This window comes from Phalacrocorax carbo, chromosome 1 (assembly GCF_963921805.1).
Source record: "Phalacrocorax carbo chromosome 1, bPhaCar2.1, whole genome shotgun sequence".
NCBI classification, from domain to species: Eukaryota; Metazoa; Chordata; class Aves; order Suliformes; family Phalacrocoracidae; genus Phalacrocorax; species Phalacrocorax carbo.
This window is the reverse complement of record NC_087513.1, coordinates 154,422,201-154,560,530: the sequence shown is the minus strand read 5'-3', so window position 1 is coordinate 154,560,530 and position 138,330 is coordinate 154,422,201. Positions and strand designations below refer to the sequence as shown.

Below are 138,330 nucleotides of genomic sequence, written 5' to 3'. Positions count from 1 at the left end.
GATGAAATGGTAGTTGTGGTTACTTTACCCCTGTAGTATTTGGATTTAGTAGATGTCTCCTTGAATAAATACCACTTGAGTGAGCACGAATCTCACTTCTGGAAATTCGTATGCCATGGGTTCTGCTGCGAACGCAAGCGGTTTGCTACAGATTATTTTTTAACAATGTTGTGTGTTGTGTTCCATCCCCATTGGCATCCAGCTGTCTGGATTAGGACTAACAATGGATTAACATTATAGCCAAGTCCTGGATTTGAGATTTAAGTGATACATAATATATTATATTAATAAAAGAAAAAAAGTGGGGGGAGGGGGGTAGCCTTCACCCATTAAGATGGCTTACAAAGTCAGGTTTATTCCGAGGGGTCCTAAAAAAAAAAACAACCCCAAAACCGATCTGAATCCGGATCTCGCCTTCCCGTTGCTGAGGCAGCCTGCCAGTGTGAGATTGTTTCTGCCATAAGACGCTGGAGGTCGCTGCTGACCAGAAGCAGCAGCTGCTGAGGGCTGTTGGCTAAACCAGGCAGAAGTCTCTCGCTTGGTGTTTGTGACTTTGTACCAGAGATGTGACCAGCTGAGTGACATATAACATAGACGCAGTCTGTGTTAGATAAGCCAGCAGCATTGATGGCCAAACTAACTGAACATGATTCACCTTGTATTTTTAACATTCTTCCATCTCAGAGTTTTCTCCTGTCTTTCCCAATGGGTTGTTTAAATGCATCGATTTTGCTCTCAAGCCCAGTAACTCCTTAAGAATCCCAAGATTCCTTGGAACTATTTGTATTCCTCAGTTAAATATTGTTTTTGTGGACATTTTTGTGGTCAAAAACTTTCTTCCTGACTGTTTCTTTGGGGTTCTCAGGAAGAAGGCATGTACCAGATCCTTCTTTTTTTTTTTTTTTTTTGTGATTTCCCTAGGCTTTGCTAAAGCAAACAAATAACCCCAGCCCAAAACATAAAACCCAAACAATCAAAAAAGTTCCCCTCAGAAAAAAAGAACAACAACAAACCAAACCAAAACCAAACCAAACCAAACCAAACAAAACAAACCACAAAACCCAAAACTTAAACCTGAAACCTGAAACCTTCCTATTCAGCAATTCTGCAGGACTAGAATTTCCATATCTTCTTTCCTTATTAGCCTCTTTTCTCAGGGAAAGGCATCTTCCTGAGAGGAAGTCACAAAAATATTTCTTCCTTTTCCTTGTTCAGAAGGAGATCTCTTGTATCCTTAAGGTGTCTGACTGGATGTGAGACATTTAGGCAGCTAGTCTTAGCTCAGAAACTGTGTGGAGTTTCTCAGAAACAAGGCTTCTCTGGAGACAGGAAGAGTGGCTGAGAGACGAGTGGGGGAATATCATAGTGACAAACAGTGTGTGAGGAGGACACTTTGGAAATGCAGTTCTGTTCAGTGAAGCAGAGCAGGAAGATCTTTCTCATTTCTTGCCAGGGTCATTGAATAGTGCGTGGCAGGTTTTAAATTCAATCTTAGAATCTCAGTAATGTGAGCCACAAGTAGTATTTTAGGCGAACAGCCTCTTCTGGCTCTTTGCCTTTCAAGGGTGCTTTTTGTCCCTTGCATTTTGGGATCAGATATGTTCTGTGTAATTTTCCGTAACTTCACTTTTGGGAACAAATGTCCTGAACAAAATTGTGATGGCGCAATACAAAGATAACACTGATGGAGCAGTGTCTGTAAGTGTATTAAGATTACTGTGGCCTCACAGCTAGCTACAGCTTTGATTTCACACTTTGCATTTTGTGCCTCCCTAGTATGGTCAAAATAGATGGCAATGTAGGCACAAACTAGTTGTAGTTAAATACAGAAGAATAACTTCTTTTTTTAGTGAAGAGATGTCGCATTGGAATTAAGTCATAAAAAGATCATCAGAGAGCTGAAAAAAGCCTCAAATTATTTTCTACTCCACCATTGTTGCCATCAAATTTATAATATAGGGGCACTAGAACAAATGCATAGGTTTGCTTTTCTCAGAAGAATATTACCAAATGCAGCTCACTTAAATACCTATTACTCACGTCACGTGTCTGTAAGTCCTGTGCATGGGCTGCAAACAGATCTCTTACTAGTACGCTGAAATTGTGAGGCTACATGTAAGAGCTCTTCTTGCTCTTAAGGGCTGTAAGTATTTGTATTATGCTCCAGTGAAGAGTTCTGCACCTAGGGATCAAAAGGAGGTTAGGGGTGTGTGGGGAACATACTCTAGTCTGTCTTTTCAGATACCTGTATGTAAGAGCTGTTATTGAGATTTTTCCCTACATTGCTATTGCACTAAAAAGACTCTCTTTTTCTTTTTGGTTGTTTTATTTTTTTTATAAACTTTTACCCCTGCTGGTGCAGGCAACAGGGAACATATGCTGAAATTCCCACAGGAAGAATTTCCTTTCAAGTTTCCCCTGAGGCCAGGTGCCTCAGGTGGTACGGGATCTGGAAGAAGCTTTCCAGCTCACATCTTACAGCCAGCTAAGCTGCTGTCACCATGTCGCCAGAAGAGTAATCAGGAATTGTCTCCCCTCCAGAATGGTGAGATCTCTCTGGCTGTAGTAGACTTGGGAGTCTGTGTAGTGTGTTACTGTTTCAGTCTCACACTACCTTTGGAGATATATTCTCTATGGAAAATTTTTAACCTGTATGCTTAGCCACATTGGCCCTATAGCTGGAATATCCTACTTCTGCACCCAGAAATGCATTTCTTTTTTTTCTATGCCTGTTGCTAGTCTTCCTTTAGACTTTCTGTCCCATGTAGTCTCTCTGCAGTCCTGTTGGTGGCAATCCAGCCTGGATTTTGTACTGGGTTTGGTAGTCACTTCTGTATGATTTGCTGTAGTTCTTTGTGTGTGACAGCACGTAATCTCAGATTTCCGTCTGCTGATGGTGCAACCCAGTCTCCATCACCTTTAATGGTGGGACCAACGAAAACTAGAAATTCAGTGCCTCTGCAGCCCGTGCTGCAGACAAACCAGGATGTCTGTAGGCTGCGTACTCTTGCTTTGAGCCCATCTTCCCAGCAAAGGTTTTTCTAAAAGCTTTGGGAGCAGGTTTCCATTGGGTTTCTTTGAATACACAGGAAGTGGCTGAAGAAGTTTTGGGTGAAATTATGTGGTGCCAGATAGCAAGATGAACTCAGTCTTGTGTCAGAATCCATAGGCTTCAGAAGTTTAATGGGTCAGTAGCTCAATTCTGGTTGTTGGGAGGAAGAAAGGAGCCTACCTTCCTCCCAGAGAACACAGAGCACAACTGAGAAAAACTGTGTCATCTCTCAAAGGCAACCAATTCCTCCTGCACACAAAGACTTGGAGAGTTCCCATGGGAAAATTGGTCTGCGTCATGGTTTTAGCTGGGATGGAGTTAATTTTCTTCACTGCAGCTGTTACAGTGCTGTGCTTTGGGCTTCGTATGAAAATAATGTTGATAACACACCAATGTTTTAGTTGTTGCTGGGCAGCGCTTGTACTAGTCAAGGACTTTTCTACCTTTCCATGCTCTGCCAGGTGCACAAGAAGCCAGGAGGGGAGGGGGCACAGCTAAGAGAGCAGATTCAAACTGGCCAGAGGGATATTCCATATCATGTAACGTCATGCCCAGTACATTAACTGGGGGGAGCTGGCTGGGGCATGCAGCGATCGCAGCTCAGGGACCTGCAGTGTTGGTCGGCAGGCGGTGAGCAATTGCATCACTTGTGAGGTTTTTTTGCTTTTTTCCAGGCTTCATTTCTATTTCTCATTATTTTCTTTTTTATTATATTATCATCATCATTATTATTATTTTTACTATAATAATAATCATAATCATAATCATAATAAGCATTAAAATTATCATTACCATTATTACTATTACTATTTTATGTCAATTATTAAACTGTTCTTACCTCAACCCATGAGAGTTTTCTTGCTTTTGCTCTTCCAATTCTCTCCCCCAACCCACAGAGGTGGGGGGAGTGAGCGAGCAGCTCCGTGGTGCTTAGTGGCCAACTGGGGCTAAACCATGACAGTCTGTCCTGCCCAGGTGACACTAGAAAAAACAGCACAGCTGAAGAATTATTTCAAAGCAGTGATCTGCTGGGACAGATAGCTAAGCTCACATGGCAGAACTCTCTCATTAAAGCTCAGCTGAGCAACTTCAGAGGCTTCTCTGAAGACACAAGTGACTGCCTACATCAGCCAGACCCAATACGAAATGCAAATTCTAGTCAAGGCTCTTCACAAGGATGGGTGAGTATTTAACAGAAAAGGAAGACTGGATTTCCATTTCTGCTGATCTGCTCTCCCATAGCTTACTGACGCTTTAAGACTGTTTCTTTCCTTTTGTCAGTTGCTTTAAGGAAAAGAGTAGCAAACCAAATATTCTTTTCATTCATTTTCTTGGAGACTTGTGATTTTTATCTTTCCTTAAGGAGCTCAACAGTAGTTGTTCATATTGGGCCTATGTTGTACATGAGTGCTGAAAAGTGTGCAGCACATTTCTAAGTTCAGGGTAAGGTTATGCTGCAAAAAGAGGTGTGATTGCAACATGATCGGGTATACCTCCTGTAGCTTGCATAATATTAACGATGAAAGCACTGCACCAACCTGCAGGTTCTTGTCAAGCTTCTAAAATATATATTTAAATCCATGCCATACATCTCTTCTGCTACTGTGACCCCAAAATCCATGAGATTAAGGTTGGTGCAAGTGCCTCTCTTGTAAATACTTATTAATTGTAGTGCATGTACTAGTTGGATCTGTCTTGCCTGTCCTGCTGTGTGGTGAAAAATCCCCAAATCTCTGGGAAAGAGAGAACTTGAATGCTTCAGCTCACATAAAAAAAAAAAAGTTTAATCTGCAACTAAGCAGCTCTTCAGTGGCACCCCAGTGAGTGGAGTTAACATCACTGAAATGCCTAATCCTGGCCTTTGCTACTGTCTTTACTTTTGTTCCATCAGAGTAGCTGAATTACTGTTCAGTTAAGGATCCTACAGATTTTAAATTTCCTCATGCAAATGTAGGCTGTGTTGTCACATTCCACATTGTTTTATGCTGTGCAATATTAAGTCATTTTGTTGTACAAGATGATGCAAACTTTGTTGTTTTTGTGGAAGTAGTTACTGGAGGGGGAGGGGAAGGGGTCAAAGTGGACAAAAACTTGATTTAAAGATGAAATCCAGGATACTTCTGCTAGAAATCTGCTTTTGCTTCCGCACACCATCTTGAATATGTGTCTCTCTGGCTAAATATTTTCTTAATTATGCTTAATTACTGGATGGTTGGGGGGTTTCTTTTGGGTAATTTTTTTTACGATACAGACAACAGCTGTTTTCTCCTATTTGTAGGAAGACCAATATTAAAATATTGTTGTGTTATTCAATTAAGGACCTAGATACAGGACAGTGAAAGGGACAAAATCAGGTTTTCCACAGGAGGTGTTATGTAGTTATGTTTACTTTCAGTTTGAAAATTAAATGCATAGAAGTACTTGAAATATATTGCATGCCCTCCCTGAAGGTGCAAAGTTTAAGTTTTTAATTGGAAGTCATTATCCAGTTACTCAGTAGAGTCACCTTGTGGTATCGAAGAGCTTGGAGGAAAGAATAGCAGAGCTGAATTGTCAGAGTACAGAAGCATGTGATAAACTTGCAGCTAATAGATAGGCAGAAATTAGCTGCTGCTGATATGGCCCCTCTGATGATATCTCCTGTCCTGCCCCATCCCTAAATTCTACTGGTAAGTACTCAGCTTCAGGAGAAACAAAATCTAGTAAGGCAATCTTTTTCCGCTTTTGGGAGTTCCCTGTCCCCATCTGACTGGATCAGTGGTTGTGGTCAGCAGTACGCTTGCTGTTAATGACTATGTGGTACAAACGCTCCTTACTTCAGAGAGCTAAAAACAAATCAGCTAAACATCTCCTGAAGTTAGTTTCTTAGTAATTAGTCTGCTGCAAATATCATGCTTCATGGTAAATCTGTTCTTTGCTACGTCCTTGGCTGCAGAACAGTTCTGCTACATAGTCACTGATGGGTAGAACTAGGCTTTTTAATCAATGCTCTCTGCTGCAAATCTTTTATAAAATGACAAAGTATTTACATCAGGCGTCTAAAATTCATGGCAAAGTGGTTATCTGATTCTTAACCACATCTTAGTTTTTGGCCTTTTGGGTGCTCTTTCCATCAAACTATCTTGCTGAGTTACTGCCAGTGCTAAGAGAAAGAAATAACTGAAGCTTCCAGTTATCTGAAGAGATAAATTGGGGAAGGAAATATTCTTGCTGATTCAAGATTCATAGATCAGCTGCCACGTGTAACTATAAACAAAAATACTCTCCAGTAGGCCAGGGCTGCTTTATCTTTTCATGGGTTTATTGCAGTTACAAGCAGAACTGCATGTGAACATGCACACATGCTCTGCCTAGGACACCCGCCCTTTCCCCCTTCCTAAACCACAGAGGACGTATAAAGGGAAGACTCAAGGGAAAGAGGAAGGAGAGACCACGTGTGTGTGCACGTGCACACAAGTGCGTGTGCAATGGCTCATGCAGTGGAATCATAACACTTCTATGGCTGTTGTAACATAAATTCAGCATGACAGGTAAAATCTTAAAGCAACAAAGTACAGAAACTGGAAGTTTCTACGCCTCTGCCAAAAAGCAGAAGGTTTATCCATGCAAGAATCATTCTATATCTATGCACGCTGCCTATAGTTGCTCCGAGTGTCTGCTTTCAGTATCTATCGTTTTTGGAGAGTGGGTATGGGGTTGAACAGATCTTCAGCCTGATGTTTTATGTCTGGTCTGTACATTCTATGCAATTATGAAGAGTCATGTGATGTCTCTCAAAAAACGGGAAAATGAGATGAATGTTGTGCAATGTTGCTGGGTTCTCATCAGAATCAAGTTGTTATTTATTGCCTAGAAAATGCAAGGAGGACAATGGAGGAGTCTACTCCCATGGCAGTTGCTATGGACAGCTCCAGAGAAGACAGTACTTCCCCTGCCAGTATGTCCAGTATAAGAAGGTAAAAGTTAACCCTTTACTATTTCATTTTTATAGTATTTTGATTACCCATGCAGCAGAACTTAAACGCAATGGGAAAACTGCGTTGTTTTTCTTTGGCTTCATGGACTTTCCCTGACTTCATCACACTCAACTCTGTGGAAATGAGACAAAGGTCAAATAGCTTTTGCACAACTTCCATTGTTTGTATTTAAAATGCCTTCAGTGTGACATAAGATAGTTGACATTTTTTTGTTGAAGACTGTTGATGAGGGGTCCTAACTCAGCATCCGAGACACGATTCTAGTAGTCACTTCCATTTTTCACTTTTTCAATCTCAGTTTGAATGTCTACAGGTCTGTAGGAGACTCTAAAAAACCTTGTTCACTGGCAAGTGCCACATCAGAAAGCGTGAAATTAACTCCTGTCAGCCAAAGGCCAAAGGTAAGACTGAAAAATCTTTATCTAGAAAGTTTCAGTGTAGTGTCATATAAGAAAAAAGCTAAACAGATAAAGAAGGGGAAGGAGCTTAGTCGTACCTTAAATCTACAGAGGCTAGTAGGGATCAATTCATGGCAGCGTGGATCCTGGACAATTGGTAAGGGGAGACCTGAGTGCTAGTGGCATTAGTTGTTTGCTGCTGCAGAGCTGTTGTTTGTATGTGAATAATCCTATAATTGCATTTTCTGCTGTGGGAACTTTATGTGTTAGAACTGTGAACCTGTGGCAGTCTTTCACTGGTGGCTGCAGCAAATTTCAAGTATTCTTTATGATGTACTGGTAAAGACACATATAAAAGGCGAGCAAGCTCTTACCTAGCTGTTGCACAAGTCAGTTGCTGAAGGATGAATAAAAACAAATGCAAAGAGAAATCACCAATCTGGATTTCTGATGCCTGATGTGCACAGAGAAGAATAGACTGCAGCGAGATGCTCTCATGGAGAACTCCAGGCAGTAGTACAGTCTGGCGAACCAGTCACAGATCTGTTTGTATGCTTGAAAGCAACCATGGGGAGATATTAATATTGTCCTTCTTGATGTCCAAAATAACCTAAATTAGGAGTGATAAAGAGAAACAAAATTAGGGCCCAAGACTCCCTATCCTGACAGCAGAGTATACATCCCCAGAGGGGACATTCGGAATATTTAAAGTAGATGTGGCTTAAACTAGGTGTTGTGACTACCTCCGTGTGCCTATGGGAGGCGATCGCTATGTATCAGTAAACCGATATGAAAACTGATACCAGTAAACTGATACATAGCAATCCCACACAAGTCAGCACTACCTAGCAAGTCGGGGGAAATCTATGATGTATGAATTTGAACTGGTTTCTTCTTTTGCAGGTTGAAAAGCCCGAAGAAGAAGGCTGGTTTGCATTGCTAGTGCATGTTAGGTAAAGGAAGATGCGCTCAAATCCTAAATATTTTGTTTTTTTTTTTTTAATGAACCACAATTAGGTCACAATAGTCCCCTCTCCAGATGTAGTTTAACTCTGAAGTGCTTTCATGTCAGTGCCAGTGGTATAAAAAGGTCCATATGCTTATTGTATTTGTGCCATACAGAGCACTATAGGAAGTCCTGGGAATGAGTTTCTGAACTGGACATGCTGCTGTGGCATCACCCCGTTTCACTGAATAAATATTTCGCAAGACCATACACTGAGGCTGCTGTAACAATACAAATGAGCATCTGATGTCTGTGTTAGATACACTGAAGACAGGAGGTTTTAGAAAATGCATCTGAAACTTTGATTTCCCCAGACAATTCCTCCACACCCTGTGACGGGGGTAGGCAGCCTTCTACGGCTCAGGCTGGGGTTGCAAGGGTTTCACAGCTAAAAAGGAGCTGCAGCTGAGACGTAGCAGAAGTGTGTTTGCTGGAACTCCATAGGCTGGTCTAAAGCTGAAAGGGCTGCTGAGAAACTGTGTTTATTTCTTAGGTTTGTGGGATTTTTTTGCCTGTTCTAGACCAAGTAAGGAACTGCAGCTGTTGCCAGCAGTAGCACCTGATTTTTCATATCAGATGAAGGAGAAAATTGTAGTTCTTTGTCTCATCTTTATTTTTCATTTGTGTTAAATCGTAGAAAGGCTGGTATCATCTAGTCCCACTGCTCTATCAGTGCAGTTTGTTTTATTGCCGATGACTTTCTGATTTTTGCATGATAAATGTTTTGCTGCCTTGCTTCCTTTTTTCCAGGCCTTTCATGTTCTTCCTTTTTTGTCTTATGTGTTAGCAGAAGGACATTTGGTGAGCACAATAGTAAAAAGCGGGTATGGAGAAGAGCTGCAGCCTTTGTTTTCTCTTGTCCTCCTCTTCTGTCAGGTGTACCACATGGGAATCGTTTTTTCTTTGAAAATGTTTCCCTTGGACCCCGTGGGAAAGTTTCCTATACATATTTTGATTACAAAATTCTAAACAAAAAATTTCATTGCAAATAACAGTTTCATTTTACTTTCAGAAATGTGAAATATCTAGGGGGTTTTCTTGGGTTTTTGATTGTTTCCTTTTTCATAGTCATTAATTTTTCTACAGTTAAATGAAAGGAGGCTCTCTGTAATGTGTTGCCTTGTTTGGGTTTTATTTTGGTTTTGAAATACTAAATGGTGAATAAATAGCTGAGAGATGAAGTCCAGAAATGGATCTTGCTTTCTGTTTTTAAGCTTGCAGCCACTTGTTCCCGTTTCTAGAGAGAAACTGAAAATTCTCTAGGTCTGACATTTTAGTTTTTGTTTTACATTAGGGTTTAGGAGGACATACAAAGTCCATAAGCACTTCTTAAACAGAAAAGTCCAAATGAGAGAGTTTCCCTCTGAAACCTTTAGCTGTTTGGAATTGCCTACTCCCTTAAGAAGGCAATCTGGTACTGGTGATTCATGTTTTCTAGGTAGGTGTTAAGATAGCCACCCCTAATGATAATGATGTAGTTCTACATGTCTGAGTTGACAGGGACTGTTGCTGATGCTGGAAAGAAGGAGGTCTCTCTTACAGCCTGAAGAACCTCTGTGATTATGGCACAGAGAGGGGAAGGCTACCATGACAACATAATGTCTAATTTAAGGATGCATTTAGAGCCACACTTAATACCAAAAGGGAGAAGAAAGTGCAGAGCTCTATAGGTCCAGAATACTGGAATATTTTACTACTGCAAGATGCTTAATCAGCTTAATGCATTAATACAAATTTGCTGCTTTATTTATCTTAGCCTTTTTCAATACTTTTTCTAAGGCTGAAATTTGTGTATACCGCAAGAAATTTAAGTGCCTGAGGCTAATTAAACCCCATGGTACCTGAGTGCCTTGCTTTTGCCAACATTTGGGATGTTTTTATCTGCGACTTGTTTCTCTAAGAACACAAGACATAAGAAGTTTTATGTCATAAAGGAAACTTCAGGCACACAGCTTTAGGGATGCTCCTCCTCAAAACTGAAATACAGTGGATATTCAGATCAGCTGTGACCTACATATGTTGCTTTGCAGTACCTATAGTGTAAAATACCCTTATTCTACCGTAATACCAGCATGTGATCACACTGGGGACTAACGAGCTTCTTTTCCAGAGGCTTATCCACACGTTTCTGCAGCCACAACTTATTTTGTGCCTTTGAATGGAAATACTGTAAACTGTCAAAGCTGGGTGAGGAATTCCATGCAGCACCATAGCTCCTGTGTCTCTCTAAACCTAGTCCCTGCACAACCCTTATTGAAACCAATGTTCTACAAACAAACCCTTCTGTTGAGGCTCGCAGTTTTAGCCTGCCGCAGAGATAAAGCTATGCCTCTAGGGACACAGAGGGACAGATGAAGTTTAAAAACTGGATCTACTGGATGGAAAAATATTTGTCATCATGTACCTGTGTAATGGTTAACCTGGGTAGGGGCAGGCCTGTGCTGTGCCGCGCTGCACATGCAGCATGGCCTCCAGCCTGAGTGCAGCACCGTACCCCTTGGCTCATTGTAACAGAGGAGCCTGCAGGCAGCTCCCACTTGGCCATAGCACCACCTGCACAGCCTTGCCTTTGTCTAACAGCGCAGCAAGAAGTTCCTACACGAACTTCTCTTCTGTAGAAATGATTAATGGCATTTTTCTCTTGTAAGAAAACCATATTATAGCTTCAATGACCAAAAAGGAGCTTCTCTCCACGTACGGGACCTGCACAGCATGCTGTGCATATCCAAGGTCTCTCTGATGAGGCTTGAACGTGGGGTTCCCAGCATCTGGAGGGACATAAAACTATTCTGTCTTATTAAAACAGTTATTTTATTAAGCCATTTGTTGTTGGGCCTTTCTTGCTGAGATCCAGAAACAATCCTGCACCGTCTCTCTCAGCACACACACTTCCTACTTCTTTGATTTGCTGGGGCTGTGCTTCACTTCCAGCACAACCAGCAGCGATGCTTCTGCTGAGCAGAGCTCACAGAAGTGCCTTGAAGCTGGAAAAATCCCTGCTGTTCTGTGCATGGCACCTAGCTCATTTCCCTAAGGCATTGTATTGCATAACACACGCACAGCATTTTGCTGGGATACTTCATTAGCCTAATTCTTAGGGTAGACCAAGGGCTGGCTGGCTGGGGCAGCATGTACAGCTGTATGAATGCCTTTTCTCAGTATGCAAGATGACAGTGCAGGCACAAGCGTGGCTGCCCGTTCCACAGGGCCTTCCTGGGCCTGCAAAACCCTAAATGTGGAATGAAGTAAACAGAACAAATCTGGATATAGAGAGGAAAATAGAAAAAAACCAAACCTGGCACCTTATAGAAAACAAGGACATGCAGGTTGGCTGGGAGGCACGCAGCTGCTGCACTCCTGGCTTTGCCATTTTGGAATTGCAGACACGTGCCAGTAGAGTCTCTCTCGGAAGAGGCATGGGAATAATTCTTCACATATTAAAGATGTCCCTTTGCATGATACATGTTTAGCTTTTGACACAGTGTTCGTTATCTAAAGAATCTGAGATTTCAAAAAAAGCATTCCTATCCAATTTTTTAGGTGGGGAAACTGAGGCACACAGCAAGCTGTGGAAAATTCTACGTTTCCTAGTCCCATCACAACACTGCCTCACCCATGGGCTGGTCTCAGTGATACTGGGCTCCAGGACTATGAAGGATGTGCCTGAGTGGATGCAAGACTGAGGAGTCCTGGCTCACCTCTGCTCTTTAGAAGGGCAAGTTCTGATCAAGGAAATCCTCACGATATTTCTGTTTCTGCTGTTTAGGTGAGCACACCCCACCCTGACAGCTGCCTTGTACATGGTACTGTACCATGGCAGGATTCACAAACCTCCTGTTCTTTTGTCTTCCCTTCTGTGGGCCTTGAGCGCAGGGGTACTAATGGGAGGGGGGCTTTGCGTAACATGGAAGAAGTACACAGAAGTCTCTAAGGATAATCTCTTCTCCCCGGCTAATGATGGACAGATAGAAGTATTAATAAATATGTTCCTAGTATTTCAGTTCTTAGACATCTAAGTGCATTCATTGCCTCAGGAGTGTTTCTTCTGAGCACAAAAAACCACAGGTGATTCTCACCCTTCACTTCAAACCCACCATTTGCCCGGGTGAGAAGTAGGAAGGCATGGGGCAGGCAGAAAAAGGGAGCACACAGAACAAGTGCCTGGCTCCAGATTACAGCCAAGGTGCTTCTGAGCTGCCATGGCCTCCATTCACTGCAAAGAAGGGGACCTCCAGCTAAGGGTGGGGTGAAGCTGAACTGAAGATCTGCCAGGGCCAGGGCTTGTGCCTGTTCCTCTGCCCCAGTCTGCGGAGTACAGTTACTTCACCGTTAATAACAACTCGTCACAAGCTCCTATGTAGCCCCATCTTCTTGAGAACTGCTGGGTGCAGCTGAGACAGCACTGGAGAGGAAAAGGTCGAGTGCCTTTTTTCAGCTTGGTGAGCTTCAGCAGAAGCTTAAAAAAAAGCAAAAAGACCCTTGTGTCCTTGAGTGTCCATCTGTGTCTCCTCTGCACTCCCTTGCACAGCACCTGAGTGTTTCTGAGGAAGGAATAGGGAGCGAGGTGCTTAGGAAGACCCATCTTGGAGTAGAGAGGTGATCCAAAGCAGCCAAAATTCTTGTTGGGACATAATGTCTAACATTGTTATCAAGTCATCTTGTCTCACAATTACTGCACGTGTAGCCTCTCTAACCTCCGCAGCAACCAATTCACTTGCTAATAGTTAATCCAAAGGATGCTGCTAGAACATCATTCTTTTTCAGTTTCAAGGCTGCAAATACTTGATCATGATCTAAAACCTTGATCTCATTTTACAGCATAAAAGACACAGAAATGTTTGAGAGTATTGCACAAAGACGACGATGTCTTTGTCAAGCCATTACACATCAGAGGGATGTTAATGTCCGCTACAGGTTAAGTATTTACAGATCAGTAGGTTTAGGTAATTTGCACTCAGCAGTCCTAAAAAAAAAACTGACTGGAGATCTCCCTTGCTTCTTGACTTTTAATGCAACTTAGGGAACGTAAAGTCCAGAAGCCTCAAACCGCATTGTTTTCATGTTGGTATTCAAAAGGGCCAACAAGATAGGACACATAAGATAGACCCGGTCCTAGGCAAACTCATGGAGAAGCTGGTACAAAGTTGAGTCACTAGGGCTGAATGCAGCACAATATATGAGTAACATTAGTGCTAGTCAACATGGTTTTATAGAAAAGAGCTTTCTTTTAAAATAAAAAAAAAATCTGATTTCATTCTTTGAGGAACTTACAAATCAGACGGATAAAAGCAGTTGTGTAGATACCAGCAAAGTCCAAGGAGCTTCATGTAGGACTTCAGTGACATTCTGATTTCAGAGCCTGCCTTCTACAGTATCCATAATTCCCAGGCGAAGTGAAATGACACAGTGATCAGTCAGCCTCCGTGGGCAGCCACAGGGAAGCCCAGCTGTGTGGCACTATTACTATTCAGGTGTCACTGGTGTCGCTCCTTGGCCCTTTAGCAAGTTCACTGGTGATCCGAAGGAAAAACTGCGAATGCCAAATGGCAACCAGCAGGCCAGCAAAAGATCTGCAAAGGCCCGTGGGAGGCCGCAAGCAGAGTGGGCTCCGTCAGGTGGTGAAGTTTTGAGCTGGAAGGACTGGAAATACAAAATCTCCCCCCGGCAGGTTGGGGAAGGGGGCCCTTTCCCAGGTGACCAGCTCGGAAAAGACAAGAGCTGTCAGAGGCAGCAAGTAGCAGGGGAGGCTCCTCAGTGCCTTGGCAAGGAGGATGAGGGCACGGTGGGCTGTTGGGTCTCCTTGGCCCACCTTCCCCTCCCAGGCGGCTGAAGGAGTGGTGTGTGGATGGGTGCAGCAGGCAGGGACCCATGCAGAACCAGCCACAGCAGTAAACCTGCGCGTGTCTTCCAGTTTGTTCGATCCCAATCGGGTTTTTGTCCTCCCCAGATGATGCTCTGTACTCACATGGGGACCAGCAAGTTGCTAGTGGTTGGTCAGTCAGGCTTGTTCGGGTGAGGCCATTAAGTCCAATATCAGGGCACCCTTTGCCCATGGCAGTGTCCACTCACTGGTTTGCAGCTCATCTTAGCATCACTGAGTGGGGAGGCTGGCAGCGCTCCAACTGGCATGGGTGTGGGCAGAGGCATGGGTGCTGGCAGTGGCCTGAACTATATTTTCCACTAAGGGATATTAAAGCTCATTTACCTCAGTGAATTTAAAGCTGGTGAAAATCACCAGACTGATGGCTGAGGAGCCTGGTACCTCCCATTCCTCTCCAGAAGTGACGGATGGTGAGCAATACCCTTTTGAGATACCTCCTGCCAGCTCTTACTTTGCAGGGCTTACTGCCTTCCTGCTGCCTTTGTCGCAGCAGGCTCTGGGCGTTATTGCAGGTATCCCACCACTGGCAGGCTCCATGAAGGGGCTGCTGGAAGTAGCAGCCTGACAGCCCATTCCCTAGGCCAAGGTGGGGCACATGATTCTTGTGTCTGAAAACAATGCTGAGAGCAGGCAGAGAGCCTTAAAGCAGCCTCTGCTGAGCTGCTTCCAGATGCTGTCCTCTTTTGTGTGGAGCCTTGTCCTCAGGAGGCCACAAGTCCCTTCATGCAGAGTGAATTTCAGTGGAGGCAGGAGGGAGCAGCGCACACTGTGACTTGCAGCCTGTACAGACTGGTGTTCGCACGGGGTCTCGGGTGTTTACATTTCATATCCAAGATGCATGAAGTGATGTGTGGCTGCTCCCTTCTAGGAAACAGAAGAAGATGGCCTCTCACAACTGTGACAGAGCTAGAGAACACCAAGAATTTTTTCCCGTCAGGCCAGAAAGGCTCTCTTCTTCCCTTCCCATCCCACAGAGGAGCTACGGCTGTTCTGCAAGCAGTATGACAAGCCTGTGTGCCAGGACTCTGTTGTAGACAGGCACCACCAGCCACCCTATGACTTCACTAGCAATGTCATCTACAGGCATGGGGATGCCCTGCAGGTGCTGCTGAAAAGCACCCAGCAGCATGTGGGCACCCTGGTGGGTGTGCTGATCCAGACTGATGATATGGCAGTGCTGTTTGCAGTCATGCAGAGGCCATGGCCACAGAGATGTCTGTTTACCAGTGGATATGGTATGTGAAAGCAGTTGAAGAACACCAGGACCAGCTGCTGAAGCTGCTGGAGGACTTGAAGGTGCAGAAGGCCCAGCTGCAGCAGCTGCTGCTGGACATGAGGACAGGCATGGAGTTCACAGAGCACTTGCTGATGAGCAGCTCAGACCTGGAGATCCTCATCACCAAAAGGGTGATGGTGAGCCACCTGGCAAAGCTGAACAGCGTTGCTTACAACAGCTACCCCAGCGTGGATGACAGGATCCAGTTTTGTCCCCAGGAGAGGGCCAGGCAGTGTTGTGGCTATGAAGTTTTTGGGGTCATTCTCAAAGTAGTTGATCCAGCCAGATGTCCCCTGTGTGGGGTAGGTAATGGGGTGCTGTGCAACAGCTGAATGGGGACGCACTGCTCCCTGAAGTCATCCCTCTGTTGTCTATTCCCATGTAGTGTGTACCTTAAGGCACTGTTGGGTCCTTGCTGTCCAGGCACTGACTAGGGGCAGAGGTTGCTCTGCCAGAGGTTGCATTGTGTACAAATGTACAGAGTGTACTGGAGGTACAGAGCGAACAGGAGCTGCCCTCCGCAACATCACTGACCTCAGCATGGGGCTGAGGTGCGAGGAGAACAACCCTTAGGCTGAAGGCCACAGCTTACTCAGGAGCTGGGCATGGCACCTGCAGAGGCAGGATGTGATGCCCTGCTGGTGGCCCTAGCTGTTCTGCAGTATGGGCCCAGGCAGATCCCTTCTGGCTGAGCAAGTACGCTCATTCCACTTATAGCTTCTGCTGAGATTGCCATGGGAATAACCAGCATTGATGGTTTCATGGACATTTGCTTACTAAGGACTTGGAACAGGGCCAGCAAAGAGATAATGTTCAGACCAGTCCACAGAGCACTGCCAGCTCTGGTCAGTAATGGCCTGCGCAGGGCAAATAAGACAGACCCAGGGTTCGTTGAATTCCTTGCATGCCATACTGTAAGTGCTGAGGTCTCTGGGGCTCCACATTACACAGTGGGGCTGTTCCTTCTTCTGGGTTGCATGGTACACCTGGAGGACTTCTGGGAAGATGCCAGCTGAACTCAGAGAGGCAGGCAGGAAGATCACCCTGGTCCATACAGACCTCTGGGCTAAACCTACACAACATCTCTCAGAGCCTGTGGATGTCCTCTCTCTCCTGATCCCCAGCCCTATATTTACTTTCCCCTGTGAGTGGAAGGAGCTGTACACCCCAGCAGCAAAGTCCTGGCTGTGCTCTGATGGGACTGAAGCACTGCAAAATAGGTGGGAGGTGGCGGTCATGGGTGGTGTGAATCCTTTCTCCTGTTTCTCTGCCTTGCAGATCTCCACAGTGCCTGTCAGAAGTGATATCCCCAAAAAAATTTAAGTTTTTGAATTTTCTGCTAAGCCATATTAATGAAGCATCTGAACTTGGAAAAACAGAATTTGACTGCCAGAGAATGGAACTTTGAGACAGGGAAGCACTTGTTTTACAACTATATCCCTGAGGAGAGCTGAGACTCTGATCAAAGCAAATATCCTGCCTCAGAAGACTCTGAGAATGGGGTGATAAAGTGTATAGTCAAGGAGAACAACTAACTGGGATGTTGATGAGAACTAAAAAAAGGTACCCTTTAGATGAACTATCCTCATTATAATACTAAAAATCATGCTCATAGGCCAGGAACCCCCTCTCCCCCCTCCCCAAATATAAGACCCTTACTCTCTCTGAGCACGCATGGTAAATTAAGAGAGAGCTGTACCTTTAAGTTGAAGCAAGAAAGAAACTAACCAACTATTATCTGAGGTGTGTGAATATTAACTGTGACACATTTAACTGTATAAATGCCTTGTAGTTTCTCGGTGCAGGGTGCTAGCTTTGCGGGTTACCACCTAGCACCAACCTTTGCACAAAAAATAATTAAATAAAATACCTCTGCTCTTCGTGAGTTTGGCATTTTGCATACTGGGTGAATCAACCCACATTTTGAGAAAAGAACCAGCTGACTGGCTTTGCTCTGCTCTGCAATGACACTGTGGGGAGGAGCAGACGGGGCAAGGAGGAGAGGCCGTGCGGGTCACCATCACCCACAAGGACAAGAAAGACTGGTGGGTATTTCACCTGAGGACTCCCCGGTCACTGGGTGTGCCTTTCTGCCTCCCTTACCCTGTCTCCCTCCTTTGGGCAGGTGGGAGGATGTGCTTCACCATGTGAGTCAGAATCTATAAGGGAAAAGACGCTACTCTTCTTCCCACCAGTATAGCAGTGCTGCCTACTAGTTGTATTTGGCTGAGTGGAGCTTGACAGTGCTGGCTCACATTTGTATTGAGTCTTTGAATGGTTTGGGACTTCATAAAGGATTCTACTCTCGATGGGTGTTACACATTGTCAGAGTAAGCTGTTGCTCCTTCCCACCCCTACTAGGAGACACCCAGGACTCCTGCTTTTGCAAACATCTGATGAGCACAAAACATAGAAACCCCAGAGTGACTGTCCCAAGTCAGACAGACAGTCCACCAAACCCAGGAGCCTCAGAGTTGATGGAAGTTCATGTTCTGGAGAAAGAATCTGTGTTGGGACGTTATCGTGCTTTCTCCCATAGTTGCAAGCATTGAGCAATTCAACATGTTTAGAGATTTACTAGCAAAAGCAGGGAAGACTGCACTTGAGCTAAGTGTTTCCACAATGAGAATGACCAAGCAGAAAAAATTATTTTGTAACAGTTTCCAGGCAGCACTTATTACTATATATTGTGGTTTAGCCCCGGTCAGCAACTGAGCCCCACACAGCTGCTCGCTCACTCCCCCCACCCCCGTGGGATGGCTGAGTCAATCGGAAGGGCAAAAGTAAGAAAACTCATGGGTTGAGATAAGAACAGTTTAATAATTAAAATAAAACAGTAATAGTAATAATAATAACAACAACAATAATAATATAATGTAAAGGAAAATAATGAGGCAGGACAAAACCTGGGGTGGTGGATAACGAACCAACAAAACAAGTGATGCAACTGCTCACCACCCGCTGACCAACAATGTCAGTCCCCAAGCCACGATTGCTGCATGCCCCAGCCAGCTCCCCCCAGTTAATATACTGGGCATGACGTCATATGATATGGAATATCCCTTTGTCCAGTTTAGATCAGCTGTCCTGGCTGTGCCCCCTCCCCTCCTGGCTTCTTGTGCCCCGGCACAGCAGGGGAGGCTGGAAAAGTCCTTGAGTAGTGTAAGCACTACTTGGCAACACTTAACACCTACTTAGCAAACTACTTAGCAACAACAAAAACAATAGTGGGTTATCAACATAATTCTCATACTAAATCCAAAACACACTATAGCAGCTGCAGAGAAGAAAATTAACTCTATCCCAGCCAAAACCAGGACACTATAAAGCAGCCAGGCACAAACGCAGAGCCAATTGGGGGTCAGTTCTTAAGAAAAACATCTACTCTGTTTTGTACTACGTACAATATAGCTGGAGCAAGACGCCAGCATGACTTGTTCCAGGAACGCTGTTGGTGGGATGACCACATGAAAAAAGGGACAGGATGCTAAAACTCCTTGCTGTGGGGGAGTGTTGACATGTCACACAGAAGCAGTGCTGGCTGCACAGTTGCTTATCAATAGAGCATCATTGTTCAAGAACAGTGTTCCAATGTACCTCCCTTCCTTAGGTGCACATACGACATAGGAAGGTGTGCATGTGAGGATTATGTTGATTTTGCTTGGTGGGGTAGAGGTCGCTGTGGCCATGTTAACTCAGGTTCTTGTTCTTGTGCGTATGCAGTTTCTCTGTCCATTGCTGAAAGCCGTCTGGCTTTGTGTTGAAGCACAGTAGCTACAGAACAGCGTGAAGTATCACCACACAGTTCATGGCAGGAGATGATGTAGGCAACTGCATTGATGTGAAATGGTGGGTGGCGGGGAACACAACCTGCAAATCTGGATAATTATAAACTGTGGTGTGGTGGGGCACAAGAGACTAATTAGTGGGGATTAGGAAGAAAGCCTTCCCCTATACAGAGGTGCCTGATAATTGTCTGTGGAAAGCAAGCTCCTTCCGTCTTTCTGTGAAGCAGGCAATCAGTCCCTCAGTAACTAGCTGATGCATTCTCCCTGGCACTCTGTCCACCAGGGTTCCTTGTGAAACCCAGTGAGCTTCAGTTTGGAAAGGGAGAGTTCATCAGCAGGGACCTAGAACTCCTCAGAGCATTGAAGAGAAAAGTTAGGGTCAATGAGTTTGGGACAGTAGTTGAAGTGATTAAAACCTGCCCTGATTATGTCCTGTCTTATTCATTGGCTTTTCCAGAGGTAACTGCTCTCTGAAGCTGTGAATTTACCCTATTTCTGAGGGCTCTTATCTGATGGGATAACCTGACCTGTAAGTGTGCTGTCTGTCATCATCTGCTCCTTCAGTGCTCAGGGTTGCTACAAATCCTTGCAGTGCACCTAGCTTTGTGAGGCTTCCTTTGAATGGTTATTGCAGCTCCCTGTAGCAGGTGTTTGTGAAAGCTACTCAGTGCTTGAGCATTGCTCATGCATCCTGTTAAGCTCACTTGAGACCTGCAGCTGCTGGACAAGGTAGAGGGTAAGGAACCAACTAAAAATGAAGGCTGAACAGTGGTTCACATATACAGCAATTTTCTGCCAGTCACTGACCTCTTGGACTTCTCTCTGTTTGTAGTGCAGTAGGCCAATAGCATGATAATGGCAACAGGTCCTACCATATTTCCTACAGCCCTGAGGAGCCAGGCTTGTATGCTGTCTGCATCTATGTGAAAGGGCAGCATGTACAGGTAGCATTTCTTGTTTCTTTTGCACTGCTTTTTCTTTACCTGCTTTTCTTTTCTAAGTATTTTTTTTTAATCTCTCTAAGGATTATCTCTACCACTTTGCAGTTTAAGACTGGGCTTAGTGACCTGTAACTGACAGGATCACCCAGGTGGTTTTTGAAAACACAGGCACAACATCTAATAGCATCCATTGCAGCAGCCTCTCTGCTTGCTTGTCCTCTGCAGGACTCTCCATCCACTCTGATGGTGAAAAACAAGGCCCATGAGCATGGAGGCGTGTGTCACTGCTGCATGTTCTGCTCAGGCAGAGGGCAGACCAGAAAGCTGCTTGCTGTGCCTGTGGGGGGACCATGTCAGGTAAGTGCTCAGCTTTCCCCATGCTGCTGGCATCAGGAAGGTGTGTTGCATTTGGTCCTCCCTGGTGTAGATAGCTGTGAGCAGATACTCCAGCCCAACTCCTGCCTTGCACATGCATCAGGCCTGTGATAACTTGTGCGTACATATCTTCTGGTAGGATGGGACTGCAGCAGTGAGAAATGCAGCAGGACATGCTAAGGGGCTTTGCAGCATACCCCATAGATGGAGACCTTCAGCCAACTCTGCAGGGCAGGTCTGTCTTTCAGCCCTTCTCGGTGGGGCTAAACTGTTCCTGTTCCAGTGCTGGCAGGTTGGGAGCTTCTGGTCTGTGTCACACAGTGCCCAATGCTGTCCAATGGAGAAGCCTCACTCCTCATTTAGGATGAGCGTTCAACTCCCTTATTTGTTTAATATCAACCAGCTTCCCTGTCCTTGACCTGCATGTGTCATTGTGTGTTTTGCATGTTTTGATATAGAACCAGCCTCTTCCTTTTTCTGTGCTTGATCTGTATCTAGCTCTGGCCATAGCCACCAGTGGCAGTGGGGTTCTGCAGGCCTGTGTCTTGCATTACTCAACAGGAAAAGGGATAGAAATCTAAAACTTTTCCCAGCGATTGGAATGGGGAGGTACCCCTTGGTTGTTCTTTGCTTATGGACCCCTGGTAATTTTGGCCTTGAATAAGCTGTGTTCTCATCAGCACATGCCTCCCTGTCTTTGGCAAGTCCTAGGGCTGAAGTGCTCTCTGATATCCTCTCACACACTGGGATTTTCTGGCCCAATTCTGGTTCAGCTGATGGTACCTCTTCTTTTGCAGGTAGGTACCAAGGCTGAGGCGATGGACACAAAGGTCACTCTGGCTGCCCCCACTGGTCGTGCTGTGGGGAAGTGAAGGAGGGCTCAGAATGTTTGGGTGGGCCTCCCAGCGACACCTCACAGAGGAGTTTGCTCAGAACAGCGGTGCTCTGGCTCCTCTGGCACTGCTGCTGGCTGCTGCATGACTACAAACCATGAGGATCCCCGCAATCACTGCATGGCCTCGCTGCCAGAAAACATCATCGTGATGGGTGTGAACTGAGAAAGGGAATGAGGGAAAATAAAAATTTGTCTTATATTCCACCCGGGGCTGTGTAGGCAAAGTTGTTTTGTGCCTGAACAGGCACAAACACTGGGCATTGTGCTGGTGCCTACACTTTCAAGGACTCAAGGCCTGTGGGGTCAGGCACTAAGGGGAAACTAACTCTGAGCAATTACCTCACAGGAGGATCAAGATTTGTCTTATTCCACAGGCTTGACTATCTCTGCTGTCCCTCTTGAAGAAAGCAAAGCTGTTTGTTGGGGTACATTCCGAAGGGCTCGTGTTCATGCCTTGGAAAGGCTTGGCAGCTTGAATATGGCTTTTGCCTCCACCTCAGATACACAGCTGGATTCTGGCCTTGATTCTGCACATATAGCACAGTCACACTCCTGGGAGCTGCAGTTGTTGTTTGCAGATCTCATATTTTCTCCAAGTGAGCTGTAGTCTCATTACACCCTTCCTGCAAAGTAAGAGCAAGATGGGTTAGTAATATATCTGAAGGCAATCCAAGGAAAACCCATGGCACTGGTGGGAACAGGAATTAGAATGTAATTCAGTCTGTATGTTTTCCATGGAGATGGTGTGGGACGTAGTGCTACTGGGCGTGATACAGGAGCCAGGAGAACACCCAGCTCACTGAAGGAAGACTGGGGACAGTTTGAGCATTGGTAGGAACCATGGGCACAGGTTTGCAGGTGCCCTGAACTGAAGCAACAAGAAAAAAGAAGCAGAAAGGGATGGAATACAGCAAAACTCCTGGATTTGGCTTCTGCAGTCTTGGCAAGGCTATTTTTAGAAGGAGAGCATGTGCCATTTTCCACAGGGGAGGGGATATGTATCTTCTGGGCTTGTACATGTGCTGCCAACCCCTAGCTGGGGTAATGGCATCTATGTGAGGAAGAAGAAGCGCTTTCCTGGAAGGGCAACTGCTAACCTGCCAATTGCTGCCTGTCACTTGCCTGGGTGAAGAAGACACCCTGGATACCTTGCTGAAAAAAAACACATTCCTGTCATTGAGACTAGGAATGCTACTGCCCTGGGGGTAATCTTGCTAGTAGATGTGTGTTGCTAGGGGCTTGTGATACTGCCTGGGGAGCTGGGGTGGGGACGAAGGTCTCACTGTTGGTCATCTGGGGAGAGGAATGCTGCTCCAGTGTCAACAGTAAGGACTAGTTCTTGCTTTCTGGCTGAGGATATCTGGCTTGTAACCAGTATAAACCTGTGCTGTCTCTTCGCTTGCTCAGACCTAGAAGACTCTCATTTGCTGTTCATGTCTCTTACAAAGCCAGTTTGCAACCTCTTCTTCCCAGCAAAGGAGATAGATAACCTTATGCAAATGCTATTTATAGCTTTCCATTAATCATCCAGAAAGGGATGTCAAACAAACGGGGGAAGATTAGGCAGTTTAAGACTCCAAGTTAGGCAATTTAAGTCTCCAAGTTGCTGACTCTGAAGTTTCAATATGAAAGTTTGAGTTAACTAATGGAACAAACAGTAATTCATTCCTGTCCTTACTATGTACTGAGTCAGTGCTCAGTACAGAAGGTGATGTAAAACAAAATGCCTCATTTTCTGTGTCTATTTCTTGCCTCCCGGTCCCAGCTTGTGTGATGGTGTTTCTTGGAGCTTCCATGTTGTGTTGCAGAGGTAAAACATGAGGATGGCACTACCTTCTAGGCACATAAGTTCTGTCTAAAAACATCTTAGTCCTCTCAGACAGAAAAATGTGTTTTCTCTTTGTGCTGGGCATCCCTTACACACCCTGTCACTGACATTTCATAAGAAGCTGTTTGCCAGGATTACACCAGTGAACATGTAAACCTCCAGGGAACTGCAGTCAGCTTGGGCTGAACTCTACATTTGACATGGGAAGAACAGTTTTGGACAGCATAGAGTACTAATCCTGCCAGGGTCAGGCCTTTGTATTGTTTTTTTTTGTGGTTTTTTTTGTTTGTTTGTTTGTGTTTTTTTTGTTTTTTTTTTTTTTTTTTCTGGTAGACTTGAAAGCTCAGTTAGGCCCAGGAATTATAAAGTATTGACTGGCTACCACTCTGTGTTTGGGTAAAACAGGCTGTGCATGAGGATAACTTGAAGAATCATGTGCAGAAAAGACATTTAATGACCATAGTCACTTTGTGGGTGTTAGGTGTGAGCATCCTCCCATTATTTGCAAGCAGGCTCTGCCCTTACGGTTCATCACTCGGAATGCTTTGCCAAATGAATATATCTTAGTGATCTGCTGGAGTCTCACACTGGTCCCCAACAGTCATTCTCAGGAATGGCTTCCAGTGATCTGTTGGTAAACAGCCTTGGGCAGGTGGTGGATTAGAAGGTGTAGTTAGTCTGCTGGGCTACATGATGTTATTTCTGACCAGCTGGTCCTTGAGGTAACAAAGGCATTTTCAAGACAGACATACATGTAGTGCTGACAGAATGGCACTGGTAACCATCCCTGTTTTTCCCAGGACAAAAGCCCTTGCTGAAAAAATTGCCTGTCTGCAAACTCTGGAGGAAAAAAAAAAAAGAAAATAAAGGGTGATAAACATAAGTAAGGGCTTTGGGAGGCAAGAGAAGGAGGACTTACTCCCGGATAGGGAAAACAGAGCATAGCTGGAAGGAAAAATGCAGCAAGAACAAGAGACTGTGGAAGACCTGGAAGAGGCCCTGCAGCCCGGAAGGCTCCATGTAGGATTCCTCTAGGGTCAGGTATCATCCTAGGGAATCTCCCCCTTTTCAGAGGAGGCAAACCACACTGGTGACACAGCTGTGCTTGTAGCTCTGTGCATGATTGGCTAGTTTGTCCCCAGAAGATGGCAGGAGCTGTGCAGAAGCTGGCTCAGCCGGGCTTCTTGGCTGTCCCACAGCAGGAGGCGATTCTTAAGGGTGCACTGACCATCTGGGTGCCATGCCAAGGCAGACCCTGGCAGTGGCCCACAGGCAGAGTAGGGGGATTTGCCTATTTCCAGCCAAGGGTGGCTCACCACCTCCCTGTTTTGAGAGACGAGGACTTGTTCTGAGTGCTGCTGCTTCCAGCTTCTCTTCAAGGGCAGCCAAGGCCGAGGACAGGTAGAGCTGAGAAGACAGTGCGAGGCTCTCCTCCTTCCAGCCCTCAGGGTGGGACCACTAGTGTTCCCACCTCCAGTGCTTCTCCAGCACCTTTTGACACCATTGTTACAGATGCAGGAGCGCAAGGCTGGAATGTTTTTTTGCCAAATCACAAGGATAGCTTTCATCCTTTTCAGCCTGCCAGCTGTCTTCACCTCTCTCAAGCATTACATCAAACTTGTCGGCTTGTCAGCTTGCCACAACGCCATCTTCTCCTGGTTCTCCTTTGCTGATACTCCTTTAGACTCCTAGTGATGTTGAAATAAGGCACAAACTTGCCATAATGGAACTTTTCTGACAGAATTATTATTTGTGAAGAAACAAGTTGTATTATGAGGGGAAAAGTGGTCTCAGTCTGGTTCTTGTGTCCATGCCTCCCCCAGACCACTGAATATCTTCTCGGGCCCTGACCCACCTTCAGTTGTTCCTGTCCCTACTGTTCCCTCATGCAGGCAAGCGGCAGCATGTGCTGTGACCAGCTGTAGGGCACTGGCTGGTGGGCCCAGAAAAACTGGTAACACTACGTGCCTGCTGTCACCTTCCCCTCAGTGAAGGTAGCTGATGTCCCTCTTCCACCAGTGCTCACCAGCTTTCACAGACTGCGTGGGACCAGATCCTGCTGTCAATTTTGTTTGGATTTCACTAACAGACTCTAAAGTGGTAAGAGCTGGGAAGACTGTGTGGTCACAGATCCTTGATTTATTTGGGAAATATCCTGAATACCTCTTGGGTTTTTTACAGTATAAACATATGGAGAGGAGTAGGCTCCAGCATGACAGCTGCTTAGAAATTAATGTGGTGTTGCCCTGGTGAATGGGACTTGCCCTGGTCCTACTGGGGCTGCCTGTGCCTGAGAAACAGACCTGTTTTTCCAACATGGAAGCAGCCCAATCGTTGACTGTGTGGTGAAGTGTGTTGTGGCTACTACCCAGAGTTAACTGGTGCACTGCACCAAGGGCAGCTGCAGATCAGGTGTCACCGAGGGCAATAGGTTATTTCATGTAAGAGTTTGATGCTGTAGAAATTCACCCCTAGTTTAACTCTATCAACCAAGAAATATCTGGCCCCCTGACCTACTACACTCAGGATGTAAGGTAAGAAATATTTGGCCCAAACTCTCTCTCAATAATGCAAGATACCATCTACTCTATGTAACCAAAGCAAAGCTTTATTTATAAAAGCAGATTTACACAAATGTTCAGCTATAAATTACTTATAAAGAGTTGATGCTGCAATGTTCATATATCTATTTAAAAATACTATTTTTTTCCTTTTGGATGCTTATCAGATATCAGATAAAGCTCTGTTCATGTGAATCTAATTAGTCAGGATCTTGCTAAGCTCTTTTCTGCTGGAGCTTCTTGCAAAGTGACTTCAAACTGTTTCATTTTTCTGAATAAACTGAGTGATTCCAAACAACTTTTGCTGGAAGAGGAATAAGTTAGTGATTGGGAGCTCAGAATCCTTTTGGTCTCTAAAGCCTTCAAAGGATTTAAAAGACAGGATTTAACTCTTCCCCTCCCCCCCTTTGAAGTGGGTCATTTTTAGTAAAGCAACTTAGCCTCAGGTTTCTTCAGAGCCAGTGCATTACACTGTTCTGTGTAATACCAGAAGCGCTAACAGCTTAAAATATTACCAAACAATGGCAGTCTGAAGGCTTGTGTTCAAAAAAATCAGAATCACAAGTAAGTTATTTCTGCAAAATTTAATGTGGTATCTTTCTATTTACAAGCCCCAAAGCTAGGAACACTATTTTATTCAAGTACTAGCCAGAGTGGAAGATAGAAAAGGTCAGAGAAAAATCCATGGGGAAAATGGCATATTTGCATTGCATTACATTTTTATATGAAAAACTCAAAACACTAGTTTGACATAATTTTAATCACTATTGGGCTTTTTACAATTACTCACTATACTTATTATGAACTTAACCAATTCAAGAGAAGATCATTAATGCCAACAAGGCTTCTCTCATTTCAGTGATGTTTCTTAGGAATCACCTAGGAAAGACTGAAGAAAAAAAGGCAAATATTCTAAATTGAGAATACGTTTTCATTCCAAAAGAATTTTAATTAATAAATTTTGAGATAACCCCAAAATTTCCTGAAAAAAAGAAAACTTCCAATTACATTAAGCATTTGAAGTGTATTCAGCCTCATACACACTACATTTAGGTGCCTATAGACAGCTCTTTATATTTAAGCTCTTACTGTTAAAGGGGACGTAGCTGTCACAGTTTATGAAGCCACAAACGCGGTCCAACTCACCCCGAAGCACAGATCTACATGTGACTCCAGACAGAGCTGAGCAAAGACTCAATCCCCTTTCATTGTAAATGGGAGCCAAGACAACCAGCTCATGTGGAGACACACACAGAGACCTCATTTTAGGTGTTGGGTGTTGAATCTTACCCTTGGGTTTCAAAGCAGTCAAAACTTTGTTTCTGTTTTTCTTAATAAATATGAGGTAAAGAAAATCTCAAAATGAAAATATCAGTTACATATGGTGAAATTTCATCAAAATGAACACATTCCACAAGAAAAGTCTAATTTTAATAAAACAGTCTTTCCAGATGGCAAAAATTTTCATCAGGAGAAAAAAAAACCACACACACAAAAAAAGAAAAAAGGGAAACAAAAAAAACGCACAAAAAAAAAACCACCACAAAAAAGACCCCCCAAAACCCAAAACAAACCCCCAAAAACACAAAACAAACCCCAAAAAAACACAAAACCAAAAAAGCTAGTCCACAGAAGATGGAAAAATAACTGGGAAGTTTCCTTCCTTTTTTCTCCTTTAAGGCAATAATCCTAATGGATATAAGACTCTGATCTTGTTAAGAGGGTGTACATATACACCAGGATTAAATCCACAAGAACAGGTACTCAATAATGAATAATTTCAGATCTCATTGAAAAGTTATGACACAAATGTTAACTATTGGAGGAATTGGTCATCCATTATAAATATGGATATTGAATATAGGGTCATCATTATACTGATTGCTCTAAACGTATATTTTAAACCATTCACTATTGCAAGACTGAACAATAAACAATGTTTCATATAAAACAGTCTGAGGTAAGTATGATATCAAAACTATTACCATTCATTCTACCATGGTTTTCTATATAAATCACAAATACACACCTAATTCCATTAAAATTAGCGGAATAAATATCTTACCTTACTTACTTACTGTCTTACATTATAGTTAAAATTACTTACTTAATTTTGAAAATAATGATATTGTAAAGATGTTGATTTGTACTCTGTTTTACTTAATTGAGGAACCAGTTGTCATATTTGGGAAGACTTTCTAAGAGACAAGCTGTTAGTCATCTCACCCAAGTGCAGCCATCTGAGCACTGGCACCTGTTCTAAGCTCCTTCTGAATGGAGAGAGAAAGATGCAAGAGAGATTCTGGACGTATTGGAAAAACTGCCCTTAGAACCATTTCCTCCATCTCTGTTGGCAGCCAAGAAAGCTCAGCCTAACAGTTTAGATTAACCAGCTAATGTATAGATGGCTACAAAGAGACAAATCTCTGCAGAACTGGCCATCAACAAGCTCACTAACCTGTGCCTGGGGAAACGGGCCACTCAGAAGGGTTACGATGATCTGGCCGAATGAGAAGCCGTGTGAATCAGCACATCTGGGAAGAAGGTGGAGGAGGATGAACCTGACCACGATTTGCCTACAGAAATGCTAATTACAGGATCACACAGAACCTGAGGCCCACTAAGGCTCTGAAAGAGGCAAAGCACAGCAGCAGAGGAAGTATTGGACCCTCAGACCCATTCACCTGCTTCACCAGATTACAGCCATTTAAGAGGTATTTGTGAAGACACAGAGGGAGATTCGCCGTTTTGGGCATGCTACTCTTCAGCCCTCCACTGAGTGTACACCACCGTGCAGTTCCAGATGCGGCAGGCTAAAGAGAACCAAAGGAATGCCTAACCGTCGCTGGAGGCCAGGGCCCTCCCTGTGAGCAAGGACCCAATTCCATTCCCACCTGCCCCGCTGTTCCTACACTTCAGCTCATCATTGCTTGAATCCCAGCTGTGGTGCAAAGACCAGAAGCGCGTCCCTTCACACACAGCTGCGCACCCCCACCACTAGGATGCGGTACGTTCTGTTGCAGTCTTTTGCTTTTCAGTCTCTGCAATTCGGCCAAGCTTTCACAGGGTCTGAGCGAGCATCCTTACCCTGGAAAAGACTCCTGAGTTTAGAGGATACAGTGTGCTTCTCGGCAATGGAGGAGCTATATTTTTGAAACCCTGTAAGCAGAGGAGGATATTAAACCATTGCTTCCCATAGTCTGGATGACAGCCACCTCATCTAAGACTCCTTCCTTTAGGAACTGGAAATAGTTCTTGAACATTCAGTGATGGAAAATATTGGTACATGCGTCCCATAGCACAGTAAGTATGTTCTCTAAACACATACCATTATTTCAGCTACTCAGGTTTTTTAGAATTTTTTGTTTTTACATTTTTGAAGCAAGCCGGGATTAAGCATAAAATAGGACTGAGTTATTCAGTGTGGTCAAAACTGTTGCATTTCTACGTATATGCAGAAGCACAACTTCAGGTGCCTGAGGCACCTGCAGTTTGAAGGCAAAGTGGGAGTTTAAAGACTTCCAAAGACGGGGGTAGTTGAAACAGTATTTTCAGAATCAGTTTTGACTCAAAGGTATCGCCCAGTGCAAGGCCAGGCAAAGTTATGCGGGTTGGATCTCGGCGTGGGACAGCGCGTACCAGAAGCATGGTAGTTGCATTAGCCTAGCGGCTAGGCTGGAAGCCAGAATGTCACGCTCCTGCCACCGTACGGCTGCTAATAGCCGCAGTAGCTCATTCAGAGCTAGCTTGGTTATCGGTACACCATCTGTGCTTGTCTGGTAGTTCTATTTTAATTTTCACCTAAGTATTTTCCCATCTTTTGCAGAGCTCTAAGTATCTGTCTATACCGTTGAATTAAACACAACAAACGTGCAGTTACTTGAAGTTGTGCGTATGAGGGAATGCAGCCTGTGAGAATATTGGTGAAAGATGGTGTAGAGTGGAGGGAAACAAAACTGGTGAATCTTGAACATACTGTTTTGAGAAAGGTCTCAGCAGTTAAGTGCTGTCCCTGAACCAAGCATAACTGCGCACGGTCTCACAAAGTGCTGCTCTGCACAGGCCAAACAGTCCCAGGCACGCCCCAGTTAAGCAGTACAGGAGGTCAGTGGTACACTACCCAGGGGCATCTCCCACTCTTTCTTTTATTTAACAGCACAGGCACGGCCGGGCACACTTGTTGGCAACCAAAACCATGCCTGGGATTCTAGCTACAGAAGGGAGAGTAGGACGGACAGAGAAGAGCTGTACTTGCTGAACCAGGGAGACATGATCTGGCCCATTTAATCACCCCACCAAACGTAGAAGTGACCCCCTGTTATTATGGAACCTATATTACGAGGGATTGTGTATCAGCCATCTAGTCCTCTGGTGCTACACTACGGAAAAAAGAACGGTGCTGGGGCGCGCTTGGGAAATCATTAAGCAGGATGTGTTTCTGGCTCCAGTAACTTTGCAGCACACCACAAACTGAAGCAACGCAGTCTTAACCTATTGTGGCAGGACTGGCCCAGGCACACACCTTCATCAGAATCAGTCATTACCTGGCTGCCATGCCTGCAGGGTAAAACAGAATAGATGAACCTGAAAGATGATTTCCACCTTTTGTTGTGCTTGTAACTCTCAGCAAAGCTAATCCTACCAGCCATTCATTTGAAAAGAGGCCATTACTAATATTTAATCACTTTTTTTGTTTGCAATGATTTTCACCAAGGCTTTCATAACTATCACTCAGGTGTTTTTAACATTCCTTGATTAGTAAAAGTGAGAAAAATGTTACTGTGGGTCATCTATATGATTAATCTGTACATTTAGCTTTAATGACGGGCAACACCAGTTATTTAGATGACACAAATTAATGCAGCCCTTTCCCGGAACATCAGGTCACCCACTTTAACAAGGCTAAATACAGTTCATCTCACTTAGCTGCTCCAGCAATGGGAAGAGCTGTTAAGAACAGTCAAGCTTCTGATCAGCAAGAATCAAACACAGCGCCATCTTCACGGAGCCAAAGTTACTCACAGAGAAAACTATCGCAGTAATATGCTTTTCTACAAAGTTAAGTGATATGATCATTAATCTATGTGTGAAATAAAAGGGAAGAACAATAGAGTTCCAGAGCCAAGTCTGCCATTTTTGTGCAACGTCCACTGTGCCTAGAGGCACAAGGGCATTTGCACTTCCCTTAACAGACCACTTGATCTACTGAGCAGCTACAGAATCAGCAAGCGGACTCTGTATTGAAAGCGTGGCCAGTGAAATCGTTCCTCCAGCTAGGCATTATTTGAAACTGCATTGCTCCTTCTCAAAACCCGTGCTATGCTAAACACAGCTATTGCTAAAGGCAAAATAACGACTGAAAGTTCAGAGCTGAAACACGCTACAAAAACACATCAGAGAGCTCAGCTGGCTGCAGCCTTTCTTATACCAAAAAAAGGAAATTAATGTCTGAAACTTTTTAATTGATACAAAATGTTGGTAACACACGGAGGCAAATATGCATTTTGCTGCTTCTTACAAATCGAATTAGATCCTTCCATTCCAGTGCAACTTAAAAATAATAATAATAAAAAAATCAGGCCTTGCTTTTCAAAAAGTGGAGACTGAGAAAAGCAAGGCCTGAAAAACAAGGCAGGAAGATCTGGAGAATAAGTTTGTCAGGCTTGATTTCCTCTTCCTAGCCTTCTTTTTCAGTAATTTGAGGAAACTGACAGAAGCCTTGCCTTTCATCTGAGGAATTACATCAACTTTCCTGAAAGACCATTTACTCTCTCCCTTTCCAATAAAAATAAAATGCTGTAATTTTATCTCTGGAAATAAATAAACAATCAGTCTTTTACTACTATGCAGTGGGTGTGAATCATCGCTTATGAATGATTATGATTTTTTGGCAGAAGATCAGCCTTTGAGTTCTGTTAGGTATGAATTTATTTTAGAAACTTAGTGAAAACACTGGCCTGTAGTTTATTTTGTATTTGTTCTGATTAAGGCTAGTTCCCACTGCCTTGCCTTATCCAGTCATAAAGAACAAAGACTTAAGCTGGGTTACACCTTCTCCACTTGTTTGACTGACGAAAGCAATGAAAGGTACCTGAACACAAAGCCACTTGTCACAGGAAAACTCCCATTTGAACCCAACATCGCAGCACACCTCATCAGGAACAAGAGCCAGAGAAACACCTAAAACCTCTACAGGTATCTGTACTGCCTTTGAGTAGAACCGCCCTCAAGGGCTCCATCCTTGTTTTCAGAACTTCGTGGCAAGGATCCAGTTTATGAGAAAGACCTAATCAAGCCTGCAGGTGAAAATTGTGGCCAACGTTTGTGTTATTTAGGTATATTGGCCTTTCCGCTGGAAGAATAAACCTTATGTGACAGAATTTGGAGCACCTCCAGGGTCTAGGCATAAAAGGCCTTCAGCATGATCAGAAAGCTGTCACAAACTTCACCGATGTCCACTCAAAATGCAAGGAATGGTGCCTCGAGCTTGCCCTCTCTACAATAAAAATGTACACATGTACTTTGCACGCCCCTTCCTTAGTAACCTGTTCTGGATCTCCACTCCTAAGACCTGTCTGTTAAGGAGTTTTACAACCCAAACCCTTTGATGGAGGTGGCCTCGTGTCACTCGGATTTTTATTTACAGAGCAGACACATTTAGCCCAGTTTGCCTCAATGAGTTAGAAAGCCATGTCTCAGCAGAATCAGGTGTCCTGCATATTTACATTTTTCACTCCTGTTTAAACAGGGCAAGACAGTAAATACTGCTGCAAATGATCTTGCAAATAGATACAGGGAATCACTGGGTGGGATTTAAACCAGCCAAACACAATGTGCCTGATTCTTTTCTCATTTATGGTGGTGTAAATCTGGGACTATTTCACTCAGGAGTGATGCTTAGCAGTGGCCTAGAAAAGGCAACATCTACAATGCAAATCAAACAGCGTGAACAACTAAAACTCCCCAAAATATAAAAACCGCTCTCACTGCTGTAGAGGGGCTTCTCTCTCTTGACTGTAAATTAAGGAACTTTTGTCTCCCTTACATCAGGTAAGAGTAACTGATTCAGTTCCTAAGTATTTGGGGAATTGTAGGGCAGTTAAGTAATTTGTTTATATTTGTTAATGGACTTGACTCCCTCTAGGTTTTCTCATTTAATGCCTATGGTTTGAAAGTGATGAAACCACAGAGAGCCTGGTGAACTGATTCCACATTTATATCATTTATATCATTCACAGGCAAGGGTTGTGAATTAGTCTGGCAAGTCTGGCTAAAGCTGCTTGAAAACGCAAGTCCCTGCAATCTCAAGCAAGGCACCCAGAAACTGTGGGGACACATGGCCTTGAGGCTTCTGTTCCTCACCTGAGGCCCTGAATGACACAACCTTAGGTCAGAGCGACTGTAAAAATGAAGCCATTTTATGTTTCTGAAATGCTCAGACAGTGAAAAATGTTGATGAACCACATAGAAAAAACAAAGGAAAACTAGCATTCTCTTTTTAGAATGAAATAAAATGGCACAAGCCACACATGAATCTATGAAGGGAAAACAAACTATTTAATAACAGATCCATATAGTCCATTTTCTGCACTGAATGAAGTTCGGGAGGGGTCAAAAACCAACAGTGTTAAATTTGTGTGCATATGGCAACCCAAGGCTATCTCAGACAAGTTCAGTTCTGGCATTTCCTGGTGTTCATATGCTTGACTTTTCAAAATTAGCATCATTTTCATCTGTGTGTGTAACAAAAAGACAAAAAGCGTGCACGCAGTGTAATTGTGATAACTAAATATCCTCAAATTAAATATATAGGATACAATGGATGTATGAAATGTTAGTTTTAGGGATAGAACTTCATTTTTACAAGCCCAGTTCAGATGTTATTTTGTCCATTCTAATGTTTACATCACTTTCTTTATATTCCCCCCACAACATCTCATAAATGAAAAAAAGAATCAGTTTTTAGTTTCACTTGTTCTTTACAAATACCCTATACTTATTGTAAGGCAAATCAGGAAAAAGTGATAATAATTTCTCACACAGTGACATTTCCACTGAAGAAACTATTGTATTTGTGAGGGTACAGTGAACTCTTTCAAGAACACGAACTGTAATTCCCACTATGAAATATTTCCAAAGAATATTTATGGAAACACTTCTGACAGCATAAACACATTTAAAATTATTTTAAAAAGAGTCATTTTGGAAATGCGTATCCAGTGGAATCTGATTTACTGGGATCGAAAGCGTGTCTCAGCACACAGCTTTTCCATCCAGGAAGGTCGGCGCGAGCAGGAAACTGTCCGTGCGCAGCTATTTCTGCACACACCTCTCGCTTTAGCACAGGGCAACGTCTCGATGACCTGTGTAGACAGAAACGAAACCTCTCCCTGGCTGCCTCTGAAGACCAAAGTTTTCAGAATCAAACTGAAGTTTTGCCCCATAGTCATTTTTTCACTAACGAACCCTTGCTTGGGGTTAGCAGACTCCCACTTACTCCGAAAGCGGGCACAAATTCCACACCGCCTCACCTCTGATGAGCGTGCCCGTCAGTGTGATTCCTAGCTCCTTTAGAAGAAGCCCAAAGCTGTAATGAATTACTTCTAATTTCAGCATTACAGAGCATGTTTGTATTTTGTTTGCCCTAAACAGATGAGTTTGTCACTTGTCCAGGGGATACTTAAAATACCCAATGCGATACTAGCTACAAACGCAAAATTTAGTCTCTTTGTGACTTTTATTTCTCAGCCAAGCGATACCCAGCTGTCACAGCTTGCTATTCTTGGGCGTGAAGGGAAACGTGATTTCCTGGGGAATGGGAAGAGGAATCGGCAGTGGTCATTTTTTCTCTTGTCTTTCCCTGCCACCTCGTGGCTGCACAGATCGGGGCTCCCCCGCTTAATGCCGGGCGCTGCTCTTGACGAGCGACGCCTTCACATGCCATTAACCATGTTCCTCTGACACACCGTAAACCCCCCTTTGCCTCTTCCGCGTCCTGTAAGGCCATTGATGCCTAGCTCTGTACGGCACACTGGGATCCCTCACCTACTCGTCTGTGGGTGATAGCAAAACAAACAGATTAAATGACACTTACCTGCAATTAATGTTTTTTTCTTCTCACAAAACTGTAACTCAAAATATTTTATAAAACAGCTGGAAAAATAATTCAAGGGTGTCTTAGCATGGCCAAAGGCCTCCAGGATACAGTTTGCCTGCAAGACAGTGGTAAAGAAGTAACGAGAGAGGAAATAAACAGGAAGATATTTCAATAAATGTCGGTGAGGTTGGTCTGTGATTAATAACTGGGGTAAAAAAAAGAGACCATTTTTCAGCTTGGAATTTAACAAATTCCTTGAAAGTTTTTTTTTTTTTTCTAAATAGAAATTAAAGTAAGATATCTCAAAAGAAAAAAAACAATTTGCTGTCAGAATAGTGGAAGCGGTGAATGGAAGGGGAAGACAAGGGCTCACACTTGCGTCCTTGGAGGTAGTCTGGGTACGGGTGACTGGAGTCATATGCCCAGAGCTGGCAGGCTTAGCAAAAAGATTAGAATCTCTGAAGGCAGCTGTGCTTGTGAAATCACAGTCAGTCGATACTAACAACCAGTCAAAGGAATTTACAAGCTTTATATGATGCCAGAAATGGCACAAATTATTGGTTTCAAACAGAATAACTTCAGCATTATACTACTGAAAAAATGAGGAAAAAAAATAATATTCTGACTTTTGTATGGCATCTCTCATGAATGCATTTCCATGTTACATCTTCGTGGTCACAGCAATTACTTTTAAAAGATTAAAAATTTAAGGAATGATAAAAAGTATTAAATGTGCCATCTTTATTCCATGTTTGCTCTGTATTTACCTTTTTTGTGCATAATTAGTTCCATACTCTAAATGGATTCCCTTCAGCACTTTCCTCTTTTGCATCCTAGGAGGAAGAAGCCCTCCTTTGCAACCCTAGGAAGAAGAAGTCAGACAGAGGAGCCAGGAGACCCGCATGGATGACCAAACAGCCTCTAGAGGAACTCAAATGGCATAAGGAGGTTCACAGTGTGTGGAGAAAGGGACTGGCCACTTGGGAGGAATACAGGAATGTTGTCAGGGTGTGCAGAGATGCGACGAGGAAGGCCAAGGCCCACTTGGAATTAAATCTGGCAAGGGATGTCAAAGATAACAAGAAGGGCTTCTTTAAATACATCAGCAGTAAAAGGAAGACTGGGGATACCATGGGCCCACTGCTGAACAAGGAAGGGGCCCAGGTGACACAGGATGCAGAGAAGGCGGAGTTACTGAATGCCTTCTTTGCCTCGGTCTTTACTGCTAAGGCTGGCCCTCAGGCATTTCAGCCCCCAGAGAAGAGAGGACAAATCTGGAGAAAGGAAGACTTACCATCAGTTGAGAAGGATTGGGTCAGAGATCACCTCTGCAAACTGGATCCTTGCCAACCCATGGGCCCCAATGGGATGTACCTGCGAGTGCTGAGGGAGCTGGCAGATGTTCTTGCTGAGCCACTCTCTATCATCTTTGAAAGGTCGTGGAGGACAGGAGAGGAGGCCGAGGACTGGAGGAAAGCAAATGTTCAATCTTCAAAAAGGGCAAAAAGGAGACTCTGGGAAACTATAGGCCTGTCAGCCTCACCTCCATCCCTGGAAAGGTGATGGAGCAGTTCATTCTGCAGGTCATCTCCAGGCATGTAGAGGAGAAGAATGTTAACTGAAACAGTCAACATGGATTCACCAAGGGAAGATCATGTGTGACCAACCTGATAGCCTTCTATGATGGCGTGACTGGCTGGGTTGACGAAGGGAAAGCAGTGGATGTCATCTATCTTGACTTCAGTAAGGCATTCAACACTGTCTCCCATAGCATCCTCACAGGCAAGCTAAGGAAGTGTGGGTTGGATGAGTGGACAGTGAGGTGGATAGAGAACTGGCTCAACAACAGAACTCAGAGGGTCATGACCAATGGAGCAGAGTCTGGATGGAGGCCTGTCACTAGTGGTGTTCCCCAGGGGTCTGTGCTGGGTCCAGTCCTGTTTAATATATTCATCAGTGACCTGGATGATGGGATAGAGTGTAACCTCAGCAAGTTCTCTGATGACACCAAGCTGGGAGGAGTGGCTGATACACCAGAAGGCTGTGCTGCCATCCAGCGAGACCTGGACAGGCTGGAGAGCTGGGACGAGGGGAACCTCATGAAATTCAACAGAAGAAAGTGCAAGATCCTGCATCTGGGGAGGAACAACCCCATGCACCAGTACAGGCTGGGGGCTGAACTACTGGAAAGCAGCTCTGCTGAGGACCTGGGATTGCTGGTAGACAACAATTCGACCATGAGCCAACAATGTGCCCTTGCAGCCAAGAAGACCAACACTATCCTGGGCTGCATTAAAAGGAGTGTGGCCAGCAGGTCGAGAGAGGTTATCGTCCCCCTCTACTCTGCCCTAGTGAGGCCATATTTGGAGTACTGTGTCCAGTTTTGGGTCCCCCAGTTTAAGAAGGACAGGGAACTGCTTGAGCGAGACCAGCGGAGAGCTATGAAGATGACCAAGGGAGAGAAGCATCTCCCTTATGAAGCTGAGAAGCTTGGGTGTGTTCAGCCTGGAGAAGAGAAGACTGAGGGGGGATCTTATCAGTGTCTAAAGGGTGGGTGTCAGGATGACGGGACCAGACTCTTTTCTGTGGTTCCCAATGACAGGCCAAGGGGCAATGGGCACAAGTTGGAACACAGGAAGTTCCACCTCAATATGAGGAAAAACTTCTTCTCTGTGAGGGTGCCAGAGCAGTGGCACAGGCTGCCCAGGGAGGGTGTGGAGTCTCCTTCCCTGGAGACATTCAAAACCCACCTGGATGTGTTCCTGTGCCCCCTGCTCTAGATGTGCCTGCTCAAGCAGGGGGGTTGGACGAGATGCTTTTCAGAGATCTCTTCCAACCCCTACCATTCTGTGATTCTGTGATCCTAAGAAACTGATTGCAACGTGGCCTCAATCACTCAATCACAAAAACTATTTTTCTGATGTAACCATGGTTTGCTGAAGCTGGATGACCTAGATGGGGAGACATACGAGGAAAGATGGCTGTGGAGTGACACAGAAAATATGTGGCTCCAATCACAGAGACAAAAGCTCTGAAAATCAGACCCTTCAGAATTATTAATTAAACCAGCTGTTTGTGCAGTAGGTGGCAGCAGAAAACTAGTCAGCCTGGTTTTGGTTCCACTCCAGTAGCATTGTTTAGGATGTGTTTGCTCATTAGGCTAATTCAGCACTTGGCTTCACCTTGCAGCCTTATTAACTTTAATGGTGCTCTGCATAACTGCAGCAGGAATGAATTAAGGCTACTGTGTTCATTAAAGCACCTTAAAAGACAACTAAACCAGAATCTCTGCTTGATTGCCCACAGGGGGGATCTGCTACTTTTACCTTCACTGTCTGAAGTCAGGTGTCCCACCTAAGCTAAGGAAAGGAGCTTCCTACAACTAAATGGCCACTCATTTTTCTTAATACGTGATGATTCTCTTCTGCCCGCATTGACTAAGAGTCATTGGCACATATGGCTACATCTACACTACTAACTAAAGAGGACCAGGAGCAGGACTCTCTGTCCTCTATGGTAAGTGGCATGGTAAGGTCCACATTCCGACATCTACCGCTTCGTTTGCAGAGTAGGGTGGGCCCGCTGTGGCGAATGGTCCCAGGCACATGTTGTCCTCTGAACCGTGGCCAGAAGACCTGCTGGGGATTTAACTGTGTCAGGGAGCCGGGTAACAACTGCGTGTTGGGGACTGTTGTTCAGTTTACTACATAGATGTAGAGTAGCTTAAAGTGGTCTACAAAGGTAACTGATTTTTAGAGGGAGAAAATTAGGCCTGGTCCGCCCCCTCCCACACTGACACCACCTTATTTCATTTGCACTGGATCATGGTGGTTGTCCCTGGGAATTTTTGTGTGGTTAGGAGACAAGTGGCAGCAGAGACAAGACTACTTCCCACACCTCCTCATTGCCATTGCTGCCGTATTTGTATCCAAAACACACGGTTTTCAGTTGCCTATTCACAAAGTTACTTATTTACTTAGTTTTTCTACTCATTACTTAGCCTGAACTTTAGGAAAGAAAAGACTTGGAGGATTTGATGTGAATTTTGCAGTTCTACCTGAATAACATCTGTGGGCTGATCAGTTCAAAACTGTTAGTAAACCTGCGTAGGTAGTAAATAAAAAAATACACAGTAGAAACAGATATCGCTTGTAGGGCTCCTGGGTTCATAATAAAGTAAAAGTGCTCTGTTCTGATATAATGGCATTATTGCAACACTGGACTTCAAAATTTAAATCACTAAAGTGAAAAAATAACACAGGTATCCTTAACATTTTCACGTGAAATCTAGATTAAACGTGTCAGTTTAGAAACATCACCAATGAGTCAGATAAAACTGTGAAAAACACTGTAACATGGCAATTGTCTGGGGAACAATATGAGAAAACAGGAAACACGTAGGGAGGAATGTACCTGCCATTTCAGATCATTTAAGTGACAGGGTTTTATTGCCTGCACTTCCTTTTCAATTCTGACCAAAGGTACCACGTTCAGAAGTGCAGGAATAACTAACAAAGCAAACAAAAAACCCTGATCCTGCAGTACTTGAATTATAATCAGAAATGCTGGAAAACCTTTGACAGAATTTGCTCATATAAAATTTCCACCAGTTTTAAAGGAGGACTTAGGTCAGCATAGGTGTGTATGCGGTTTTGTATGAACTTCTGAAACTGGTCTCTTACTGCACCACCCTAAGCTGTGAGCATTACTGCTCCCGATTCCCACTCTGGTCCTAAGATACAGCCAGGGAGGAGAGAGTGCGCTTGAAGACTTTCGAGGGACCAGAATAATTTCTTTCTTCTCAGTTTGCAGAGTACATAAGCGAGATGCTGGGCCTTGCTCCATGACTGAGTTTCTAGGTTTGAAATAAATATGTGCAGGCAAAACTGCTAAATATGAAATAGTGTGGTTTGTGTCATCAGCAGTGATACCTGTAGCTGAACAACCCTGCTTGATACTTGGAAATTATATTTCTAAAGCAAACTAAACTGGCAAGTGAATTTCTAAACAATATTTTATTACAAATAGGATGTTCAAGTCTATAACTGTGCTGCAATAGCCCATTGCACTTATAACACATTGAATTATAATGTAAAAATTAAAGAGTATTAGCTTGAACAGAATGCCTCTGGTGATGCTAAACTGAGGAAATCAAGAACTTTCAAGGCATTCCACTTTAAAAGACAAGGACTTATCTTCATTCCAGATTATTTGGCTTAAAAATGTGATTTATATCACAACAAAACCATTGGATATTGACATTCCTGGCTGCTAATATACACAAAATTATAAAATTTCATTTGATATATTCATTATTGTATTTTAATTCACCAAATTAGCCATCAGCATCCCATAAGCCATTGGCTTGACTGACGAAGGATCCTTAGTTTTTAACAAGCCTATAAACTATACTTAGGCTTCCTAGACATCTCCTCACTTGCCTTGTCAGTGCATAACGCATTTTTGTATCCTGAACAGCAGGAGCAAAATGCAGTCAGAAGGAAGCGAATTACGGAAAGCCCACCTACTGGCTATTTAAGAGCATAACATAATGTTATTTTATACTGTAACTTCCATACAAATTTTACATAAAGTCAGCTTTTGGTGTTAAGCACACAGGGGGGATGGTGGCTTGTTATAAACTAAAAGTAAAGTTCAAAAGAGAAAAGTAATTGAAAATAAATGATAATAAACTCTTCCATAATTTGGCCAAATGCTTTGCTGTTGTAAAACACTCAATTTCAGTGAGTAAACACTTGATGAGGTGTGAAGTAACTGAAGAAAAAAAAAAGTGGAAAGACTGATCCGGGTCATCCTGAGAACTTTAAATTGATTTTTTTGGTTGTTTTTTAACCGATTCAGTAGCAAAGACTTAATATGGTGTTTAGGGGAACAGACAGTAGCAGACAAAGACCACAGTCACAAAGAAAACTGAAACAGGCAACATGAAAGTGAAATAGTAGTAAGTTGTTTATTACATTTGAAGATGAAAACCATCTTCACAGAGTTTAAATGGGTCTTCCTGAATTTTCTGCAAAATAAAGTGCTTTAACATTGCTGGAATTGTAAGAGTCTAAAGTGCAATTCGAAAGCTTCTTTAAAACATGATGATGTCTGTGTTTCTACCATGGAAGCACAAAGTTCAGGCACAGAAGGGTTGCCACTGGGTTTGCAGAGGGTTCCCTTCCATGAACAGCATGTAATGATGTTACACTAAAGACCCTATCTCAAATCTGTGTTAAATCTGCGTTCTGTAGGTGTAAGGTTTTTAACGCAATGCAGAGGTCAAGGCAGAAAATTAGAAACTTGTTTCATTTATAATTTAGGAGTAATTAAGTACTTTTACAGGAAATATTCTTAACTACCTGCAATTTGTAAAGAATGTACGAGTGACAGAAGTGTAAGTGGAGCTTTGGGTAGCTGACCTAACACATTACAGGGCACCGTCTGCTCCTTTGTCATTGCAGAAGGTGCTTCAGCGTTCCACTGCCTGTTCTATCTCCTGTACGTTCATACGGCATGCCCAGCCTCTGCAAAGCGAACGCTCTACTTGCAGTTGTACAGTCCTGGAATATTCTGCCACTGATATTTATGGGTAGTATTTTATGTAATGGGTGATTCGTTTTACAAGACTGAAAGAGGATTATTTTTTTCACGTTGTCTGCTTTGCTGCCTGGGGAGAGGCATGAGCCTGCATGAAGCAAAGGGAGCCAGCAAAGCAGGGATTTGATGTGTCAGAGAGGCCCAAACAATGAGAGACAGAAATCAAACTCATGTACCGCGAAGCAAGTTTGGCAATGCCAGATCCCCACTTTCACTGGGTCATGTAACAGGAGCAGAGGAATTCTACCACTAAACTGAGCAGTAAATTCCTTAGCGCCCTATACCTTCTAATTTAAGTTGCAAAACAATGGATTTCCTTAGATTAAAGGATAAACTTCAAAAAGATATTTTCAACACTTCATTTTCCCTGCAAAGGACTGGTCTGGACCTAAGTTAACTCCAGGATTCATACTGGGACAGCAGTATTCTTCCAGATCTGTAAGGAAATACCTTGGAGGTGGGTATTTGCTGTTTGTGAGTCAGTGTCGTTGGTTTTTTGGGCAACTCTCCAAAGCAGCCCCAAGAGGAAATTTCAAGATTCGCTAAATCTGTTTCTCACGTGAACAACACCTTACAAAAGAATCTTGCTGCTAGGGAAGAACATTTCACATTTGATAGATCATTTTATTGAACTCCATTTTGAATTTTTTTCTTATATTTTAACCAGTTGTTGGAAACTTCTCTTTGACTTGCTCTTGGTCTTAAAGCTTGCCTTCGACTAAGCAGTCTTAAGGTGACCTGACACACACCAAGCGGTGCATGCCACAGAGAGATGGGACAATTCCATACCTACAGTGTCTTTAAGCACAGAAAACAGAAAAAGTAAATATTAGGTGAAGATGGTACAAAGGGGAGAATTTGTCTTCATCTGGCACAGCCTGTGCCGTTGCTGCAAACAGCAGGTAGCTCAGCTCTCTGAGAACAGCCGCGCTCCTGACAGGAGTGCTGACTTTTTACCGGCTTGACTTTTGAGCACAGTAGATCTGCAGCTACAGACCCTTTCCCTGTGATCGCAGGAGCACGCACTGCCAAATCGCTGCTGTTTATTCCCAAAGAAAAGGGTGGAGTCTCTGCTTCCATATATCTAATTGCTACCATCAGCACTATCGGTGATGTGGAGAAAGGAGACTCCAACCATATCTGGCTAAGGAAACAATATAGAAATGAGCTGGCCCTGAAGGGCTTCTACTCTAAATACATCACTAGAGACAAACAGCTAACGAAAGAAAACCAGTGAAAACAAATCAACAGAAACCAGATGGAAGTTATATGAGGGAGAGAGAACAGGGCAAGAGCTATGAGCAGCATCCTATACAACAAGCACAACTGCTCATGGGTGAATGTCTGATTTATAAAGATTCTGATCTCAGTGATGTGAATTATCAATGCTTTGAGAAAGCTTGTTGTAAGGGACTTTGGTACAAAAATGTAAAATTCCTGGATCCCCGGCAGGCTTAAGCATGAACTAAATAGTGCTGTAAGACTCCGCCCTGCCAGAAACTATGAGCCTCTCCTGAACACGCGAATGGGCTGAGAATTGAAGTAGCCCTTTAAGGTCAGAAAGCAGAGTCTGGTAGTTCAGCAAGGGTTTCAGGTCCATAGCTTTGGACTTAGGCAGCTGAGTTCCAACTCAGACAACTTCAGGTGCCTTCATCTCTTTTCATTATCCTCTCTTGGGAAAATGTGGGAGGAAAAATGACGAGGCTAAGAAAAACAGTATCATTAAGGGTTACGCTGCATGCAGAGTTCATTAGCAACAGTATGTGTCCAATAAAAGGGTAATTCATGAATCATTAGTAATGGCCACTAAACTCATGGGAAGTATCTTTTTGTAATTACTCTTTGGCAGATAAAAAAAGAGCTGAAAAACATTGCTAATGGAAAACAAACTTTATCTCCACAAAATAAACTAGCAACAAAGCTTGATGAAGATGACAGGATTAACATGAATAAGGGTACATTTGCTGATATTCTTCCCAGTCCTTTTGAAAAGATTGTGGGTAGCTCGATGTACTGAATATAAACGACCTCCAAAAAGAAATTACCAATTTTTAAAATAACACACTCAACCTTTTCAGGAAAAATTCAGGTGAGAGTTACACAGACTGCCATCACTTGGTTCTTCTCTGGCAGTTAAGAGTTAAGCTAGATGTATTTTCAGAATTGCACATGAAAAGTAAAACGCTGGTACAGTACTAATTCTCACTGCTCCGTACCATGCCACAACGTGCCCATCAAAAGAGTAGCCTCTTCTTATGGTAAAATCTTTACAATAATATTCAAGCATAATTATGTTTATAAATTATACTAACAAATTACTTACACTATACACTATTATTATAAGTAAAAGTAAAGTAGACTAAAAATAAATATAGATTTAAGAGTTTTATTCTATAATCACATCATGTTTCTCTTGCTAAGGATGACAACAGAAGGCAAAAGCGTACTCTCGGTGTGCAATTCCAAGAGTGCTCCTATGCCAAAATGGGTTCTCTTGCAGATATCAAGGGAACTTCACCTTGAGGTTAGTGCATACCCACAGGGATAATCTACTTTCACTGGGTTTACTACTCATAAAAACCAGAAAAAACTAGCACCTTTCTGATTTGGTGCGGCTATTTTCCCGTGTAGCACACCGACACTCCTCACTGTAAGGGCTCTGACACGGACAGCGTCTCAAGCCGACCATCCCAATGTTACAACAGCAGCAAACATGGCACAAGGATTCTAGGAACTGTTTAGTCTAAGCCAAAACCACTACTAAAACCAGTGAGCCCTGCCAGGCCTGCTCTGGCAACTCATCTCACTTGGCTTTGGAATGGCTTCAGGTTAAAATAGCTCCTCAACATCACCACCACCCTCCCTGGTGTAATTCTGACCTGAGAGTGTTTCTCCAGCCCGGCTGACCATGCCACCACCTGAATGGTTGTGGTGACACCAAGGATGGTGTAGAAATGAGGAAATGAGCAGCCAAAGGTCAGAGGGCAGAAGCATTCCTAGACAGCTTGTTCCAGGGTAACGTTCTCATGGATTTATGAGTCCTTTTCACTTGTTCATCCACTGCCTCCTTCCTCCTGAGCGCCCATACGAAATGGCCTTTCTAGCTACAGAGAGCTTCTCTGAGCTCCTCCATCTTCATTCAGCCTGTGATTCCACATTAGAGGGAAGTGTATTTTTTTGCTTTTAAAATGTGTGACTAGGAGCACTCATTGCACTATACAGGCATGCACAGAATTGCATCCACCACTCAGCTTTATAACTGGAGAGATGCTAAAATTACAGACCACAGGCCAAACATGTACTGAGTTTCCTACTCAGGAATGAAGAGTACGCTTGATAAGAGAGCTTGGAGGAAACAAAGTAAAACACAAATCTTGGAGTATTTTGGAACTGCAGAATCACAGTTATTTGGTAGGAAATAAAACTGAGATCTTGAAAACTTCTCCACGAACCCCTCTTCAAGCGAAAAATCAAAGGAAAACTGACTGGATGCTACACCACATGCCCTCAGGGCCAGAAAGTTAGCCCTGCTCCATGCTGTGTATTAGCATCGATGTAACCAATGAATCCTCCCTCATAGTGGTGGAAGAACCTTCTCTTGCTGATAGCTAATGTTGTTTTACAGCTGAAAGAGCAAGAAAGCAGAAATCCAGTTCAACCACAGACACAAGTTCATGCACACACACACAATCACGTGACAGCGAAGGGGTAAGCAAGTAACCTGAGTTACGTCAAGGATATTTTTCATATTATTATTATTGTCAGAAAACCAATGGACATTTCCTGTATCACCTTTACTTTCCAGACATTCATTATTTAGATTCCTCCTATAGACAAGTATAATGAGAATACCCCATTTTTGATACCTCTTTATGAACTTCTAAGAGACCTCAATTCCCTCCTGTTTTCTCATTTAGTGCTAGCAGAAGAAAGCTTTTACAAAGAACAGATTCTAGGTGTTTCTGTAAGTTGCAGCTGTACTTATCTCCTATTCCAAATTACCAGGTGCTTTCCTTTCAGCTTCCATTTTCACAAGTGACCTTTAGATCTAATTAATTATCTACTTAAAGGATACTTTAGGACGGCATATCTACGGGCTGCCTTGATGTGATATGCAAATGCTTTGCCAGGTGCTGATGCCATCAACAGAGCACCCTCTTGTCACATTATCTGTCAGGTCACTGGTTTATAGCAAGCTGTAGTGGGCTGGGCTGGGCTGGGATCAAGACAGTGGGCCTTAACACATGCCTTGACATTCTGATATAAAATCATCAGTGTTCCCTGATATCAAAGCCATTTATTATTAAGTACAATGCTCTTTGTGCACTACTACACAATACTTAATGTGGCAGTTAGCCTTTTTCTTGAAGTGTAAATAAATATTATTTTCTGTTTCTTCTCTGTCTACATTTACAGACAACTTCACAGATATATTAATCAATTAGCTGTGTCCCAAGTTCCTACTTTGAAGAAAATGCTGAAAATAGTGCATTAGGATATTTCTTAGGTTTAGCAAAGTTATTACACCTAAAAAAGAGTTAATATTTAAAAGAGGATAATATGAATACACAATAATGATTTACTAATATTTCTTGTACCTCTGCTTAAATGTCACTGCTCACTGGATAAATAACTATGCCGTTCTGATTATGTTATAAAAAGGTTACCATTTGCTTCAACAAATCAACAATCAGTTCCACACATAATTAATTTATACATTTATAATTTAGAAACTTATAAGCTATGCTTTCTCATAAACTACACTTTTAAAAGCAATATTTAATTACATTATTCAGATGTATTTGAAGACAACATACTGAACATACTCACAGGAGTCTCTATCCGCATAAAAAGAATGCAATAAAAATGGATATACATGATTGTATTTATGTGCTAATTTTAAGTATTTTAACTCTAAAACAGCATTATCAGCTGCTTTTGAGTATCATATCCTCTCCATTTCACAGTATTCAGTTTCCTTATAATTAGGGGTAGTTCAAGAACAATTATACGATTTATCAAATAGATCAGCCTTTATTCCTGGTCAAATCAAAATCACCTTTATCCCCCACCCCCTCAAAGTTCTGCAAACCCTTGCCAATATTTCAGCCAACAGCAATTGTCAAAGCGACAAGATCGAGCAACGAATTTCTCTGAGCAACTACACCAAATCCACCAGACTCATTGCTTTCAGCTAGGATGAAGGAAGGGAAGGGATTAACAGATTTGGGGATCAAAAGTTCCAAGTGAACTCAGTGTTTCACCATTATAAACCCAGCATATTCAGATGAAACTCTCTTTCACTGGAGATTTCTAATACATTTATTCACAGTCCTGAAGTTATTTATCACTGCAACAACACTGTGAATAAAGGAACTGGGTGAAGTCCATTTTGAAGCGCCAAATAAGAAGCCACACAATACAGGTGCCCCAACTCAGAGGTTCATCATTTAGCTGAGGACTTCCCATTTTTATTGCCATTAGTTTCTGTTTCTAATCCTGACCCATGTAATATTTGCAAACATTCTTTACCATTAACTCTTTGATCCTAATTAGATACAGCTAGATGGAGTGGCAACTCCCCAAGAGAATGTATGAACTTGAGATGTAATTAAACCTTTTTCAGTTCTATTTCACTCTAACGTATGATACAGAGGTCAGTACACAGAACGAAATCAGCTGGAGGAAAACATAAAATGGAAATCTCAACTGTTGAGTCCTGGGGGAAACAGCTGAAAGGCAGGAGTTGCAAATTAGTTAATAGAAAGATAAATTTTCACCTGAGGATAAAGCACTGGGGACGCTGCTCCTGGAATAGCACGTGGTAAGCTCTTTCAGCACAGGAAAATATATGTGGGGGAAGTGAGGAACACAGTTTTCCAGAGTTACTTAAATAAAGCTGGGTGACCTGAAAAATTGTAGAAAATTAACATGATCAACACATTTCAAACTAATTATGCTTCACCCCTTAAGCCTGGGTCTTTTGTAAAGCTCTCTAAGCATTATGAACAGAATCTCTGTATGCATACATGTGGTACCATTACAGCATCTATGAAGATTTTAATTAAAGAAAACAGAGCTGTAAGCATAGAAGATCTAATTAAGATACAAAATTAAATGTAACTACAGGACTCAGCAATACTGGTTTGTGCATTGAGTCAAACAAAACCTATTCAGTTATTTTTTTATACCTCATGATTATAGTTCCTCAATGTCTTGACTTAAAAATCTTACAAACAAAACACAATCATCTCATGAAAATCAAAGCCTTAACTGATAAATGAATTCATTTATTACATGACAGAGCAGTGCCCCACAAATACTCCCTCTGCAATAGAGAATAACTTGTGATACATGTAGCTGCCAACAAGTACTGTCCTTAAAGCTTAAATATGAGTAGAATCAATTATCTGCTACTGAAACCTCATTTTTTTATGAGGATATCTTGATGTTCTTTCAGCTAATATCAAGCAGATTTCAGAAAAAGTAGAGAGTCTGCCAATATCTACAGCTCTGTTCTTTCAGAATAAATAAATATAATAATGAAAATACAGATGTGATTTAGGTAAGATTGTGAGCAGAAACACTATACCATTTTACAAATATCCTTAAATAAATTAATTTACCTACCTTTCTATATAGCTTTTGAAAGACCTTCTCATAGGTTTAGAAAATTAACACAGGCTGGGGGACAGTTGGAACATAGGACTTTGCGCCCATCGCCTGCACGGCGTCTGAACTGAGTGGCCTGGTGTGGAGCACAGGCTGCCATTTGGGGCCTTTCTGCACCACTCAAGGTCATCATCTCCATGAGTGTGTTTTGGGCAAGGGGGTGTGAGCTCAAACAACCAATGTGTCTATTTTTGCAAGTTTGGCAGTGGGAGAAACCACCAAGGTCATCTTACACATCAGGAACTATTTTTAAGCAATTGAAAGTGCTCCTGCTCATACACAACTTTAGCAACATGGCTGTTTTACAAGTAAGACACAGAAAAAAATTGTGGTACCTTGGAAGAAATTAATTTCTTTTCTAAAATTTCAAAACCTAATATTCTCTCAATATCAAAAAAAGTATATATGTTAATTAATTTGAGCGGTTTAGACTTCCAAAGGAATTACATGAATTCACTGAAAAAGACCTGCACTGTAACGTTCTGAAGAGAGAATGCTTACCATGGTAGAATAAATAGGAAGCTCTTTAAATGGGTTAACAAGCAGCAGTTTATCACCAATGTAGGTCTGAAAAAATAAGAAGATATTATTGCTTTATTAATTAAGAAATTAAATCTTTAAGGAGGCTAATGGTTTTCCTCCAGAAGGGACTTTTGGCAAAGCATCTTAAATCTAGCTATCAACATATTAAACATCATCTGCAAATTCAGAGCTTTTAACTTCATAACTTTAAACTGAGATCTACATTTACAATTCAGATAGCATTAATTATTGTTTTTGTAATAAAACTGAGTTCTTCATAATGGAAAATTATGCATAGAAGAATTGCACTGCATATATTATTGGTAGATTACTTGAAAGTTAATTTGAAACTTACTATTTGCTAAACTACAAAAATGTGACATGCCTACCACATAAGCCAGCTTCTCAAGCAATTATTTTTATGAGATAGATGACAGAATTTACAAACGTTGTATTAATTAGACAGAAGTGATACAGTAAAATACGTTGCTTGTGGGACAAGACAGAGCAATTGATACATATACAAGTATTTACACATGCGTATGTGTATATGAACAGATGTACATGAATACAGAAAAAAAATCCTGGCTGTATTTAAAATAGCAAACCATCCACTGAATACAATGGTGCCAAGATGTTATTATTTCATATTTAAACACTCCTATGTGAAAGATATACTTAAGTATAAGATTGTAGGTCCCCCTCGCTGCCACACTTCTAACTCCACATAAGTAGCTGCTGCCATATCATGTGCTCAGAATGCAAAAACGCTGGACCCCTGTCTCTGAAGAGGTCAGACAACAAACCATCATGTGAACAGTCCCAGTCATGCTGCCTTTTTCAAAACGAAGTACCTTGGGCGGGTGGGGGGGCAGAAAACGTCACTGTTGGGTTTTCCTTCAGAACGGCACTCTATTAGGCTTGCCGAAACATGAAACAGGACGTGTTCAGTGCTGGGGAGGATTTTGGTTTGGAATTGGATCAAGGGATTTTCCCTCTAAGTCCGAGAAGCAAATCACCCAAAGATGCAAGGGTTTTCAGCACTGATGCTGACACTCTACCAAAGCACAATGGCTGCTGTTGAGCAGAATATTAATGATCTCTGCCTATAAATTTCCATTAAGCTGAGAATGCTAGAGCAGGGTATGAGACCCTCACAGGTAAAATCTCCAGTATTTTAAAATAACAGACAACTTTTTTAATACATATAAATACTGAATATCTGTGGATCCTCCTGAATTCAGTTAAATTTATCTGTGTTTGGCACCTTCAAAAGTGAGAGAAAGCAAAAGAAATACTCATAATAAAATAGAATTTGGTCCATGAGTCTAAAAACCAGAATTTTTATTATAACTGAGTGCTATAACAGGTAGAACTGAAGTTCCCAAAGTTTCAAAAGTATTCACAGCAACATGCCGATTCCCCATATTCCTTTAGTCTAAACACTGCAATCAACGTATACATTTAAAACCAGTCTGCACGCTTCACATTAACATGCCGCTCAGCTGTTCAGTAAGTTTGAAATAAGCTATGAATAAGAAATGAACAGGAACACCAAAATTTGCAAGTGCAGATTTTTCTCCAGAAGTAATCTACACCAAAGCAGATGTCTCCCAAGTTTAATAAGGCAAAACCAGGAAAACCTGCTTTGCAAAAACCTTGCTGTAATTATTTCATTTGGTATCTGGATAATTAATGTTACAATATAGAGAATGTTTTCTGTAATATAGGGAGAGATAATGAGTAATTAAATCTCCATGCTGAATTCTAAGTTTTTAAAATCTACATTTCTTTTAAATTTCAAGTAATCGTGTTAATCAAGTTAACATAATGTTAAAGGCGGAAGGATCTTTTGGCAGTTTGAGAGGGAAGATTACATGTGCCCATCCATTTTTACCAATACTCTTGCGCTGTGAAATAAACGCAGATGATTTTTATCCCAACCTATTTGAAGTGTTATTCCATTTTATATTTCTGCTTTCCCTATATAAACTTGAGAAATTGCACTCATACGTCCTGATCCATTTAAACATTAGTCATGAGTCTGGGGCAGGTGGCTGTCCAGTACTTGTGACAGTATTTTTCCTGTTCTCTCATTTGATCCTTTTTCAAAGCTTACTGTTGATGGGTGAGTAGCAACTCACATATATCTGATTATTATTGAAACGCTTCTGAATCTCATAAAGCAGGCTGCTGTCTGTGAGCTCACTCAGAGAAGCCAGGTCGTCATTTGGAGCTGGAGGCATTAGCTTGATCTAGAAAACACAAATTAGAGAAACAAAGTAACTTCACAATGAATCATTCTGTACTGTATTGTTCTAATCCAAAGTATAAGCCTAGATCACTAGGTTTTTTGGAAAAAAAATGCATTAGGAAACTGGAAAGTCACTCCTCTCAAACAATTACACATCATTAATCTTAAGCAAGAAAAGAACATCAGAATTTGTTATCGATGTGAAGGTGTAAAACTGCATGAGTCTGATGGGCTCTTAAGAACATAGACCCCTACTCGAGCGCCGTTTGCTATCCCTGAACCCATAAAGATTCCCAGCTCAAATGCAGGTTTCCTGCTCTCTTCATTAAATGTTTATGGCAGAAGAAGTCAAGACAATAAAAGTTAGCACACCTGTAAGCTATTTATTGCAGTGTTCAACAAAGCTCTCATGCTACTCTTCATCATACAGGATTTAAAATTCTATTGGAATTTTTCCTGCAGAATAGAAGGGAGTTAATAAGAAGTGGGAATCACACTGTCAAAGAGACCAGAAGAGACTCAGAAGCAGCTACTTCAGGCAAAAGTGGCAAGTGAAATGGGCTTAATATTTCTGAGATTTAGGAGGAATAGCATAAGCTCTGCCAGGTAAAGTAAATGCTAAGGAAACCAAATCAAAATCCAAAAGACAGAATAGGAGACAGAAGAAAGAGTCAGTGATAAGAGAAATTTGATTAACGTCAAAATAAACATGGATACATTAAGCATTGTGCTTATAAATTATGATCAACACCTAAAATGCAGGTTGACTCCTTTTTTACGTCAGCCGAAAGAAAATAATTTTTGCATCTCGGCAGAATACCTGGAAAGAGAAAATTCTCATGGGAACGATGGCAGAATGGAGATGTCTCTGACGGGTTTGTTCAGAGTTTGCTAAAATACCCTCCTGGTGTCTGTTTTGAGGATGGACAATGAAGATGAAACTCCTTTGTTCTACTGTTCTGTTTAAGATGAAGGTTCAGGAGAAAAGCAGACACTGCCCTTCCTTGGAGGCCAACTCGGCATCCTCAGCCTCTGGCAGCGGCCTGTGGCAGGAAGCCAGGGACAGAAGCAGCAAGCAGACTGGGAGATTTCGGAGGGAACACGGAGCGTGCTTCTGGCAAGAGGAAGACCCCAAAGACTATGGATACCGATGTTTAATACTGGGCATCTGATCCCAAACTACCAAACTTTTGTTGTTTCCATGGGTTCAAGGTCCAGTTCAGATATCATGGAGCTCTGGGTTCTTTTCCTACACTTGTCAGAGCTGCACGGTGTGATATTGCTGAAGAATTTAATCTAATGCCTCAGCACTTCTAGGTTCTTGAAACGTACATATGAACACTCATTCACATGTGATTTTTTAGACACCCACAAGCAAAGACCAGGAGGTTTGTAGTCATAAACAAGCATGATGAATTAGATATGATTTTGTATCTTCTCTAAATCATAGATCTTTGGCTCTGTCAAAATTTTTCTTCTAAAGATAGGAATATTGAATACCAGTATCAAAATATTCAACTAATAGTCATAAAACAGATGGCATTGCTTACTCTTCTATTTTACCAAGAAGAAACAAACAATGCACACCAGACGCCACACCCACAGAACCACTAGCCCGTATGACATAAAACAAAATCTTGCTGTATTTTCTGTTTAAATTTCTCACCAGCTTCACTCATATTCATATGCTGGTATGGTACAAATGAAGTTAAAGAGCCTTTAAACCTTCTCTAGTCTACAAACAGGGAAATACAAATGCAAATTGTAAAATATCAACCTCACACTTCATACTACACTAAATATCTCATGGTTCAAGGTGTTTGTCAAAAAATGACTGCTCTCATGTCAGCACAAACAAACCCAAAACAACAAAAAACAGACCCAAGACACCTCTTTTTATCTGTACTTACTGCACGTTTCACTCACTCTATGCCACTATGAATATTTTTTCCTAGCTTCCAAGCTTTTTTTATGGTCTTAGTTATCCTAATATTTTGCAGTTGCTCACAGTCCAAACAAACTGTCAAGTACTATACTTGATTTCCAGTCACTTGTGCAACTCAGCCTACTCTTGTAATCATGTAAGTCCAGTACTGAATAACGAGACACAAGCTTAATCACTGAAGAAGTGCAAAATAGAGCAAAATTAATTCTAAGAAATATTACACAGCATGTATGAAGCCATAGCTCCTCACAGACAAAAGCTATGTGCAAGCAGGGCTTGCAAGGTCCCAGCTTCTGTTGAGTCCCAGAGCCCTGCAGTACCTTTTATCTATGGAGAACACGCTTCTACTATTTTCTCTTCTTCAAATGCTACAGCTAGTATTGCTTATTTGTTTCTTGTAATAGCATCGCGGAGATTTTCACAACATAGTGAACTTCAAAGGACTTCATGTTGGGACTGACACAGTGACTGGAAAAATTTGGGGACCTCTGCTTTAGTCTTTAATAATTTCCTTACTATTCCTCTAAAGACAAATATATTCAGTAGAAAATAATGCTTAAAACAAGAAAAGGAGGAAACCGGGAAACTCCTCACAGAAAGCCGAGTCCTTTTTTTATCAGCTCTACCAACAGACAATAAATGTTGACGACTAAAATGGTATATGTAAACCTCATATGCATGTAAGAGCATGAGTATTAACAAGAGATTTTCAATGTTTTCCCACTCACCCACTAAAACAGGAAAGGCAGGCATCTAATCTGCATCCCACCTGCAACAGATGTTGAACTAGACAGATAAAGTAGCAACGCATTTTAAAAAAGGAAGGAAAGTAAGTACCTAACAACAGTAGCTCTAGATGTACTTGCTGCATAGATGTACAAGGACAAGAGGCAGTAGTGCCCAATGGGACTTCAGTGATGCTTTCTATTTCCTTCTTTCCCCGTAATAATGGTGAAAAAACACCTCTCATTCCATTAAGTCCAAAGAGCAATAAATGTACAAATGCAAAACAGGAAGTACTCAAGGAGATTTTTACTAGACTTAGCTGATGTAATGATTGTTTTTTACATGTATGTGTAAAATGTACTTACTCCAACACATAAACTCTGCAAATAGGCCAGCTGAAAATTTCATGATGTCCCTTCCCACAGTCCTTACCTCACTGATTTATTTATCTCAGAAAAGATGGACACCAAAAATGGTGGAGTCTATCAAAATGTTACTGTGACCATTCTCCTTTTTCCTTCCTATTTAAAATACTTGCTTTTTAAAATATTTGTATTTTCAGGTCAGAAAGCAGAATGTGAGTTGCAAACAAGACAGACAAACACAGGTTCCCTGCTGTATCTGTGTCTTTCTGTCTACCTATTCTGGAGGTGCATTCCTCACCCTATTAAGGTGAATGAAGATTTTTTTTGTCACACAGAAGATGACATTTTTGTTCTTTTATTTTTAATGATAGCATTTGGATGTAAGGCTGGCCAGAAAACAAGAATTCCACTTGGCAAACAAAAAGTTAATTACATGTTGACATATGTTTTTGATGATGCACATTGGAGTACAACAAAATTACCAAAGAATCCCAAGAACCTTTTTTAAGGTCTTTGTAGGTGAAAAGCAGATGGAAGACAGAAGCCTGTGGCGTCCTTCCCTGTTAGTGTGGCCACCTAGCTTGCGGGACTAACGCGGGCAGAGGTCTTCACTATAAGCCCTTGTGTGCTATCAAAACTCAGAACACCTGTGCTAGAGAATGAGCTTCTCTTAATCTCCTCGATTAAGATTAAACCTACACTAGGCTAGAGACAAATGTGTTTATTTGTCAATAAAAGGGGTTTGGATTCGAGCACTGCCCAGGGGTTCTCCATATTTTCTGAACTGTTAGCACACTTTCTTGCATGTTCTTGGCTCATGCCAGCCAGCACTCAGGCAGATAACACCCAGGTATCACTCAGGTCACATGTCAGTGGTCATTTCCCATGGGCTGTTTGGGCACAGCCCCATCTGAGGGAAAAAAGAGTTTTGCCTTATGGATGCGCACTGACAAATCCCACATATCCTTAGGCCAGAGAACAGGTCCTGGCTTGTTTTTGTTTCATAATCTAGGTATACCAAAGATGCTGACTCCATAGACAGATGGTTAGAAATGTGAAGTGCTCAGTTAAACTCCAAGTAAGGGAATTGAAATCTTTTCCCATTAACTTATTTTTTCTACAGAGTTTAGGATTTGATGATTCAGCATTTTCTAACACTCTTTGCATCAAAATTCACAGCTCAATGAGCAAATAAATCACATAGAAATTAGAAACTCTAAATGCATTAGAGTCACAACCAGTTTGACCTGGTAGTAAACATTATTTCCATTATTTTAATGACTTATTGGTGGGCTCCTTCAAATTCTGTTCTTCTACTTTTCTGAGCATACAGATGAGTTTTCTCAATTTTTTTCACCTCGATGCATGTATCTGGCTACTGAACAGATTGCATGATGCATATTTTATGAGACATAAAAGAAAAACAACGATAAATACAACATAAGTTCCAATAGAACTACACCTCTGGAAGTTATTAGGTTTTGGGTTTCTTGTAATGCTAACAATGAAGATTCCTATTTACTCATTTAAATTACATGTACTTAACAGCATTCACAACCTGCTCAGGTAATAATCTCTAATGGTTTCCATTTTTTTAAATACATATATTGCTGAAATAAGTACGTGTCCTGGCTCTTATGTGTAGTACTACGAGACACGTGGTTGTCCCTTGTATATGTGGTAAGTGATTCCAGAACAATCAAAGGGCATCAGGGGGTACTCGATCACACAGTTCATACGGCCAACAATATGTAAACAAGAATTATAAGCCAAAGACAAAATATTTCTTTAAAAAGACCCAAGTAAGAAAAAGGAAAGATTTAACCTCTATTTGTTTGTAGCATGAAACACATAATTGAGTTCCAGGCCAGTAATTCCAATCTGCGGTCAGAAAAATATCCTTCCCAGCTGAGAGGAAGAGAAATTGCCAGCTATGATAAAATTCTGGAAATTATTTCTTTGTTTGGCAGCACATACCTTGACATTACAGATGATCAAAGAGCATCTTTTATCTAGGAGAAAGCAAAAGCTAATACAAGCCAAGAGAGACCCAGAATGCTTCATCAATGTAGTCATTTGATCCTCCTCTCCTATGCTTCATGTAATAAAAATCTCACTTCATGAGAAATAATATTTTGTTAAGGCTCTTTTTCATTATTTTTGCAATTAAAAAAACCCCTGAGGCTATGTATAAATTTGAGCTGTTAGTTTTCTCAAAGCCCAAAAAGTTACGAGCTTTTTCTAATAAAAATGCATGTTTCTGATGTATTAAGATGATTTTTTTCTCTCTGATCCCCCAATAAAGACCTAATCTGCATGCCATATTGCCTAAGAATGTATGAAATTTCTGACACAAAGCAAAGGAAATATCATGCTGATCTATTTCAATAATATACGAATCCAAGTAATGATTCCACATATCCTGTTGAAAAATTGAAGAGTACTTGATTACTTTGAATGTAGTTTGGAATGCAACTGGTGAGAATAAAAGATAGTAAAACCCATTAGAATTAATATACCCAAGAGGCGGGGGCAGGGGGAAGGGGATGTTCAAAGTTTTCCTTTGGTATCAGCACTAAAGAAAAATTTTACTTCACAAACTGTGAAATTAAAAAAAAAAAATAATAGAAATGTGTTACTGGGAAATACCAGCTCTGGAAACTAACGTCTATGTATTATATACACAAACATGGATACGATATACCTACACCTGCAGTTCATGTCAGGGCAGGCGGTATAGAATACTGTCCCCATCCTCACAGGGTAACAAAAAATACATTAACAAGAATATTCAAAGGACACAGAAGTTTTGGTCTTGGTTGCTTTTCTTCAACTAAGGCAGGTTTTTCTGCCTCTTGACTCCTGGGGCCAGGGGCCAGCTGTGATAGGTATCTCCTTATTCCACAAGAGAAGAGGATGGAAGAAACAACACTGGTCATCGTAAGCAATATGTTTAAGTTACTGCAGCTTAATGTTCTGTAAAAGACTGAGACTGCCAATAAATACAACCAAAAAAGCATTAGCAAGCACATGCCGAAACAAGAAGTATCTATGACAGAAAGGCCAGTTTCCAGGATCACAATTACGTCACTTTGAAAAAGAAAAGGCTCATATTTTCATTTGTCGAACATGGGAATTTTTTAGTTTACTAAAATTAAACTATTTTTCCTTGAAGTGACTAAACTCTTTTACCCTCTTTTGTCCATAAGAGCCAAAGCCTATTAAGCCCTTGCCAGCTGAAAAGTTCTCTTAATCTACAATTTTTTTAATGCAACCAGTCATTTATAAACACAACAGCTGGAACAGCAGAGTTTCTAACCTATCCTGTCCTAGCGCTGACTTCCCAGACAGGACTGTTCCTGCTTACCCATTTCCAAGGGAGCACCACTCCTTATTCAGCAATTGCAGATGTTGGGCAAGGTTTGCAGTTCCTGCTGCTTCTGAAAGACCACAAGACACCCCTTCCTTCTAGCTCGTGTAGAGCACAATTTCACAGAGAGTTTTCTGCAGAAATTCCCCAGCTAGTGGAGCTAAAAGAGATTCATCTTTATTTCTGCTGTCTTGCCTTTGAATTGTAACCGCTGTGGGAAGTTGCACTGAAGCATGGTGAAACAGTAGGAGGAGTAAAGTTTTGAAAATCTGCCCTGTGACCCTGAAGTGACCCTAGATCATGGTGGAGGAGAAAACCACCAGCACGAAAACCTCTGGTTGCTCTTTCTCACCTGGGAGATCAGCTGCTCTTCTTCCGGTCAGTTTCTGTGTATGTTTTACTGCACAAACTCTAAAGCAAAAGTCTAGCCTGGGGATAATGAGAACTTGAATACTTTCACCTAGGTCCACACCAAAACAGAATCAAGCAGAAGGAAGTATATGTGTTCTCATGCACACTCCCGCTGAACATCTAGAAGCCAGTGACAGTCTCAGCAAGAGCCTAAGCTGAACACCTGCCTCTCTTTTCCTACAAGAATAAGAGGGTTTCTTCTAACAGGGTTGCAAGCATTTACTTTTCTGACCAGCAGTGCTTCTCTTTTGGATTAACCGTGTTTTCATCGCATCACTGCGCAGTCAGCAAGGCCAGAAACTGTATGACATGAAACCAAGACGTAAGCCAAGTGCAAAACATCTTGTGGTATCTTCTGACTGAACAGGCAACTGAGTGCTCTCTGCGATTCCAAAGCTGACGACCTTCAGAGGTGGACTCGTATGACTGACACATGAACTCACTGATTGATCTCATATGATTAACACTTTCCTCTGAAACACATTCAAATAAAAAGCAGTGGAGTGTCCATGATTCTGCCAAGGCAGTATGCAGTCTTTCTGAACTGAATGTGGTTTAAATGGAATTAGTATCTTGCTCTTTTGTCACGCTTTAAACTCACAGTAAATTATTTTAAACCCCTCCACCCCCCAATTCTAAAGTAGCTTTTTATTAAATGGCTAAATACTTCTGGTATATGTGTTTCCCAAATAACAGAAAATAAAAGCCCTTGGACCAAAAAACCCCAACCCCAACCCAAACAACAGTTAAGTCCTAAACATCCAAAGTTAGGACAGGACAGGCTTATAAGCAACAGGTAAATCCTTTGGCATTCACCCTCTACGCTGAATGAGATTATGATCCTGTGGAGAAAACTGTAAAAGGTATCCACAAAATCAGTGCCTGTGTCCTAATGCATTAACACAAGAAAGGGAGTTAACACAGCAGCTGTCAATCTGGCCATTCCTATCTTTAAATTACAGTCACTATTTTGCACTGTAATATTCCTTAGACATTCTTTTTGGTTTGCAGTCTCCCTTACAGGTTGTTCTCCTTTCCTTCGTAAACCAAAGTTGGAGACAAGAGCACGCTTTGGGCAGCACTAGCAGCTGTCCCTCCCGTGTTGTGAGCCACGTAGAGAGTTTGAGGAGCTCGGAGCCCTCTGGCTGCCACGGCCCCTGACCTGCCACCAGTAGCTGGCAGGAAGCAGCTCTTCACTTTGCAGGGAGGGAGGAACTCTTTGCAGGGCCTGACTGATTGCAGGGAGTGATCAAGGAGACAAGGCTCCACGGTGCAAATGATATTCCTGTGTGGGGAGCGGAAAAAACTACCGTGGTCTTTGGCTTCACGAAGTTTACGATCTCCAGGCCTAAGCCCTAACAAACATTTGGAGAAACTGCAGGCCGTTACCTGTTCCAGTTTGGCCGTAGTGCTCACAGTGACATTTTCAGACGCACTGTCTTGAGATTGCTGCTTGCATAAGCCTTTAGCTGCGTCTTTAAACATGGTGTCTTTCTCCAGCAAACTGTCCTGCTTGGCCATCGGTAAAGCCAGGGGATTGCTACAAAGAGAATCGATAAAGCAGTTAGGCCCCTCCTGAAGGTGTCAGGCACAGAAAAGGTTGCCAGGTGTGGGTGGCACAAACACAGAACTAAGACACAATTCAGGGCTGAGACACTAGTTCCCGCTCCAGGTACAAAAACAAAATTGGTGAGAAAGAACCTGTTCACATAGGTTGGTCTGTTCCCAAAGACACAGAGCAAAACGCTTTAAAATTCACCTTTTTGCATACCTTTTCTGAAGCAGAACTGAGCAAGCCAAAGAGAATATGCATGAGTCTGCTTTTGACAGCACCAGGCTGGCAAATCAATAGCCAGTTTGGAAACTGAATTCAAAATACACAGTTAACCTACACAGAATTCTTCTGAAAATGTTTTGAAATAATTCAATAGAGACATTGCCGTTGCGGTTAATAAAATTAAATTCCACCACTTTTTAGCTTACTTTTAATCAGACAATATCCAAGATATATTTTATGACCAAAATCTGCTTTGGATTTGTGGTACACTAAAAAGACCCCAGGCAAACAGCAAACTCCTGAAATTACTGCAAAAATACACAATATTTGTCATTCACACAGAAGTTAATCCTATTCTTACATGCATGGGGGTGTTTTCCCTGCTGACACTTCAGGCCATATCACACTTCTGACAAGTAACAATGCCAAAACCTGGGATGATTTTGGCAGTGGTTTACATCCAGAGGAATTAGTGAGGAATCAGCCCCAGGAGCTGAGAACACAAACGGCTTAAGAAATAATCATCTGGGCTCTGACAGTGCAAATGAGACAATCTCATGGAGTGTACAGCAGCTCCTTGCCAAAATGTGTGTGTAATTTCTTTGAAAGGAAATGTGGACTCAATGTGGGAATAGCACATTCCACCACAGGATAAAGCCCAGATGTCAAACTTAGTTAAAGAAAAAATCTCAGTTTTACTCAAAGTTACTTGTGTTTCATCATTAATTCCAATAAAGCCAGGATTATACACACAGTTAACTCAAATGAAGTGAAGGAGGACCCATAGCTAACATTGATTTCCACTGCTGTTGGAAACAAAACTGAAACATGGACATCGTTTTAGAAAGGTGCAGCCCTAAGCAAAGGCAAAGCACCTACCAGGCAGAATTCACTGGAAAACAAGTCAAAGTAGTTTCCCATTGGAAAAAAATACATGAACAAACCCTTTCTTCAGATGAAACCCTCAGTCTCCAAACATAGAAAGAATTAGTTTCAGCATTCTGTAATGAAATATACACAGATTCCTTTCTAATTATGTTTTGCTTCAGACACTTTAATGTAAAATGTCTAGAGGAACACTAGAGAATTTTTTTTAACTGCTTTGATTCACCTAAGATAAATTTGCCATAAATTTATTTACCAAATGTCATATGGGCAAAAGATTCAAGAGCCAACAGGTTCTGCCTTTTTTCTTGATTTGGGTTGCAGAACAGAAAAGCCATGAGCCAAGTCTTTTGATGCACTTGGCAATTAGATGTCATAGAATAAGAGATATCAGTGTTTAGTCAGTAGAAGAAATGAAATAGCTGTGACACCCACATGCAGAAATGTTCAATACTAATTCACATTTTACCTAGACTCAGAATTGAACAAAACATAATTAAATACAAAGTTTTCTTCTTGAGTAGTCTTTTGCTGTTGTCCAAAACTGCTCAAATTCCTTTGCTCTCAATTATTTTTAAGATTTAATCACAGGCAAAAAGAAGAATGATTTAAAGAAAAGTGTAAGCCAAATGTGTTCAAATATTAAAAACCAAAGCACTTCCATTTATAACTTTTTATTACTCACATGTTGTTTCTCATAAATTGTTAAGATCCAGGATTTTTTTCCTGTAAATTTGAACCTTACCCATTTGATCTTACCTATACGATAGATACTAGAAACACTTCTTAAAATTCAGCTGTAAACTTCTTGCAACCAAATAAACTTTTCAGGTGTCACAAAAGATAAGTAGGTTGTAAATCACAGCAAAGTGTGGGGAAAAAGGTGTCTACTGTTTCCACAGATACATTTTGAAATTAAGAGGACAAGAAGTTTTGGTAGCAGAGAGGCTGCAGGGGAGGCTCTGTGGGAAGAGGCCACATGCTGCTCCATGCTTGACATGGTTTCAGCCAGCTGTGCAACAGACCCACCATAGGACACAGCTGGGCCTGTTGGCCACGCTGGTGGTGCCTCTGTGAAAACACATTTAAGAAAGAGGAGAAAATGCCACAGGGAGAGAGGAAGAGGGAACAAAAAGACTGAGAGACAAAAGAGGGACCACCAAGGCCAGAGGAGTAGGAGGTGTTCTATGGCAGAGCAGGCACCACCATCCCCTGCAGGGACTTCAGTTATTTCTCTCTGCCACTGCTTCCTTCTTGCTCTTTTCTTGTGTGGCACATGGAGGAGCCACGCTGGCGCGGGTACACCCCTGGAAGGACTGCAGCCCGTGGATAGGTCCACACCAGAGCAGCTATTTCCCTGAAGGCATTGTGGCCCTTTGGGGGAGCTACACTGGAGCAGGTACTCTCCTGCAGGTACTGCAGCTTGTGGAGGAGCCAAGCCAAAACACAGGAAAAGTGCAAGAAGGAAGAAGCGGCAGAGAGAAATAACTGCAACCCTGCTCTGTTGAACCCTGAATCCCTCACTGAAGGGCTTAAGTGTAACTTGAGATTTATGTATATATGTGTGTGTCAGTGTGCCTGTGTGTATATGACTAAGAAAGCAAGAAGGAAAGAAAACACTGTCACAGTAACTAGTACATACATAATATACATGGATTTTCACCTACCTGAAGGCTTTTCATTATTGCAGTTAAGAAGATTGGGATTTGCCCAGTGCATCAAAAGCAGCTTCACAAGGTTGGTCTAAAATGGGCAGAACCAGAGGTGTTTGACTTGGCAGAAGTAGGACAGGAGCAGTGTACCTCTCATTCAGTTTACTCACTCCTTCCTGCACTAGCTGAAGTCATACGATAAGCCACAGGCAATCCCTCCAAAATACCACCTTCTGCAGCTACTACGCACATTGGTATAAATCACAAAAGGCAGAATAAAATAGAGTTCTCGTACGATTTCAGTGTACCCTCAGCATAACTCCACCCCCAAAGTCTCCCTCCATCCTTACACGTGTAAACACATCGACATCAGCAAGGAAAAAGATTAACCCTCCATCACCACCTGTCATGGCTTAGATCGCAAATATTTCTTTATGCCTAGCTAATTCAACAGCTGTGTACCATCACTGCAAAGGGGTCTGACTCACAGCCATCATGGAAGTAAATCTGTTCTCTGTCAGTAGTAGAAATTGGCACGTTTATCTTATGTTTACCAAATCCATTTAACGTATTAGCAATGGTAGCAATCATAGCACAGTAGAGCGGGGTAGAGTATCATATAATGAAAAAGTCTAAAACATATTTTTCAATTCCTGCAAGAATGCTGCAAGCGACTCTTTTTAGTGAGCTCTTCTATCGCTGCACCAAACTCCCTAGAGGTATTTCTCCATCAAAGGCTGTAGTAATGTCTACCTTGGTAAACTGGTTGGTCAGAAAGCAGTAGGAAACTGCACGAGGAGCACAAGATACATTTAGAATGTGAATATAGAGCTCAACTAAATGAGAGAACTGTTTGCACTTTTGCATATATGCCAAAGCAAATAGAATTTATAATGTAAATGGAACCAGCAGGGGAGGCCAGGGTGAGCACAGGGGAAAGTAAGCTGTGCAGAAAAGAAGGGATTCTTCAGAGCAGAAGAAGAGAGCTACAGATAATTGACACCTCAACTGGAAGGCAGCTAAGGAAAAGAACAGTAATTTGGCATCAAAACAAGCAATAGACAAATAAATGAATAAAGGCTAAAGAGGAAGGAAATCATTGCAATAAACCCAATAAAATTCAGTATGGATTCAGTGTGCAGGAGGCAACTTACTACAAAAGACCATGATAAGGAGGAGTTGGTTAAATGCAAAAACCCCACAAACTTCTAGTCACAGAAAGCCAGGAAACTATTGTTGCAAATTTCTGTGGAAATAAAGAGATCTTGCTCTCCTCAACTTTCTAGTGCTGGCTTTCCATTCTGAGAGTAATGGCAGAAAACTCAGCAAACTGTGCAAGCAGAGAGGAAGCCATAACAGGTTTATTTCCAAATCCAATTAGCCCTGCTTTCAGCTGAGAACCCTCAACACATATATCTCTGTGTTTTTTCATTATGGAAAACTGGAGCATGCTTAGTCATTGAGCTGGCTAAATCAGCAGCAGTAGCATAAGCTCATTAACAGCCATGCTGAAAAGTGGCAGCGGTTTTACCAAAGGAGGGGGGTTTTAAATGCACTTTCAGTTTAGCAACAACACGCAGCTTTCTGGGTTACCACAGTTCTGGATTTATGCCAACAGAAGCCCCTTCACGCTGCAATGTCAATGCTTCCCGCTGCCAAAGAAATAACTCCTGCTGGAAATGCTCGATGCACGCCCCCAGCACTAAGGTATTCGGGTCACTGCTAATTTCTGTTACCTGCTTTTGGATACGCAAAACTGTCTGTGTTAGTTTTAACCTCATTTGTTTATGTTTTAGACGGAGTATTTTAAAATCCAATTGCCAGATCATCAGAACTGTGCCTGACAGTAGAAATATTTGTAGAGTAATTACAGCAAATTCTCACTGTCCAAAGGTATCTCACTTGCAGAGTTACAAATAAAGTAGATCTGACTATGTTAAGAGAAACTTCAATACCTAGTGAAATATTGAAGGCCCTAAGACTAAAATGACAAGATATATTTTGATTCTTATTTCCCAGTGTTGCCTTTGCCAGTTCATACAAATGAAAAAGCCAGAAGCTTTTTCACCAAGCCAGAAGCTGCTTGCCCTTGTTTTCAAAGGCCTTCCTAGACCCTTCATGCTTTAGCTGTTCCCACTCATTCAGCATTCAGACTCCAATTCCCACCTCACATCAGTCTGTGATACATTTTCAAATACCCGTTTCTGTGCTTTTTCTAGGCTGCACCTTATGCTAGTAAGGAATTCTTCAAAACCTCTGCAAAACTACAGTGCAAACCTCCATTGACAGCCTGTTCTGATGTGATGTTTGCCAGACAGAAAAGCGGGCAAGGCGCTGCCATTCCGCCATTCAGCAGGACTGAAAATGGCTCAGTGGCTGGGCCCAGAGGGTGCTGGTCAGTGGCAAAAAGTCTAGGTGGAGGCCAGTAACTAGCAGCGTACCCCAGGGATCAGTACTGGGGCCAGTCCTCTTCAACACCTCCATTCATGGCCTGGATGATGGGGCAGAGGGCACCCTCAGCAAGTTTGCAGATGACACCAAACTGGCAGGAGCGGCTGATACCCAAGAGGGTTGTGCTGCCATCCAGGGGGGCCTCGACAGGCTGGAGAAATGGCCTGACAGGAGCCTCATGAAGTTCAACACGGAGAAGTGCAAAGTCCTGCGCCTGGGGAGGAGCAACACCAGGCACCAGTACATGCTGGGGGCTGCCCAGCTGGAAAGGAGCTTTGCAGAAAAGGACCTGGGGGGTGCTGGTGGGCACCAAGCTGAACATGAGTCAGCAATGTGCTTTGGCAGCAAAGAAGGTTAATGGGATCCTGAGATGCATTAGGAGGGCTGCTGCCAGCAGGTCAAGAGAGGAGATCCCTCCCCTCTACTCAGGGCTGGTGAGGCCACACCTGATGTACTGTCTCCAGTTCTGGGCTCCCCAGTACAAAAGACAAGTGGGTGCAGTGGAAAGAGTCCAGGAAAAGGCCACGAAGATGACTGGAGCACCTCCCATATGAGGAAAGGCTGAGAGATCTGGGACCTTTCAACCTGGAGAAGAGAAGGCTCAGGGGATCTCATCGGTGTATATAAATACCTGAATGGAGGGTACAAAGAGGACGGGCTCTTTTCACTGGTGCCCAGTGGCAGGACCAGAGGCAATGGGCACAAAGTGAAACACAGGGTGTTCTATCTAAACATCAGGAAACACTTTTATACTGTGAGGGTGAACTAGCACTGGTACAGGTTGTTCAGTGAGGTTTTGGAGTCTCCATCCTTGGAGACATTCAAAAGGTGTCTGGATATGGTCCTGGGCAGCTGATCCTGCTTGACCAGGGGAGCTGGACTAGATGACCTCCAACCTCAAATGTTCTGTGGTTCTGTTTTATGTGGAAAAATTTACCTATGGCTCTTCCAAAAAAGACCAATTTTTTTTTTCCATCAGAATCAATTTGTTAGGAAACTTTTAACAGTTTGAATATTTGAGGACAGGGAAAATTCTTAATGAAAATCTATAAAGAAAGATTACATTAATTACAGCTTTGCATAGACAAGATTAAAGAAAAAGGGGGTTTGTTCGTGTAAAAACTCTGAGCTTGATAAGCAAGACAGAATGCATAATCAGATGTGCAGGCAGACCACCACAGTGACACCAAAAGAGCTATGGGGATTTTTTTCCAAACAAGCAAGTGCAAAAAAATAAAAAAGCAGCCTGCCTACAGTGAATGTGAGCTTTAGTCCTCAAAGGAACTATTGCAAGGGAATAAAGTGCAACCCCCACTAATGGGAGCAACACTTATGATCCAAGAAGCTAGAGGAACATGCACAGATGAACTGAGAAAACACTGGCTGGACATGGGAGCATTGGAGTTGAGCAGTTCTTTAAGCCTAATGAAACATGGAGCGCAACACTGAAAATAAAAAGCTATAAGGAAAAAAAGGCAGCATGAATTAATTTGCTGCAATAGGCACATCATGAAGCCTTCAAATACAACTTTCCCCTGCCAAAGAAGGGGCTAAGTTTTACCACTCATTAAATGTCAGCTATGAAAGCCCAACACTCAGTTTCATAAAACACAGGCTTAAGAGCACCAGTGCTGGCCAGCCGACAGACTGCGAGGCCTGTTGCCACAGACAAGTGACTGCAGTGACAGGGTAGGAAATATGGGGCATGAAGGAGCGATAGAGGTTCCTCAAGAATCTCCCTGTGCACTTGAGGCCACAAGGGCAGCTCCCAGCTGCTCTCAAGCCATGTTAGTTTTACCACTAGTGAATTATCTGGGGAACAAAATCAGTGCTCCTGAAAAAAGTGTCTTCCTCTCCCATACGGTCAGATATTTTCCTCTGAAGCAACGCACAGGACACTAGATCTGTGCCAGCAGCTGCAAAGGGCAACCTGCTGGCTCTGGCTGAGCTTTGAACTCTTGAGTCCCAGTGCCACTACCTCAGATCGTTTATTCCCTTTTCTTTACCATTGGAGAGAGACCTGCAAATTCAGAAAGCTGGTGATTTGATGCAAATGTCCTGATGTGCTACTTTGCACAGCAATGAATATGCATCATCCAATTTACATGCACCTCAGCTGTAAATTCCTTCAGTCCTTCACTTTTCTTCCCTGTCAAAACCAACATTTCTCTCCACTCCTCTCCTTCTGCTTCAAAGCTTCACAGTTCCTACTGTCCTCAGTGACCTGGTTCACCACCCATCTTTTGCACACACCCCTCCACCCCCAGTCATTTCTTATTCCTCAGGCCCTTTTTTCTCTGTTTCCTGTATCTGAAACTCCCAGCTCCTTACGTGTATCTCCCCAATTTGTTTTCTTCTGCCCTTTTATGGGACAACACTATTCTTCTTTTCCCTCTTGACATCCCTTCCTCAATTCTCTTTGTCTAAGGCCTTTCCACTCTCTTCCTGCAATTTCCTTCCACCTGCTGTGACTTCTCAGGTTTCTCTGGATGTGGTCCCCAGGACGCTTTCATCCACAGTGAGACACAGCCATATAATAGGAAACCAGTGGATCAGCAACCTTAGATCAAAGTCAGTATTATTTTGGACCATCAACCTCACAATAGTATGCGAAACAGTGAAATCCCCGAGTATTATTTTAATATCTAAGGTGCTTATTCACTAAACACAACAAAACCCCCGGCAGGACACACAAAGTACCACTGGTTAAACCATTATTACCTCCAGTCTTTACCACTGAGTAAGATGCCCTGCATCTGCCCTCATAAGAACTGGTTTTCAATTGCTCATAAGGCTAAACTTTACTTCACTGGGTTGGAAAAGTGCATGTTTACGTCACTGTGTGATTTTTGTTAGGCAGTTTGCTAAGATTGCTGCCTGCGAGTGCTTATGATTTATTTTTTTTAAAATCAGGCAGAAAAATAAATCAACCCAAGGTGAAGCACTTCTGGGAGCAGGGTGTGGGAAGATACACTGATTGACGCTTGTGAGCTCCAATGTACGATTTGAAAGCTTTGTATCAGGCCGAAGATGAATTCCGTGGTCTGAGAATATCCATGTCATCGTCCGTTTGGAAAATTGTCAAAATGTAGCCAAATTTCAAACCTTGAAAAAAATCATAGCCACCAGATGCTTACAAGGCAGTTTTGAGATTATAATGGATAAATCAAAGGGCCCACCCTTGCTAGTCTGGTCCACCATAGGCCTAAATGTTAGTCTAACCAGTATCAGTGGCTCTGTTTAAACATCCACCTGGATGTTTAAAAGATTTGCAACAAGAAAATAAAAATCAGGGATGTAGTTTCAATTTTTATTATTGCCGTTATTGTTATTACCGTTGCTAAGCTTCTGTGATAGAAGTGCTGTAACTTCATGCAAGCCATCTGTTCAGCAGATGGAATACGAAAGATCAGATAAGTCATCGAGTAAGAGGCTGCTTAGAATAACACTGGAGAAACGTATTTAACTAGTGGAACGGGGTGATAACCAGCACCTCACCAGGCACCAAGGACATTGAGAAGAAAAGTGCAGGCTGGGGACCTGTACTCACTTAAGCTACTGGGAGTGAAACAAACAAAAGCAAATCCCAAGACAGAGACTCCCAACATTTGGGAGTAAAGTGATTCTCTAACTAGTAGCGTTACTGTGAATCAAGTTTTGAAGACCATATATTTGTTCACCATTACATAATAGTGAGCCTTAGAAGGCCGAGTCTCCCTTAAACTCCCAAAGTTTCATATGTAAACCCCTGAAGAAGAGCAATATCGTTCAGAAGCTAAATAGCATTTTCTCTGTGATTGCAAATCTGACCCACAGCTCTGCTCTAGACACAGGAAATGATGCCCGGAACTCATTACAGGTCTGCCTCCTCAATAACATATGGATGAGGAAGATATTTTTCCAGCTTCAGTGGAGAAAAAGGGGGCCATAACCACCTGTGGTCAGCAAAGTGGAACAGATTAGAAAAAGTAGGTTGCAGGAATGAGACAAGCAGCAGGGTAGAAAGAGTGGAGGGGAACAAATAGAACAGAGCATGGATAAAATGCTGGACTTTGGGACTAACAGCATGAAATAAATGAAGTGAAAGGGAAGAGGAGAGATGTGGCAAGGAGCCAGGATGTAGGTAGGGACAGAGTAAGCAGAAAAAGAAAAAGAAAGAAGAAAGTGACATGGTGAGGAAAAAACATGAAAATGAACAGGGAGACTGGGACTGTGAGCAAGTGGGAAAAAGGGGTAAGTATAACAGAAGGGCAGGAAGGCTGGCGTGAAGCCAAAGTAGAGGAAAGAGAAAGCTTGGATGAGACTCAGGGAGAGGAGGAGGGGCAGAAGCTGGCTGTGCAAGGAAATGAGGGTTGGGGTAGGATGCATATAGAAAGGACATGAAGCCAGGCAAATGAATGGGACAACAAGGCAACAGAATAAAGGCAAGAATGGAACAGACTGGAGGCAATGGGACAAATAAGGTTACGTGTGGGAGGAAGGAACCGTAAAGTCTCTGTCTGTTCATACCCAGAGCCTGGAATGGAACCCAGGCTCCCCAGGCACCACCACTACCTTCCTGCAATCTGAGTGTTTAACCTAAGAGCACGCCTTGTAAACCTCTGGAATATTTCAGGTAACAAAGGACAACCTAATACTCTTTTCAGCCATCTAAGCAAGTGGCAAAGTTTACTTCAAAGTTGTAGCTGTACGCTTCTACGGGAGAACTTATCTTGGGCCGCATATCTCCGGGACACAGGGCTCTACCCACCCTGGGGACAGTGATGCACAGACATCAATATGATGGATACAAAATGTCCGTTTATTTAGCTGCGTCACACGCTTATATAGCTCTTGCGCTTCCTGTTCCTGCCACTCCTATGGGGAGGAGTCTATCTTTCCGTCACATCCCGTGATCTTCCGGTCACCGATCCCTGTCTATTCCCCTACACAAAGTTTTTCTACAGTTGAAGTAAAGACTTCAGTGGTCTTTACTTCAAGACTGAAAACCTACATTTCTATTTTTCAATACACCAGGAAATGAGACAGAGGAAAAAGTAGAATTAATTGGGGAAAATATTATGTGATCTTGTGATTAAAGATGTTTATAAGTTATGTTCCTACGGGTTATATATTAATACCACAGAGAGGATCATAATTCTGGCACTTCTCTAAGTTTGTGCCTGAACAGTCTTATTAGACTCCGTTTTCATATATGCCTCCTGTGTTTTTATATATATATGTATATGTATTTATATGTACATATATGAGAGAAAGTTACTACAGTTGGTATTTCAAGGAAAATGAAATTTGTATTGATCACTGAGATCCTGCAATAATCAAATAAACATATAGTGTAGTCTGTGCACAGCCCAGCTTTAAAAAGATGCATGTGAACACTGAGCATTTTATAGCAGTTTTGTAAATTGAGATTGCCCCTAGTCTCTCTAAGAAGCTCAAACTTGTAAATCTGTTTTCTTATCATTTGGTGTTGTGTGAACGTAGCTTTTCTTGCCTTAGTGTTCTGAACCCACAATTAGCATTTAAATCATTTACAGAAACCTCCTGAATATATTGAGAGTGAGAGAAAGATATCACAGGCAGAAATCCCAAAGTGGTCTCTCAGCCTGAGGAAAATGAGTGTAATCTGACCCGAAGGGAAACGCTGCTCTTCTACCTGAGTACAGTCACGTGTGCCAAAGATGAACAAAAAGACTAAGGAAAAGGGGGTGAGATATGCCTGGATAAAACATCTTCTAGTGGATTTTGTGGCCATAAATGAAAGATTCCAACTGCTTGACAGGGAAAATGTGTATTCCCTGAGTGACTATACTCTATTTATTCTTTTTGAAATACTGAACAAGCACCCCCTTCTTTAGGCTCTTCTCATTGAAGACATTTGTTCAATGTGCAGAAGTCCAGAAACTGCCTCCAAAGGAGCTGCTATGGCAATGGTCAAACTTGAATGAGGTTAAATATAGTTTCCTACAACGAGTTCAGGAATCCCCTTTTCATTGAAGCATGTTCTAATGATCTGTGTGGATTTTTTTTTTTATTTGGGGTCACCATGCACTTAGAGAAAAGAAAATGAAACTACGGTTCATAGCTGAGTCAAATGACTAATGTGTTTTGGTAACGATGAGCAAATTGGATCCCATGGTAAGAAAGTGTGTTCTCTCAGACTTTAGCCAGAAGCTCAGAATCCCTTCTATGACCTGAAAAAAATGCTGTGTTTGGATGAACTAACGAGACAGAGGGGTATCGTTCAGACCAAGCAAACAAGCCAAACAAATGTGCATTAAGGGAGAACATACTTAGAGAATGGCAGTTTCACAGACTAATTTTGGAAATGACACAGGATGTATACAGCATGCTCAGAAACATGAGCTAGGCATCTGAGATCACTAAACTATTTTTATATATTTGGGATATTTCCAATTTATTGATGGGAAATCCTTGCTAGTGCAGGAGTTATTCTTAGAGAGGTTCAGTCAGGAGTTGAACAATTATCTTTTGGGGGTTTTTTTGACATCATTAAACTGTTAAACCTCAAAGCCAGAGGCTAAATCTGTCTCGCTAAGTAAGAGAGTGCAGTGGAGTAAGCTTAAGTATCCCGTATAATCCACACTGCTTAACTGTTAGTTCTGTCCCTGGCTCTGATTTGGGCCACTCCAACCAGCTCTCTACAAACAAGACTAATCTCCTATGGAGGAAACTAGCTCTAAACAGTATGAATGGGAGCCAGAGTGTTGCCTGGCTTAATCTCTAGCCTTCTTTTATTTAGCAATTTAACAGTTTAGACGTAGGCAGCATCCCCCAAGGATGAAATTTTGGGAGAGGTAGTGTTTAAGCTACTGGCGAGGCAGCTCCGACCTGCATCCCTCCGATAGCTGGTTTGAAAGGCAGCATTTCTGTGATAAATAACAAAGAAACAGCTTGTGCCTGGGAATCGTGCCAAGGTACCCAAGGCAAACGTCAGAGCTGCAGCCTATTCCCACCACGGGGCGGGCGAGCGTGTGCTTCCCTGATCACAGCAGCCTGGATGTTGTCCAGCGGGGACAGCGCTACCAATGCCAGGTTACTGGCTGCTCACAAAGTGGTTGCTGTCCTAAATTCAAATTAGGGGGCCAGCCTGAGAAATACCAGTCGCCCTTCCGCAGCTGGCGTCAGTGCCAGCGTGGGTGGTGTGGTGCCCAAGTGACGATGCGTGCCCCGCTCCGGTGCGCACAGGCAGCAGCCACATAGATGCATGTGAATGAGACAAGGGAGTTCAAACTGCCATCAACAACAGTATTAAGAACGTATATGCCCAAAAAGCCCTGTTAAATTTACATGGGCAACCCTGGCATATTCTAATTTCTTCTTCAAAGCTTGTTTTGCTGCCCTCATAATCTCATTCTGAATAGATTTTTCTGTATATCTGATGCAAATTTGCATGTGTGTTGAAGATGTTATTATATTCCATCATTTTACTGTGGTAAAATTATTAAGGTAAGCAACTCTGATCTTAATACCTCAATAACAACCATTTTTAGCATAATGTTAGACTCTCAATGTACATTAAAAATAAAAACTTGCTTTTGCCCTGATAGCTACAGGGGGGGAAATGACAACAGTCCTAGAAACTCAGAATAACCTTGCTTTAAAATATGCCCTTTTTTTAAGGCTATTACCATTATTTTTTAATGTTTGCAGCTGGTAGTATTTCAGTTAATAGTCTGTTGCACCCATCGGTAACGTAATCTGTTCCTGCAAAGCAGAGCCTCACCTTACAAACGCAGAGACTGACCTTCAGGCAGTTCCCCCAGTTGCCTTATTCTGTACTATGGCATATCCTGTACGTAACCCTCAGACTCACTACTAATATCGTGTACTCCTTTACAAGAAAGGTCTTCTGCCCTGGATCCACACACTCTGGCACCAGTTGAACAATTCCTTTGTCATTCGCCCAAGCTCTTTTTCAATATTTGGACTAATACTGTTCTAGCAAATTTTAGATGGTAAATTTATCCATAAGACTACTTTTCTTTACAAATATACGTAAAGACAAGTTTCTTCTTTTAACATCAGACAATACACACTGGCACTGAAAACTCTTAGTTATCCCCTGTTTGGAAACAATGCAACAGCCTACTGCCATGTTTTGCTTTTGATAAGGTGGGTATTGTTGTAAGTATTTGTCTCTACTCCCTCTGTAAGAGTCACTCTGTGCAGCTTTACGCTGTCTGAGTAAGGCATCCACTCCATGCCCCCTTCATGGTGGCTGGGGAGATCCAGCACACCCAGTGGGCTGCTGACCCACCGTTTGGCCCCTTTGCCCCGCACTTTGGTCTGGATCCCTCCTGTAGAATTTTAAAATGTTCAGGTTCGACCTCTAACATAGGCCAGTGCCCAGGACCTCTGTAATCAGGGAGGGCCAGTCCTCTAAGTAATGATTCATCCCACCTGTTTTAAATGCACCTCCTGGATTTATCTGAATTGCACCCTAGAGGTGATTCTTCACATTAAATAAGACAAAGCTTTACCTCTGTACTTAAGCTGTAGTTGGCTAAATTTAGTTGAGAAGAATCCCATCCTAAATAAAACTGGTTTTGCCATTATTGAGGTGTCTCTACAAAGCCAGGTTTGATTAGAAGGTGTGGGTGTGATGCCCTTCACACGCTTAGCTCGCTCAGGACAATGTGTCTTTGCTCCAATCATTTATCATATAATTTACGGTGAACGTTAGACCAGGAAGCTTTCTGTAATACACCTATGTTGTCTATTAATTTACAACTTGAGATTTGTAACAAGAAGCTTGCAACACCTTTATTCTTTACAGGTTCCTCCCTGTACAGATGCAAAACAAATTTTCTCACTCTAAATTTTAAACTTCAGTAGATTCTTCTTTTTTTTCTTTTCCAGGTAAAGTAAATTGGTACCATCCCTGTATTGTTATGGTCTTACAAATAGCCAAATACGGTTGTTGGGGTTTTTCCATTTTGTCTATTTATTTGTCTATTTAGTTTCATTTTTTCTATTTTGTGTATCTGCAAACATAAAACTGTGTATGTGTAGAGCTCAGGTCCTTCAACTGAGTCTGGGAGTCACTCTAAAACAACCTAACAATTTCTTCATAAGACTATCGCTTCCTAAATTTTTTCATAAGCTAATACGCAAACTGCATGTACGTAAGGTCTGTGACATAAAATAGTTCAAAAACTAAATGTGTCATTTGTATAACCAACCCAATTGCATTTGATTAAGGTAAGCAGCTGCCGCAAGTGAAAAATGTACCTGAATTACTAAGAATTTTGTAGGTATTTTATAAACAGGAAAAGCTATCAGTCCTCATGACCCTTGGAATGTAATATTGATCACCTGTTGCATGGGGTTTGGCTGCGGGAATTGCAGCCCCGGTGCTGGTAAACTACTGAACAGCAACGGTTTAGAACTGGCTTTCTGAAACTTCTGTGACCAGGCTTTAAAGGGTCATGGCTTATTAGACACAAGACAAGAAAAGGCTGCTTTTCTGTTCAGTTACATTCCTCAAAGGAAAGAAATCCTCTCCAGAACTGAAAAGAACATCAACCTAAAACAAAATAGAATTTTTTACAGTCACCTAGTGGCATATACAGATTTAACACTGTAGCGATTTTTCCAAGTGAGACTTTTTAAAAAAGCCTGCCACAAATATGTTACAAGAGGGTGAAACCGTAAGGGATGGAGTCCCGAATTTGTGTTAATGACTTGCTCAGGCAACATTAATATTTTTGGCTAAAATATAAGTATTCCCTCATAAATACATTTTAATTTAAAATAGACTATCCAAATCATGTCTTGACTAAAGTTATTCCCATTCTGCCCTACTACTTTTTCCCAAAATTGTAACAATGCTTATATTTATTTATAATTAATTATGCAAAATGGAATTATAAATATGATATGCACAGGACTTCATACTAAGGCTAAAGATGTTTCAAATTTATCATAATAAAAAAGGAAATTTAAAAACCACCCCAATGGTCCAGCTACTGGATGAAATACTTTCCTTGATGTGTAATAAATCCCCCTATAAAAGAATTTAAATGTTTTACTTGTTTCTTACAAATGGAATCCATATGAAAACTGAATTTATCTCCTAAATAAAGATGGCAAATTATCTATAATGATAATAAGGCATTTCCAAATTGTGTTATTCATTAACACTACAAAGGCAAGATATTTGCCTTTGTGCAGGTGAGGAAGAGTGCAATGTTACTTCATCTGCCTTCCTCCACGTGTACCCACAGTGCTTGCACAGTGAGTAGCACAACTGGTCCCTGGTTTCTCACCAAAAACTCCTGGAACAGTAAGAATCACTGTGATTGTCATCTGAGACATAAAGGGAGACGCAGGTTTGGGTGTTTACTCCTTAAACCTTAATATGGAGATCACCTGCAGTGAAAGACTAAAACACAAACAAACAAAAAAGAAAAAAAAAAAGAAGAAAACTCCACCAAAAAACAACCTTGGCTTCATATTCCGATCACTAAGGGTGTAGTAAAGTCAGCTGCATCCCACCCCTTCTATCTCAGCACCTTCTTCTTGTAATTTACTCACAAGAGTACCAAAACCCAGCTGAGATACCAGAAACAGACATGAACAAAAATCCTAGTTCTCCTCAATCCCTGGCTAGAGATTCAGCTAAATGAATGTGATTGTCCGCACGGAGATCTGAAACAGAATTAAGATTATCTAACTATGGAGTTCATCCTCCAGCCCAAGTCCATAAGGGCTTTTTTGTTTACATTTATTAGAAAATAAAAAAGAAAACCAGAGGCCTGTTTAGGATCCACAACTTTTTGCCATTCTGAGTTATGTTTAAAAGCACGGTTGGTGGCGATATAGAAACAGGCATTACAGGATGGCAAAGTACCAAAGAAAGAGGGGAATGGCTTGGCAGCTACAGTTCGCTGCATTTGCTGACTAACTCAGGACACCTACATCCGCAGTGTCGGGAGGGACATCCCTGCCATCCGCAGGAGCCTGAACAGAAGAAAGCAATTTGCATTCAGAGCAGCACTGGGAAGCTCAGTCTTGTGCCCATGGCAGAGGAGGCCCAGCCCCTCCTGGTGGAAGACAAAGACAGGAAGGGACGAGTTTCCCAGGAGCTGCAGCAGAGACCCGAGAGGAGAACGGGCAGGAACACCGGAGGCTGAGCTAGGGTGCTTCAGAGAGGTTTTCGGAGGTAGCTGTGGGTAAGTGGTGATTTGCAAGCCAGAGGTGGGTCAGTGGGAGCTGTGGGGAGCTTCCTGAAGTGGTCAGACCATAACAAAAGTGCACTGAGCATGTCCTGGGAGAGCGAGGATGAAGGAAATGCGAAAAGGTGGGGTGTTCAGAGGGACAAGTCACGGTTAGGCATGGTCTCCAGATCCCAAACTCAGGGCGCCCTTCCGCATCTCAGTGACAGGAAGACTCTGAACGCGTCTACTGTGTTAAGTGGATCCTGGGCATTCATTCGCAGAAATATACCCAGAAAAATAAATAAAAAAGCTAAAAATAAGAGTTTGACATCAGAATATCAGAAGATAATGGACAAAAGTGCTTCTTTTGGCTCCCTTTCAAATTTCAGTGCAAATTAATGTTCGTTGCAGACAAACCGCTGTTGATGGTGGATTGATTTTAATGAGCTGTATTGGGTTGATAGCTTTACAATGTCTATTCTCCAATGATCTCTGTCATTTGAGGTGCCACCTATACTACAGAAATGTGTAAGCTTTTCACATTAAAACCAGAGTAGTCTCCCTGACTTGAAAGCATTTGCTACTGCTGCAGAAAACTATCACAAAGAAAAGAGAAGCAGGTTAAAATCATGCCTTACCTGTCCATACTTGGCAGCTAAATGTAGGGGTGTCCAGTACTGATTATCCACTACATTGAGATCAGCCCCATGATCCAGTATCAGAGATACAACATTCTTGTATCCATTAGCGCAGGCCACATGCAGCTGAAATATAAAAGTCTCTTAATAGTTGAAAGACCTCAGGACTACTGACCCTACTTTCCTCCAAAAGGAATTCATTAACACACAACCAAACCAAGCACATTGAGTTTGCAGCACAAAACCAGTCACAACAGATGCTTTCTCAATTTTGAACCACAGAGATTTTATTTCTTTGACTTGCATTGCTTCCCTATATACTTAATTGTATGTTGAGGCACGTATTTCACATGACCAGATTGATCCGGGTTAATTTAGTGGTGTTTATATTCCTATGGCTCTCTGCTATGATTTTGAACATTCCCTCCACTTCTGGGAGCAAATGGGACAAATTTGCATTTGGAAATTGGCACGATACAATTTCTCGCCCCTGGTTAGAAGGAGTCAACTCCCATGATGGCCAGTAAGGGCAGGGCTCAGGAAGACTGCAGAAATGGAGAACTGAGATTGTAGGTGGTAACCTGGATCCCCAAATCACGTAGCCCAACTAGATGACTTTTTTCTCCATTGAAGCAATGTTAGCCAAAGAGATTATTTTCTTGAGGATCGAAATAAAAGGCTAATGCCAAGAAAAAGGTCTTCGCAATAAGCCTGTTACTAGAACTGTGTCGTTCCAAAGTCACTATAAGCATAGGAGACTCCAAAACCAGAGTCCAGGATATTATTTGCCTTATTTACTATTTCTGGTTCAGCTGCCCCGGCAGAGTACGCACACAGTTTTTGTCTGTGAACATCCTCGATGCAGAGGAATGAAACACATCACAGCTCACAAAAAATCTTCCCCTGGAAAGGAGGCAGAATACCCCCGCCCTGGGGGCAGAACACCCGCTCTGGACGCTACATATGTTCTAATTTCAAATGTACAAAACCCTCAAAGTTTTCCCACAATTTGGCATAGCTTCAGCTTTATTTCTGTTTTAACAGAAGAAATTACAATTTCTATTTGGACATCAATTTGACAAGTGCTATTTTAAAGTAGTTTAAAAGCTCACAGGGCAAAGGAAATATTTTATGACTGAAATCTTTCAAATAAATATATTACTTTATTAAATTATTTAAGTATGAAAAATCATAAAATAAAGTACTATTTGATTATTAAAAATTAAATTATGATAATTTAGCAGGAAAATTAATTTTGCCATATATCATTCTGTGTCTGTATTGTATATACACACATGTATGTGCTATGAATCGATGAGTATTTGTGCATATACGGCATCAGTATTTTGCCTGATTCATCTCAACTTGCACACAGTCTTAGATACATTCCATCAAGAGAAAACAAATCTCATTTGCTCCTTACAACTGAGATATTTGTTGTTGTTTTCTCTGTACAGATGGATGTGGAGCAACAAACAACTATTCCCAGAACCCTCTGATGCACACACAGCTATCACAGACTTGCCGACTCCACACCCATGAATAGAGACGGAGCAGTTGAACAAATGCTGGATTTCCCACCCATTTGTCTGACAGAAGTTCCACGTAATAGAAATCTCAAACAAAAACAAAATGATCCACTCTGTAGCTACTTGTTGCAAGACTATGGAAGAAGTTTAAAAAAACCAAAGTTCACCATAAAAATTGTTCATGCAAAAAATCTCCCCATTGTCCACATCCCACCAAGCAAATAAGAAAACCAAGACTATCCACAGTGTTTTTCTCCTAGTATCTGCAGTATTGTTGAACACGTTTTAGACATGCATTTCAACTATTCCAGCTAACTACAGAAAAGGTTTTATACAATGCTAGCTAGGTAAGTTCATAACTCAATTTACCTAAGCCAGTTCAGACTGAAGTAGCAATAACAGTAAAGTACAATAGAATCAGCTTCACATTTTACTGTGATTTAGCAGCTTAGCTCAAATGTATCATAGAATCATAGAATCATTAAGGTTGGTGTCGTGGTTTAGCCGGCAGCTCAGCCCCACACAGCCGCTCGCTCACTCCCCCACCGGTAGCAGAGGGGAGAGAATCAGAAGGGTAACGCTCATGGGTCGGGATAAGAACAGTTTAATAATTAAAATAAAACAACAACAAAAAAATGCAATGGAAAAGAAACCAATGAGAGGCGCAAAACCGAGGGCGAGGAGAGGGGGGAAGGGGAATGAATGAAGGGAAAAGAAACTGCACATGACGCAGTCACTCACTCACTCACTGCCCACTGACCCGACACTGCCAGTCCCCGAGCCACAACTGCCCCCCCTGCGCGCCAACTGCCCCCCCCTCAATGTACTGGTCATGGAGTCACATGGTATGGAATGAACCTGCCATTGGCCAGTCGGGGTCAGCCGCCCCCACCATGGCCCCGCCCCTCCCAGCCCCCCCCGCCATGCGGCAGAGCCCGGGAAGCTGGAAGGTCCGTGACTACCACAGGAATACAGTGAAGAGAATTAACCCCTTCTCAGCCAAAACCAGCACATTTGGAAAACGCTCTAGGATCATCAAGTCCAACCTTCAGCCCAACACCACCATGTCTCCTAAACCATGCCCTGAAGTGCCACGTCTACATGTTTTTTTGAACACCTCCAGGGATGGTGACTCAACCACCTCTCTGGGCAGCCTCTTCCAATGCCTGACCACTCTTGCAGTAAAAAAAATTTACTAATGTCCAATGTCTAAAACTCCCCTAATGTAACTTGAGGTCATTTCCTCTTGTCCTATCACTTGTTACTTGGGAGAAGAGACCAACCACCCCCTCACTACAACCTCTTTTCAGGTAGCTGTAGAGAGAAATAAGGTCTCCCCTCAGCCTCCTCTTCTCCAGGCTAAACAACCCCATCTCCTTCAGCTGCTCCTCACAAGACCTGCTCTCCAGACCCCTCATCAGCTTTGGTGCCCTTCTCTGGACACACTCCAGCACCTCAGGTCTTTGTAGTGAGGGGCCCAAATCTGCACGCAGTACTCAAGGTGGGGCCTCACCAGTGCCGAGCACAGGGGCACGATCACTGCCCTGCTCCTGCTGGCCACACTATTCCTGATACAAGCCAGGATGCTGTTGCTGCCTTGGCCACCCGGGCACACTGCTGGCTCATGTTCAGCCGGCTGTCAACCAGCACCCCCAGGTCCTTCTCCACAAGGCAGCTCTCCAGCCACTCCTCCCCAAGGACCTGGCTGTTGTCCTTGTTAAATCTCATACAATTGGCCTCGGCCCATCAATCCAGGCTGTCCAGGTCCCTCTGCAGAGCCTTCCTACCCTCAAGCAGATCAGCACTCCCAACCAATTTGGTGTAATCTGCAAACTTGCTAAGGGTGCACTCAGTCCCCTGATTCCAGATCATTGATAAAGATATTAAACAAGACTGGTCCCAACACTGAGCCTAGGGGAACCCCACTTGTGACTGGCCACCAACTGGGTTTAGCTCCGTTCACCACAACTCTCTGGGCTCGGCCATCCATCAGAAAACTGGAAGTTAAATTAACACTTTTATGAATTCAACTTAAAGTTGTGTTGTTTCTTCCCATCCCTCCTCTGCTTCCCTCTTTTTTTTAACTACAGTTAACTGCGTTGGGGTGGTCACCCCAAAAGTCATAGCTTTCTGTAGAGACAGACCCAGTGGCTGGATTCAACAACCCCAGATATGAGGCTGCTCGCTTTTTGTTATAGTTTAAACACTCTGCAGGTGTTAAAATATGGAATTAAATCCTAATGATTCAATTTATTAATTCTGTATCACGCAATGTAATTCAGCACAAACGCTGAAATAATAATAATTATTATTTTTTATGATAAAGTTCAATAATACATGCCTTTATTTTAGTACAGTATTCGCAGAAAAACACAAAAGAATTTTAAAAAGCTATTAAATATCTTAATGCTGCTGATGACTATTTACTGCTTGATAATGATGTTGAAGGTGTTATATGCAAAGAGATCATTCCACAGATATGCTATCTAGGGAAGAACACATTAAATTAAAAATTACTTTATTACATTAATTTTAAATTATTTGACAGCTGAAGAAGTAGTGATCCTGAAAAAAACAAAGAAGTAGAAGATCTATTAGCAGAAAAAAGTATAATGAGGCCCAGTGACTACAAATAAAGTGCAAATTTGGAAGAAGGAACACTTATCCACTGGTACGGTGGATGCTTCATTACACTGGATCAGGATGGGATTAGCTTCATGAAACAGTGTTTTAGCCTGGTTCAGCCAGAAGGTATGAGCCTAAAACAGGAATCACTGAGTGAAGTTTCAGGCCCTCTTTTATACACAGAGGGTCAGAGACCATAAGTATCTGCTGCAGTTCTAAACTACAATGCCTGTATTTTTTTTGTTATTAATTTTTATGTTGCATATTCAGTGGCTGAGAGTAAGAAAGCTGTCATTAAGGCAGAGATGTTGCCTACTTTAAAACCTGTACCATGCGTGGCATTGACATGTATCTATTTTCAAAAGGCCAGGTGAGAACCAAAACCTTGTGTTCCCTCATTTCCCTTCTTAGAGAGCTGCCTTGCAAACGGGCTCACCGGTCCACAGCTGCAGCACACGTGCATTCACAGGGTGATCATTACATGTTTCCACTCACCAGGGTAACTCCTTCATCATTCTTTTGATTCACGCTTCCTCCACTTGATATGAGCTGTCGGACATCTGTAAGCATTGCCGTGGGTCTCTGTGTCTTCATTTGGCGCAGCGAATTCAGCTCTACGCCTGGAAAAAAGAAAGCACAAAAAACTTCTGCTATTCCATTCACCAATGAAGAACAGATAGAGGATTTTGTTTTCTGGGTTTGTAAGGGCTTAATCAATGTTTAGACTTCAGTATATATTTATAGAATATGTTTCTTAGTTATATTTACCAACAAGTTTACTCATATCTTTATTTATCAGTCACTGCCTGGATGATTTAATGTCAGTCAGCAATATCAGATAAACGGCCCTGATCCCCTACTGACTGGCAAGAGCCGTTGTAGGTAAAGCAGTTGTAATATCATTAAATCCACTGGGACTGTGAAAATAGATGTGAATGGGAAAAAAAAATTAAACGCTCTAAGGAAGCCACTCAAGTCTTTGGGTCTTATTTAGTGAAAAACCATTTTTGGCTGCATTCGTTCAGCCCTGTGTTTGCCTCACAGCACCCAGACCAGTCCCTCAAATCTGTCGGCTCCACTGCTTGCGAGAGCGTGAAGTTAAGCAAAAGACATTACAACTCAACACTTCTTTATCTGCCTGGGTTATTTTTCACCAGGATTAGTTCTCCAGCTGAGCTAGACCATTGCAAGGCCCCATAAACCAAGCGAAAATGTGGTATGGAGGCAGGAACAAATGGAAGGGGATGAAAGGAATGAAGGGCGTGGGATTGCTTGTGTCAGCATTGCTACTGAAAGAAACAGTTGTCAAAGGACAGCTTTAAAAGGAAGATAAGCAAGGCAGTCTACAACCAAAAGAAAGGATGGCCTCCACTCTGAAGAGACTTAAAATTAGAAACCAAGGGTACAACAAAATGGCTAAGTGGTTAAATTAGCAACTGGCTGTGGTTTGACTGGAAAATCTAACCACAATTCAGGGCCTGATTCTACTGCTCCTAGCTTCACGTGGTCACTTACATCCATATATATAGAAAATCCTTCCCCTCTGCCCTGACCATGACATAACAGAAAACATATGAATAAATAATTTCTTGTCAGTCTTCCACATTTGTCAGTGAGCTGAAAAGTGACAAATAATAAAAAGGAATTTAATTAATATGTATTTAACATAAGTGCTTTTTCTTGAACAATTCATTTTATGTTTTCTCTTCACAGTTCTCGCAGCTTTTTACATTACTAAAACAACTGAAGCATGCTTCAGAGTAGAAGCATATTTTAAGCCTCTTACTTGTAACCTGCCCTGGAACTCGTATAAATGGGTGTACCATATCTAGTTCAGCAAAGAATCCCACTCATTTTCTTTCTCTAACACGCCCCGCTACCCACTGCTTTATGTTCCAAATTTTGGTTGCCTGCAGCTCTTCTAAGCATTGCAGCTCAGAGGTGAAACATTCAGAGTGTGAACACTGCCTTGCTGGGCACAGTCACTTATTCTTGTATTTTCACACCTGTCACCTAAATGATACTAAATTGCACCAAATGTAAAACACAAATATAAACCTAAGCTGGAGAAACTGAGGTGGATTTTGTATCTGGACTAAAACCTGTCACCTTTTGCATAAGTACAATTCGGACAAGCATATATCCATATGATATTGAGGGCTTAAATTAGATAACCGCCCAGAAGCGGAATGTGCTGACATCCTATTGCCGGACAGTTGCTAGACTGGAACACAATGTGCGTTTCATCATACGTTCTGAGTATCTCCTGACAAGCAATGTGTTCATTTTGTCAGGATTGAAGTTTTTATGCCTGCATCACATTTCACAGTAATGACTTAAAACTACCTGATGATATTTACAGATTACTGGTGCCACATGGCATCAATTAAATCTCTTTTTTCCTTTCTGGTTCTGCCTATTTCCTGCTATTTGCAACAGTAAAATGATTAACTTTGCTCATCCTGAAGGAGGAATCAAGAATAGAGTTCAGCTGCATGAATTGCTATGTATGTTCTATCACAAATATAATTATACCCATCACCTCAGAGAAAATGCACAAACAATGGTACACAGCAACAAAAGGCACACGCTATGTAAATCTCAAGATGGCTTTACTGGTTTCAAACTAATTGTTGTATAAAGGAACGATACACATTTGATTAAAGAAACAGCAGTAAACAGCCTGGCAAATGAGATACCACAGAGACATGTTCCACAGATTTCATTTTTAAATGTCCAAAGGAGCTCTGGAAATGCCACAGAAACAGCAGAGGTTCCCTTCCTCTGCCTTTATAGCAAATAGAAGGAAAACATGACAAAATAATCTAAACTGAAATCTTAGGATTGCAGAGTTTTGAATTCCAAGAACTCGGGAACTGCTAGGCTTCAGAGAGAAGGCTTCTCTGGCGGGGAGCTGAGAATCAGCTTCACCAGGTGTGCACACGTATCATTCTCTGAGGCTCAGACAAGGAGACCTGGTCGGTACCTGCCTTCCCTTAATCAAGTCTGTAATTCTGGAGAGTCCGCTCTCCCTCCCCAGGGAGCGATACTTTTCATGAGTTTAGGTGGAACACCAGAACGTTACTCATACGGTAAGTAACTCTTGCTGTCTGAATCAAAGAATGACCTTCACGTTGCTCTTCAAAAGGGAAATGTGGTTTAGATATTCAGCTGAAGTGGGACGACAGCCAGCATGAATAAATGGAGGAAGAAAACCAAATTGACACGTCCTGTGGGAACAGACTCACATTTTAAAAAATGGAAAGTCAAAAAGAAAGACATAGGGTGGAAAATATGCTCCAAATACCCTGTAAAACCAGAACAAGAGCTACACGCTCACAAATTCTGCAGGAGATGAGATGGAGAAGGAACAGGCAAAACAGCAGTGACCCTGCAGGGCACAGCATTTCATGATGAGTATCAGCGCTGATGACAGGCAGGAGCATAACCTAAAAGCTACAAAATATTTTACTTCTCACTGTTGAAGAAGAACACCTGACAAGGCCATTTCATGTGCTTTGCCTGTCTCACCGTCTCTGGCATATGGTTACAGAACCAATGACCCAAAGGAATGTAAAAACCTCAGATAAAAAGAGGGGAAGTCAATTTCAAGAACTTGCAGCGGTAAAGAAATACATGGCAAAGTGATTTGAGAACTGCTATGGAAAATATTTCCCTCAGACATGTCCAGTACTGAGAAGCCTCTCCATCTGCGAGGGGAACACCTGTTTCTGTGACCAGCACAAAGCCAAACGCTCAAGCGCCCTTTGGGAAATACCCATTACACACACCCGGCAGCCGCTCTCTCTGTAACTGGCACGTCTCGTTCTCCAGCGGGCTCTACACTCTTTAGGAGAGGTCAGTATCGTCTTGCCTTGCAAACACAAATGTACATTAAAAACTTGCAGCAGCTTTGAGAAGCCAGTCTCTCCTCTCCTCTTGCTTAAGTCTCCTCTCACCCTGTCTGCATCTGCTCTTCCTGCACAGAGCTGTAAATGCAGCAAGGCTCTTTCCAGCCCAAGTGCGATGAGCCTGTCTGTGCTCTTCTGCAATTCTGGGGACACCAGGGTTCAGACTTTCTATTTTTCTTCTGTGCAGCGCAGTATAGGATAGATGAGTTCACAATCAGTCAATGAGGGAAAAAAAGTCATGGTACCATTCTTGCAACATTCATTTTCATTCATGAAAATATTCAGGTGGGGCTGTTGCTTTATCCAGCTTTATTTGCTTAAAGTTTTAGAAGGACTTTTCTGGCTGCTTACTAGACAGCTTTGTAAAGAGCATTAATTTTGTTAAATTACCTTGTTCTTGATGTGCTCTTGTGCATATCGCTTGGCATCATGTACATCTGATTGTCAAAGGTCAGCATATGAACACATACATTTCAGCAACATTTATTACCTGAGAAGGGAAGCCAATATTTTCAGTACCTGCAAAAGACTCTATACTTGTAAATCTACTGAGGCCGAGAGCTCTAATTCACTGCAAAAGTACCGACTGATTGTTGGTGTTGGGTTTTACCTCTTTGCCTTTAAAGATATCATTACATGTGCTTAGTGAAGGATGTTTATGTCCTTCTAGCCTGAAAAGGCTACCAGAAACGAGATTCCCATCTCCTCCTCATGTAGACAGCAGAGTGACAAGTCTCCCACCCTGGTGAAACGTGCTTTTTTCCCCTTTCTCTTCTATAATAGGATGCTGATGACCCTTCCAGCTAAAATTAGTTACATGAACTCTGACTCTTCTTAACTTGTAGGAAACAAAATTTATTTTAACAGACTGGCACAATCTCAAGACATAATAGGAAAGGATTCATCTGTTGATATGTCTTGCATGTTTATTATTTTATTTGTAATATCAATACTAGAACACCAAAGCAAAACAAATGTACCATCGTCTCTGGTTACTTGCAATAAGCAACACGTCTGAAACGAGCTTAACACATACAGTCTTTCTATACTCAGGATTTCTCTGAGAGTTCTTAACATGTTATGGTTGGATGTTTCTGTGAGAGAGCCGTAAAGGCAGGCTACTCAACACGTGCCAGGGAGCCCGGAGCTGAGGGTGATCCCAGGGCAGGCAGGGCAGCATCCTTGCCAACCAGGGCACAGCCCCACAGTAGCCAAGCGAGAAAATGGAGCAGGTCTGGTGGTGGGAATCAGGCCCAACCAAGAGCCCTGTGACGGCCAGGAAAGCCTGGAGCCACAAATCCAGACAAATCAGGTGAAGCCAGGAAGACAAGTCGGTGGCTCAGGGTCGGGATCAGCAAGGTTTGTGGCTGGGCATGGGCATACCTCAGACAAGGACCAAAGGCAAAGACCTGAGCCTAAATGTGCCTCCCGAGCCAAAGGATGGGTGAAAGACCATGACAAGGCTTCTCCCAGCTCTGCCTCACAACTTCGCTCTTTTCGCAGCCACGCTCCCAGGTTATGGCTGTGCCGTATCAGAGCTGGCTTTGAGCACAGGCAGCCAAGCCCCTGGCAGTGGGGGGCAGGTCGCAGGGCCTGGGGGGGCACTCCGGGCACTGACAATTTTTCTGCTGACTTGAGAAAGGTTATAGTTTTAGGAATTCTATGAAAGATTATGAATTCTGATGGTAACAGATTTTTCGTCAGTAAGTTTTTTGAAAGGGTACTAAAAGGGCACCCCCAGTTTCTGGCCCTCCTCACAATCTTTTTCAAATCTTTGCAGAGCCTGTTGGCCAAGGAGATGCCTGTTTTCCTTCTTGTGTCAGTTACAAAGGAGACCATAAACTACTGACGATAACTTAAAATGTTAATTCGATTGCCAAAAGTCTGCACAGTGAGTTTAAAGGTTTCCCTTTGATAGAAACATATGGCTAACAAAATGTTTCCATATGATGGACCTTTTTCTTTAATTCACTTTTAAACACCCACACGTTTGCATGTTGGAAACACACAAATATTAAGAGAAGTCAAAGACTTCAAAGTCAGTTTCCCAAGGGTTAGAAAATATAAAAATTAAGGCAGCTTGTTCAAGCTTATATTAGAAAACACAAAGGCCAAAGGAAGATGGATCGACATTCTCAATGACAACATTTTCCATGTGTCATGTTTTCTGGATGCTTCATTTTTAGGACTTGAAGGGACCTATTGAAGCATGTCATGTGGTCCCCTGTTCTCACTGGCAACACCACCACCTAACCCCTACCATCAGTTAATCAGCTCTCTGGAGAAAATATACAGATCTTTTGTGTGTGATAATCTTACGGGTAGGTGGTTCTCCATCATCAAGAATCAGAGTGAAAAATCTTAGAAACACCCTGAGGCTGCTTGGTTTTAGTTGCCTGTTCTTCTGTCAACCTACTGCTTCAATATTATTAATAGAAAATTTGTAAGCAGAAATCAAGATCATGTTGCATACAGTTCTAAAATAGAAAATATATTAGTTTTAGCTTAAGGGATTTAGCTTTAGCTTAAGTTCACTGATCTTTAGTGGTAACAAACTGTATGTATTGACATTTTAGTCAGTTCTTACTGTAGTATGTTAGCAATAATTCTTTGATGTCTATGAAAATTCTTTCACAGTTTTAAATACGGAAGTCTAGAGCAGTACTTTTCTCAAATGATATTGAACTATATCAGTTGCTTTTCTTGAATGCAATGAAGAAACACTATGCGATTCTTTTTCCCCCCTTGTTTCATTACTAGGTCTTTTTAAGGGTTTCTGTAGCACACCTTCAATGTCAGGACATCTTGGTGTACATATTCTGAACACTTCTTTTAATTAATAACAAAACTCTTGAAAAAAATCACATAATTGGATTTTAATTTTGATCTTCTCATAATAACTGCCAGAGCGTTGAGAAACACATGCCCAGAGGTACCGTCCGGGTGTTGGCAGCTGTGCGGCTGCTGGGGTGGCTTCTGTGGGAAGATGCCAGGGCCTGTCCCATGTGGACCACAGATGGTTCTAGTCCGCTCCAGCAGACCCACCGCAGGACACGGCTGAGCCTGTCGGCCAAGCGTGGCACCTCTGTGAAAATGTATTTAAGGAAGGGCAGGAAACAGTGGACAGAGACAACGAGGGAACAAGAAGAGGGAGAGCGGCCGAGGGAACACCAAGGTCAGAGAAGGAGGACGGGGAGGAGGTGCTCCAGGTGTCAGAGCAGAGATTCCCTGCAGCCCATGGAGGACCCATGGCGAAGCAGATGGACGTTCCTGAGGGAACCGCGTACCTGTGAAAAACCCACGCTGGAGCAGAGGAAAGTGTGAAGAGGGAGAAGTGGCAGAGAGAAACTGCTACGTACTGCCTGTAGCTCCCCCACCCCCTCGCGCCGCTTGCGGGGGTAGAGGAGTCTGCAGCGAAGTCAAGCCTGGGAAAGGGGGAGGAAAGGTGTGGGTTTCATGTTTGCCTCTCTTTTTCTCACTACCTGAATCTGAATCTTTCCCAACTGGCAATTTTCCCCAAGTGGAGCCTGTTTTGCCTGTGGCAGTAACTGGTAAGGAATCTCCCTGTCTTCATCTCAATCCATGAGCTTTCTCATTCTCTTTTCTCCCTCTGTCCTGCTCAGGAGAGGGAGGGAGTGAGCAGCTGGGTGGGAGTTTGGCTTTTAGCCAAGACTAACCCACCACACCAGATTTTATGAATAATGTCAAATTACTCTAAATTTAAACCAAAATAATTTTTTGGGTGTATCTTCCTGTCACATTCTGTATTACTGTATAGTGTCAGTCTTACAGTACATTTTTCCTTAATCCTTTGCCCACTACTTTTCTGAATCAACTTTTTTGGCACATGTTATTTCCCTTATGTTGTTCACTGCTGGCTTCAGGGAGATTCTCCTTATTTTGAACACCTATATTTGAACCAATATTTTATGAGTTGACTGTTTCTGGCTAATGTTAAAGACTGTCTTCAGTGTAGGATTTTGTACTAACCCTAACTAATAAATGATAAAGCTTGATATACATTTCCATTCAGATGTTTTGCAGAGATTTATTTATGTAACAGTCTGTCACTGGGAAAAATATACTCCAAGGTTATACATAACTCACATGTGAAATGAAAATGTGAAACCTGGTTCTCACACTGTTAAATTAGTTGTTTTAAAAGCTTCTGCATTACTGCAATTCTTCTGCTTTGAATTCCCATTCTAGCATCTCCATAGGAATGGGCAAAACAGATTTGACAAGGACCACTGACACCTTTCCTAGTTGTTCCAATCTGATGCACTGAAAACTTCTGTGACTCCAAATTAGCTTCCTCCCTTTCATCTCCAAACTAATACAGTTCCACTGGCTTCAGTGCTGACTTAAATCAATATCCATCCTTTTTCGTTTTATGTCCTGTTCAACAAAAACATTCCAGAAGCTGAAGAGCTGACTTACCATTTTCTTCCAAGTACATCAGAAGGATGCTGCTAGTTTCAGTCCCTTCGATGGCATAATCAAGTGCAATGTTTCCATTAACATCTTGCAGCAGCACGCTTGCTCCCGCCTACAGACAAGAATTAAAAACATTTTAGGATTTGGTAGTGAAATCTTAAAACACTGCTGGGGTTCTCACACACTCCCATTCAAAAACATTTCAAAGCTGGGGATCTTAGAGAGCAGGCTGACTAACCTGAACCAAACCAAACCACACAAAAAATCAAAGACAAAGTAAGAGACTCTTCAATATCAAAAAGGGCTGGCTTTGCCTGGGACAGCTGACAGTGTTGCCACCCCAGCTGCCCAGCCTGCCTTTACTGCACTGATGCCTGAGCTGCTCATCGGTGAGTTTTGGAACCACCACTCTCTGCAGCAGAGCATTTTAAAGTCAAGTGAGCTGCCACTGCTCACGGTCTGCCTTAAAACACTACCCAGTGACCAGCAGCGGTTCAAAAGCTGACTGAAGCAGCACAGACACTCCTGCAGTAGGGATGGGTGGGCAGCTGCTAGGGGTAACCTTGTCAGCTGGCCCAACCTCTTATGGCCTCATCCATCACTCCAACCTCAAAGAGAACCATCTCTTGCTAAATAAAACTCCCATTTGTCACCAGCTGGAGACAATGACAGTGAGCTTGATGATTTCAGCTGTAGTCCCTAAAGGAGCCAACCTGACATTTCTAGAAGTTCCATTCAAAATTCAATACTGAAGGACAGACAACTAAAAGAAGCCATTAGGAGGGGAAGTGGGGATGGATTCATGAGAAGCTTGAAAAGAAACAACCAGCACAACAAGAAAACCTGTATTTTCTATATTAAATAGTCTTAGTGTAGGAATTTGCACTCTGAAGGGCAATTTTCATTATTTTTTATAATGAGAAAGCTCTCAACTTATCCTCAAAAATATCATAAATATCTGGTGGACATAAAAGTTTACATTCCAGTGAGATGTCGTGTATCTTCTTTAAGAGGCCATAACTTTGATTCGAGTGTTCTCTCTATGGCTTTTAACTTCAAGGAATTATGAAATAAGAGTGACCTCTGGCAAATTTAATTACTTTTTTACCAGCTTGTACGATAAAAAGTTTAGCTAATAAAAATGAGGGGTACCAAGGACAGCCTTTCTTAAAACCACAGCAACAGAGGTCAACACTATTAAGAAATTATTAATAGAAGGTATGACTGCTTTTTTCAGGAGCTTACTCTGGAACACGGTGTCAAAGAAAAACTCATGATGGGCTCAGCTCCTGGCTCAGAGTGAAATCTGACATGAAAAACTAACAAATTCTTGTGGGCTTCATGTCATCAAAATTAAGGTGCTGAAGCTGGACTGCTAGTCTGAGGTGATCTCCTGGGTTCCCATCGTAGTGACGAGGGGACAGACAGGCACCAAAGAATGACTCACCTCCGTTATCTCAAACACCTCAGATATCCTACTAGACCATACCTTAGACAGCAAAATAACCTATCCTGATACAAAATATACTGCTTGCTTTTAGTGCCTGTCTTGCTGCACTGGCTGTAAGGGGAACCTAGACAGTAAATTTAGATCAGGTGCCTATCATTTAAATTGCTAAATGAGATTAGATGAGAGGGGTTGACTCCCATGCTTAGTGAAAAGGAATGGAAGAAGACTTATAAGGAAAGAGACTTACAAGGTATAAAATGGTATATTCATTACAGTGCTATGAAAATAAATTTCTGTTTGCATGTGCTGCCAGACAAAATTAGAAGGATGATCACAAATCAGATAATAGATGGATTTGACCATCCTAATATCTTTGCAGGATGGTGTAACAACTATTTATTGCACTTGTTCCATTGCCAGGAAGCATGGGTTTTGTTTGGTTTGCTTGCTACTCACTGGCCCATGAGAATTTGCTGGTGATGATAGAAAAAAGCACAAAGTCTTGAAGGTACCTATCCATCCCTGCATGTAAATAATCTGCTCGCAATGTCAGAAGGTGGTCAGGAGGTTAATAATAAGACAAATATAGAACATACATACATCATCTTTGTTGTTGTGTTAAGAAACAAAAAGACCTTTGACATATTAAATTTCTGGAAAAATAGGGTAATTAACTTGGCCAGTAACACACTTTTCATTCCTTCTCCAATATGTAATATCACTGAAGGAAGGATATAACATGGAATTACTCAGCTCCAAGCAATTTTTATTGGGTAGTTCTACATTAATTGCTTTCTTAAGAAATCATAGAATCATAGATAGTCTTGAGCTGGAAAGGACCTGCAAGGATCATCAAATTCAACTCCTGTCCCTAAATAGGAAAGCCCCAAAATTCATACCATGCATCTGAGGGCATTGTCCAAATGCTTCTTGAATAGCATCAGGCTTGGTGCTGTGACTGCCTCCCTGGGGAGCCTGTTCCAGTGCTCCACTACCCTCTGGGTGAAGAACCTTTTCCTAATATCCAACCTAAACCTCCCCGGCACATCTTCCTGCAATTCCCTTGCATCCTAAATGGTCACAATGAGATGCTCCCAAACAGAAAGGCAAATTTGGCGAAAGCTGTGGCACCAGAGGTAGGAGATACTCTCAGAATTCAGGTAAAGAAGCAATGCTGGACCGTGTTGCACATTTAAAAGTAGCATCTTGTGTCAGAAAGAAATATTTTGTGGTTTTTTAATAACAAGCATTTTTAAGATGGTGCATCATCCCTGCCTCCCAATTTTACATTATCTGAGAACTTACTGCGGGTGTGCTCTGTCTCACTGTCCAGGTCATTAATGAAGACCTTGAGCAGGACTGGACCCACTAGTAACCCATGGTGTTCACCACTAGTGAGTTGCCTCCAGCTGGACTTTGTGCTGCTGATCACAGCCCTCTGGGCCCGGCCACTCAGCCACTTTGCAATCCACCTCACTGCCTACTTACCTAACCCGTACTTTGTCTACGAGGATGCCATGGGAGACAGTGTCAAAAGCCTTCCTAAAACAGAGGTAGATGACGTCCACTGCTCACCCCTCAGCCACCAAGCTGGCCACCTCCTTGGAGAAGGCTGTTTGACTTGCCTGACTTGAGCAAATCTAATTTTAAGAGCTGTACCAAATGTCTTAAGAATAGCCACAAGCACTATGATTTGTGAAGTCTGTCACTGGCTGTAAAACAAGTTTCGCATCAGGGAATTTTACCTACTTTATTGGCCAGCTAGCAAACTCTTAATTACTGATTCAGCTGCCACAAAAACAGAAGCAGGCAAACAAACAAACACTCAGAGAACTACACTTGGGCTCCTCCCCAGACACCGCTCCTCCCCTTCCCCATCTCCGGTCCCCTTGCCACCCGCACGCTGTGCCTGCAGCGGGCAGTGTGGGCGACTGTGGTCAGCAGGTTGGGGTTCCTCTTTGGTGGCTCCTTGTTTCCTCCTCCACTGCTCTGGCCCGGGCTCCTTCACTGGCCACAGTCCTGCTGGAGAGGTAACTCCCCCAAGTCCTCTCCTCAGTCCCTGCTTGGGCACTTGTTTCTCTCCAGCCCTGCTTGCAGCCCCCCACTGCCGCCACCATGCGGGTTATGCCCAGTACCAAATTCCAGTGCGCTTTAGAAAGCAAGCCATTCTAGCTACAGAAAGGTGGGAAATTCTACTGTATTGCCCTTCCTTAGTGCACTGTACGGTGTCCTGCCAAAAGAGATGTCTGACAGGTTGCCAGCACAATGCAAACTGTACACACCAATATTTTGAAGTGCTCGTAGTACGGACATTTCTCTCTGTTCATTCAGGTGAAACGTTTGCCTGTGATACACTGGAAATTACTCGCTGTTAAATGTGACACAGACCTTTCAGTTGCTCAGGCTTTCTTTTGTTCCCAGGCACCTCTCAGCTAGTTATGGCCAGTCCTGAGAGATGATTTGAAATCTTACTTTCTAATTATAAAGCAAACTTTCCATTGAGCTACTTGTGTAAGTAGAGACAAGACGGCAGTCCCACTGGTGGCAGAGGACATGGCAGAAGCTCACACAGGTAACTGGTAGGGGTCAGAGCAGAATAAATGAAAGAGGCAAACTAAGCAGCAGAAAAGCAGCAAACTCAAGCAAAAGGACAGACAGAGCATGACAAAGATGTGGAACATGTTGCAGGTAGCAAATGCCACAAATAACGTCCTTTAGTTCAAATTCAGATTGCCAAAATTGTGCTAAAGAACTTGAGTGCTATTGCTACATATATGGCCTTGTAGGCCAGACTATAAGAAACCCAGATATGATTAGAGATGCGGATGGAATTCAGATTATCTGAATATAGCCCTACTTCACTCTTAGGTTTCTGTTCACAGCTCTTGAAGAAAATAGGGGGAATACTGTCCCCAGGCTGCTGCTATTAGAGTTTCCAAATTGATATGCATACCTTGTTTATATTCAAAATGCAATTCCATATTTGTTCCATTTCAGTTCAAATGTTTCATCCACCCACTTGAATTCTGCCTGCAGTGCTCAGTGTACATGAAAAGTTACTGGTTTGCCCATTCTCAACACATCCTCTTTCTCAATTCATTCTCATTAAGAAGATAAATGTATTGCAAAACTTTATCTAATATGTCCCATAAATACAATAAATATTTTTGAGAAGAATAATTGTCTGCAATTATAAATTGCTTCTATTTTAAAAAGATTGCAGAAGGAACATCTTTAAATATCTTATTAAGGAATGCTCCCAAAGACACCCAGTTTAATACACGGAATGCAAAATGCAACTGAAGTGCACGCTCTGCCATGCAGAACGACATCCATATGCAGAGAAAGCACAGGAGAGTGAACGCTGGTGGTCAATAATAACTGAGGAGACAGTGCCAGATTTGCACACTGTTCCCCACACAGCCAGAAATCAGAGCCTGCTGCCAAAGAGAAAATACCTCTGGCTAATAAAAGGAGATAAGATTTCCTTTCTGGTTCCAGAAATGATGATACAAAAGGCTTCAATTTATCTTAGGATCACTGTACTGTGCATTTTCTAATCCTGTTTTAATTTCTGACTGTTTACTTCTTTGTAGAATCTCTGATACATTTTCATTTCAGACAAACTGAGTAGAACAGGTGAATTCCACATATGTGCAAAACTGGTGACCGTAAAGACTAGGTACGGAGCTCAGGACCAATATGGCAGCATGAGGTAGGCCGGATGTGAACAGTTCACAGTACCACTCTGTGTGCATACCCCCATTTGTTACCAACATGAAGTAGTTTGAGATGACTTTCCATTCAGTGGAAAAGAGATGAACAACTTCCGATTCACTGTAGAGTACGTGATACAGTGTACATTCCCACAATAACTAGTCCCATGATCACATCTTTGTATAACTAAACTTCTAGCTAATTTAGGATAGTAGAGGGAAGAACAACACTTTGCGCACCAGGATGTAGTAGGACCCGAACTCTTCCTTCCCTGGTTAACAGGAGAGATCCCAGAGGACTGGAGGCTTGCCGATGTGACGCCATCTAGAAGAAGGGCCGGAAGGAGGATCCGGGGAACTACAGGCCTGTCAGCCTGACCACGGGACTGGGGAAGGTTATGGAGTGGTTCATCTTGAGTGCACTCACCAAGCATGTGCAGGAAAACCAGGGGATCAGGCCCAGCCAGCATGGCTTCATGAAAGGCAGGTCCTGCATTACCGACCTGATCTCCTTCTATGACCAGGTGACCCGCCTAGTGGATGAGGGGAAGACTGTGGATGTTGTCTACCTGGACCTTAGCAAAGCCTTTGACTCCCACAGCATCCTCCTAGAGAAGCTGGCATCTCATGGCTTGGACGGGTGTACCCTTTGATGGATAAAGAACTGGCTGGATGGCTGAACCCAGAGTGTTGTAGTGAATGGAGCTAAATCCAGTTGGCGGCCGGTCACAAGCGGTGTTCCCCAGGGCTCAGTGTTGGGGCCAGTCTTGTTTAGTATCTTTATCAATGATCTGGATGAGGGGACTGAGTGCACCCTTAGCAAGTTTGCAGATGACAATAAATTGGTTGGGAGTGTTGATCTGCTTGAGGGTAGGAAGGCTCTGCAGAGGGACCTGGACAGCCTGGATTGATGGGAGAAGGCCAATTGTATGAGGTTTAACAAGGACAAGTACCACGGCCTGCACTTGGGTCACAACAACCCCATGCAATGCTACAGGCTTGGGGAAGAATGGCTGGAAAGCTGCCTTGTGGAGAAGGAACTAGGGGTGCTGGCTGACATTCGGCTGAACATGAGTAGGCAGTGTGCCCAGGTGGCCAAGGCGGCCAACAGCATCCTGGCTTGTATCAGGAATAGTGTGGCCAGCAGGAGCAGGGAGGTGATTGTGCCCCTGTACTCAGCACTGGTGAGGCTGCACCTCGAGTACTGTGTTCAGTTTTGGGCCCCTCACTACAAGACGGACATTGAGGTGCTGGAGCATGTCCAGAGAAGGGCAACGAAGCTGGTGAAGGGTCTGGAGAGCAAGTCTTATGAGGAGCAGCTGAAGGAGCTGGGGTTGTTTAACCTGGAGAAGAAGAGGTTGAGGGGAGACCTTATTTCTCTCTACAACTACCAGACAGGAGGTTGTAGTGAGGTGGATGTTGGTCTCTTCTTCCAAGTCACTAGCAATAGAATGAGAGTAAATGGCCTCAAGTTGCATCAGGGGAGGTTTAGATTGGATATTAGGAAAAATTTCTTCAGTGAAAGAGTGATCATGCATTGGACCAGGCTGCCCAGAGAGGCGGTGGAGTCACCATCCCTGGAGGTATTTAAAAAACGTATAGATGTGGCACACTGGGACATGGTGTAGGAGGCATGTTGGTGTTGGGTTGATGGTTGGACTTGATGATCTTAGAGGTCTTTTCCAACCTTAGTGATTCTATGATTCCCAAATAATGTTTCAGAAAGAAAAAAATCACTTCTGAATTCCAAGCACTATTGGAAATTTTGATTTGCAAGAACTTACAAAAAATGGTAATTTCAGCACATAATTACATGTGAATGCACTGTGAGCACAGCCAGAGTCCTCTACAGGGCTCTGCCCCTCTACAAGCTACCCCTGGCCTCTTGGCCCAAGCACAGATGTATAAATGCAGTCACAGACTTGTCAGATAATGTTGCTGCAGCTGTATCCCACTGGATCAATACCCAAACTACCACTGGTAAAATAAGAGTTGAGCTCAGTCCTTATTCTACATTTGGGAAGCCTAATTAGTGATACAGCTAACTCACAAGGAAGCAATTTATTTTCAGTTTTCTCCATCAATCTCTCTCCTTTTTTTAAGAATTACTTGAAGCCTAAAAATCAATCTAGCATGCACAGGGGCAAGCATTTAATTAAATATTTTATTTTAAAAAAAAAGTCTTAAAATTTCCTTCTTCTGTGCAACAGATGTAGGTTTACCAGTACTATTTCCTAGCTGGCTAATAACCCTTGCTACTCTTTCGTATTCCCAGTGTTTCTTAAATATCTTATCTCATGATTCCCACATGAGAAATACAGCTACCTGTCATTGCTTGAAAAAGGACAAGGACCCAGGAATCTCCATTCTGAGGAATGTGTCCCTCTTTACAGATTTGAAATTATTTCTGTCCTCCTGTCTCTCTGAATTCCACAATATTTTGTGTCTCAGCAGACTAACTTCATCAGGGTAGGTGAAAGCCACATTCTCCCAATACTTTTTGGTCATAATTAAAGGCAGTTTTGTGGGAAGAAGGGCTGTGGGTTTAGACCTTCTCCGGCCATCTCCTGTATTCAGGGACAGAGTTCTAACCACGAGGTTATATATATATATATAAATATATATATATATATATAAAAATGCATAAATTTACATGTGTGTAAATGCCCCAAAATTTACATAGTATTTCTCTCTTCTATGTCAACCACTGTTTCCAAAAGGGAAAGGCCAGCATTTTTTCAGTACCAGCTTGGACAATTCACCTTTTCTTCATTTTTAAAAATATAACCACATGATTTACAAACATCCTTTTTATAAGACGACATTAACCATGTAAATAAACCAAGACAGAATGTAGTTATTTGCAAGACATTTGTGGCATTTCACTTCCTGTAACATGAGCAGTTTTCCCCCCCTCGTCCCCGTATTGACCTACTCCTTCACATTAATTCCATTAAAAGGTTTTGCTCGTCGAAGGATGTCCAAGGTTTACACGCACACATGTGCCTGCTCTCATGTACACTATGGTTACTGTGCACATGGTTCATCCTTCCAAAAGCCCTCTGTGTACTATCAGTTAAAAAGCAAGCAACAGTGATCAGGACAAATGCTCTGTTTGCTTGCAAACGGGGAAACCTACAGGAAGTCACACAGGCTCACGGCTCCATGGTGCATGCGAGCTTGCTCTCCGACCTCAAAGCCTTGCATAAATTTTTGTTCACAATACCAAATCCCAGAAATCTAGCTGGCTGCTCTTATTGTGGCTCCTCTGGGACTTGTTTGACTCTCATTCATTAACTGTAGGGGAATAGGCAGGGATCGGTGACCGGAAGATCACGGGATGTGACGGAAGGATAGACTCCTCCCCATAGGAGTGGCAGGAACAGGAAGCGCAAGAGCTATATAAGCGTGTGACGCAGCTAAATAGACGGACATTTTGCATCCATCATATTGGTGTCTGTGCATCACTGTCCCCAGGGTGGGTAGAGCCCTGCGTCCCGGAGGTATGCGGCCCAAGATAAGTTCTCCCATAGAAGTGTACAGCAACAATTAACAAAGCGAAAGGGATAAAGTTGCTCTACTCAGATCTAGGCCATTAGCACTGGACGTCACTTCTCACAAATTCAGGATGCGAAGCAGAACAGGAGCAGTTCTCGAGGCAGGGCTCAGGAAAAGCCAAAAGGCTTCTCCACATGAGCAAACCACAGACAACAAAATAAAAGCTTAAATGAGGTTGAGTAGCTGCTCTCAGTTCAAAAGCAGGTTTTTCTTCCAACTCATTTCAACAACAGGTTTTCTGTAGGCAGGAGACCACTTCACCGAAATAAACCGAAATAACAAATCTAGTTACTAGAAGAACTGGGAAAAAAACACAGGAGGTTTTTAGTGATTACTATTATAGATCCTCCGTTGACAGTTCCCCTACCTGTTCCTATCATAATCCAGGTTTACCTGCTTACTAAGAAGCTCGCTGACACACAAGCCAAGTTACTACTTTTGGTTTTTCTTTTTGGGTATAGAACAATTTAGAAACTATCTTACTAAATCTAGATATTGTCTCTCAGAATGTCTTAATACTTTCATTTTAACTTTTTCCACATAAATCTTTTGGGAAGCCCCTTTCCCATGACACCACAGATTCTTAAGAACTTTGGGATAGAGTTAATCCATTTCTATCAACTCCAGATTGAAGCAAGGATCCCTGTTCCAGAAGAAAAGGTCAAAAGAAGCCCATGAAAAACCCAGCTCTCTCTGCCTGAGCAGACTCAGGGCTAGGAGTCTACCAAGCATCTTACCTATTTCCAAATTTTCACTTGTATTCCTCCTCCCCCTGGGCTTGGCAGAGAATGGAAGAGGGATGACAAATGTTTATAAGCCACCTATAAAGGTATGTAAGTTGCACTGTAGTCCATGGCATACAGTACAATCACCTCAAAGCTGCTCTAGCTTCTCTTTCGGCTTTAATGGCCCTTAACGTAGCCTGCCACGGGAAAAGAAAAATAAGGCAGCGTACTCCCTTTATGGAAGACAGGAGTGGGGCTGCTACAAGACCATTCCCCAAATAGGGGCATCTGCTACACAGCTAATCCTAGCAGCCTCTTTTCTTTATGTATCTCAAAGGAAAACAAATAAATTAAAATTTCAGCTGTACAAAAGCGACAGGTCACAAGCCTGTTCTTCATCCTTTTTCGGGCAGTTTCCATCACTGCAGCCTGAGGGGACACACCTGAGCTTTGATTAAATGGGAATTTCAGTAAGTCAAGACTGATGACCTGAGCTTCAAAGTACTGTTTTACAAATAATAAACTATAACTTCTCCCAGGCAGTTAAGTCACTTGCAGGTAGTTAAGTTGCACATCCAAACGCCATCCCCCTCCCCCAACCTTAATGGATGCCAGACCTAGGCATGACTTTTCCAAAATAATAGGTTTTCCTCCGTAAATTCACCAAAACCTGAACTTTTACAAGTATTGAGGAAATACAAGCAGCAGCCCCACCATGTAGGGACTTCCAAATTGAAAATATTTTCTTTATTCTTTTCCAGAGTGTCTCTTAGCAAAATAATCTGAACAAGAACCCAAACTCCATACAGCAATTCAGAAGTAAAATCTGTGGATCACAAATCGAAATAACAACTGAAAAGATCTCACTGCATCTATCATGCTTGCAATCTGATACACTAACAAATGGTCTGTGCTCACGTTACATGGCTTGTGTGGCTACAGAGAAAATGAAGGGAACAAATCCTCCTGCTCAGCTGATTTCCTTCATAGTAGGGCATCACGTTAAGGCATAGTCATGAAAACAAATTCTCCCTTAATGCAAATAGAAAATCCTCTCACTTCCTTTTAAATGGACTCGCAGGGAGCACAGCTCTGTAAACTGGGCTGGCCCAGCGCACCAGCCGCAGGACTTCTGCCATAACCTTGAGTCAACAGTTACCTGCCACTCACCTGAAGCAGGAGATCCCACCTCTCTCGGAGGAAAGATGCCGTTGCTCAGCTCTCTGCAAGCTTTGTTCTATTTCAGGGCTTTAAATGCTGTGAGAGTTGCTACTGTCTATAAACCCGTGCCTCTCACATTACTAAAATCACTCTTTCACAAGAAGCAGGAACTGCCTGCCATCTGGATGAGCTTAACAAGTGACACAAGTAAAGGTTTGAATTTGTTTTCAACACGCCTGATCCTATATCATAAAAACACAAACACAAAGCTCAGTCCCTTATGCCTGTGACTACGCCGCCTGCAGGACCAAAGCTGAATTCAGAGCCTTGTAAGTGCCCTCCGGGCACATAGAATAAACTGAAGAGGAGACATCATGTATCTCCAAAAAGACACTTTAAAGGAGATCAGACAATAACTCAGTGCAGAAAATTTTATGCCAATACGCTTTTATAATTGCTAAAGCGCATGTATTTCTGTCAACATAAATTTATGCTATGCCATTACTGCTTACTTTTTTGCCTCATAGCTATGTGCTAAATCATCAGAGAAGTTGGAAATTCACTCATCCTGGTGTAAGTCAAGTATCTCAGCTGCCGCGTGGATACAAGTTCTTTCGTTCATGGCACTTCTGGGTTTCCCGTTGCAGAAACGGGCACCAAAATCTGAATATGCAGCTTAACTCCTGGTCAAAACAGACTTTGTTGTTATAATCCAGAAATTAGGATTTATGGATGCATGCCAATGTGCACAATGAACATTATAGCTTTCCACAAATCCCGGACATCTTAACCTCTGTGACACATTGGTTAAGAAAGGCTAAAGAAAGGTGCCAGTACAGTGGCTGTTTATAAAAAGCATCATGCAGACGTACACATTTAAGATCACCGATGCCTATAGAAATGTCCAGTTGTATTTGAAAACGTACTTCTTGGTTGTTGAATTAGTTCACACAAATAATAAAAATAGTGCTTTGAAATCATCAGAGTTCCGCAACTATTTTGGTATTCATTTAACTAATAAATAAGACATTTTTTTTCCTTAAACTAATAGAATGTAGGCAATGTCAGTTTACAGAAAAGATTTTTTAGCAGAGTTAAGAAAAAAAAACCCACAGAGACTGTCATGGCACATATCACAGATTGCTTGACAGGCATAGTCTGTTCGACTAATGCATTCAGAAGATAAAAGAATTAGCACTGATTACTGGGAACTAAAGACCAACATTTTCCCATCTGTCTGTGCACCACAGGGACTTAAATCCCACCCATCAGCTGGAAGGCATGTAAAAGGCAAATGAAATCCCACTCAGTTCCGGCACTGAACACTCCTGATAACACTGCAGAAGTATAGTATGTTTTCAATAACATCTTTCAAAGTAAAATACAACTAAGCATAGAGCTGGGAAATGAAAAGTTAAAATCTACTAACCCAGAAGCTATCAAATGAAAAATAATGTACATTTCTCAAGTTCCCACTGTTTCTATGCCCTAGCACTATTTGTCCTAGCAAATTCATGAGGATTTGTGAGCAGTCTAGCAATTCTAAATGCATACAGATACTTACTTGGATCTTAATTAATTGGCAAGTCAGCTTTCATGGTTGTTCTTTGTATTCTGACTCCTAGCATACATCACCGAGGTTCCTTGGAGTCTAAGGTCTTAATTTCTAAGCTAAATAAAGTCTGGTTTTCTTGACTTAGCTTTACCTCAAGAGATTATTTTTATTTCCTCGCTTCTCCCACCTAAATCTCTGTAAATGTGCAGAATAATCAAGTTAGTTTGATTAGAAATTGGAAGGACAGATTTATTTTTGTTATACCCATTTCTGTTTCTTTACCTCCATACTTCATTATGTATTTTTCCAGAACCTCAACTAATCATTCTTAACCAAAATCTGTAGCTTGAATGCATGACCAAATTTTGCCATACATTTAGAACACTATTTGTATCAGCCTTGGTATGTCTTCTTCATATGTAAACACTGCTGGTTTAAAATCTATGAGAAAAGAGGCCATAAAAATGTCTTTTCTCCTGCTCTTCTTGGCTAGATGTGAGGTCAGGGATGGGACACTAGCTTAGCCACAGTGTAAATGAAGCTATAGGGCTTTTGGTGTGACACTGACTTCCACCAACAAGCTTGGGCCATGGGCAGAACATGTTCAAGTCCAGTGCTAAGACTTCCACATAGCCATGAATTTAAACACCCACTTCCCCATCTCTGCACGTAATCTTTATTCAAGCAGAAATTACAGGAACCAATATCACTCTTAAGATGTGCATGTCTCGAGGTAAAACAATACTTCAATATTCTACCAGCCAACAAATTGCCTTGTGTTTAAACAACAGGAAAAAAAGGTATATTAAAGAGTTGCTAGTGAAGAATTATCTATCCATGATTCTCATCTCCAAAGCCAGGCATGACAAAAACCACCCAATATCTGTGTTTGTTTCTTTGTTTATAGAGGTACCTCTTGGGTCAAAACACCTGTTCTGCAGTTATCATGAGGGCTTCTCAGAAAAAAAGGCAAAAAATTGAGGCACTAGGATATCAGGAGGGTGCTAAAAGCATGAAGAAGATCCTTCTTTTTGCTTAGTATGAAAAAGGAAAGGTTAATTGGAATAATGATATGAATTGGGTGGACCACTTCATCACAAAAATAAGCTGACACACTTTAACTTTTTTAAGGAAATAATTTTCTTTCAAAGTAACAAAAAAATGAAGAATAAATCTCAGAATATATTTTCTCACTGTAATTTGGTATTTATACAGGTAGTTGAGGTAGACTAAAGAAGTGACAATAAAAAATTATAGCAAAATCTGTTTGCATGATATATCACAAAGTTCTCTTTGCTGACAACAACTTTCAGTTCTATTTTTAAGACACTGCAGCAAAAATGCAAAAGATCAGAACGAGGTCAACTAAAAGGGTGGCTGAAGTGCGGAAGGATGGGTATTTGACTTGATATCGCCAACTCTCAAATTATTTGGCAAGAAAAGGGAATTAAAAGAGAACCTTCAAAGAGCATTGACGACTAAAGGCTAAAATTTCCCCATCTGCCTGTGCACATGGGACTTGCACATTCCCCATCAGTAGCAGGGCTTATGGAAAAAAATGAAATTACTGAAGCACTGTATGCCTCTGATAACAGTATAGGAGCACACTTCCTTTTCATTTTTATTTTCATTGTAATCATTAAAAATTATGACAGGCACGCAGAAAACTGATCAGTCCCTGTCTCATGATACTGCAACAAAAGGTCACTTTATGAAATTATTGCCTTTTATTTTTAGAATGAATAGAAGGAAATTCTCCCACACACAGCAAGGAACGAGCCTTTGGAATTAATTCCCTGTCAAAAAGTCTTTAAATCTGACACTACAGTCAGAGTTAAAAGTTAATTTGTAGTAACTGTTAATAAAGCTTGTAATTACACAAGGTCAACCAAATCTCAGAGTTTAGGAAACAAAGGATCACTCCCTGGGGTTACTAAGAACAGCCGTTTGTCTACAACGCTGGGTAGATAGTAAGGCACAGTTTAATTGTAGGCAAAATGGGGATAGGAAGCATCCTCTGACCACCAGCTCTAGTACTGCTAAGGGTAGGGCACAAGTAGGAAAAGAGGGCAGCAAGAATTACCTTTTGCTGATATGTTTCCTCCTAAGTTCAGTGTGTGTGTGCGTGTGTGTGTGTGTGTGTATACATGCATGCATATACATGGGGAGTATTCGTACATACGTGTATACACACACACACACACACACACACACACACACACACACACACACACACACACACACACACACGTGCGCACGCACGACACTCCAAACAAAACAGCTGGGGAAAGTCCTGCCTCGCAGCTTCACTCAAAGGGTTTCCGACCCCAACCCACCACTGTTGAAGGCAAAACAAACAAAACAACCACGTGGAGCAGCACAGAAAGGAAGCTGACTTTGATGGCTCAGTACAGACTGGAAGATGATTTTGAGGAGCTGGGAGCTTCCAGGCTCAACTGAAACAACATAAATGGTGGAAAACCTAACTAAGGGAAAAAATGAAAACCCTGTTTCGCCTCATGGTCTTCTCCTCACTCCCTCCGTGTGGGACACTAGTCTTTTGTTCCCGTCTATGCACACTCTCATATCTGTGACGGTATTTATGCAACTTGGAAAATACAGATGCTGAATGTTCTGATTTTCTTTCTCCAGTCCATCCTGAGATACATACACGCTCACAAATATATATATGTGTGTAAATTAAATAAGCTTCAAATGGCCCATGGAAATAAACAGCACTACTTCAGGAATGACATTAGATATTACCATTTCACTAATGCAGAGAAAAAGTCAAAGTCTACATTAATGCATACACATGCATCGTAAAAATAAAACTCTGTACTACATGTCTCTGGTATAAAAAGCGAGGGATTAAACAGTAGATAATAACTGATAGCTGTGTACAGTGTACAGTTTCTGCAAAGATAAATGCATTCATTTCACGCAAGGAGCTAAGAGTACAAAACTGCTAATTTAACTCAGTTAATTTGCATTTCGGTTATGAGACAGACTCATTGTTTTGGTTGATAACATCAACCTATTCCCAGCGTAGGGGGAAGGGACTGGAGAGCAGCTTAATCTGCGCTCAGGGTGACACCGCCCTGCTGGTTACTAATTAAATCTACACACTCTACAAACAAGTCATTGTGTGAAACACCAAATGCATTTAGCAAGTGTAGTACACCAGTCACCTTAATACAGAGGAACTGGCTTCTCAGAACACCAGCGTGTAACGAGAGAACTTGCCGGACAAGCAGATTATCCTGTCACTTTCCTGCGCTTGGGTAACGGATGAAGCGCAGCAGATTTCCAAACCTTCCAGACACAAAAAGTAGCAACTTGCTGCGCGGGACTGCAGTATCCTAAAACAAATATGAGGGAAATACACACCCTGTGCCAAATTTTCTCATCAATTACGTGAAAAGGAAAACATACACTTATAACTCCTACCAGTACACACATAAACCACAGCTGACGTTTATATATTAATCACACATAAGATTCCAGGTTTATTTGCATAAAACACTCTCAATCCATTAATGCATATATTGGAAAAGTGTCAGGCTTTTGTACAAAATTGAAAGAAATCAATAACGTATCTATGCGTTTTATCAGATTTTTTTACTGGCATTCATATAGTGCTATTTAGTAAATAATGAGGTGATAGGCACCTATCACCTTCCTATCATCTTGCCCAGCAACATTTGTCTATAATGACTCCCTTATCGTTCTCTGGTCTTCATTCCAAAAAATACATTTTCCCAACTTCCAATACTCTCATAATTTTAATGAGCATCCTTCTGTAGCGGTACGCTTCTGTGGGAGAACTTATCTTGGGCCGCATATCTCCGGGACACAGGGCTCTACCCACCCTGGGGACAGTGATGCACAGACACCAATATGATGGATACAAAATGTCCGTTTATTTAGCTGCGTCACACGCTTATATAGCTCTTGCGCTTCCTGTTCCTGCCACTCCTATGGGGAGGAGTCTATCTTTCCGTCACATCCCGTAATCTTCCGGTCGCCGATCCCTGTCTATTCCCCTACACCTTCTTCTCAAGAAATGCAATATCAGTGATCTTGCAGTACTTATTTTAATTCAACAAACACTTGCCATCTTTTAACATTTGGGAAAAATGTTATTTACTGTGTTTTAAAAGTTTGAAATATAGCTTCTAATGACAGTCATTTGAAATGAGGGCAAGTCTAAATTGATAAACCTTGATTTGTACGTAGCTGGAGATGCAGCTGCTAGTCAGAAATCATATAAAAAGCCACTTTTCCCTGTGCTTTCATATTCCAGACTTTATACATGTTTTCCAACATCCTTTTAGCCTTTCGTCCTTGCAGACAGCAGCCACGTCTTGCTCAAGCTCATTATCAAAAACAACACAAAAAAACCTACATCCAACTTCCCCCTATTTTTCAGTTCACGTCTACCTCCTACACTTCATTATGTGCCCCGGTCTCATTATCTTACCTTGTTCTGCACTGAACTGGATTACTTACTTTTTCACACACAGTCTACACTAATTATTCTAGATTGGGAAATCAATGTTTTCTCCACCTTTCCTATTCTAATTGAAAAGTCTTCAGAAGCGTGTGCAAACAGGAGCCTTCTACTGACCCTCACGTCACCTCAGTTGTTTCCTCCGCTAATCCTGCACTGCTATAATTTACCTAAACCATCTGCTTTCAGTATGTAAGCCGGTTTTTCCGGCAGCAGTTTTCTTTTCAATGACTTTACACATCCATCTTTGTGGTGGCATATCAAGACAAGTTGCCCTTGAATTCTTGATAAAGTGTATCAGTGCTGCATTAGCTCACTCAGAAATTCAAGAATTCATGAAGATTCATTTGATGGTTCTTTTTTCATAGGTTCGTGCTCCCAAGCCCTTCTAAATTATGCATTGCAAACTAGGCCAGAGTGATATTTCATTCCAGTGTTTCCCAAATGAAAACACACAAAAAGCCATGTAAGATTGAGGGGGGAGGGTGTTGGTTTGGGGGCTTTCTTGGGCATTGCAGCTCTACCAAATAAATAACATGGTGTCAACTTACATGAAAGAATATCCCGCTCTCCTGTTTGGTTTTTGTGTGTTGTTTTTTTTTTTTTTTCCAGAAGACAGCAGCTGACAAGATTCCTGCAAAGCCTGGCAATCACATCTCCCATCCTTGCCATAGTTCTCTTGTACTAGAAATTTGGAGATGCTGCAAGGTTCAGTCATTTTCTGTGAGATACTCATTGTTTGTAGCCTCAAGAAAAGGGTGACAGTGAGAGATCTCAAAAGACAAGATGTACGTTTGGGGCTTATTATGGCTGTTGTGAGTAACATGATTAATTGTGCAAAGAAGGCAAGAGAAAGAAGGAACTGAAGGGGTCTCACCTGTGTTGAACATGTCATAGTTTTCAGGATTGCCTAAAGAAAAAGGCAAAGGCAACCTTTCCTTACTGCTGGGGGTGTGGGGTGTGACACAGATCTGGGTAGGTAAATGTTCCTGTAAGAGGAAATACAGCGTACACGTATGTCGTGCTCCACCAGACCTAACACCAAGGGCACACTGAAAATCATTGCAAACAAGCCGTTCAACTCACTAAGCTGCCAAAGCCACATCTTTCCTTGTAGACTTCCCTTTCCCCGGCTTCAAGAGAGACAGCAATACACATTTTCTAGCAGACTGACAGCTGGCTGACCTTCATGCTAGGTTGAGAGAAGTGTCCCAGTTAGGACAGACAGACATTACACAATACTAAGATAGGTTTTTCATATCCCAGGCTACTGTTCTAATCACTAGACCAGGGACCTCCATCCTGTTCTTATTGCACACACCTTCAGTAAAAATTTTTGAGCACACCCCCCCGATACCTGTATATTTGTTTATAAATCATATACATGTACTACTGTACTAATACATTATGTACGGTATAAAACATGCACAAAAATAGAAATTAAAAAGGGTGAGATAAAGATGAAAGAAAGAATATTTTAAAATAATATTAATTTTATTTATCAACTGTACAAAAACCTTTTTTGCTCTGTTTTTATTAACACTAATATTTTTAATGAGAACAATGTGACTGAATATGCTCCATTATTTTTTAAATTATTGGCTTAACACTTTATGACACAGTGATTCAAAGGTCTGGTTCTAAGTTCAATTTACTTCAATACTTGGTTTTCATGTCTGTCATAGCTGGAAAAGATAGCTCACAATGGTATATAGATCCAAAAACAAGAAGTGCATTGCTGGTGGCACTTACTAAATCACAATACTGATTTTTCACCCCACCTACCAATTAAGCAAAGGTTTTTACTGAAATTTGGCTAGGAAATTCCCATCTTCCCTGATGTCAACCGCTTGCTCTTGCAAACTAATGAGAAGGCGCTGCATTTTATTTTTAACAAATGGGTGCAAAACCCACTGAAATGCTTTATTTGGAACAGTTTTAAAAACAGGTTAGGAAATTTTGTTTCAAAGCTTTTTCAGTGCACAGATAAGCGAGTTTTTACAGGTGACATGAATCTTTTTTGGCTGGGAGGCTGAGACAAAGACTGAGAGGCCTGGGTTTGTTCAGCCTGGAGAAGAGGAGAATGAGGGGTGGATTTCATCAATACCTATAAATATCTAAAGGGTGGGTGTCAGAACGATGGGACTAGGCTCTTTTCAGTGGTGCCCAAAGACAGGACAAGGGGCAACGGGCACAAGTTGGAACACAGGAAGTTCCACCTCAATATGAGAAAAAAGGTCTCTCCTGTGAGGGTGCCAGAGCAGGGGCACAGGCTGCCCAGGGAGGTTGTGGAGTCTCCTTCCCTGGAGACATTCAAACCCCATCTGGACACGTTCCTGTGCCCCCTGGTCTAGGTGTGCCTGCTCAAGCAGGGGGGTTGGACAAGATGATCTCCAGAGGTCCCTTCCAAACCCTACCATTCTGTGAAGCACTAAGGTCTTCTCCCTTACTGCCAACTGATTATTCTCAAGTGTATCACAGAAATGCCTGTTACTCATTACTCAGAACCTGACCCTGTATTTTGTACACCTACATTTCAACGCAGTCATTTTGCTGAAGTCTTCAAAGATGCCCTATTCTTCCTGCATGACGTTCTAATCCTCACCCAAATTGACAAGGCGTCGCAGCTTTGTCATCAGCGTATTGCATTATCGTACTCCTAAGAATTTTTCCTCCCAAGGTTAACACTGAAAACTCTAAATAAAATTGCATTGTAGGAGCAATCCTAAAGAAACCCCAGTAACTCCCAGGCCCATAGTTTCTCTCTTAATAACTAGGCTGTTGTCTTGTTGTTGCCAAGTTCTTGACTACAAGGCAGATTTTCACTTCTCTTGTTCAGCCAACAGATTTCCTCGCATTCCCTAGCTGCTCCGTGAGAGCGACCCAGAGGGTAACTGTGTCACTGATTGCAGCAGAGGCCACCTGGAGTAAAGAATAAATCTCACCTTCTACAAATATCCCACTGCCAAAGTGGTAGAACTTTCCCAGACCATCTTCTTCATAGCACAAATCTATGTTTACTGAAGATCTAATGCTAGATGTTGATTTTCATTAACTTCTCATTCCTTCATCCTCTTTCCCTGGGAATCAAGAGAATTGGAGTGGAGCTGGTCCAAAATTCCCCATCTTTGTGCATGCAGTCCACCTCTTGGCAGATTTGTCCTTACCTGCTCCAGCCAAAACCAGGGGTGTTATTTTTCCCAACAGGTCTAACTCTTTACCTCCAGGAATTTTTATTTTCTGGAAATGCTCTGATGCTAAGGACTCCAAGTTATACAGATCTGCTGGTTACTAGCACTGGTGTGTGTTATAAGTCTCCCCCTCAATACCAAATTCTTTCCAAAATCAAAATCCAGGTATCTTCTGCCAGCAACTGGAGGTCAGGGGATGTGTGTTTCCTATAGGTGTATATAGGAAATATAAAATATTTCCTTTTTTTCTGCTACAATACTCTATTTATTATTTCCACTCCAGAAGGAAAAGCAGAAAGTTGTTATTTATATAGTCAAGGAAATTCTCCCTTAAAATGTGCTGATTGCCTAAATGGTGGGAAAAATTATTAGAAGTTATTGCAAATAATATAGACAATTCAAACACCACCTGCAAAAATCCATATGGACATACCCCTGCTTACTGAAAATTTAATATTATCAGATGACCTATTTAACCCTAGTTATCAGAAGATAATTAGAACCTTCAGAAGAAGACAGCTTGTAATAAACAGGTGTCATGGTTTTAGCTGGGATAGAGTTAATTTTCTTCACTGTAGCTGGTATAGTGCTGTGCTTTGAACTTAGCATGGAAAATAAAACGTTGAGATAACACACAGAGGTTTTGGGCTGTTGCTGGGTAGTGCTTGTACTAGTCAAGGACTTTTCCAGCTTCCCATGCTCTGCTGGGTGCACAAGAAGCCGGGAGGGGAGTGGGCACAGCTAAGAGAGTGGATTCAAACTGGCCAAAGGGATATTCCATATCATGTAACGTCATGCCCAGTACGTTAACTGGGAGGAGCTGGCTGGGGGAGGAAGGAAGCAATCACGGCTCGGGGACAGGCAGCATTGGTCGGCGGGTGGTGAGCGGTTGTATCATTTGTGTTTCCGTGGTTTTTTTTTACTGTTTTCCCTTTCCCTTCCTTTTCCATTTTATTATATTAACATTATTGTCATTATTATCATAATCATTATTATTATTATTATTATTTTATTGTAATCATTAAACTGTGTTTATCTCAACCCACAAGTTCTTTTGCTCATCCAATTCTCTTCCCCATCCCACAGGGGTGGGGGGGGACTGAGCGAGCAGCTGCGTGGTGTTCAGTTGCCAGCTGAGGCTGAACCACGACAACAGGGACTAAGTCAAACAATATTCAAATGACAGGGAGTCAAAAATAATTTTAGATAGAACCCTGGGTAGAAATATCTAATGCATCTTTATTTGATTGGGCTTCTTGCAAAAGCAGGCAGGAGAAATTTTAGTGCCCTCTAGAACTGTTCCTATTAACAGGATTCAGCAGTTCTGAAAGTTGCCCACATTACAAGAATTTCCCACAATACGAGAGTTTTTAGAGATGAGCATCTCTGTTCTGATTTGTTTATCAGTTTAGGAGTACACACAGAACCCAAGGGATACACAGGCTTCCAAAGTATATACATGGAACAGACCAAGGTCATACAAGAGACAAAATTTTACCTTCTCGAAATTTTATCCTTTATTTGCCAAGAGTAGTGACAATGTTTAGAATGGGATACTCCTACCAAACGTATCTGACAACTGCGGTCAGGTAAGCAATGCTATTTTAAGCACAAAGAACAGAAAATCAGATTTATACATGTTGCCTTGTACATGTACTGCACCTAATTATGCTTGTAATAGAAAAGCTGAGAAAATGGACATTCCAAGCAGGGCCAAGGCTGTGTCTCTGCTATTAAATCAGGTGGACCTGGGAAAACTCTAGGCACTGAAGCCAGCTGGCACCAAAGAGACCTTGCTTAGTCCAGTAAAGCCTCTTAGCCTCTATGATGTGACAGCTGGACACAAACTGGTCCCGGGGACTTTCCAGCTTCAAAACCATGCCGGGCAAATGTCTGGAAGGAACCTAGATGGCACAAGCCAAAGTCATGCCAGAGGACATTCCAACAGTTTCCTAGTACAGACGATTGTGGTCCAGCACCCAGGAAGATTCCTGGACACCTCCTTCTGGGTTTCTAGAGCGGGTGTAGCCTCAGGGGCCATCAGAATCCTGAGAGATTGGCAGAGAAGATCTTCTACAGATCAAGGTTAAAAGTAAAGTTACAGATTGGAAGAAGCAACATCAGGATAGAGTAAAAGTAATTCCAGGTTCCAAACAAAGTGAATGGTGAAGCCATTTGCAGAAGGCCAGAGAGTAGCCACAGAACTTTCACATACATGGCATTATATTATAGTTAGCATAGTCAGTAACTCAAGCTCATGTTACTATCACTCACTATGCTGAAGAAAATCAGAAGATTATCCCCTCTAGTTCTGAAGATTATTTGCTTGTAGTGCCACTCTAACTGAATGCAACGCACTCATATATTCCACAAAGTAAAACTCAACGCAATGGCTTTGAGGTATGAGACTCCAAACACAGTGAGCCTTAGGTTATTAAAAAAAAAACAACCCAAACACAAAGCAACAACCAAAAAACTCTTTGCTTCATTGAAGTTGCCATGGCAATTCAAAAGCTCCAAAGCAACACATGTTTATGAGGAACACAACATTTCTGGGCAAGAATCTCTCCAGAATTTCTTTCTAATTTGGTGTGCTGCAACTAGAGCCTATACAGGAAAACCTTCAGGCGTTACCTGTTCTGATTTCAAATACAGGTTGAAACTTAGGAACTCAGAACTGAGATGAAGGGAAGGAAGGTATCACTAATTCTAAACTGAACAAAAAATTCTATTTTTCATTTATTTTCTAATTTAGTAGAGGATATTTTTACCCTGTTTTTTTATAAAATGAAGCATATATGCTAGACAGGAGAACATCTGTGTATTTCAGAAAGGGCTCACATGTGACCTAGAAAGCCTGACCCAATAGCTCTAAGGTGTGAACTATCACATTAATCTATGTGGGTGGTACTTCACCTGCTGATTATGCTTCAGCATTAGCAATTAAGCACCAAAACATTCCTTAGAAAACAACTACACTATGAAATCTACCTAAGAGGCTAGTGAAATAATCTTCTGGGAGAAAGCAGACATTGATCTGACTTTTCTCTAGAGGAGGAGACATTTGGACTCAAGTCCTTGAAAGCCCAAGAGGGCTCTAATCAGCATCACACTGTTTAAAAGCCACGCTTCCCATCACTGCCCTAGTGCAGGTATACGGATCCAGAACAGTGTTCCCAGATATGACCTTCAAGCAGAGACAGATATTTCCCTACAAGATGATCTTAGCTAATTATTTTCAAGGACAAAATTTAGGCTATACTCTTTTCTTTAGTAATTCCTACTGTCTAGCTAGACAGCTTCCCACACAAAACACTTCTGGGACTAGGACCTGGAGGGCAACAGGTTGAGCATGAGCCAACACTGTGCCCTTGCTGCAAGGAGGGCCACAGATTTCTTGGACTGCATCACCAGCAGGTCTAGGCACTGGTGAGAGCCCAACACTGGTGAGGCACCAGTTGCAGGCTCCCCAGTAAAAGGAAGGCACAGACATACTGGAGTGAGTCCTGCAAAGGGGCTGATGAAGGGACTGAAGTGCCTGTCGTACAAGCCTCTGGAGAGGCTGCGGTAGCTGGGACTCTTCAGCCTTGAGAAGAGACGGCTCAGGTGGGTCTTACCAATATGTGTAAACACCTGATGAGGCGAGTAAAGAAGATGGAGCCAGACTCTTCTCAGCGGGGCTCAGTGAAAGGACAAAAGACAATGGGCACAAAATGAAACACAGGAAATGCTCTTTAAACCTAACAAAAGCCTTTTTCTTTCTGTGCAGGTTGCCCAGTGAGTTTGTGGGTTTTCCATCCTTGGAGATATGGTCCTGGGCAAGCTGCTGTGGCTGGCTCTGCTCTCAGCAGGAGCATTCGACTAGACAATCTCCTAAAGTGATTTCATGAAAGCTATCATCAACTATCACAGAATCACAGCATGGTAGGGGTTGGAAGGGACCTCTGGAGATCATTTTGTCCAGCCCCCCTGCTTGAGCAGGCACACCTAGAGTATACAGTCTTTGAAAATATTTTCCCCTTCGTTGTGCCTGTAACATTGGAATACCATTGTAAGTACACTAAAAATGCTGATCTACTTGCAACGACCTAGTAAGATCATACGAATTTTAAAATCATACAAATAGATTAGAAAACCCTAAGTCAGACAGTGAACCATCTCTGCACTGCTGTTTGAAAGAGCAATATAAGATGACCTGGGAGAAAGAGCTGCATTAATATCCTGGTGTGAAACTAGAGGCTGTGATCCTAGGAATGGAAGCACACCATGAACAAAGCTGTTCTCTGCAAAGGCTGAATGCCATATCCATTACTATATTGGGTAAAACACTGCTTCAAAAAGTCAAAGTTGTTTAGATAAATATTAAACTGGCTTTGTTTTGGCCATGCCCACTAATGCTTATTTATGAATACTGAGTGTAACTGAGTGAGTACTTGCTTTTAAGAAGGAGTTCTTCATAAGATTGTGAACTCTATCCTTAACAGAAAGTGACAAGGATAAAAGAAAAGAAATTACCTGAATCTCCCATTTGGGACTGAGTGTTTACCAGAGGTATAAGCTCCTGACCACAGGGGAGAGATGGGAGAGACTTGACATTGATGTTTATACTATATTCTCGTTGGAGGACTAAAAATGCTTCTTTATACACCTTCTAAAAATCCTGAGCACCAAAACAATGTCCAGAAACAAACAGACACAACATATGCTTTCACTGATATGATTAGTAGCAATATATCGCATTCATACTACAGTTTCAGACCTTATGGTGTTACATTCTGTTTCCTTTTCAAGCACACAATGCATTGGATTGCTTTACTTACTAGTAGTAGTAGCAGGACAATATCAGGATTATCACATGCACAGGCTACATGCATTGATGTCCAAAAATCCTCATCTTGATGATTTACATTTACTCCTCTGTCAATTAGAATTTCCGCAGCAAATGCGTTATCGTAGCGGGCACACTAGAAGAAAGAAGAGCAGATTAGGGATGGTGTTTTACTCAACGTACAACTGAATTTATTGCATACAATTTTTGCTCCATTTAACATTTAAATTGAGCAGATGACACACTATAGTGTTCATAGGGGGCAACAGATGATGCATCTACAGAAATAGTTTTGTGGAGACTACAAGTCCCGTGTGCACGATTCACCGAATCCCTTAATCCCTGTGAAAAAGCACCGTATGAAATCTGCTGAAATCTACAGTAATGATGAGGCTTCCTTTCTGTCAATATTGTCATTCCAAATCAGCGCACAGGCATCACATCATGAGCAGTGGCTTCTAAGCATACGCACATCCACACGTACAAGAACTGCCGCCTTCCATGCGGTTCGGAGCAATAACACACGCCTCTCCACGCCCACTCCTGTTTCCAGTCCCCTGACTATACTGATTCCCATCGAGTGTCTCTGGCAGATGCACACTCTGCACACTGAGGGTGTGCTGAGGACAGGAGGATGGGGTTGCATGTGTGTGGGTGTTTGTTTTGTTTTGTTTTGATGATGGAGGTCACTGCTTGTGGCAGAGAAGGAGAAACTGGCTTTGCCGTTGTTTTGAGCTTACCCTGTCACATCTATGACGTTTTATGGCTGTGCTTATGGATAATACGTTGAAAGACACTCAGGGAATCTAAATTAAGATCCTAACTCTGGCCTGACACACAGTCTGAGTAACTCTCTGGAGAAGCATCCTCTCTTTTTCCCCACTGGAGAGAGGCTACAGGGAGACTGATTTTCTGTATTAGATACTTAGATGCTTTGAATACAATCCTTAATGTCTATGCCTCTTCCAATACTTAGAGCTGTGCAGCATTTCCCTGTCCCAACAAGCACATAGATTGACTGAGAGTACAAATATAGGGAAACCTGCAGATAATTTGCAAGTGGGGGTTAAATAATTATGTTGTTATGTCTGTATCACATGTGGAACTACACCACAGCATCCAGTTTGCTGATCTGCATTAATTTGGTGTGGAAGCCAGGACACTGGAGGAAAAGGAGAAGAAGGAAAAGTGCTTAACTGGATTCCACTGTGAAGTCAAGACACAGCGGAGTGTAGGAGCTGCATGTACTACTGCGATCAGAAATACTCATAGCTTGGAGGATGAAAATTAAACTTTATGCAGCTGTGCTGGTTTTGGCTGGGATAGAGTTAATTTTCTTCACTGTAGCTGGTCAGTGCTGTGTTTTGTATTTGGTAAAAGAATAGTGTTGATGGCACATTGATGTTTTAGTTGTTAAGTAGCAGTTAAGTGTCCCTAAATAATGCCTATAGTAGTCAAGGACTTTTTCAGCTTCTCTTGCTCTCCCAGGGACACAAGAAGCTGGGAGGGGAGGGGGCACAGCCAAGGCAGCTGCCCCAACCTGGCCAAAGTGATATTCCATATCACACGATGTCATGCTCAGCATATGAAGGTAGGGGAAGAAGAAGGAAGGAGGGGGACGTTTGGACATTTGTCCTTCCAAGTAATTGTTATGTGTGATGGAGCCCTGCTTTCCTGGAGATGGCTGAACACCTGCCTGCCCATGGGAAGCAGTGAGTGAATTCCTTGTTTTGATTTGCTTGCATGTGCAGTTTTTGCTTTTCCTTTTCATTATATTATTATTTTTATTATTATTATTGCTATTAGTGTTTTGCTTTACCTATTAAACTGTCTTTATCTCAACCCATGCATTTTTTTACTTCTACCCTTCTGATTCTCTTCCCCTTCCCACCAGGGGGGAGTGAGAGAGCAGCTGTGTGGGGCTTGGTTGCTGGCTGGGGCTAATCCACAGCAGTGGCTAAACAGCAATCCTGCTTTAAATGATTTACAAACATACTGACCATTAAATTACAGAAGAGAAGTTAAGTTATGATGTATTTCTTTTACCTTGTAACTTATCTGACAACTCTAGAAACAGGCAGAAGTTGTTTTTTTGTTGCATTGGCATCATTCCTTGTATCAGTAGTATAACTTACGTTGAGTTGTTCAGTGTTCAAATTTTAACAAATCAGAGATAAGGCCTTTTATAATACAGATCAACATATTCTTATACCAATCACATTCTTAAGGGACTGTTAAGCATAAAATTTTCTAGAAGCTTCTATACAAAACAAATGAGAGATGCCACTGAGCCATTTTGTGTATTAATGATAGACACAGGACCTTTTGTGATTAGTTACCAGTTTGAAATAGCCTAGATTTGTAGCAGCAATTTAGTTGCTCCTCCTTCTTGACTCTCGGTCCATGGATTTTGTAAAGCAATTGGGCAATCTTAGTGAAAGTTGCAGGAGAAAACTGGCGCTCATATACTTTGTTACTAGGGCAGGTTGGGTGACTGCCTGCGTGAACTGGTAGGACACAACGTGCTTCCCACTGAGCGGGCAACTCAGGCAAATACTCTCTTTTTTGGTACTTCTCCCATCACAGAATCTATTGGGAGTTCAGCAAATGCCTTTGGAGCTCCCATGGCTTCCCTGAGATTCAACCATATTGGGGTACTCTCTACAGAGATACCAAAATAATCTGTATGAATTGTCAGATTTGGTTTTATTTAGAACTATATCACATTTTGGAAGTTAACAGAAATGAAAAATAAATAAAGGATTTATATAATGAATCAGATTTTAAGTAAAATATGAAGATAAATATATTTTTTATTCATTCTGGAATAAAAACATTTACCCTACAACTGGAAAGAATAAACACTGATCAGACTCCCCTTTTGAGAAAACAGCTTACATAGAATTATAGTGGTAAAACTAGTACTTCATTTCCCAAAGTCCTTGGTAAGCAGCATGGCCACAGAAGATGGAAAACACTGATTAATTACAGAAGGGAAATGCTACTTCTTGCAAGAGCATGGTGGCAGGTGTGCTGGAGTCCGGTAATATTACAGGATCCTTTTTTTTGCATCAGGAAATCACTCTATTTTGTGTACAAACTATGAGAAACTTAATCCAACTGTTCTACAGCGAACCACTCTGCCAGCAGACTCTTCACTAGATCTGTTAAGCCCTTGTATTTGTGAAGCCACATTTATTTCAGCAGCACTGTGCAACAAGGTGGGATCCAAATGTCTTAAGGCAGTTTCACATCAAATAGAAAGCATGTCTGCAACTGAAGCATCACAGACCAAAGTACAGGATCATAAGACTTAGGAATTCATGATGAGTTTTGCCATTGGCTTCAGCCAAGACAGAATTCTACCTCCGCATGTATTTTCTTTCTGTCTGCCTGTCAGTCTTTCCTCCACGTGCCCTTACACCTTGCTTCTCTTTCGGTCATTGTGTACAGTTTTCCTTTTATCTTCCAGTTACTTAATCTAAATTGCTATGCAAATATGATAAACTAAATACAGACAATGTGTTAAATATACACGTGTAGGAAACTGGTGCAAGACGATGTGCACAAAAACAAAAGGAAGAATGTTCCATCATGGTGTTTTTCATACAGGACCTGTGAATCTCTGAACCATGTAATTCTGTCTTCAGAACCAAGCAATATTTCCTTTGTTCTTCCTTACTGCACCGATCATTTATAAATAAAACATGTCATTCTGCTTTGTTAGTTACCATTCCTATGACATGATCCATCCTTTCGTAAGCAATTTGCAAACGACCATTTATTTCACATGCATAGCTGGGTGCAGTCATAACCACTGCGGAGGGCAGTGCAGATAAAAATTATTGCTAAGCCTTTCTTTTTGTTATTATGCCCATTCTGCTACTCAGTATCCCACCATATTTATCCACGGTCACTAACACTAATCTTCAATCACTCTTACCAGATGGAGCAAGGAGCCTCCTGAGGAAACAAGCGTGTGAGGGTCGGCACCATCCTTCAAGAGCCGTAGCACTGAAAGAGCAAAGAAAAGACAAGCAAGAGTGAATGCAGCAATACACCTAATTTGGAGCTGTTAATAGGCTGATTCTTCATCATCTTCATTAAGAGATTTAATAATCTATGCAAACCTCTCAGACAACATTTGCAAAACTATCATGTCAGCATTTCCCATCTCATGTATTTTAATGACTAAGCCTGGAAGCAAAGGACCTTTGATAATGATGTTAAATATGAACAGTATCAAGGACTTCTCAAGCAGACAGATGAGCATGTCAGTTCTGTACATAGGAGGGGGGGAGAGGTGGAGGAGAGACCCTGTGTCAAGGTACAGCCACCTGATCAGTTCAGCAACTTAGGAGCAAAGTCAGAGTCAACGGGTTTTATTTTACTTTGTAGAGTTCCCATGAGATTTGTTGCCTTTTTCAGCAAATAATTGAAACTAGTGTCCATAACTTATATCACTTGAAATTAATCACGACACCAAAGCTAAACCATCTGCACCCAATTTAACCTTTCCAGTGCATTGTCAGATCACTGACGCAGCATAATTCTTAAAATGCTGTTTGGAGTCAAACTCCACTCCCGGTTACATGTATGAAACCCCTTTGAAATGAAAACAGGCTTATAAATGCGAGCAAAACCACAACCCTCCATATTGGTGCTCACTCAAGTGTGAAAATTCAGCACTTCTTCCCCATGGACTTTATTGCCTTTATAACCTTTTCACTGGGAATCAAAGCACTGACTAACTCATGCTACCAGAGTTTGTTCCTGGAACAGAATTGCACAGGAACAATGCCAGACGTCATCAGGGGAATCCACACGGGCACTGCAACCCTCTCTTCACTAAACTGGTGTGAAGAAGCCTTTCAAAGGGGTTGAGTGTTTATGGGTAAGAATCGGGGGGAAGGCCAACAAGGCAGATATCATGGTGGGAGTCTGGTACAGACCACCCAACCAGGATGAAGAGGCAGACAAAATATAAGCAGCTGGGAGAAGTCTCACAGTCGGTAGCCCTTCTCCTTTGGGGAACTTCAACTTACCAGATGTCTGCTGGAAATACAAGACAGGAGAGAGGAAACAGTCCAGGAGGTTCCTGGAGTGTGTGGAAGATAACTTCCTGACACAGCTGGTGAGGGAGCCAACTAGGGAAGCTGCCCCACTGGACCTGTTGTTTGTGAACAGGGAAGGACTTGTGGGTGATGTGGTGGCTGGAGGCCGTCTTGGGCATAGAGGTCAGGAAATGATAGAGTTTTCAATTCTCGGAGGAGTAACGAAGGGGGTCAGCAGAGCTGCTACCTTGGACTTCCGGACGGCAGACTTTGGCCTCAGTTGACAGAGTCCCTTGGGGGGCAGTGCTGAAGGGCAAAGGAGTCCAGGAAAGCTGGGCATTCTTCAAGGAGGAAGTCTTAAAGACAGAGGAGCAGGCCAGCCCCATGTGCCAAAAAACAAGCCAGTGGGGAAGATGACCGGCCTGGCTGAACAGAATGCTCTGGCTGGAACTGAGGGAAGAAAAAAGAAGAGTTTATGGCCTTTGGAAGAAGGGGCAGGTAAGTCAGGAGGACTACAAGGATGTTGTGAGGTTATGTGGGGAGAAAATTAGAAGGGTCAAAGCCCAGCTATTAATTCATCTTGCTACGGCCATAAAAGACAATAAAAATACTTCTATAAATACATTAGCAAACAAAGGAGTGCTAAGAAGAATGTCCAGCCTTTATTAGGTATGGAGGGAAACACAGTGACAAAGGATGAGGAAAAGGCTGAGGTACTTAATTACTTCTTTGTCTCAGTCTTTAATAGTAAGACCAGTTGTTCTCCAGGTACCCAGCCCCCTGAGCTGGAAGACCGGGACTGGGAGCAGAATGAAGCCCCCATAATCCAAGGGGAAATGGTTTGTGACCTGCTACACCACTTAGACACACACCGGTCTAAGAGCCAGATGGGATCTACCCAAGGGTACTGAGGGAGCTGGCAGAAGTGCTCACCAAACCACTTTCAATCCTTTGTCAGCAGTCCTGGCTAGCTAGGAGATCCCAGTTGACTGGAAGTTAGCAAATATGACACCCATCTTCAAGAAGGGCCAGGAGGATCCATAGAACTACAGGCCAGTCTGACCTCAGTGCTGGGGAAGGTTATGGAGCAAATCACCTTGAGTTGTAGCAAGGTGGGTGTTGGTCTCATCTCCCAAGTAATGGAGCGATAGGATGGGAGGAAATGGCCTCAAGTTGCATCAGGGGAGGTTTAGATTGGATATTAGGAAAAATTTCTTCACTGTTTCCCACAGCATGGAAAAGTGGGAAGTGTTTTGCTCTGGGAAAGTGTTGTCAAGCACTGGACCAGCCTGTCCAGGGAAGTGGTTGAGTCACCACCCCTGGAGGTATTTTAATGATGTGTAGATCTGGCACACAGGGACATGGGTTAGTGGTGGGTGTGATGGTGCTAGGTTAGTGGTTGGACTCGAAGATCTTAAAGGTCTTTGCCAACCTAAACGATTCTATGATTCTAAAAGGCTTGCTTCCAGGAGAATAACTGCCAATAGTGTTTCCTGTGTAGGAACACAGCTGGTTCTGCCTCCGTCATCTGGAAATCCTCATTTTAATTCCTAGTTGAGATTCCTGGATGGAGTTGTGCAAAGGTCTGCACAGAAATTTTAAGTTCTGAGTACCCCAGAAATCTGTTCCACACCAGTGTCTGTCCTACAGAAGGGTCATAAATTTGTCTCAAGGCTCTTCTAACTTCTGTGAATCTGTCAAGAGACTCATGTACACCATCTCCTCCTTAACCACGCATTTTCTGTAGGTGTTTCTTTCTCTCTAGAATACCTTGCAACTCCATTTTCACTGTACATTTAAACTCCTCACAGCATTTGAACATTCAGTTGATCTATGTGAAAGGGGACAGTTTTCTTTTCAAATATTGTTAATTTAACAAGGCAATGTTTTCTGAATCTGTTGAATGATTTTTGACCAGGTGTCCTAGTAAAATTCAGCCTAAGCAAGAAAATTTTTCTAAATGGTTGCAAGCCTGTAAAATTAAAGTGAATGACTTGGTGTCACCATTACTAAATACTTCACACATAGTAAACACTGGTATATTGGACAAATATTTATAATAGTTATACGAATCCATTTAATCTTTTGCTCTTTTTTTAAACTTTGAAATTCAAACATCAGTCCAAACCATTGCATAAATTCAGAGTTTATTAATACCTTCATGGTACCTATTTCTCCTCACCAAAGGTTTTGCTTCATTTAATTTACATAAATGTAAAAGACAAGTAAAAACCATTCCCCTTTCCTTGAATTCATCCCCCCTGCAAAACACAATAAAAAAGAAAATCACAGAATCACAGAATGGTAGGGATTGGAAGGGACCTCTGGAGATCATCTTGTCCAACACCCCTGCTTGAGAAATAAAGAAAAGAAGATCACAAAAGTCAAATCCCCCTCCCTACTACGTGGCTCACATAGGTCATTCACTTAAGACTTTACTTGTCAGTAGGTAAAATCTTCACCCTCTGTTCCTTTTTTCCTTTTGATAGAACTGCTCGAGTTACTGCTAGCAAGGTGGGATGAAGTGCCCTAATGAGGACAGAAAGTCATAGATAACTATAGTCCAGAAATGCTCTTCATCTCTTAATTAATGCAATTTTAAAGGAAGTTTTCACAAGACTTGCCTTCAAAACTTGCTTTATTTGTCATCTGTCATGGAAGAGAAGTCTCCAGAAAAGATGATGAGAATGAAAACAGGCTTTAAGGCAGGAAGCTGACATTTACTGAAAAAAACCTGAGAGCAAAATTTTTGGGACACTCTCAAGCCTTTCCTTTGTCGGCATAAAGAGGTCCATCCATTCTCTGATATGTTTTAGATTTGACACACAGAATTATCAACTACTTAGAGCAGAATTTCACACCTCATTTCATATCTAATAAAGGTGTTTTATAAAGCACTGAAGTTGCAAAGTCTCAGCAGTAAAGAAAGATAATAAGGTAGCTTTTTACATACGCCTGATGTTACAATTTTAACTGAAAGATTCCGGTGAGCTGAATAACTTTCCACACTCACTGACTGTATTGCCTAGATTACAATATATTAGGCAGCCTTCTAATCCAGCAAGGGCAGTACTGCCGTGCCTGTAACCAGCCCCGGGTCTTGTGCTAACTTTGCTTGTGGGACGAGGGCTGTAAGGCTTACGTGGTCTGGGCTTGGCTTGCTTGGTGCTTTCTTTTAACTTGTTTGGGTGTTACAGCAACGGGCTAATGGCAAGGTGACAATCTCCTAACATGTTTTAGCTTTGTTTAGCTTTGTATAACTGTGCTGTGGGGTGCATTAAGAATGTTGGTATATATGACAATTAGTAGTTTTTATGCTGTGCTATGTCAAATAGCATCTGGCTGCTCTGGCATGTAGAACTATCTATGACCTGATATGCTGCAGACAAAAGGAGCACAGATCTGAAGTTTGGAGGGCCCAGGACTGTATCAGTAACTCACCGCTGATCAGCTGCTGATGGTAATGCAGACTTAGGAGTGTTCACAGCAAATCCGGTTTTAGTAGAAACAGAAAGGACAAAAACTAGTGCCTAACATGTAAAACTTAACTGTTGGCCACCTGCTGGCCTGGATATAGAGTACCAGTGTTCATTTCTATTAATCGCTCCTCTGTGGAGCAGCAGCTAAGCTGGTATAAACTTTACTCCTGTTAGCACCCATTTTTGTTCTCTTTAGTTTAGCAGGAATAACTCTAGATGGAAGGCTTTACTTGTTCATTACATGCAGAAACATGACTTACTGCAGAAGCCTAGCTAAGACCATGCTGTTGCTGGAATGGATTATCCCATTCTCCTCCTGCCTCAGGCTGCATGTTTCTGCCACTTGCCTCTCGCTGGCTCGAGGCAAAGATTAGTTTTCAGCTAGACTGACAATCTGGGAAGGTGGCACTGGGTAGGAAGAGGGAGAACGGGGTAGCCACCACTTTCAGCAACAACTGAAAGCACTCTGGGCATAAACTGACCACGAAATTGAACCACTGGACAAGAGAAGTGATACTGAAGGAAGAGAAATAGTGCAATTCGACCCCTTCCACTTCCACCAGTTATGGAAGTGCCCTTTACACCTTCCATAGTCAGACCATTGGTCCAACGCTGGCATCTTAAACTCTGTATAGATGCGCCGCTTAGAATTCTTGCCACCTTCATGCCTCCTTAGTGTTCTTTTCTTATTCCTCAGTAGTTGCTCTGTACTTTCAGCTTGTACCAAAGGTACTTAGGAGGAACCCGCTATACAACTCAGCTGCGCATGAGCACAGATGGATGCCACTCTCTGGTAAGCTATTCTTAATCAGAAGAGCAAATGAAACCAAGCGAGATGCCATAAATTTTGGCTTAATGCAGTCTTAGAAAGATATTTATCTCATACCTTTGCTATGACAAGTTTAAGATTACGTTTTAAAATCCAAGTACAATTGCTGGTGTCTTAATTGATCTTTTAAGTTTCTTCTTTACCTAACAAACACATTTACAGTAGCAATACTGTTACCACGTCATTACTAGTGCAATAGCTGATGCTTTCTTTCAAAGCAAGCTCTACCCATTGGTTGACAACAATTATTCAGAGCAGTTGTGCCATTAAGGGGCTTTTCAAACTACAGATTTGTAATCCTACTGCTTTTTCCATACCTAAAATACCTCCAGTGATCACTGGCAACATCCGTCAAACTTGTTCAAACCTCATCTTCTCATTTCCTGAACAACTCTTGGAAACAAATTCTCACCTTTGCTGCATAAAGATTAAAGACAACAAACCATAAAGGAAATAAAACGTTTGGACAGCCATTCACGGAATGCAGAAATGAAGAGAGGAAAATGGCTGTTTCCATCCTGGCTGAATCTGAGAACCTTAGCCTTGCATATCCAAGCTATACTGTCCGTGTTTGAACCAAGCACTGCTGGGCTGATAGGGCTGATGCTTCTGTCCTCCCAGGCAGAGCTCCCGTAGTTTGTAATTTTTTCAGGCATCCAGGAATCAGATTACCATGACTCCAGAGCAACTGGGCCATTGATTCTCTGCTGCATTTAAAAGCGTGATGTAAGTTGTCAGGCTGATTCCTGAGCTCCATTCCACACAGCATTACCTTTAAAAGAAACAAGCCAGGCCACCAACGTAACACACTGGCAGAGGTAGTCCTACAGCCCCAGACGTCATCCCTCCCAGCTTTAATGTTCGGCCCAGATCAACACAGATGCTGGTTCTATCCCATGCACTCTTTGTGGAGAAATCCATCAGACCCCAGACTTGGAAGCAGCTGAGGGGCTCGATCACCCCACTGCAGGAGCAAACTTCAAGCTGCACAGGTAGGCTCATGACAAGACAGGTCCTTTCCTTTCTGCCTGGTCCTCTGCTACTTTCCCACCAGGCCTTGCATCCTCAACTACGATACGCCCATGCCCAGGCATTCAGCGACCCTGACGGCTTCCTGCCAATGCACTGTTCCTCTGGAGGTTGAGGGCACAGCCCGCCTGTTATCTGAGGTACCTTCAACTGGAAAACCACACCAAAAAAAATGGTTGTGTCTCTGGGCCACGCAGACACTAAGTCAAACTTCAGTGAGATCCGCGAGGAGGGTCACAGTTCCCTCAGCGGGGCAGGCATTTCTATCACTGTAGACACAGCCAGATAATTTATGAGTTTAGGGACTACGAGTATTTAGTAAATGCTAAATTTAAAACAACTTCTTCAGGCACATTCCCCCTCCTTCAGTTCATTTTGACAGACATGAAGTTGAATGCAGTCTGTGCCTCCGCTGGAAAACATTAAGGCCACAAACCTAACGGCCTAAAAATGCTAGCGTGTGCCTCTTACAGTGCCCAGGCACAGGGATACAAATTAACTGATCTCCTTACGCAAAAGTGACAGCGGGCAGCAAACATGACATGCCTGAGTTAAGTTGCCATATGTCAGGCAAAGCATCTCTGGTTTTGAGACTCTGAAAAGACAGATATTCACATGGAAAAGCAGTGAGGGCTCTGAAATAATTTCAGAGGAAGAAGATTTTAAAATAAGTGGGTCACATTGCCTAATAGCTACAGCTGATTTCTCTCTCTTTTTTTTTTTTTTTGTAGGCTATTTATTCCTAAAGTCTTCTTTTCTTTCTTTTTCAGTTCACAGTACCCAACTCCTTCCTGCTTTATAGTTACTCCTGCAAATAGAAGGACCTTAATTTACATCATTTACTTGCAAATACATGCACTCACGATATCGAGAGCAAAGTGGGAAACCAGTGGTGTAAATCACAGTAACTTAGAGAAGACTGGAAGCAGCCCTTCAGTTCTATGGCCCAAAGGTACTGATGCAAGAGGCACACCCAGGGTCACTGGCAATGGTGGTGGCCCCTTGTCCTGCCTCTGTTTTGAATTAACTCTTCCAGAGCTGGGGCTTTGGCCAGGTCACCGGGAGAAAACTGCTGTGGTAGTGTCTGCCTGTCTTGGTTATAAAGCTGTGATTCTACCTCCCTGTAACGAAGACCTGTATATATTAGAGAGCTGTTGCTAAAAGGATTCAACACCACCTCACAAAGTAACACATGCTTAGCTAAAAATATTGCTTCTATCATCACAGTTGATAGCACAGCAGGGGGATTGCCAGCACAGCTACATCCCAGGCCAAAATAGCTGTGTCATCGAAAACTGGTAGCACAGACCTGACCGAATTCTGAATTTTGGTTAGTGAGATAAAATTACAATAAAAACAAAGCTGTTTAAAATTTACCATAAGACAAACACTCTAAGATTAACCTTAGGAGACAGAACTTTATCATACAGTGAACTTAAATATGGCTTTTCTCAAACCTTTCACTTCTAACTACCCTATGTGAGTTATTTATTTCAAGGTTAAAAAGACCAAAAAAAAGGAACCTAATATCTTAGCATTTAGGTGCCCTATTGCATTCTGTATACATATTTTATCCATCTTCCACGTGTACATTCGCCTGCAGGTCCTGGCAAAGGCGACTGTAACCAGCACAAACATCATCATCAGGCTACAGCCAGTTGTTACAAAAGCTCACACCCCACCGGGTTCACCTTAGAAATATGTGTATCAAGGCTTTAGCTACGGTAGAGTTAATTTTCTTCAGCACTGCTACAGTATGAGAATAATATTGATAACACACTGATGTTTTAGTTGTTGCTGGGTAGTGCTTACACCAGTCAAGCACTTTTCCAGCTTCCCATGCCCTGCTGGGTGCACAAGAAGCCGGGACGGGAGGGGGCACAGCCAGGACAGCTGACCCAAACTGACCAAAGGGATGTTCCATAACATATGACATCACGCTCAGTGTATTAACTGGGGGGCGTTCGGCAGGGGAAGCAGCGATTGCAGCTGGGGGGCTGGTGGCATCAGTCAGCAGGTGGTGAGTGGCTGCATCGTTTGTTGTTTGGTTGATTTTTCCCCTGTCCTGAGGTTTTCTCTCTCTCCACCCCCCCACCCCCCCATATTATTATTATCATTACACTTACTGCTTTATTTTAATTATGAAACTATTCTTATCTCAACCCATGAGTTCTCTTATTTCTGGCCTTTCAATTCTCTACCCCATCCCACTAGGGTGGGGGGAGTGAGCAGCTGTGTGGGGCTCAGTTGCTGACTGGGGCTAAAACACAACAATGTGTCTATTGGAAAGCTCTTAAAATTACTGGTGGAATTGTTAGGCTAACTTTTTTAGGCTACAGACACACCCGACTGTACATCCAAATGCTTGTAGAATTGAATACAAGTTTCAGATCTTCACATTATCTTACTAGATATGTTAAATGTCTTTTGGACTTTGCAACTTTCCAATCCCACAGTCATTAAATTATAAATACTAAAACATACATCAGCAAAATAACTCCTCCTGTAGTCAGTAGCTTAATTTGAAGACCATTGCCATCCCATGCTTTTCCCTGGTGTAACAGTGAAAGGTAAAGAATTTGCATACAACACACATTTTCTGCTGAATAGACTGTACACCCCCTCTGTTTCACCCATCGTTTATGTTGATCCTAGGCCAATATTACTTAATTGGCATAAATCAACTTACTGCTGACTTATTTTCCATATAAAGCAATACAGTCCCTCTTGTAACTCTCACACCATGCAGAGCAAGTTTATGCCAGCTGGTTTAGAAGCCTTGTAAGCAACTCATTATGATTTGTATTAGAGATCTTCAAAGATAACAGGCTATTATCCTGCTTAGCAGCTCCGAAATGGTACTAATTACCAGCTGTAGACCACTGGCTGTTAGGTTCACTGTGTATAGTGGAATTCCCAGGGTATGCACAGGGAAGCAAGCTTAAACCAGGCAGCACAGAGCAAACTAGGGACGTTAGCTTACCCATGTGTTAATCCAAAATAGTCGTGCATGTGGCACATGGGTGACCAGAAGGAAATGTATGATTCCAGGAATATCCCACCACTTGACACATGCGGCCCAGGCATCACCTTTCACAGGGTGTAATCTGTGACAGTTCACCTTCTCAGAATGGGAGCTGCTTCCCTCTTGATCGTGCTTCCATTCACACATTCCTGCCCTCAGCCTTGCACAGGGGTGCCCCATATCATGAGCTGGTAGGGGGAGCTAGACCAGCTGGAAACTGTCTTTCATGAGGTTAGCCTTCAGCTGGCTTAGCTCCCTGGCTTACTTCAAGATGAGCATAAAGACAGGAGGACAGAAAGGAGAGCAACCAATGGCAACCTCAGTTTTAGCTTAGTTTTAAACTGTGTTAGAAGCACAATTTGTAAATGTAATTTGGTATTGTACATGTCCTTAGGCTACTGCCAAAGTATGTCAGTGGCTCCAAGATGCTGCGTATCCCCTTTCCTTTCTTTGCATCAGCCCCATCAGCTGTGCAACAGGTAGGTGAATTGGTTCAGAGAGCAGGCACAGAATTTAACTGTTGATTTTAGGGGGTGGTTCATTCTTGCTTGGAGCAGTGTGCTGAACTTAATTCCTCTGCAGCCACGGAATTCCTAAATCTGATACAAATGGCATGCAGTGAGAACAGTGGTAGGAACTGGATCATAAAGATATCAATGAAAGTTTCTGAATTAGAAAATATAGCATTGGCACAATGTCCAATGAGCATAGCGGTATACCAGCGTAAGTAAACATTGATACAACTTAATTCTCTAGTGAGAAATGCACTAAACTCACAGAAGTACCTCCCTACTGGTGTAAATACACCCCCGTGAGAGCAGGCAGTACAATTCCAATTACAACAGTGTGATCAGAGTGATACAATTCTTTCTTTAGGCAAGTCGTGACACTTACAGGGCCACTACAGGGTGTAATCAATAGAATATCCCCTAACTTTTCATAAACAGACAACTATAACCACATAAACAAAAAATACAGAACTGATATTTTCTAAAAAAATCATCATTTTAAGTGTTCCAAATAAGGAATATTGCATGCTTCATTTGGCAGATATCACTATCCAAAAGAGGTTTTCTTCATCATCTAAATACAGACTACGTATTTCTTTCATTTTATTTACACCTGCCTTGCTGTATCTGCTAAATACAGGCCAATTCCTTCCCAGGTTTGATATTTATGTGCTGCAGATACTCTGTGGATTAATATGGCTACAATCTGATTCCCCTTAAAATATATCTGTGGTCTAATTGGATCATTAAACAGGTGCTGGAAGAAGACCACCAGGTCACGACACACTATCATTCATTAATAATACTTGCCCTTATCCTACGGGGTAGCTCTCAGACTTCTACTCACAAATCACATCAATCAGCCTGACAGTTTTCCTTGGTTTTTCCCTCTCCAGACTTCACACGCCCTTTCAGAAGATGCAGCAACAGCACAGCAGTTCATTAAGAGGTTCTAGGAGAGCAAGCCCAAAGCCAGTTCCTGCTCCCCCAAACCAGTACCATGCTTTTTCTGGCTACCTTTCACTTAAAGAACTTACACCCAGTTTGGGTAACAACACTGGACAGTGGATGCCGTGCAGCTGCCAGGGCCCCGAGGGCACTGAGGACCCCCTTGCCCTGTCCAGCCCAGGGCTCCACCCACCCTGCCCACAGCCCAGGTCCCACAGCAGCCCCCCGGGGCCGCCAGGCCCTGCCCCAGTGACACCACAGCCCAGCTCCCCACAGCCCTGCCGTGCCCGGCCATGGCGCCCGCTGAGCCAGGCCCGCCCACGGCCCACCCCCATCCCCAGGGCCCTGCCCGGCCACCCTGGGTGTGCCTGGCCCTGGCTCTCCTCACCGGGCCTGATCCTGGCCCTACCTGCAGGCTGATGTCCTGGCCCGACCCAGGCCCGTACCCAGGGGTTGCTCAGTGCCCAGGGCTGCCCCGGCACCCCCCGGCTGCCCAGTCCCTGGCTGGGGCCGTGGCCCAGTTCCTGCCTGCCCGGCCACCCCGGGGAGCCCCCGCACCCCCAGCAGCCCAACCTGCCGGGAGCAGCCGGCCCTCATGGAGCCCTTACGGCATTTACCTGCATTTCATTCAACTGGAATGAACGATCACCTCCAGAAGGTTTCCATCCCGCCCACACTTCCACAGATTTCATGGGAGCAGAACCATGTCTCTGCTGTTCCACCCTGGCACTTCAAACGTTCACAGAATCAAGTTTTTCTGAATAATAACCTTCTTATCTACATATGTCATTTTTAGAACATTAAAATTTGTGAACTGTGAAACATTTTCTGGGTGAAGTACATTCTGTTGTATAATAAGTCTTAAACTACCAACGCACTTCAGTCTATTGATACCAGCGCCCTTTGTCAGACATCTCAGAGATGGTCAAGAGACATGAAGAGCCGTGCGGAGCGCTGTGCACACGTGTAGTCATTCCCCCCTTCGCATTTACACAGGTTTAAAATTAAGGCAATTTGGATTTTGCTGTATACGTGTCGAACTTGTCATTTTTGTTTTTCAACAGTATCAGCATTCAGCCACAGTCCTCTACAATTTGCCAAAACCGACTAAGAATAACACATTAAACTTTTTAGTGGCTCTTTTCTACTTCACAATACGCACCCACTCCTCTCCATTGCACTTTTTTCCTAATATAACGCATGAGGTTTGCAAAGCCTAGTGACTCCTGGACATATGGACAGCATGAGACATCCTCCGATTGGAGATGATGGAACAGGATCTGCTTTTCTTGTCAGCTCAAGGATGGGATCACCACACAGAGACACATCCAGAAAACTGGGCTTCTGGAAAGTCAGTGTGGAGCTCCTCCTCCTCTTCACTGATCTGCTAAGCATAGCTGACTGACAGACTGATCGGTGAGGTCTGGAGAGATTACCCTGTGCTGTGCAAACAGCCAGGATCACCGCGGGAAAGCGGGATGTGACTCATCCTGTCACATGAGTCTCCCATATAAGCATGGATATAAAAAGCACACGTGCTGCATGAATACTTTAGTTTGGCTAAGCTCCTCTACTGTTTCCTTATACTCTTATTCAGCACTTATTGCATTGACCGCAACATACTTATTACCAAGTCCTCCTATTAGCCTGTGCGTTACAAACAACAAATATGAACATTTTCATGATTTGGTTAGTTGCAACATGTCTTTATAAAAAATGACTATGTCTGTTTTCTGTGTACTTCTATATCCTGCCTGTGGATCTAGTTCAAAGAGGTCTTCACTCCTTGTTACTTCTTTCCCAAAAATTTGATTTGGCTGAATTGCTGCATTCTTGAAATGCGTTACAACTTTCCTACTGGTAATCCAAGCACCTTATATCCATTAGTCTCCAAATCTTCTTTATTCTTCTTCAATTTTCAGTCAGCTCTTTCCATCCAAAGCCCAGGGACATGAAGGGTCTGACAGTTACAGCTAGAGCTTCCCTCACACCTTGGCTCCCAAACTCCCAATCTTCAAGGAGTTCTTTCACACTTGCTAAAAGCCAAGCTTGTCACTCAAAAACTTTCCTAACCTTTGTCCATTCCTGACAAGGTGGCCCAAATGCTACCATTCACACTTGCTTGTTGTGTATTCTTTGCACAGACTGGTTCTCTTCTATCAATAGTGACTAGAACAAAGGTGCAACAGTAAAGCAACTGTTAAGCATTCCAACATCACTTATAAGGTTCTTGTCTCAACTAAACTTGTTCTAATACATACTGGAACTTTATTAGTCTCCCTGATAGCTGATGGATGGCCTGGATGTCCACCAAGGAGAGCAAATTGCCCACAGACAGGTCTGTGTAATCTCATCAGTGCTGCTCTGGCTGTGCAAGCTCAGCCTCCTAAAAGTCATCCTGCTTCCACTCAGTCTTATCCTACAGCTATTTTGGTATGCTTGCAAGTTCAGTGCATTCTGGCTAACACCTCCTTTTCCCCACATCAGTGACAGCAACCACCAACATGACCTATATGCCAACAACAAAAGACACCTGAAAAATCAGCAATGGCCACATAATCACCCTAAGAACAACAGACCATGTGTATAAAGCCATCACAGAAGGAAAGAGCTATCAAAAACTTGAAGCCTGTGACCACCACTTCCTTAAACCACCTCAGAATATGCAAAGGAAAACACCTCTAGGTATCTGCTTTGAGGTAAGGCTATCACACTGGGGCAGCTGAAGTTTGCAGCAACATTGACTTCACCTGATTTCAGCATTCAGTATTTGAAGTACAAAAACCATACAGGGACAGAAGGGACTGAAATGACAGGTTTATTACAGTTCATCTAAATGCAGTTTACAAACAAAGACAAACGTGAAGTACAAACAGCTCTTCGTTCAGTATCATCAAGCTCACAGATGGCTAAGCCTTCACTCCAGTCTTCTGCAGGGTGAACCTACACTGGATTACCAGTGAAGCATTTGAGGATCTGGGGAACCTGGGGTGAGATGTAAGAGAAATAGACCCCCTCATATTTAACACTCACTGCCTCTTCTTTGACACCAGTAAGCCTCTAGAAGGGCCAAACTATCATGCCAAAGCTAGGGCAGACAGTAAACCACAAAGCAAATTTTGCTTTACTTGTGCTTGACTTAAGCTTTTACAGGTAGGCATTGTCACAGTATGGACTGCAGTTATAGGCCAGCACGGAGAGGACAAAATGATACTCACACAGCACCGGGTATAATCACATCTTTTTCATTGTTTATGGAAAGCAAAAGTCAGACATACAAGTTGGTGGTTTAATTTGGCTTTGAAGTAGAATTATCAGTTGCTCCTCGCAGGAATCTCGCTGCTTTCTTAGTCTGTTCTTGCACTACAGCAATAAGAGCTGCCTTAGTTCAATACCCTAGTTAGCTCAGGCTAACATTCAGCATGATGTTGTACTACTGACCTCCTGAGGTCCTTTCTAGCCTGACTGATTTTACAACTCTACGAATTCAGCAATCTTGGTGTGAACAAGGGGAAGGAGCGACCAACATCACATCGCCTGACAGAAAAGCACCTCTCCGTTCTGAGTCAGGCCACTGAGTCCATGTCCATATGGAGCCACACAGTGGGTTTGGGCTGCAGCGATGAGCTACAGCTACGGAGGCTCAAGCTTCCTGAGTGGTACGCAATGCCACACTTTCTCATTCTCTCAATCTATACACCTGACATGTACCTGGAACATAAAGCTGATAAATGAGGGAGAAGCCGGGGGAACCCGGCGCTAGAAGTGCCTACATTGCCAATAGAGAAAAAGTTGCCTAAGTTAGCAACAGAGAAAGAGTTCAGGACTAATCCAGAAGAATGTGCATGTATATAAGCAAAACCACATGTACGGAGAAAGAGCAAGGTAATAAACTAGTGCCCATGTAAGCATCAGCAGAACTATATACACCTGGACTTTACATCCCTCCTTTTCTGTCCAACTTGGATCATTCCAACTATTTGTACCATAGGATGTTTAGAGAGAGGTTTAAAACCAAAGGAAGCCCAACGTTCACCCCATACAGGAACGGAGTGAAGCCAATGAAGTTCAGACGACGATTATTAAAAGGTTTGCTAGCCGGTGCCCTCTCATAGGATGCCCCTTACTAAACTAAGAAACAAAGCAGTGGTACAGATTTCACACAGATGCTTCCAGCTTTAAGAACGCTTCAAGTCTTTCTGTACTATCTTTCTGTACTATCAAGGGGTAAACGTGGAAGTCTAGAAAAAACTGCCACTCTACACCAACAATGGTTGTGACTGCTAAAATGAGAAGCACAGACCCTACCTCAGTGATTTAATGCTGCAGCTGTCATGCTTGCCTTTTGAGCCTGAGTGTAATCAAAACCCTAAACAGTGCACGGTGTGAGAAATTACCTCCTGCAACCAGCTCATTGTTTGCCCTGTAAAATGACAGTGTGGCCTGCTTCAAGGTTACATATACACTACCCTGCAATAGAGAGTCATCAGAAGGAACATGGTAAGAAAGCAGTATGCAGCCCCAGGCCGACTGTCTGAATTCCACCTTGAACCTTTTACGTATGCTTATAATCCTTGCTTGAAGCTGGACATTTAGAAAGATTGCCAATTTCACCTTAACTGCTCACCTTCCCGCCTTCATTCATGGATGCAATTCACACAGAAACACAAGCTAAATTACCCAGTCCCTTACATCCAGGGATTGGATTCTTACAAGCTTCGGTTCCTCCACTGTAATAACCTGCTACTGTGATGGCTGCAAATAACAATAATCAAGGAAAATCAGTTGTCTCTTCATTATGCCACGTAACCTTTTTACTCATTTCTCTCACAGCTCCAGAGCTTGTTCACTGTCACCCTGAAGTGCAAAAGGTTTTAACAGCTAAGAAGCCTTGCAGACCAAGCTAAGATGATACCGCAGTGTACTGAGAAAAAAGAATCCTCCAGTTCATGTCTCAGAGAATAGAAAGATGACTGAAAGAACAAGCAGTATATATATACTTTGTGTTTAGCGTTCCTTACTGAGGAGAAAAACCACTAGGCACTACACAAATAAACCTGGCTCTGCCTCTGATATATTTGTGTTTTTACGGGGAAAGGTACTACAGTTCAGGCAGAAGGAAAGAGCGGAGTAACAGAAAAAGCCTAAAGAGACAGCACTTGGAAGGTAAAAAGAATCATTTGCTGCATTTAGTGGCTCTGGCTATATTCCTTTAGTTCTACCTTCAGAGCTTCTAGAGGAAGTTAGTCCCCTTAGTTATTCCACCTCACAAAGCTCCAAAACAAACGCCACTTTCCAAAAGCTCTGAACAAATGTTCTTCTCAATCTGGCAACCAATACAACAGTGATAAAGTGAAGTCCGTATGTCGCAGGATCCCAAAATAAGGTCTGGTCTTTCACTGACGCACAATAAATGCTTTGAAGAAGAAATCAACAGCAAGTTGCATAGAAAAGATTCCATTCTTGCTATCTTTTTATTTCACAACTACTGACTAGGGTCTTCTGCCATCACAGCAATCTTTCTTTTCAACAATATCCAGGGAATGCCAGCAGTACCTGCCACTCAGTGGGTGCCATCTTTCCTTGAGAGAACAGGCTTCTGAACGCTGCCAATTTATAGCCTTGCATCCCACTGCATGATGCTGGAAAATCAACTGTGGATCCCCTTTCAAATGAATAGGAAGAACGCCAGGTGCCAATTTCCTGGTTGTTAACGGCTTAATGACCCTTTTTGGCATGACAGTGGATTTGTGAGTGATTAGTCTTTGTGTTCCTTACCACTTTTGGGTGCCAGAACACCCTAAGGTGGAAAACTTTTTATTATTACATGGACAGAAAGATCTTATGGAGAGAAACACCAACATGGAGCTATAAAAGACCTTGATAGGCTTAAAATGAAAAAAAGGACACATATATGTCTTTAAAGGTTATCTGTTCAGACCAGATTATACTCTTGAAAAGCTGGATTCTTGTGTAGGGGTAATGGGCTTCTGAATACTTTTTCTCAACATTTGAGTTTGTGAAAGCCTCCTGAGTTAGACCCTGATCATGCAAAGTCATGAATCATTTACGTGCTGACTTGTCCCGCTGAAGAAAAGCTTTATATCATAGCCCGCCACAATAAAGAAGAGAGAATTTTGAAAATGTGTTCAAAAGGAAATAAATACAATTCCTAGGAAAAAATGTGGACTAAGGTTTCCTCATACGTGTTATGTTTTACACCTGTAATTGAGGCAACATTTAAAATTATGATTGCTAGTTAACCAATTCTGTTCTTGTTTGGATTTATAGGGTTAAGGTTCAGAATGGAATTGCCTACATACAAAGCAAGAAATTCAGTGCCTACATTTGAGGAATCTGTGATTCAAAGGAAAATCAAAAGCTAAGTTTCTAGAAGCTCTGTATTCTAGCAAGGAAAAGGCATACTTTTCAGTGAGGTGATCAACAAATCCTTCAGGGTAAACTCAGAGACACCCAAAAACATCAAATGGGAATTGCTAAGTTCAAACACCTACCTCGGTCTTGATTTGTTCAGAGCTTAAACATGTGAAATGGGTCTGGTATGTGCTCCTCTTTTCAAAACGCAGTGAGCAGCAAAGATGACGACAACATCGAGGCTTTGTACAACAGCTTACTATGCAGTCAGCTTTCTGCAGTTTGTTATACCATGAGCAAGACCATCCCGATTCATTTCACCTGTCAGGCCCCTTCCCCGGGAGGAAGCCATGCCAGGTCAGACACTGCTCGAGAGACGAGATGTGGGGCTGGGGAGAGCAGAGGAGAGAAGCAGCAGTGGGAGAGAGAAATGCAGCTCTTGAAGCAACACACAGGCACAACTTTTGGGCCAGCAAAAATGGGTGGGGGACATCTCCAACCTCAGTTTCGTGGAGAAAAGGAGGAACCTATAACTTCATCCGCTTGATGGCAAGACAGATGAACTACATTTGGTGGGAAAACCCCTACCAGGGAGGGACCCAAAATGGAGGGATGCTTTGGCTGTAGTTCCCTACTGGGCACAGACAGACAGCTGTTCAAAGCAAGGTAGTTCTGGGCACGTGCAGAAACAGAAACGGCAGCTGAAACAACCCAGGGAGATTTCAGGGCTAAGAGAAAAGAAGCCAGGGAGCAGAGGCACTCTGCGGTTAGGCAGTCCACAGGGAGAACAGAAGGGCTAGATAAAATCTACACCATCAAGCCTGTCCTTCACTTTTTTGACATTATGCCTTCTTCTGTGAGTTTTACTTTTTCCAATTAAATAAGTGTTTTATATTAGGAATCATACATATTTTTTATCAACAAAAAATAGTTTCACATTCAGTTCTCATCTCAGCTTTACCAAACTCCTAAAAATGTAAACACGTGGACAAAAACCCCAAAAAGCACATATGGAATCCTGTAGGAATTCCAGTGTATTCAAATTTCATCTCCCTGTGATTTTATGATTGCTTTTGAAACGGGCTGCTTTAATTACTTAACATCTGTTACCCAATAACTAAAGGCATTATGTTTCTCTGTGTCATAACAAAAAGGTGCCTTGTGTTGCTGAATTCAGTCCACGTGGAGCTAACAAGGTTAACAACCATGCTGAGCCTATAGGACTGAAGGCTTGCTCTCGTCTGAAATGTGCCTCTACCTTCCAGGCCTCCAAAACAGCTTCTTCATCAATGGGTGGACTGAGATGCTTGGTTGGCACTTCATTTTTCTATCTACAGAGCTGATGAGGTCAGTAGCAGCATGCCTGAGTCAGCTGTGTTGATGTCTTCCAAAGTTCCCAGACGCAGAGCAGGAGCTCCCAACACAGAATGTGTGTACTCGCCTCTCCTGTGGATGTATTTATTTACAGTATTACAGTATATGCTTTTCTTTCTTCCCAAGAGTCCCAACTGGGCAAAATTTTGTGCACTTCATTAATTTCATATGCTCTGAATAGTCTCTTGACTTCACTATTCAGTGTCTAGTGTTCACGTCTCTTAAGGATTGGACAATAAATATTAAATCGTATAAATTACCGTACATAAGTATTGTGATTTCTTCTACAATTATGTTCCTGGTAAACCAACATTTGCCAATAGTCACTTTTAGATTATCACCCAGTGTACAGATTTCTCCTCCAATGCAAAGGAAACTAACTGTAAAATCCAAATTAGCTCTGTATGGGAAAACCTCCCTCTTAGTACATATATAGTGCATTTCATATGCTCTCCCAGTTGGAGGGGGGGAAAAGAAGTTTAGATGAAGTTTAGAGTAAGAGGAAATAGTAATCTAAAGTTAGAATGTATTAAATACTACTAGCACAATCCTAAAACAAAGCAAGATAATACTTGAGAAATCTATTTGTGTTTTAAATTTTTTAAAAGGACTGGGCACGTTAAGGTAAGGAGAAACAGAGTATATAATCCCTCAAAAGCATTTTAGCTGCCCTGCAGTTCTGTTCTGAATGTTCTTGATTACGCTGGGTTTTAAATTCCTCACACTGAGATTAGATTAATTTGATTTTTGTCTTGTCCTTCCTCAAGACTTCACTATGCAGTAAATTAGTAATTGGTGCAATTGGTCTCATTTCCTATTAATATAGGTTTTGACCCAACTTTTCCATTTTTTATTTTGGAGGCATTCTTTTGTTGTGAAGGTTTACACCTGCATACTAAACACACTACAACTGCTTCCGTTCTATCCTGCTCAGGGTTGGAATGGTGCATCCAGAGTTTATTGGTGGAAGTGAGATGGTTTCCCAAAAAAGAGCATAAAATCAAGAGCGTCGGCATTCTGTAGACCAAAAAAACCAGAGAACTGGGAAAAGCTGCTCAGGTTACACAACCTCACCCTGATTCACCAACCACGTTTATATTTCTGGCCTTTACGCTCTTGGGGTAATACACGTATAACAAGGTTATATATATAGTAAAATACCCCATCCATTTAATATTTCCCATCACATCACTTATAAAATTTTACCCCTGCCCCTTCAGAGGGCTGTAGCTGAGACAAACGCTATACAAAAGAAATGCTAATTAAAGTACCTTTGGGAGGAGAAGGGAATGAAAGAAGCTGATACTAAATATTAATCATAAGAGAAAAAGCAGGAAGATTTTTAAAGGTGGAAGTAAACAAGCATGGGTTATTTTAATTTCAGATGGCATAGAAGATTGATCTGAACTTTCACAGAGGCCCTTCTCTTTTGAAAAGAGTGACCTTTTTTTTAAATCAAGATGGGGTGGTTTTTTTGCCTAATTTAAGAAAACTCCAGCTTAATGGTAAAGACTTGGCAGATTTAATGCTACACCTATTTTTCACCTCTTTCCTAGATATTAAGCATAATGATGAGGTTTGTCACTGCATCTTTCTGTAAATCTGTTCTATTACTGCAGTTCTCTGCCTTTAGTAAACATATTCTTTTATCTTGCAGTCTTGCCTAGTAGCAAAGATGCCTCTGAACCACTGACACAGGAAAAAGCAACCCTCATGCAAGGCTTTGGTGAATTCCACCATCAAGGCATTGCCGTGCTCAGAGCCTCGCTTTCCAACCACTCACCCCAGCACATGCAACGGGTAAAATCAGAAGAGGTGCCTGCGGTCAGTTTGAGAGGAAGGGTGTCATTGAACATCTAAAAAGGTACTTGAAAGTCAGAATCCCGAGGGCAGACAGGTTAGCTGGGTATGTTCCCTCTCTTCTTCATTATAAAAACATTTGCAATTAACAGTCTAGTTACACACTCTGAGCCGTCCTCA

The 138,330-nt window shown here is 42.3% G+C and overlaps 1 protein-coding gene, 1 long non-coding RNA gene and 1 pseudogene across 2 annotated transcripts; 2 read left to right on the top strand and 1 right to left on the bottom strand.

Annotated features, from left to right (window-relative positions):
* Positions 1–13,969: 13,969 nt before the first annotated feature.
* On the top strand, positions 13,970–17,457 carry LOC135312521 (E3 ubiquitin-protein ligase TRIM45-like; annotated as a pseudogene).
* Positions 17,458–20,200: 2,743 nt separating this feature from the next.
* Positions 20,201–21,787, top strand: LOC104047267 (uncharacterized). The gene is made up of 3 exons (XR_010371030.1): positions 20,201–20,322; positions 20,545–20,676; positions 21,492–21,787. It is a non-coding gene; the product is annotated as an uncharacterized LOC104047267 (long non-coding RNA).
* Positions 21,788–40,914: 19,127 nt separating this feature from the next.
* Positions 40,915–119,168, bottom strand: LOC135312493 (unconventional myosin-XVI-like). The gene is made up of 13 exons (XM_064446392.1): positions 119,030–119,168; positions 117,672–117,742; positions 113,721–113,864; positions 89,035–89,143; positions 81,179–81,303; positions 76,530–76,655; positions 62,273–62,348; positions 60,430–60,526; positions 59,333–59,483; positions 51,017–51,127; positions 48,852–48,917; positions 47,459–47,586; positions 40,915–42,476 (listed from the first exon to the last, which is right to left on the bottom strand). Exons 1-13 carry the CDS (start codon positions 119,166–119,168, stop codon positions 42,407–42,409), a joined length of 1,413 nt encoding a protein of 470 aa, XP_064302462.1. The 3' UTR covers positions 40,915–42,406.
* Between the last annotated feature and the right edge of the window lie 19,162 nt (positions 119,169–138,330).

Coding starts and splice junctions, on each gene's coding strand:
- LOC135312493 (XM_064446392.1), bottom strand. CDS start 119,168: ATGGGGCTGGCCTGCTCCTCTGTCTTTAAGACTTCCTCCTTGAAGAAT. Junction 113,865..117,671: donor GAGGCTCCTTGCTCCATCTG/GTAAGAGTGATT, acceptor TCTTTCTTCTAG/TGTGCCCGCTACGATAACGC. Junction 48,918..51,016: donor TCAATAATAATCAGATATAT/GTGAGTTGCTAC, acceptor TTATTTTTTCAG/ACCTACATTGGTGATAAACT.